Source organism: Miscanthus floridulus, chromosome 18 (genome assembly GCF_019320115.1).
Source record: "Miscanthus floridulus cultivar M001 chromosome 18, ASM1932011v1, whole genome shotgun sequence".
In the NCBI taxonomy this organism is placed as follows: Eukaryota; Viridiplantae; Streptophyta; class Magnoliopsida; order Poales; family Poaceae; genus Miscanthus; species Miscanthus floridulus.
In genome coordinates, this window is record NC_089597.1 from 122,247,813 (window position 1) to 122,369,099 (window position 121,287).

The 121,287-nt window shown below is 45.2% G+C and overlaps 7 protein-coding genes and 3 pseudogenes across 9 annotated transcripts; 3 read left to right on the forward strand and 7 right to left on the reverse strand.

Annotated features, from left to right (window-relative positions):
- The first annotated feature begins 395 nt into the window (after positions 1-395).
- LOC136520072 (adagio-like protein 1) lies at positions 396-8,508 on the forward strand. The gene is made up of 2 exons (XM_066513471.1): positions 396-912; positions 6,284-8,508. Exons 1-2 carry the CDS (start codon positions 629-631, stop codon positions 7,890-7,892), a joined length of 1,893 nt encoding a protein of 630 aa, XP_066369568.1. The 5' UTR covers positions 396-628; the 3' UTR covers positions 7,893-8,508.
- A 15,890-nt stretch (positions 8,509-24,398) lies between these two features.
- LOC136524526 (F-box protein At5g49610-like) lies at positions 24,399-25,173 on the reverse strand (annotated as a pseudogene).
- A 9,960-nt stretch (positions 25,174-35,133) lies between these two features.
- Positions 35,134-65,091, reverse strand: LOC136520070 (uncharacterized; annotated as a pseudogene).
- Positions 65,092-65,130: 39 nt separating this feature from the next.
- Positions 65,131-65,772, reverse strand: LOC136524527 (uncharacterized). Its single transcript, XM_066517870.1, has one exon. It carries the CDS (start codon positions 65,770-65,772, stop codon positions 65,161-65,163), a length of 612 nt encoding a protein of 203 aa, XP_066373967.1. The 3' UTR covers positions 65,131-65,160.
- Positions 65,773-68,945: 3,173 nt separating this feature from the next.
- Positions 68,946-71,819, reverse strand: LOC136520079 (uncharacterized). Of its 2 annotated transcripts, none has more exons than XM_066513478.1 (3): positions 71,510-71,819; positions 69,744-70,748; positions 68,946-69,147 (listed from the first exon to the last, which is right to left on the reverse strand). In XM_066513478.1, the coding sequence occupies exon 2, from the start codon at positions 70,683-70,685 to the stop codon at positions 69,744-69,746; it is 942 nt and encodes a 313-aa protein (XP_066369575.1). In that variant the 5' UTR covers positions 70,686-70,748; positions 71,510-71,819; the 3' UTR covers positions 68,946-69,147. The 2 variants fall into 2 exon arrangements, with proteins under 2 accessions (XP_066369575.1, XP_066369574.1); XM_066513477.1 differs by having other exon boundaries at positions 69,754-70,748; positions 71,510-71,814.
- A 2,413-nt stretch (positions 71,820-74,232) lies between these two features.
- On the forward strand, positions 74,233-77,042 carry LOC136520084 (uncharacterized). Its single transcript, XM_066513482.1, has 2 exons — positions 74,233-74,763; positions 76,912-77,042. Exon 1 carries the CDS (start codon positions 74,316-74,318, stop codon positions 74,760-74,762), a length of 447 nt encoding a protein of 148 aa, XP_066369579.1. The 5' UTR covers positions 74,233-74,315; the 3' UTR covers position 74,763; positions 76,912-77,042.
- An 829-nt stretch (positions 77,043-77,871) lies between these two features.
- On the reverse strand, positions 77,872-79,964 carry LOC136520077 (cytoplasmic 60S subunit biogenesis factor REI1 homolog 1-like). Its single transcript, XM_066513476.1, has 5 exons — positions 79,797-79,964; positions 78,967-79,473; positions 78,690-78,859; positions 78,147-78,368; positions 77,872-78,034 (listed from the first exon to the last, which is right to left on the reverse strand). Exons 1-5 carry the CDS (start codon positions 79,899-79,901, stop codon positions 77,971-77,973), a joined length of 1,068 nt encoding a protein of 355 aa, XP_066369573.1. The 5' UTR covers positions 79,902-79,964; the 3' UTR covers positions 77,872-77,970.
- Positions 79,965-89,510: 9,546 nt separating this feature from the next.
- LOC136520075 (cytoplasmic 60S subunit biogenesis factor REI1 homolog 1-like) lies at positions 89,511-92,563 on the reverse strand. The gene is made up of 5 exons (XM_066513475.1): positions 92,266-92,563; positions 91,147-91,704; positions 90,887-91,056; positions 90,035-90,253; positions 89,511-89,931 (listed from the first exon to the last, which is right to left on the reverse strand). The coding sequence occupies exons 1-5, from the start codon at positions 92,368-92,370 to the stop codon at positions 89,772-89,774; spliced, it is 1,212 nt and encodes a 403-aa protein (XP_066369572.1). The 5' UTR covers positions 92,371-92,563; the 3' UTR covers positions 89,511-89,771.
- A 268-nt stretch (positions 92,564-92,831) lies between these two features.
- LOC136520078 (replication protein A 32 kDa subunit C-like) lies at positions 92,832-97,465 on the forward strand (annotated as a pseudogene).
- A 3,051-nt stretch (positions 97,466-100,516) lies between these two features.
- Positions 100,517-102,920, reverse strand: LOC136520074 (probable receptor-like serine/threonine-protein kinase At5g57670). Of its 2 annotated transcripts, none has more exons than XM_066513474.1 (5): positions 102,201-102,920; positions 101,822-102,059; positions 101,569-101,704; positions 101,298-101,447; positions 100,517-100,980 (listed from the first exon to the last, which is right to left on the reverse strand). In XM_066513474.1, the coding sequence occupies exons 1-5, from the start codon at positions 102,805-102,807 to the stop codon at positions 100,792-100,794; spliced, it is 1,320 nt and encodes a 439-aa protein (XP_066369571.1). In that variant the 5' UTR covers positions 102,808-102,920; the 3' UTR covers positions 100,517-100,791. The 2 variants fall into 2 exon arrangements, with proteins under 2 accessions (XP_066369571.1, XP_066369569.1); XM_066513472.1 differs by having other exon boundaries at positions 101,280-101,447.
- Between the last annotated feature and the right edge of the window lie 18,367 nt (positions 102,921-121,287).

A 121,287-nucleotide genomic window follows, 5' to 3' on the forward strand; every position in this document is an offset into this window, starting at 1 on the left:
CATGGCGCCCATAATAAACACAATAAGCATCGGTGACATCACACTTCACTGTAAAAATTCACACTTACCATTCTTCGTCTCGCCTGCAACAGTGGTTAGTTTTTGCATCTACCTTAATAGTGTTTGGGGGGAAAAAATAAGTATGAGTACCAGTGAGTGAGCCTTCGAGCGAATACTACGGGCAGCGTCAGCAGACAGACGCACGCACGAGCGAAAACTACGGGCAGCATGAGCAAGCAACCAGACCAGCTTGATCCCATCGCAGCCGTCGACGTACCCTACGGTGACGATCCAACGGTGCAGATCTCCCGGACCGGACGCTTCGAGTGCACGGGGCGTGGCGGTTGATGGGCACTGTGCCCTTGTCCCGTCGTCCGGTCCACTCGTTGCGTCCCCGCCGAGACAGCGAGGCTTCCTCCCAATTCCAAGTTCCAACCCAAGCCCGAACCCAGGACCTCCGTCCATTCCGCTCGCGGCTGCCTCCGCCCAAAACCCAATCCAGAGCCAGGCCAACCAAACCCTAGGCACCCGCGCCACGCCTCGCGGGCGTGGCATCCATGGGCTGACCGCGTCGCGGTGGGGAGCCCGGATTCGGAGCTAGGGTTCCGCGGTCCTCGGCGGCACCGCCATGGAGTGGGACAGCGAGTCCGACGGCGCCGGCAGCGTCGGCGCCGGCGAGGAGGAGCAGGAGCAGGAGGAGGAGGGGGAACGGGGAGGCGAGGGGGGAGGTGGCGACGCCGGGGGCGCCGGTGGGATGTTCACGTTCGCGATTGAAGGCATGCTGCGCGCGTCCGGGCCGTGCGGGCTCGTCGTCACCGACGCGCTCGAGCCCGACTGCCCCATCATCTACGTCAACCGCGGCTTCGAGGAGGCCACGGGCTACCGCGCCGAGGAGGTCCTCGGCAGGAACTGGTCGGTGCTACCTTATCCCGTATATGCTTTCATTTCGATTCGTCACTCAACCAGTTTCATTTGGTCGCAAGGATTGCTCTGTGCCACTTAGAATCATACAGAACCTACTGTTAGTTCTTTTGTTAGCTATATATGCTTGTAAGCATCTGCGGTCATGATTCTGTTTCTTAGAAACGAGCTTAGACTCTCATTTTAGCTGTTAGAGTAGTCTCCCCTTTCAACTGGTCACACACCAGTTTCATTTGGTTGGAAGGATTGATCTGTGCCACTTAGAATCGAGCAAAACTTACTGTTGCTGTTAGTTCTTTACTTAGCTGTACGTTGTAAGCATCTATTGTTGTCATGAATTTGAGTAAGAGAGCTTAGACTGGGAGGTGCTCATTTTAGCTGTTAGAATACGCTTCCTTTATGTGAAATAACAAGTGCCATCTTCTTGCTATTGTTAGGTGCAAGGGTTGGCCTCCTCTTGCTATTGTTAGGTGCAAGGAACCAAGACGTAGTATTATGCTTTTGTTTGTTTCATCATGGTTTCTGTGTTGGTGATTGAGTATAAAAGTGCGGTTGCAATGATAGGTGTGTAGCAGGACTGGTCGGTGCTACCTTATCTCTTTTGCTTTCCTCGATTTGTTTCACAACAATTTGGTTTGGCTTCAAGGATGGGTCTGTGCCACTTAGAGCAGAGCTTACTGTTATTTCTTTTGTTAGCTACGTTACAAGCCTCCTTTAGTATTAGAGGTGATCTTAGAGTGAAGGTGCTCAGTTTAGGTGTTGGAATACTCTTCCTTTCAGCAAAATAGCAAGTGGCATACTGGCATCCTTTTGCTACTTTTAGGTGCAAGGATTGCTGCCACATAGAATCGAGCTAATATGTAGTATTGCTTATCTGTTTGTTGTCATGGGTTTCTGTTTTCATAATTTTAAATATTATTAGAAGTTATTCGGCTTTGCTACTAGAACACACACATAGAGTGAACTGGAAATAGTGGCTTCATTTTGGTACTTTCGGATTCCTCTCTACTGCTTGTGTTCATTAGCTGCTAGAAAACCTTTCCTGCTAGCGCTGGTTGTCTATTAGAAGCGAGCTTAGACTGGAAGGTTCTTAATTTAGCTGTTATAATGCTCTTCCTTTCAGCAAAATAGTGTCTTTCATTTGCTATTATTAGGTGGAGTGATATCCATTTCAGCAAAACCATAGTATTGCTTCTTCTTTTTTCTGTTTCGTCATGGGTTCCTGTGCAATTAGAATGGTAGTTGTTTGTTTTTTCTGTTACATTAGCTGCTAGAAAAGCCTTTCCCGCTAGCGCTGTTTGTGTATTAGAAGTGAGTAGACTGGAGGGTTCTTTGTTTAGCTGTTATAATGCTCCCCCTTTCAGTGAAATAGCAAGTGGCATCCATTTGCTATTATTAGGCGCAAGTGGCATCAATTTCAGCAAAAACGTAGTTGTACTTTTTCTTTGTTCTGTTATGACGGTTTCCTGTTTTGGCGATTTTAAGTATTAGAAATGCAGTTAGCATGATAGGTGCTTGATTTTTCTGTTATATTAGCTGCTAGAAAAGCCTTTCCCGCTAGCGCTGTTTGTGTACTAGGAGCGATCTTAGACTGGATTGTTCTTCCTTTCAGTGAAATAGCAAGTGGCATCAATTTGCTATTATTAAGTGCAAGTGGCATCCATCTCAGCGAAAGCGTACTATTAACTTTTTTTCTGTTTCGTCATGGGTTCCTGTTTTGGCAATTTGAGTATTGGAATTGCGGTTAGAATGACAGGTGTTTGGTTTTTCTGTAACAAGACTTGCACTTTCAGTGAAATGGAAAGTAGTGACATCCTTTTGCTACTTTGGGCTTCCCCTCTACTGTTTTTGTTCATTTAGCAGGTATAAAAGCTGCGCGAACAAACCACAGCTATCCGAGTAGCTCAGCTGGTATGTACGATGCACAAGTGAATACTACTGGCAGCAAGCAACCAGGCCAACTTAATCGCATCTCAGCCAGTCCATGTAACCTCATGGCCATCACCCAATGGTGTAGCGGACCGGATTCTTACGGTTGACGGCCACTGTACCCTTGTCCCATCCACTTGTCAGTGTCCGACTCACTCCCTGAGATTCCAACCAAGCGTGAACAAACCATCTCTGCATTGAAGGCATGCTGTGCGCATCTAGGACGTGCGGGGTGGTCGTCAACTCGTCGTTGATGCGCTTGAGCCCGACTGGCCCATCATCTACGTCAACCGCGGCTTCAAGGAGGCCACGGGTTACCGTGCCGAGGAGGTGTTCGGCGTGAACTGGCTGCTGCTATTTTATCCCATAATATGCTTTCCTTTCAATTCGTTACACAATATTTTCATTTGGTTCCAAGGACTCATCTCTGCCACGTAGAGTCGATGGTTCTTTGTTAGCTAATAGGTTTTAAGCATCTATTGTTGTGATTTTGAGGATTAGAAGCGAGCTTAGACTAGGAGGTGCTCAGTTTAGCTGTTGGAATACTCTTCCTTTCAGCAAAATGGACTGGCATCCTTTTGTTTTTGAGATAATTCCTTATTTGACACCAGACAAATGACCCGTTCCTTTCTTGGCCCTCAAAAAATTTCCGTTCCCTATTTGACACCGAGTTCAACTTTCATTCCTTATACGACACTCCGTAGGATTTTCCATCCGTGAACCGTTAAATGCCCTGTGAAAAGACGATTTTGCCCCTGTGGGCCCCACCACCCTTCTCCCTCCTCTCCTCCCCTTCTCCCTCCTGTCCGCGCCCGTATAAGCAGCACGCTGGCGGTGGAGAAGGCAGGCGCGTCGCGGCCCCCGCCGGCCGTCCCCATCCTACAGCCGGAGCCCCCTCTCTCCTCCGACGAGCCGCGCCACCCTCCTCCTCGGAGGAGAAGAGGGTCAGCTGCCGGCAGATCCGGTCGCCGACGTGCGCCGCCGCCGCAACCAACGGAGAAGAAGAGGTGACGCGCCGCCGACAGGGCCAGCCACGGACCGGAGCCGCAGGCGGGGAAGAGGAAGAGGCGACCACACATGGCAAAGGGGCTACGGCGGCGAGCAGCGCACACAACGCAGTGAGAGAGGAGTAGTGGCCCCAGCAGCGGAGGCGTACGAGCCGGGTACCGGCTCCTCCCGGTGACCATACATGCGGTGGCGTAGGCGACCGTGCTAGGGGCTGCCGCTCTGGGGGGCCACCCACGGCAGTGCGCTGCATGCACAGGGGCCCGACGCACTCGGGCCGCCCGTGCTAGGGTTGCCGTTCCGAAGGTCGCCCGCGTCGAGGCCTTCCCTTGCGGTGCCAGTGCGCCACCCGAGAATGGCCATGCCTGCGCCGGCGCGCCTCCCGCGTGGGTGGCCACGTCGGGAGAGAGAGAGAGAGAGAGATGCGCGCACGGCGGGGGGAGGGGAGGCGGGATAGCGGCCGCGGGCCCGTGGTTGCCAGCACCGGCGGGGTCCTGGCCGCTGCGCCGCTAGATCTGGAGGAAGAGGAGAGAGAGGGAGGAAGAGGAAGGAAGGGGCGAAGCTGGATCGGGAGGGGAGGCGACGGAGCGGACGAAGAACGGATGAAGATATATTTTCACCGATGATGAATCGCTGGCAACGAGAAGAGCCGTGAATCAAGGGTGGCGCGGCTTGTCGGAGGAGGGAGGGGGCTCCGGCCGCAGCGGCGGGGACGGCCGGCGGGGGCCGCGACGCGCCTGCCTTCTCCACCGCCGGCGTGCTGCTTATACGGGCGCGGACAGGAGGGAGAAGGGTGGTGGGGCCCACAGGGGCAAAATCGTCTTTTCACATGCCATTTAACGGTTCACGGATGGAAAATCCAACGGAGTGTTGTATAAGGAATGAAAGTTGAACTCGGTGTCAAATAGGGAACGGAAATTTTTTGAGGGCCAAGAAAGGAACGGATCATTTGTCTGGTGTCAAATAAGGAATTATCTCTTTGTTTTTAGGTCTTTGTTTTTTGGTGCAAGGATTACTGCTGCTTAGAATCAGGCATCTGATTGTGCAGACTGCAGGGTTTGCCTAATTGAAAATTTATTAGAATCACGTTCTGATTCTTTTTACTCTGGATTAGAATCAAGTCGATTTATTCTAGATTAGAATTACTTAATCATATATCTTCCAGTATGTGAGTTACCTTTGATACTTCTCAATTATAATGATTTCATTCTAGGATTGTTTGGCATGATACCATACTACTGATTACAAAGAAAATCATTTGCTTGGCTTTAACTGGCATGGTATTGATGTTTTTGAGGTCATGTCCTTCAATATTGTTTGGAGAGAGAAATATCTACCCCAACTTGCTTGGGACTAAAAGGCTTTGTTGTTGTTGTTGTTGTTGTAAGTTAGCACTTCAGATGTGAATCAATAGATTGATTTCTAGGGAAAGAAAATGATTGACCTGATTAGTCGAGGTTTTATGTTTAGTCAGTCTTTTACCTGTCCAGTTTGCTGGAATAATTTTGTAATTGATGATTGAACAGTTAATACTTGATAATGGTCGATACTCAAGAGGTCTGATGCGATTTTCATCTGTACTCTGAAAACTATGGTAGCTGCTCTATGGTAGGTACATGTGATTTAGAGGGATTTCCAAGATATTAGCCTAGACGAAAATTGCACCAACAAGCTGTAACTCGAAACAGGGAACATAGAGTAGTGTAAGGAAATGATTAACTGGGAATCTGTAATTCTGCTAAAAGTAGTAGATAAAAGTGAAGATTGGAAAATACCGTGAATGCACATTGGGTCCTAAACTTGCTTTTGCTTCTTGATGAATGCACATCAATTCTTTTAAAACCTTGTATTTGAGTAAGACTTGCAGATACATGATTCATATCAGTAACTAGTAATCCAAGTGCACTTTGGTGTTCTTTATGTTGGATTATAGTTCAAAGATATCTAAGATATTTAAAATTCCGTTCGTATCCAAATAGGTACAATACTTATCCATCTGATATAATGCAGTTGTATCGTCAAATAGGAATTTAGAGTGAGCCGAACATGCCACTTTATGTCTAGTTTGCAGATTTATATGTTTCACCCTATGCAAGTAGATGTTTAGCGTCCTGTGGTGTAGCTTAGTTGGTTACCTTGTTTTGGCTCCATATCAACATTCTTACCCTGTGTATTTAAGTATATTATCTCGCATTTGTTGTGTTTGGCTGCCAAACACCATTGTTCATGTTAAAACATGCAAGGATTTAGGTATTGTCATGGGCTAAGACAACCATACTCGGATTTTTGTGGTTGGCAGCTCCTGTCTGCATGCATCTCTCATCTCTGATTGTTTCATTATTTTCCTAAATTATGCCACAATAATACAATATAACCTATGCAATTTATTTATTGCTCTATTTACTGTGATATTTCTTCTCTCTTTCAGCCGATTCCTGCAGTGCAGAGGACCATTTGCTCGAAGGAGGCACCCCCTAGTTGATGCTGCAGTGGTATCAGAGATTCGAAGATGCATAGACAATGGCATTGAATTCCGCGGTGATTTACTAAATTTCAGAAAGGATGGAACTCCATTGATGAACAGGTTGCATCTGACCCCTATATATGGAGATGATGAAACCATAACCCATTATATGGGCATTCAGTTCTTCACTGATGCTAATGTTGATTTGGGACCATTGCCCTGTTCAATGACAAAGGAACCAGTGAGGTCAACACGGTTTGCTCCAGATAACTCATTTCGACCCATTTCTACGGGGACAGAGCACAGCAATTTCTGCCGGCAATATTCTAGCCTCTTCCAATTAACAGATGAAGTGCTTTGCCAAAGTATACTGTCAAGGTTGTCACCAAGAGATATAGCGTCTGTGAGCTCTGTGTGCAGGCGCTTGTATCATTTGACAAGAAATGAAGATCTCTGGAGAATGGTTTGCCAGAATGCTTGGGGTAGTGAGACTACTCGAGCTCTTGAGACAGTGCCTGCCGCAAGAAGGCTGGGCTGGGGTCGGCTGGCAAGAGAACTGACAACCCTGGAAGCTGTTGCCTGGAGGAAATTGACAGTTGGGGGTGCAGTGGAGCCATCTCGATGCAATTTCAGTGCCTGTGCTGTGGGGAACCGTGTTGTTCTCTTTGGCGGGGAAGGTGTTAACATGCAACCGATGAATGACACGTTTGTATTGGATTTAAATGCTAGCAATCCAGAGTGGAGGCATATCAATGTGAGCGCAGCTCCTCCAGGTCGCTGGGGCCATACTCTGTCATGCTTAAATGGCTCTTGGTTGGTTGTTTTTGGTGGATGTGGAAGGCAGGGTCTGCTTAATGATGTATTCATGTTGGATTTGGATGCAAAACAACCAACCTGGCGTGAGATACCTGGAGTTGCACCCCCAGTTCCACGTTCATGGCACAGCTCCTGCACTTTGGATGGAACGAAGTTGGTAGTTTCTGGTGGCTGTGCTGATTCAGGTGTACTCCTCAGTGACACATATCTTCTTGATGTAACCATGGATAGACCAGTTTGGAGAGAAGTTCCTGCATCCTGGAAACCGCCTTCTAGGCTGGGGCACTCAATGTCTGTGTATGGTGGCAGGAAGATCCTGATGTTTGGTGGTCTTGCTAAGAGTGGCCCTCTGCGGCTCCGGTCTAGTGATGTGTACACAATGGACTTAAGTGAAGAAGAGCCTTGCTGGCGATGCCTCACTGGTAGTGGAATGCCTGGCGCTGGAAATCCAGCTGGTGCAGGTCCACCTCCTCGCCTGGATCATGTTGCTGTGAGTCTGCCAGGTGGAAGAATTTTGATATTTGGTGGCTCAGTGGCAGGTCTTCACTCAGCATCACAGCTTTATCTGTTGGATCCAACTGAAGAAAAGCCGACCTGGAGAATACTGAATGTTCCTGGGCGCCCTCCCCGGTTCGCCTGGGGCCACAGCACCTGTGTTGTTGGAGGAACAAAAGCGATAGTGCTTGGTGGACAAACTGGAGAAGAGTGGATGCTTACAGAAATACATGAGCTTTCTTTGGCAAGCAACTCAGTTTGAGTTCCGGAAGGGTTTCTAGTAAAGTTCCTCGCAAATTAGTGCGGCTTCTCATGCAACCTGAAGCTTGATTTGTCTTCACCAGCATAACTAGAAAAATGAATGATGAGCATACTGAATCTTCTGGCAGTTACTTGGATTTACTTGGAAGATGATATGGTTTCCACTGGTTTGCTCGCTCTATGTAGACAAAGGGTAGTGATATGTTCATTTTTATTGCCGTTTGTTTGGCCTTTTTTACCAGATAATTACAATTCATAAGCTACTATTGTGGAATGAGTACCAAATTTTATATGTATCCTCAGATGTTTCTGACTTGCAATATGTTAGGAAAACAAAAGACTATACCCTGTATATAGTTTAATCTTTTGATGTACGGTACATGGAAAACTTGAGGCTGCTGTCTTGTGGCACAGGCGCACAGCTTAGAAGGCGTGATGCATGGTGATCACCGATCAACCATGTTTTTGTATAGAACTTTGTAATATGTAGAAATTTCAGTCTGGTGAGCTTAGCTCAGTATCGGTTTACTTGTCTTTTATTTCACATGTTGTATTATCATGGACATGATTAAGGACAGTGGTTATGTTTATGCAACAATGCCAAACTTCAAGTGTAATTAATTGTTTTCAGGACAAACTTGATAGGATCATACTCGATGGTAAACGTATCGAGAGGAGGTTGCAGTTCCTCGTCAGGCTGCAGGTTGCCAGATAAAATTTGTAGTCAAGTGATAGCATAAGGGGCGTCTACTCTGCATGTTAACGTTTTGCCTTCCTCACGTCCAAAGTTTGAAACCTTGGATCAAATCTAATGGGTGCTAGCCTGACCATCACCCAAATTTGTAACCGTGCGTGCAACACCCTAAGAAAGAATTCATGTGCCTTTTAGGTGTTTTATCACTTGTTGCAAAATTTTGGATTTTTTTTAGTGGTCGACATTTTAATGTTCAGTGACAACTGACATCATCGCTGTAGCTCGTTAACTTCAATTGCTGGGTGGAGAGCTGCTGGACGCGGACGTGTTACGTGTAGAGCCCGTCAACCATCGTGCGCCGAGTCCACACCAGCTCGGCTGCTCCGCGTCGCATCTGTCCTCAGTCCTCATAAAACAATGGAGTACGTAGAGTAGTAGTAGTGCTAGTGCACGACTGTAGTATACACTCGCCTGTTTGACACGACATACATCAGCAGCAGCTGCAGTAGTGCAGTCTGCATTGGCACCCATTTGCATGGGGAACTGAAGACCATTTTACGCGATTTTATCTCCGTCCATCTCCCACTTGACTGAATCAGTCAACCAACCACCCCGTCCCATAAAAAAAAGCGTCTTCTCACTCTCCAAAAAGTAAAGCATTTTTAACCTTATTAATCAAATATATATATATATAATATTAATATTTTTGATATATAATTGGTATGATTAGATAGATCTTTAAATATATTTTTATAATAAATTTATTTAGAGATATAAATGTTGCTAATATTTTACAAATTTAAAAAATTTGATCAACACAAATCATATAGCGAGCCTTTTATGGGATGGAGGAAGTAACACAGACATGAACCCGTTTAACTAGACAGACTTGTACGAAAAACCGGACTGAATCCTGTTATTATCTCATTCCACAACAGAGTATAAATTTAGTATGGTACTTCATCAGTTCCAAAATAAGTGTTTATCTCACATTTCGAGGAGTTAAATATTTTTACGTTGGACAAAAACATAGAAAAAAATACAAATATTTAGGCATATTAGATCAATCATGGCATGTATTCTCATAGTTAAAAACATTTAGAGATACAAATATTAATGAAGGAGTCGTGCTTCATTCATCACGGAAGTTGTGTTTGCATGTCCTCACTTAATGTAATACAGGAGTAAACTCTATCCAATTCAAATTGTAAGATATTTATAGGATCATGACTTTCTGTCAAGCTTCTTTTACGCTTGAGCATAAATTACTCCCTCTAACCTCTGTTGAAAAAGACGCAATTTTAGATGCATTTTTTTTGTTTCGATATCCAAAGTTTGACCAAATATAGTGCTTTTGACACCAAATAAACATATTATAAAAATATACCTAGTGACAAATCTAATGATATTTATCTTATATCACAACTATTTTATATTTTTATATACATAATTGATCAAGTTTAATATAATAAAGGACTAGATTGGTAGAATTGTTTTTTTTTGGACAGGAGGAGGACTACTCCATGTCACTAGCAAATGCCAAATAAAATGAATAATGCAAAGAACGAGGACCTTGAAGAGGTTTGCCTGATGCCTGCTGGCGTGCTCAAGCCAGGGCTAGGCGCGTAGGCCGGATGCTCTGTTTTGCCTATGGTCTTGGCCCGTTGGACGAGTCGGGCATAGCGGTGCGGGCAAACGGGCAACGGCCGAGGCGGGGAGCACCGAAGGGCGCAGAGGCAGTCAGGCAGCATGCACCGAAGAGCGGGAACCGGGGTTGCGATCTGGCAGTTTTGTTCGGCTTAGCCATGTTCGATTCGTTCAACTTCTTTTTTTAATTATAATAATGTTTTTTCTCATAATAATTAGCCATGTTCGATTCGTTCAACTTCTTTTTTTAATTATAATAATGTTTTTTCTCATAATAATTTAATCAGAATAATATTTTTTAGTTAATTTCAGCTAATTTTCGTACGAGCTAACGGGGCCTTTGGCTTGGGCGACTACCCGACAGCCACAGCCCACAGCCTCTACACTACACCCCTGCCACTCCTACTTCCTAGGCTAGTGAAGACCGCTGCGCTGCACGCCAGTCGCGAATCCTCGATAAAGATGGAAGAGATACGTTTCATACGCGCCAAAAAAAAAAAGATGGAGTACACGTTTAGGCTGCGTTCGGTTAGCCGATATTACCAGAGCAAGTAATCTGGACATAAAAATCTTATATAAATTAATGAATGGTTCCGACCGGAATTCTTCCGGGAGCTCATTCTCCATGAACTGAACGGGGCCTTAGGGGTGTTCAGTATTTTTTTAGCCAAATGATTTTAGCTCTACGCACTCTATTTAAGGAAAAACGGTAGAGTTATGAGAGCACCTAAAGGGTGTTTCACAAACTCCAGTTTTTTTTATAGAGCTACTCTACAGTGAGTTTATGAAACAAAGTTCGTGGAGCAGTCCCTGACATCCCTTTCACCGCCTTTTATCCACCACAGTGCAATGTACTCCCTCCCTCCCTCCAAAAATATTTATTAGTTGATTAATCATGAATACCATGTGTTATATACTCTTACTTTAATCTTTACTTGCACAACGATCTTCCAAAACTATTTAAAGAAAGATACTCCCTACATTTGAATAACCATGCAATTCTAGCTCTCTACCTTTTATCCCACAAAATACAACTTCAACCTTATAGAACTGCTCCGTTCTTCCAAGTAAACATCAAAATAGAACCGTCCTGCCCCTAACCGTTCCATTCTACCTCGTTCGATCTCTGCAACTATGAGCGCCGACACGAGGGTGAGACTCGAATGCTCGGGCGACTAGGCAAGACTCGAAGAGCCGTAGTGAATGCTCGTCTTGTTGGACCTTTACGGAGGCAGTGACTAGGGCCATGGCCCTAGACCTAGACCTGCCCCTGCATATTGGTTAACCGTTTACGGTATGGACACATATTGGGTAGTGTTTAGTTCTCAAAATTTTGCAAAAATTTTTAAGATTTTTTATCACATTAAATCTTTAGACGCATGCATGAAGCATTAAATATAAATAAAAAATAAAACTAATTACACAGTTTAGACGAAATTCACGAGACGAATCTTTTAAGCCTAATTAGACTATGATTGGACACTAATTATCAAATAACAACGAAAGTGCTACAGTACTATTTCGCCAAAAAATTCGCCAACTAAACAAGGCCTTGGTTAACCTAGGAAAAACATCGGCTCCCACAGCTAAGGCCTTGTTTAGTTGGCGAAATTTTTGGCGAAATGGTATTGTAGTACTTTCGTTGTTATTTGGCAATTAGTGTCCAATCATAGTCTAATTAGGCTTAAAAGATTCGTCTCGTGAATTTCGTCTAAACTGTGTAATTAGTTTTATTTTTTATTTATATTTAATGCTTCATGCATGCGTCCAAAGATTCGATGTGACGGAAAATCTTGAAATTTTTTGCAAAATTTTAGAAACTAAACCGGCACTAAAACAGAAATTGCTCTTCAAGTGCGGTAATGTCAAGTAGCTGGCATCACTCTATGGCCTCCACACACAGCTACTTCTGTCAGCTTTTCGTAAGAATTGTAGAGCAGTACCATGAAAATCGTTTTCTACTGATGAGTGGGAGCAGTTTAGGAGCGACGCAAGTAGTTGATTCGCTCTCGGTTTCTCGAGCATCACTGAAAGTTAGCACCACAGGCTGCAGTGGCAAGAGCAATTGCTAAGGTTTCTCTCTCTTTTCTAAGCATCACTCAGGGCACACATTGCAGAAGGCTTAAATAAGTATGTTTCTTGTAACTTTTCTCTATCCGATTTTATATTTGCATTAAAAATCATAGAATATCTGGCAGGTTATATACATGGTGAAACTATTTAGAAGTTATGTTTATGGCAAATGATTAATGACTAATCATATAAATTTAATATTTAAATACAGATATTAAGTTAATTTGATACTGTCTTAATTTAATTTGAGTATTGTTGTAAATCATATTTCGATGCACTACTCAATTTATTGTTCTTGAATAATATCTTTACGCACTTTACTTCATTAATTACTTTATAAATGTTTTTATATATGATTGAAATAATATTTATCTATAGATCTTCATTTTTTATATTTAATAGTTTAAATATTTAGTTGATGAATCCTAAACACCATGTGCTACCTGTTTTATATACTCTTACTTTAATCTTTACATGTATAAAGATATTGTTCTTCCAAAGCTATTGATAAAAAGAAAGATACTTCCTCAGTTTGAATAAACATGCATTCTAGCTCTTTATCTTTGTCCCACAAACAATACAACTTTAGCCTTATAATGTAGCATGTATAGTAGGTCCCGTTTAGTAAAAAATATCTACAACACCATATCATGATTCCATTCTCATCCCCACAACTTCCATCTTATTATCCTCTCTTCCCCGCTTGACCATCGCCCCACGCAACTATGACCATGTTGCCGTACTACGAAGAAGATTGCCTTTGGAACAGCGGACCAAGCTTTGACAGATCAGACCTCGTTGTCACGGTCCGGCCCGCTGACAAGTTGCCAAGTTTGAGAAGGACAAAGTTGGAGAGGGAGAGGAGGCCTAGTACAAGATATGTTGGCCCAGAATGGGTGACCAGCAAACCCGTTGCATCGGGTGAATCCGTTGTTCCCACAACAGCCGTAAGCGAGGAGTAGAAAAGGAGAGGGAGGAAAGCTAGTTCGTTTTGTCTTGGTTGGCGTCGGACTTAGGCGGCGAGCTGCGGCTCGAGAAAGCCGACGACCTCCATTACCGCCGATCTCTGTATCCAGCCACTAAACTGTTGAATCCTAAATAGAACTATCGTAGTTGCCTCTGTCAGATATGATTTTTCTAAGATATATTAATCATATCAAATCATTTTTTTGCGGAATTAAATAAAGATAATTTTTATATGAAAATTATAAATCTCGACGAGATCTACAACTTTCTAGTTTTGAGTTTTTTCATTTGAAGTCGTTAAGATGCTCAAAAAATTAATGACATATTTAGACTTAAGGGTATTTTCGTTTTTTTACGCTTACAGTTTGACGGTGTTGAAACCCAAACTGACAGCAGTAGCATAGAGGGTAAAAAAAAAGTTAGAACAGTAACGCTGAAGATCATTTAACTTTTCTAGAAGCAAGGCATTGGGATCTTTTTTTTTTATGGCACACGAGCAATTCCTCCGGAAAAAAAAAAACTACCGGCGCCTTTCATTTCATCCCCTTCCAGGCGGTCGCAGCTCTGCTGCTCCAGCACCGCCCCTTTTTTTTTTGAAACATCCAGCCCCGCCCCTAGGCCGCCGCCTCCTGCCCCCACGTACCGTACACGCAGGCCGCAGCACGGCCTACAGCCACCGTCCCCGCGCGGCCCAGCGCCGCGCTAGCTCCTGCCTCCGCCCAGGCGGAGAACGAAGCGGCGGCCGTGGCCATTGCAGTCTGCAGCTTCCCTTCCGGGACGGCGGCCGCCTCGTCAGCTCCTTGCCCACGGCCTTCTGCAACGCTCTCCGCGGCGGCGCCAATGGTGGCGGCGGGTTCCAGTTCCATTTCCACTCCGGGCTCGAATCCGACGGCTCCCTTTGCATCATGGAGGAGGCCCTCCCGTGGAGCGAGCAAGAACACCACGGTGTTATGAACCTTTGAATCGTCTAGCAGTCGGTCTAGAGGGTAGAGATAAAGTGCAGTAGACAACGGTAACGATGTAGACCTAGGAGGGTATCTAGAGGAAGGAGAAGGTGTCAAACCTGAGATCCCAGAGGGAGTGGATCCAGAGGCCTCCATCTGCTTCGTCGGTGAAGTCTGCTCACGGGCAGCGATGGTTGGAGTAGAGGTTGCACGGATGTCGATGCAGAGTAGACGGGGCGTGGCAGTGCAGTGACGATGGGATGACGGTGATGACGGTGGCGGCTTCCCATCGCTGGCTGCGCGTCCTCTTCGAGATCGGAATTAGGGTTTGTCGGTGGGGTTTGCGGCTCACGGCGAATCTCGTGCTTTGAGCCGCCGGCCCCCACCTCTTTATATAGCGCAGTATGACGGGGGCCCACCAACCATGTAGGGTTGGGCGCCCCCGATCAGGGCGCGTGACCAAGGCCCAATAAGCCGTTGGGCTTATTGGTTAGGAGATCAAACTAACATTCTCCCCCTTGATCTCACTATTACTTATATCTTTAAACTTTAAAACTTCAATCCTTTTATCCTTACTCATTTCTTCACAGATGATGCATAGAGCATGTCTCATCGTCACGGTCAATCGCCGATAGATTTAACAGCTACAATGCACGTCTCTGATCTGAAATAGTTACTTTAACTTTTGGGCCCTTTATAGTCCAGGAATCATAGGCTTTCCCTTAAACCCATGCCGGCTACATGTTCTCTGAACACGTTGGGTGGTAAGCCTTTTGTAAGCGGATCCACGAGCATCTTTTCGGTACTTATATGCTCAAGACTTATCATTTGATCCCAGACTTTATCCTTCACAACATAATACTTTATATCAATATGTTTGGCAGCACCACTTGACCTATTGTTGTGAGCATACTGTACTGCTGGATTATTATCGCAGTATAACTTCAGTGGTCTATTGATGTCGTCAACCACCTTCAAACCGGGTATGAACTTCTTTAGCCAGTTCACCTGCCCCGTTGCCTCATAACATGCTACAAACTCGGCATACATTGTGGACGATGTAGTGACGGTTTGCTTTGAGCTTTTCCATGAAATAGCTCCCCCTGCGAGAGTAAATACATATCCAGACGTGGATTTTCTATTATCTCCCGCATAATCAGAATCTGAATATTCCATTATATGGAGTGAATCAGATCTTCTATACGTCATCATGAGGCCTTTCGTTCCTTGCAAATAACGCAAGACTTTCTTTACCAATTTCCAGTGTTCTATTCCAGGATTGCTCTGGAATCTGCCAAGTAACCCGGTAACAAATGCCAAGTCAGGGCGCGTACACACTTGAGCATATTGCAAGCTTCCGACAGCTGAAGCATATGGAACCACTTTCATTTGATCGATCTTATATTGGTTCCTGGGGCATTGAAAATCTCCATATCTGTCGCCCTTGACTATAGGAGCAGGTGAGGGACTACATTTGCGCATACTAAATTTCTTTAAGACTTTTTCTATGTATGCCTTTTGTGACAATCCTAATACCCCTTTACTTCTATCTCGGTGAATCTCGATCCCTAGAACGAACGAAGCTTCACCAAGATCTTTCATATCAAACTTTGAGGACAAAAACTTCTTTGTTTCCAGTAGTAGACTGACATCACTACTAGCGAGTAAGATATCATCCACATACAGGATAAGGAAGATAAACTTCCCATTCTTAAACTTTGCGTAGACACAATTGTCCTCAATATTATCTTTAAACCCAAAATTCTTTATTGTCTGATCAAACTTCAAGTACCACTGTCTTGAAGCTTGTTTTAATTCATAAATGGATTTCTTTAGGCGGCATCCCAAACGTTCTTTTCCTTCCATGACAAAACCTTTCGGTTGTGCCATGTAAACATTTTCCTCTAAGTCTCCGTTGAGAAATGTCGTCTTTACATCTATCTGATGTAATTCCAAATCGTAATGTGCCACTAATGCCATTATGATTCTGAAGGAATCCTTACATGAGACTGGTGAAAAGGTCTCATTGTAATCAATCCCTTCTCTTTGTGTAAAGCCTTTTGCCACAAGTCGGGCTTTATATCTCTCTATATTCCCTTGAGAGTCAAGTTTTGTTTTGTAGACCCATTTACAGTCTACTGTTTTGGCTCCTTTAGGAATTATCTCCAAATCCCAAACTTTATTTGCATTCATTGATCTCATCTCATCTTCCATGGCCTCAAGCCACTTTGATGAATGATCACTTTTCATTGCTTCTTCAAATGAGGTGGGATCATCCTCTATTTGAAATTCTTCAGTGTTGTACACTTCATAATCAGTAGGAATAGCTGATTTTCTAACTCTTTGAGACCTTCTAGGGGCCTCCTCAATTGGCATATTTTCTGTTTGAGGTTGTTGTTGCTCCCCCTCATGTGTGGTAATAGGTTCTATAGGATCCTGAGGCACATGTTCCTCATCATCATTCATTGTTGCCACAGGCGGGATAACAACAGGTGCTGGCACCACAGTGTCTTGTACTGTAGGTGCAGCAACAGTAGGTAGTGAGAAATATGGCTCATGAATGATCGGAGTGGGTGCATACACCCGCTTCTCTTCAAGGTCAATTTCTCAAGCTACCATGCTCCCCCTTATCATTTCATCCTCTAGGAAGACAGCGTGTCTCGTTTCCACAAACTTCGTATGTCTGTTAGGACAGTAGAAACGAAAACCTTTTGACTTTTCTGGGTAGCCAATGAAATGGCAACTCACTGTTTTGGGATCTAGCTTCCCAATGTTTGGGTTAAAAACTTTAGCCTCAGCAGGGCTCCCCCACACACGCAAGTGGTTAAGTGAGGGTACTCTTCCTGTCCACAACTCATACGGTGTTTTGGGCACCGACTTACTTGGTACTCTATTGAGAATATGAATGGCGGTTTTTAACGCCTCCATCCACAGACTCGTGGGTAAAGTGGAGTAACTTATCATACTACGCACCATATCCATCAGGGTATGGTTACGCCTTTCAGCTACTCCATTCTGCTGAGGTTCGCCCGGTGTTGAATACTGGGCGACTATACCATTCTCCTGTAAGAACCTTGCAAAAGGTCCAGGAACTTGTCCATATGGGGTATGCCGACCATAGTACTCTCCTCCACGGTCAGACCTAACTATCTTAATCTTTAAATCATGCTGATTTTCAACTTCTGCTTTAAATATTTTAAATTTATCCAATGCTTCTGTTCTTTCTTTAATTGGATAAATGTAGCCAAACCGAGAGTAATCGTCTGTGAATGTTATGAATGAATCATAACCATCCACACTTTTCACAGGAAAAGGACCACATATGTCTGTGTGAATAATTTGTAGAATTCCTGCGCTTCGTTTGGCATCTTTCTTAATTTTCTTTATATACTTTCCTTTTATGCAATCTCTACATTGTTCTAACTCTGAGAGCTCTAATGGAGGAAGAATATCATTCTTAACTAGTCTTTCTATTCTCCCCCTCGAAATATGGCCTAAACGACAGTGCCATAATTTCGACAACGCATCTTGAGCTCTCTTTCGTTTTCTGTTTCCATTGTTCGATGAGGATACATTTTCATTCATATCACATGCGGAATTCACATTTTCACGAAGTGATAACAAATAAAGCTCGTCTTGTCGGAAGGCAAGACCAATACATTTATTATTAAACAATATCTGACATTTACCATTTCCAAAATGGCAATCATAACCATCATGGTCCAACTTTGATACACTAATCAAATTTCTTTGCAAAGAAGGTACATAAAGAACATCTCTAAGAATAATTATGAAGCCATCAGCAAGCTCTAACGGAAGATCACCAACGGCCTCAACATCTGCTTGTTCTCCATTTGCGACTTTAATGAAACTTTCGCTTCTTTGCAAAGTTCTCATCGAACGGAATCCCTGTAATGAATTAGCAACATAAATAGTTGCACCTGAATCAATCCACCAAGTAGATTTTAAAAACTTTACAAACAAGGATTCATTTACGAACGTAATAATGTTCTCACCTTTATTCTTCATTATCATCTTTAAGAAATCAGGATAATTCTTTTTATAATGCCCCGTCTTCTTGCAGTGGAGACACTGATCTTTAGCCACTGGGAATGGCTGGTTCTGAGACTGTTGCATGGGACCTTTTCCAGATGATTTGGAGGAAGAGCTGTTATTATAGTTCTTTTTCTTATCTTTTAGGTAGTTGACAGAACCACCTTGTGAAACTTTTATTCTTTCCTCCTCCTGCATACACGTGGCAATGAGCTTTTCTAAATCCCATTTTTCAGGCTGTATGTTGTAATTAACAACAAATGTGTCAAATTCTTTAGGCAAAGAAGCAAAAATCAAATGAATAAGGAACTCATCCTTGAGTGCCAAATCCATTGGTTTGAGCTTAGATGCCAGATTGCTCATTCTCAGTATGTGCTCTCTAATGCCACTGCCGCCACCAGAGTACCTTTCTGTAACCAGCTGCTTGATCAGCTGGGTTGCATATGTCTTTGAAGAGCCAGTGAACTGACTCTTTATTCTGTCTAGGTACTCTGTGACCGTGTCACAGTCTGAAATTGAGCCCACAATAGCAGGCTCAATCGTGTTCTTTATCACTGCCAGATACTTCTTGTTGGTAGTGACCCGTTTCCTATGCTCAAGGTCATAGGACATCTTTACGGGAGCAAAATTCCGCTCTCTGTTCTACCATGCAGCATCAGTCTCATCTGTCTCCCTCACCGGTGCCACAGGTTCTTTGGGACACGGTGTGGTGACAACCCAGTCCACCTCAGTGAGGATAAAGGCCAGGTCTATCTTTTTCTTCCACTCAATATAGTTATCACCTTTTAGAGTGGGGATCTCTTTGATACAACTCATTAAGTTGTATCCTCCTGAAAACACAATTCAAATAGGGTGAGAACAACAATAATTGCATGCCTTAGTTTAACGTTGGTCAAAATTAAAACATACAATTATTTTCTACACTAATTCTACATCACCGTTGGGCAGAAATAGAATTAATGTATAATAAAAAACATTATAATATTGCCATTAATCAACGTTGGTCAGAATAACAACAATATTATAATCAATTTAAAACATATCCATTTTCAAAATTAAATTCTCCCGTTGGTTCGAATTTAATAACGAAAATTACATCTTTAAATACGCAGCGGAAAAATATTCAATTTGATGAATTTTACCCACAGGGAAAATTACTTTTTCTATTCCTTTTGAGCCAATTTCCATTTTTTTTAATTTTCTGGAAAAAGAAAATGCAAAAACCAGACTCAATCCACTCTGTTTTGGCCCAAAACCGCAGAAAACGGCTCGGCCCTTTTCTTTTCGCGCGCACAGGCCGCACCCAGGCCGCAACCTGGGCCTGGGCCGGCAATGTCCCGCGTGTCCGCGCGCCCGCCTGGGCCGCGACTTGGCCCACTCCATCTCGGCCGTTCCTCTCCATCCGACGGCTGCGCGCGTGCATCGGAGGATCAAAACGGCGACCGTCGCGGCGCCCTTGAACCCTAGCGCCATTCGGCCTTCTCCCTCTCTCTCTCTTCGCCCCGCAGCACAGCTCGGAGAGACCCACAGCAGCAGCCGTCCTCAGTGGCCGAGGGAGAAGAAGGGTGGCACCATCCAGCGCCCTCTCGCCGGCGTGCGTGCTCGCCCGAGGCTGAGCACGCCGCCGTCGAGGGGCCGCATGGTGGTGCCCTGTTGCTGTGACCGCTTGGCGAGGTGCAGTGCGGATCTCGGCCCTGTCCCGCGCGCCGTTCGGGAGCGACGCCGCGGTCTCCTATCCGCGTGGTGGCGATGCTGCCGGCGGTGGGTAGAAGCCCAGGTAGGCTTCCTTTTTAGGGTTAGGGTTTGGTTTTCCGATTTGAAATCGGTTCCTTTCCTTTTCCCCCCGCGTGCCGGCGTGCTCGACGGCGAGGTGACCGAGCCACCCTCTTCCCCTTTCTTTGATTCATTTGTTCGGATTTTAGCCCGATTTGACGATTAGGGTTAGGGTTTGCTTTACCGATTTGAAATCGGTTCTTTTCCCCTTCTCAGTCAATCACCGAGCGGGTTAGGGTATGGGTTGGAGACGGCATTGTTTTCCCTGAGCCACGGCCGAGCCGGGCCTCTGTCCGCGCGCCAACCATGGCGGCGGTGATAACTTTTCCGCGCGACGGCGGTGTCGGGAGGACCGGGTAGGTTCCCCTCTTCATACTTTTCCTTCCCTAAAACCCGATCTAGGGTTAGGGTTTCATCAGATCCGATCCGAGATCTTGATCTCATTCTTTCTCTGCCCCTATCTAGATCTACGTGCTAGTAGGCTCTGGTACCATTGTTATGAACCTTTGAATCGTCTAGCAGTCGGTCTAGAGGGTAGAGATAAAGTGCAGTAGACAACGGTAACGATGTAGACCTAGGAGGGTATCTAGAGGAAGGAGAAGGTGTCAAACCTGAGATCCCAGAGGGAGTGGATCCAGAGGCCTCCATCTGCTTCGTCGGTGAAGTCTGCTCACGGGCAGCGATGGTTGGAGTAGAGGTTGCACGGACGTCGATGCAGAGTAGACGGGGCATGGCAGTGCAGTGACGATGGGATGACGGTGATGACGGTGGCGGCTTCCCGTCGCTGGCTGCGCGCCCTCTTCGAGATCGGAATTAGGGTTTGTCGGTGGGGTTTGCGGCTCATGGCGAATCTCGTGCTTTGAGCCGCCGGCCCCCACCTCTTTATATAGCGCAGTGCGACGGGGGCCCACCAACCATGTAGGGTTGGGCGCCCCCGATCAGGGCACGTGACCAAGGCCCAATAAGCCGTTGGGCTTATTGGACTAGTTGAAGTTCGATCCTACAGTACTTGCTATATATTGCTACAGTTGCGTTCTTGGTTGGTTTAATTTGCTCTCGTCATCGATCAGGAGTGGTGGAGGAATTCTCGGGCGCGAGCTTGGACCACTACAGCTTCGACTACGGCGAAGGTAACCTACGGCCGCCACAATGCGAGCTGATCCCCGGTTCGGGCAGGCACGACTTGTACGATGGGCATGCGCAGGCTGATGGACGACCAGTCCATCACCGAAATGGCGGCGAGGTTGTTCTCAACACCCGACAACGGCGGTGGCTACGATGCCACCGGCGACCAATCCGTCGTGGAAATGACAGCGAGATTGTTCTCAGCCTCCGACAGTGGCGGTGGTGAAGACTACTATGGCGACGGCGCCGGTGCCACCGTGCCATTGAAGGGTCACCCGCACCCGCTCGCCCCGTCCATGAGCTCGGGGACCATCGGGTCCCAGACTAGCTGCGCCAGGCGCCTGCGTCGGTGACGACGCCCACCCCCATCCCCATGCCAGCGTCGTCGTCGTGGATGAGAGCAAGAAGCACTGCTGCCACGACGACGGCAGCGCCGGCAGGAAGCAGCCCACCGTCCACCCAGGGCCGTCCCACAAATTTCATGGGCCCTTGGGCTAGTAACACACTAAGGGCCTGGCAATGTAATATTTGAATAGAACGATTAAAATATATAACTTGTAGCATATATTTAATTCTTCTTGAAAAGGTAATAGTACATCAAAGAAGATAAAAAATGGCAAAATAACTATGATGGTTACCTCAAATAAAACTACGGTGCTTCAGTGCTTTTTAAAAAAGCGTCTTCGGGCATTTTTTGATGCAAAATCTTTGAGAACACTTTCAAGATCAATTGCCGTGAAGAGGGACGCCGCACCGCAGTGCCACGCCGCCACGTCGGAGGGACGTCCGTGCTCGCGCTCGCGCCTGATCCCAGCACGCCAACACCGTCACGCAGTCCACAAACACGCACTCACGATCGAGAACGAGAATACGAGCGGCCGCCGTCAATTGGTACGCAGGCCTGTTGGTACGCACTGTTGCCTTACCGATGTATGGGCTGATAGCATCTACTATACAGTATACACATGGGTACCCTCATGGGCCCCCAGCCTCATGGGCCCATGGGCATCGCACAGGCTGCCCCTCCCCATAGGACGGGCCTGCGTCCACCGCAAGTCAAGCAACACATCCGACCAGCGCACGTCGCAGTACCACGGCATCACCAGGTATCCCCAGCATCCCCCCAACCATCCTTACGCCGTCGCCCTCACTATTGCACCAATCGGTTGCCCGTGCGTTCCGCGTGAGTCGCTCACTAGTCTTGCGATTTCTATCGTATATAAACAACCCTTACTTTTTTAGGCTTACTTTTTCAATGAACGAACAATATTTTTCTCTTATAGCAAATCAGCTAACAGTACTTTCAGTCATGACTTATCAGTGAAGCGAACTGGACAATTGAAAAGAACCATAAGAAGAAAGGTTGCCGAGGTACACGCCACTACCTCCGTGGCAGCCTATGCCATTTTTCCAATCTTCTCAGTCACCTAGTAGTGTAAACTCCATATGCTTGAACCTAATGAACTGTCACTTGTGTGTCTCTCTGAACCTTGCTCCTGGGGACTGGTTAACTTCTGAAACGTACTACCGCCTCTGTCCCTGCAGTTTAAGGTTCATCTCGGTAAGTACGTGCATTTCATATTTAATTACTGGTCATCACTAGGATCAGCAATCCTGTCATTAGACACATGGTTTAGGTATCTCTATGAACAAGAGGTCTTAGATTTTGCCTTGTGTTTCGGTTGGCTTGTAGGCTCGTATGACACGGAGGAGAAGGCGGCGAGAGCGTATGACCTGGCATCCCTCAAGTACTGTGGGGCACGTCCACGAAAACAAATTTCCCGGTGATAAATTCAACACAAGGACAATCTGAATGAATATGGTGTTTGTCATCATTAACAATGTACTAACTGATGTTCTTGTTGCTTCGTTCCAATGTTTGACGTGCGGGGATGCAGATCGAGAACTACAGGGAGGAGTTGGAGGAGATGAAGAACATGACCTTGCAGGAGTACGTGGCTCGGCTTAGGCGTGGTTTAGGTGGCGAAATGGTACTATAGCACTTTCGTTGTTATTTGACAATTAGTGTCCACTCATAGTCTAATTAGGCTTAAAAGATTCGTCTCGTGAATTTCGTCTAAACCGTGTAATTAGTTTTATTTTTTTATTTATATTTAATGCTTCATGCATGCGTCCAAAGATTCGATGTGACGAGGAATCTTACAAAATTTTACAAAATTTTAGGAACTAAACACTACCTTAGAAGGTTTGGATGCTTGCACTGCTTAGGATGTTCGTTTTGGTCGAACCGGTTGTGTTGTGACACAACGAGTTAATGTGTTTATGGCTTTGCATGCTCACGTCGAGAATTAATGCGTTTATGACTTTGCATGGTCACATCGATAAAAATTAGTTTCAGGAAAGGCCAGTCAAACAAAACGAATGTGTCTGGCTTTACATGATGCTCCCGGCCCAGCAGGTCCGACGGAAGGACGGCGACGTCACGGTCTCAGAGAGACTGACACCTTAAGGTTCAGGCGGTAGCAGCGGCGCTCCCAGCTGTGGTGTCGGCCAATGAGCGCGGTGGCCAGCAGCACCTGGGCCTGCTGAGCGAGGCATTCTCACAGTTGCACCACATCGTGTCTGTGTATTATTGCAATGTTGTTTAGTATACCATCATTTGAAAGCATGGAGCAAACAACTAATACTCAGTACAAAAGCTACAATGGTGCTACTGCACTAGTATTTGTTTACGATTAGTAGTTAATGGCCCGTAGGTTGCTGCTGACACAAAAGCCACGTTCGACTTACCTTATAATCCGTACTATTCAGCATATTTTTCAGTCAAAATAATATTTTTTTTCTCACAACAATTCAACCAGAACAGTGTTTTTCAGCCAATTCAGCCAAGTTTCAACCAACCGAACGGGCCAAAGTAAGTGTCATGTTTTCCGGTGCACAAGGACCGAAATTCAGTTAGGCACAATGCTAGCTACCCAAATTGGAAAAAATGAAGTAATGGTCAATTGTTTGGCGGACATCCAAAGTAATGGTCGTTTTCTGGCGGACACCCCGTTTTGAGCAGTTTGTCAGAAGACACTCTGGTTCGGTGAAATTAGGCCACAGGACACCGCGGACCAGTTGCAGCCGGTTGAGGAGAGAGAAAATTTTGTTTTGGACATCTGGTGCCCCCGAGCCACAGTTGGGTCCGCCCCTCTCCCTCCCACTAACGCATGGGCCCCACCCGTCATCTTCTTCCTCCTCTCTTCTTTTCTCTTTTTTTTTTTTCTGATCACGCCGTCGCGGGCGGCTGCGCCTCGTCCACAGCGGCGTCCGTGAGCACCAGCAGGCACAGCCTCCCCTCCACGGCGGCGATCCGCTTGCGCGCCCACGGGTCGTCCATCTCGTCCACCTCCCTCGGCAGCGCGATGAGCCGCCACGCCTCGGCCCTGACGTCGAACGCGAACACGTCCTGCGCGCCCGTGAGGCGGTCGGGCCAGCGGAGCCAGTGCATGGCGTCGTGCGCGCGCACGGCGGGCGCCGCGGGCCGAAAGAGCGAGTCGAACACCTCGCAGCGCCAGGACAGAGAACCGGACGACCTTGAACTCCGCTACGGTGCTAGAGGCGGAAGGCCGGGCCACCATGGCTACCGCCACCGTGTGGAACCTTACCCGCGGGCTCGGCAGCGCCCGCCACTGCCGCGAGGCCGGATTGCACACGTAGTAGCAGGGTGGCCGTGCCATGTTGGCCTCGACGCAGCACGCGAGGCCGCGGTGCGCGGACACGGCCTCCACGCGGACGTGCGCGGACGGCAGGAAGTCGAGCGAGATCGCCTTCGGCGTCGCCCCCGGAGAGCCGTGCATGGAGATGAAGTCGGCGTGGTAGCGGTTGCGGGCCATGCTCTGGACGAGGTAGCCCGACACGGCGGCGGCGCGGCGGCAGTGCAGCGGCGCGAACGCCGACTCGTACGTATATATAGGAAATCTGCTCAGGAAGACAGAAAGGACCGAACGATGTGGATCGCAGCAACAACTCGTCGACGCAAGTTTATACTGCAGTGTTGACATCCTGTGTTTGTTCCCGTAGCAGCCAAGCATATATATAGTAGACAACCAGCTCGCCAGCTCGTCCGTGCGCCCGGGGCTGGTCGACGGCGGTGGCGGCTGCTCAGCAATGGAAGAAGAGAAGAGGAGGAAGAAGAAGATGACAGGTGGGGCCCGTGCGTCGGTGAGAGGGAGAGGGGCGGACCTAACTGTGGCTCAGGGGCACCGGATGTCCAAAATAAAATTTTCTCTCTCCTCAACCGGCTGCAACAGGTCCGCGATGTCCTGTGACCTAATTTTACCGAACCAGAGTGTCTTCTGGCAAACTGCTCAAAACGGGGTGTCCGCCGGTAAACAACCATCACTTTAGATGTCCGCCAGACAATTGTCCCTTATATATATATGATCGATTATACACCAATGTCCATTCTATTTTAAGAAAAATACCAAAGATAGTGATGGCAACCATCATTTTAGTTTGGCAACCGTAAGAAAATCGAGTTCTTATTACATGAGAAGCCAACACCAGCTTGTGCGAATGACATCTTTCTCCACCCACATTAAGAATGGCATCAAGATTAGACAACGAACCAAAATGATAGCCGATGGAGTCTGCAACCTTCAACCTTGGATATATAGGGTGATCTAGAGCAATTTTTTAGGTGAAGGTTCATGAAAATGTATCGTTTTTTTCTAATTGTCCACAATGTTCTCAAAAGGAGAATTCTTCAGCTTATTATTGCAATGTCCACATGTTATTAATCATGCTGGAGCTCTGCCACCTCCTCGATCCTGGTGGCTCAGAATATCACAGTGTGCCCACAATCAGCCTGGAACTTAAGCTTGACATTGGATGCAATGGACTGTCAATATTTCATAGTTCGCCTTGCAAAAAAGAAAAAGAAAAAAAAAAGACGTAAGCAATCAATTCCAGTATTCTCACTTGCAACTGATCATAGCATAAGATCAAGAGTTAAACATGGCATAGTGGATTATATATTCTTCTCATGCAGCCAAAAGAAGACATGAATGCATTGCTCTCAACTTCTCATGTATATACAATGTCAAGTATGGATGTACATAGTACCACCTTAATAACCAATGAGGATACAGAAAGACTAAAACAGCAGAGCACCTAAAACTATGGTGTGCCTCAAATCTGAACCAAAACTAATACTAAATTTGAAAGGCCGGCAAGGTACAATGGCTATGACCAATATTCTGTAAAACCTCAACTGAATCGATGTCATTTGGACCTCCTCGGCACTGTGCACCCCTTCTGTTCAACATTTTGCAACTTCAGTAATAGCAGAAAGTTCTAAATAAAAAAATATCAACACATGGGAACTAATAGTGAGTCATTAATTACAAATGTGTGGAACCTTTATTCATGCCAACCTATATGCTGACACACATTTTAGATTATAGACAGAGAGAAACATCTACAAAACAAGTTTGAAAATCATTATGCTACTGGTTACTGGTACATTTGAAGTCCATTTGTAATCCATTTTTTTACAGTTGAAGTCCATTTTTCACATCAATATTTGAAAAAAAAGCAGAGTTGGTAAATCTATGCTAGTAATTATGCTACTGCAAGTCCCTTTTCTAAAATTATTTTACATAAATTAAGTTACGAGAGTATAGAATGAGTGGTTACTGATACAGAATTAGAGGATGCGACTCTAGAGGACAGGAACATTAATTTTGAACTAAAGCCACAAACAGTGCATGATCAAATGAGAATGCCCTGGATGGTGAAAGTGGACTGTATGTAATGAGAAGATTAGCCTAGATATCAACAACAACAACAACAAAAACAAAGCATTTAAGTCCCAAACAAGTTGGGGTAGGCTAGAGTTGAAACCCAGCAGAAGTAATCAAGGTTCAGGCACGTGAATAACTGTTTTCCAAGCACTCCTATCTAAGGCTAAGTCTTTGGGTATATTCCATCCTTTCAAGTCTCCTTTTATTGCCTCTATCCAAGTCAACTTCGGTCTTCCTCTGCCTCTTTTCACGTTACTATCCTGGTTTAGGATTCCACTACGCACCGGTGCCTCTGGAGGTCTCCGTTGGACATGTCCAAACCATCTCAACTGGTGTTGGATAAGTTTTTCTTCAATTGGTGCTACCCCTAATCTATCACGTATATCATCGTTCTGAACTCGATCCCTTCTTGTATGACCGCAAATCCAACGCAATATACGCATTTCCGCGACACTTATCTGTTGAACATGTCGTCTTTTCGTAGGCCAACATTCTGCACCATACAACATAACAGATCTAATCGCCGTCCTATAAAACTTACCTTTAAACTTTTGTGGTACCCTTTTGTCACATAGGACACCCAATGTTTGGCGCTACTTCATCCACACTGCTTTGATTCTATGGCTAACATCTTCATCAATATCCCCATCTCTCTGTAGCATTGATCCTAAATATCGAAAGGTATCCTTCCTAGACACTACTTGACCTTCCAAACTAATATATTCTTCCTCCCGAATAGTAGTGCCGAAGTCACATCTCATATACTCAGTTTTAGTTCTACTGAGTCTAAAACCTTTAGACTCCAAAGTCTCCCGCCATAACTCCAGTTTTTTTTTTCACTCATGTCCAACTTTCATCAACTAGCACTACATCGTGCGCGAAAAGCATACACCAAGGGATGTCCCCTTGTATGTCCCTTGTGACCTCATCCATCACTAAGGCAAACAGATAAGGGCTCAAAGCTGACTCTTGATGTAGTCCTATCCTAATTGAGAAGTCATCCGTGTCTCCATCACTTGTTCGAACACTAGTCACAACATTGTTGTACATGTCCTTAATGAGCCCGACGTGCTTAGTTGGGACTTTATGTTATATTCAGTTTATTTGACAAAGAACGAACATAAAAGCAAGGTGCTATAACTAGGCCCAGCAAAAACTTATTCCTTGGCAACATCAGATAAGGCTATTTAGTTTAGATCAGATTCCACCGAACCTCAGCATGATATATAAGAGTCAAATCCCAAATATAAAGCCCAGTTCCAAAGTATGAACAAAATACTTATATTAAATGGGAAGACGATTTTACTAGCTGGTGTTAGAGCATCACCAAGAGTTCCTTGAAAAATTCTTGCTAAATCATTGATTATTCCAAGTGGCCAAAATGGGTAGGGAGCAATTTTTTTGTCTTAGTCCAACAGTTGCCAATAAAATGAGCTTTCCAACTCGCCTGCCACCCCCAGCCCGTCACCGGCTGTCCCCAGCCGGCCACAGCCCCCTCCAGCCGGCTGGGTACGTGTGTGCGTCCAAGCGTGGCTAGGCCGAAAAAAGCGACGTGGGGCCAGAGGAAACCAAAGGAACTGCAGGATATCAGAGACATCAACAGCCCGTAAACGATCGTTGATTATTTACTACTGGTTGGTTTGATGTGAGAAAAAAATACTGTTTCAGCTTATAATCCACGATCGTATACGAGCAAGCGAACATGCTGCAAATTTATATACAGACTAGATAAATGCCCGTGCGTTGCAACGGGAAAAAATAATACCACGATAATAAAAAAACATTTAGGCACGATATTTTATACTGAATCGAAACAGAAAGAGGCCATGTTTAGTTCGGCTGAATTTGACATCGCCGAATTTCCTGTAGCGCACTGTAGCGCACTGTAGCATTCCGTTTGTATTTTGTAATAATTATTTAATCATTGACTAATTAGGCTCAAAACGTTCGTCTCGCAAAGTACAACAAAACTGTGCAATTAGTTTTTGATTTCGTCAACATTTAGTACACTATGCATGTACCGTAAGTTTGATGTGACGAAGAATCTTCTTTTTGCATAGTGTCAAAGTTTAGATTTTGGGGTGAACTAAACATGGCCAGAGTTTTTTCTCTGGATTGCAGATATGATGATACTATAATGCACTGTGAGACAAGCTTAAGAACATCCATGCATAGAGTGAAGTGGGCTTAGCTACACTGACATATATCCTAAGGTTTCTCCACTGCATGGCTATCACATGCTGCCTAGCAAAATTTAGACACTGTGGGACTGCATCCAGTCAGCCTGGCTAATGCAGAAATAATTAAGACAACCAAACAGAAATGAGGCTTTGGAAGACGGTGCTTTTGCAATTCATGCTACTCTGCATGGATAATTAATTGATGCAAACATGGGTACATAATCAGCTATTCCAAAACATTAAGACAAAATCAATTGCGGGTTTGATCTATAAACATGGGCGCATCTACCAACACTATCACAAAATCTTGCAAACCAAAGATTCTGAAAAAGGATACAAAATATAAATACACTGGCAGCATGTAGCCGTTATGGCAGCTGATTGCCCGGCCATGTCTAGATGCATGGCTATAGCTGGCCGGCCATGGCCATTGGCTGGACACTGGGCAGGCCACTCTATTCATTGTCCGACAATTGTATCTGAACATGGATCACCAAACAAAAACAAGTTCTCCAAAGCTATGATACTGTGTATGTCTGAACATGGATCGTCAACCAAAATCAAACTGCACAAATGAAACACGAACAAACGACAAGGCACTGACTGTCCTTTGCGGAATCCGGGTATCATGTATGAGCTACAGATTCTGGTATCATGTATGATTAGACTTTGATGTTACAGATCTCGGAAAATGTTTAATTAGACATCAATGTTACAGATCCCGGTATCATGTTGGAGCTAAAATTAGACAGGCCTTGTTCATAAGAATTTAATCTCTATACTACACTGCAATTCTGCTGTAGTTTCATTGGACCTGCAGCTTTAGGGAACAATCATAGCATATTTTCTCAATACACCAGAATTCTATTTGTTACCTTACCTTTTTAAGCCTCTGAAATTCTGAATTTGGAGGCTTGACAGAAGAACTTGATCTCAAGTCAGTTTGCAGCCATGACAACTATTTCATGAACTTGCAAATTCAAATATTGATATGCCGCGTCTCAGGGTCCTTCCTGCCCATCCTTTATGCAATTGAAGATATTTGAGCACTCTGTTAGGCTAATGAACAACAAACAATTCAATTTGAACTCACTTTGGTCATAAGTAGAAAGAAGAGAGAGCTGCGGGGTCTGGGGAAGGGTGTTAGTGGCAAGCTTTACCCTCGCATGTGCAATGCGAGGAGACCGCGACAGTTTCTGAAATTTAGATGCCAGCAAACTTACAATGCCACCACGTAATATGCTAACTCGCAAACAATCTACTACAAATTCCACCAAAGGCGCACCAAATCAATCAAATGAGACGGCTAACTGATCGTGTTCTCACCAGAATTATCCCCTTCACCCTCCTCGGACGGGGTTGAGCGCGGCGAGCTCCCGCCGCACCTCCTCGGACACCGCGTTGTGCTCGGTGGACAGCCGCTCTCGGCGAGGGCCACACCGCCGCCCTCGGCGACGGCCACACAGCCGCAGACCACTCGGCGGTAGCGCACGGCGCAGGAGCCACCGACGATGGCCACCTACAGCGTGTCCCCAGAGAAGGCCCCGAGCAGGCAGCAGGTGCCAGGTGCCAGGTGCCAGGTGCCCACAGCAGCCAACCGCGGTGGCCTTGTCTCCGACGAGCATCTCCGTTGCCGGTCAACCTTCTTCGTCTTCTCCTTCAGTTTTTGCGCGCCGGTCGCGGATCCCGCGGGCACCCAGCCCGGCTGCCGCCCCTTGGTCACGCCGCCGCCTCGGGCCATGGCCCCACACCCACGCGCCTGTGCCCCGTGACCCCGCCTGACCCTGCATGCGGCATCGATGCAGAGGGCAGCAGCCGCGGCCGCTACCTGCTTCGCCGCGCGGCTACCCTGCCCCTCCCCGGCGCCCTCCTCGCGAGCGCGAGCGCGGCAAGCGCCGCCGCTGGCCCGAGTGCCCGACCCGCCTTCCTGCGCCGTGCGTTACCGCCGCGCAGGCCCACCCGCCGCCGCCAAGCTCGCCGCCGCGCAGACGGCCGCCGTCCTGGCCGGAGGCCCTCCCTCATCTTCGTGAGCGCGAGCGCGAAGCCGTGCTGCGCCGCCGTCCCGGCCGGCCGGAGCTCCAGAGCCCTGGCCACACCTTCCACGCCGGCTCGCACCCCGCTCCGTCGTTGCGGCGTCCAACGGGTGCTCTGGCGCGAAGCAGCGACGTCGTGGAGGCGGCGGCGCGTCCGGCGTTGTCGCTGGAGCCGGCGGCTGTGGGCGATTTCTAATTCCACGGGCGGGAGGACTCTTTTCGGGGGAGGGGCGGTGTGCCGCCGGGTAGCTTTTCATCGGGAGTGGGATGGGGGGTCTGCCGAGTGAACGATTGTTTTTACCGCTTTTTAGCTGTAGAGATTTCATTATATAATTCCAAGGCAACAAGTAGCTGAACAATGTTGATCCATATACCTGAATGCAATTTGCACAATTGAGAAGCTGCTCTATGGATGACGATGTCTCTACTCTCTCTACAACCGGCACAAGTTTCTTGCACACAACAGTAGCAGCAGAAAAGAAAATCGGAATGAATGGAACGAACCAAGTTTGGTTTGCTTGGCCGCAATCATTCACAGCAAGACAAGGAAATCACACTCCGCATGAATTAGTACTAGAGAGGAAGTGCGGAGGCACACGCCCACTCAACAGGAGAGGAAGTTCAGTCAACAGGACCTGCGGCTTGCCATGGCACGGCGTCGTGGTGCGTGCGGCCACCGGTGGTGGCGCTGGATCTGGCGGGCACCTCAAGGGAACCATCGGGGAGGATGAGCATCGAGTTGTCGTCTGCAAGAAGGATGGCGGCGGCTGTGTCGCGTCAATCCCGGTTGGATGGCCACCCGTCCGGTGACGAGGATCCCGATGGCGAGCACAGGCATGGCTCAGCTGGAGGACGGGGATGGGGCAATGGACGACGGATCCAGCGCTCGCACCCCCAATTCTGCTCCAAAGGCCTGAGGGCCTGCTGGGAACGTAGGAATTTTACAAAAATTATATAGGAATTAGTTCAATTTTATAAAAAAAATGTAGGAATAAGAAAAAAATCTCGCATTCTAAATAAGGCCTGTTCGAAGAGTACTCAAACAATTGTCTGGGCCTGTTTGGAGAGAGCTCCGACGGCTCCGGTTCTGGTACTATAGCAGTACTGTGGAGGAGCCGTCGGAGCACCAAATCTCTAGCTCCTCCGGCTCCTCTTGTTTTCACGTTGTTTTTTTTTTGTTTTGACTCCTCCCGTCCGGCTGCTTGCTACAGGTAAGAACAGTGTTGCTACGTCCGGAGCCGGTGCCAATCACTGCCTAAGAGCCTTAACCTACGATGGAAAAAGCTAAACTTACATGCTAATGTGCTTATCCATCCTTTAAAACCGTGACTTTTTAAACTATAAAATCACCAAGCGCCGGCTGCTTATTTGAGCATCGATGCCACTGCTAAGCGCCAGGCCACATGTCCACGGTATAAAATAAAATAAAGTGCAGAATCTCTGATTAGCGCCGGCCAAGCGCCGGTCGTTGCCTCGGAAAAAGTCGATGTTACCTCCATCAATTTTTATGAAAATCTGCTTTTCCTCTATTAACTCTAAAATCGGATAAACCAAACTTTTAAAATCATTTGTTTTACCTTCCTGATCTGTTATAAGCGGGTTTTAAAGATGGTTTTGTCTTTTTTTTATTTATTTCGGCTAAATTTTCAAAAAAATCATAGTAAATCACATAAAAATATAAAATAGAAAAAATCAATTTTGTTGGACTTCACATGAGTAGATCTACACAATAAACATATAATATGGTATGCTTTAATACAATTTTTTTGTTATAGCTTTAGATCTATAATTAATTTATAGCTGCAGTTTCTATGACTTAATTGTGGTGAAATTTTTATAGTGGGCTAATTATTTTATGCTTGAACTGTAGTAAAAATTTCATACTCATTGTATGATGTATAACTTATTAGTTATAGATTTATTTAGGTGTATACTTGTTAAAAAGTATTTATAAATCTATAACTAAGTTATACATGATCCAATGAGTATGAAATTTTTATTATAGTTCAAGCATACAATAATTAGCTCACCATAAAAATTTTACTGCAATTAGACCATAGAAACCGCAGCTATAAATTAATTATAGAAAAGCATAGATCTAAAACTACAGTAAAAAATTGTACTAAAGCATAACATATTATATGTTCATTGTGTAGATCTACTCATGTGGAGTCCAACAAAATTGTATTTTTTCCATTTTATGATTTTCTGTGATTTACTATGATTTTTTAAAGATTCAGCCAAAATAAATAAAAAAGACAAAGACAAAACCGTCTTTGAAAACCGTTTATAACCGGAGATAAAACGAACGGTTTTAAAAGTTTAGTGAGGTGGTTTAATCGGTTTTAGAGTTCAGGAAGAAAAAACAGATTTTCGTAAAAGTTAAGGGATATAATGTGAACTTTTTGCTGATACCTGGCCTAATTGTTTGTCACGTGTACTTGGCCCAACTGCCTGGACTAGGTAATATGAGAAGGCCAGGTCCCATACTCTACGGCTACTCGGTCCAACTGCCTTGACTAGGTTATATGAGAAGGCCAGGTCCATGCTCTAGGGCTCCATTTCAGTCGCCTGTCTCCAATAATGGACAAGTTTTGCAAATCTTTTGGTTACTGGTACCACGTTTTTTTTATCTTATATACTAACATAAATAAAAGCTCTGCTGTTTAGCCGTGCTCCACGTCATCCATAAAGCGATTCTCAACAGAGTATTTTGCTCCAAATGTGCTCTGCTACCCCACCCACAGACCGCTGACCATTCGGGCATCAGTGTCGGCGAAAATATATTACTTGGATTTGGTTCTTTGCAGGGATGGACATGATAATGTTAGCGACATGTGTTCTGTTCGTTTGGCGTCATGACTGAAAGTATCGTTAGCTGATATGTTGTGAGAGAAAAATACTATTCGTTGGCTAAAAAAGTACAGCTTATAAGTCAAACGAACAGGACGGTGGTCAGTCAAACAAACAGTCAAATCAACAGGAATAGAAGTTAGCTGAAAGAATTTGCAAGGTCCTTGCCAGTTGTCATGGACCTCACCGGCAAGACCACTAAGGTCATGTTCGCTTGTTGGTTTCAGTTAGCACTTATCAGTCGTGGTATAATATTTTTCTTTCACAATAAATTAACACTAGAGTCTAGAAACCGACCAGCAAATAGGTTGTAAAACAATTATAGTTCTAACACGAAGGCAGCACGAAGCTCAATTATGTGGAGCACGATGGAGAATGTACCAGATTCCAGACATGTGTTTCTGAGCGTACTTAATTTAGAATAACACAGGTCTCTGAGCGATAGCATCTTAAACCCGTCTAAACGAAACGTCAAAGAGGACGTACCTTCCCTGCTCATCTCAATTCTCAACACGTCTAGCATCTAAAACAAATTGAACAGCATCGCCGTCAAAGGTTAAGAAGGCGCTTGGCGCTTTCTAGGAGCCGCCTAGCGCGCCTACCAGCCTAGGTGTTTTAAGGTGTTTGTCTAGGCGTTTTTACTAATTTAGCGCATAATATATATATAGCAGAAATGCTGAATAAATTAGTTAAATAGAAGTATAGAGTAGCTGAATACAAGATATAAAAGAGAGTGCAGTAGACATACCTTAGTGGTTTACTGACTTAGGCTTAATAATTAATAGACAGCTTGTTCCTAGTTCCTACAGCAAGGATTGACAGCTTGTAAATACTCAATAGACAGTAAGCAGTTTATCAAAAAATAGAAAATATTAAGTTGACACTTATCTAAATGATTTTAGCCATCTCCCATCCATGAACAGCAACTAGTAATTACAAATTTTGAAGCACAAACAAGTGGGCAGGATAGCAGTACAATTGCACACACAATTCATAAATAAATGTCTTGTTCAGAGAGCACGTAGTTCTCACAAAAAAAGAAAAATACAGTCACACAACATCAGTTCATAGGTTTAAGACATACATGAATGCATCATAAAAGATAAACCATGACATGATAAAAAGGCCCCACTACATGTCATCTTTCTTCTTCAATATGGTTCCACATAATCATCCTCATCTTCATCAAACTTTTCTTCTTCGGACTCAAATTCTTCTCCTTCATAAAGCTATCTCACTCTTGCACTTCTACACAGCTCAAGTTGTTCTTCTTCTCCCACTACATCTACAATAACAGACCAAGGTATCCCTGTACCTTCCATCTCTTCCTCATCGCTATAGACAACTAATGCACAATCATCTCCATTCTCATGTAGAAAACCTTGAGCTTCAATTGTATTATTAGACAAGAGAACATCACTGATCTTCTTTGACTTGATCTTTTCTTTCTTATTAATCAGCTTGGAGTTGAATTGAATATAGACCAATTTATTGAGGCTGGTTGTAGTAAGCCTATTTCTCTTCTTAGTGTGTATCTATAAATTAAAAATAAGAGCATTTTTAGGTCTGCAATTTAATTGAAATGTTGTTGAAATGTTGACACCAGATAGGTACTAACACCTTCAAACCCGCTCTAATTTCTTTCACAACCAGAAGAGCTTGATGTCAAAGATAGGATCCTTGTAGCCATCTTCTGTAAAGCTGGTGTTTCAGTTCTATACAGCCGACACCATAATGCTGAAATAAATGAAAACACCTCTATTAGTTAGTAGTTACAACAAATTTATTGTTAGATGAAAACAGCAAACAATCATGTAATAACAAGTACCTCTACCTGGGTTGTAATCAAAGTTTTCAAAAGTCCTTGCAAGCTTCTTGTTAAATGGTCCTTCTCTATTCTGAAACTTTTTCAGTTTAATGTTGGCAGCCTAATCTTGCTTATCCTCATCATGATAATAAAAAGTCTCCAGACAACTAATAAATCCCTTTGTTATTGTGGGCTCATCAAAGATTGATGGGTTAGCATAACTATAGTGTGGATTCAACAAATAAGTTGGCAAATGTAGTGGAGAATCAAGTCTTCCTTTCATCTTCTTGTCAATAACATCAATTACCTCCTTAAAATGGGACTCTTTATTGCCAAAGGCCTCCTTGATCTCTATCTTTGCCTTTAGTAGTTCTCCATAAATGAAACCCATGGATGGCTTCACATCTCCATCAACTAAACGAAGAACTTTGACCAATGGCTCAAAAACAGTTAATGTTAGCTTGACATCCTTTCCAAAAGGTTGGATTCAATATAATTGCTATGGCATCTTTTCCTTTCTTTGATTTCACATCTTTCAATGAGTCCCACCTACTATGAACCACCATCTTTCTTAGCTGGTTCTTCTTCTCTTGTATGTTGTTTAAAGTGAGAAAGGTTGAAGCAAACCTAGTCACTCCACGCCTTATTATCTCTTTCCCCTCTGTGAAGTATCTCATGCATTCCAATGTTCTTGTGTGCCCATAAACAAATATGGCTGTAACAGAACTGACCAATTATACGAAATTAAGTAAGAAAATCATCCGCCAGAGCAGACGATTTAGCAAACTTAAGCCCGTATAACCCGGTAGTCCGTGAAATCACGAAGGATTTCAAACCAACTTCCATTCCAGCCAAGATCGTAATAAGTTTAGCGGTTACCATCACATATTACATAAAAGTTCACAATCTCAGATACATCAAAGTTTCAACATAGTTATTACAAACCAGTTTGAATAAAAGTAGCGGAAGTCATTTGTTCAAACCACACACACACTCACGCGGAGTTTAAATATAGTGCCAGCGAATGATCATCTCCAACAAAAGCATCAGATGAGACGTAAGGAATGACCATGCCCATGGTCCTAAGTATCACCCATCGCAGGATAAAGGCAGTTGATACAGTAGCCGTAATACATCTGCCCATCTGCAACAAGTGGGAATAAAACCCTGAGTACGAGAAGGTACTCAGCTAGACTTACCCGACATAACCGAAAATAAATGACACCAAGGATTATGAAGGGCTTTATAGTAGGGTAGCTGACTCATTTGCAAAAAGAAGCATTTTTAGTATTTCAAGAGCTTCTCGAAAAGCATTATTGCCAAGTTAATTATTATTAACCTGTCGACTAGATTTGCACCTATACTAGAGTAAACATGTGATTAAGCAGATAATGATAACCAATGATCATTAAACAACTTCCATATTGTCATATTCATTATAACTGTCCAAGTGTTCCATAACATTTTCTACGATGAAGTAACTCAAGTCAAGTGCTCACTATCCAGGAGCGATGGCGATTCGAATCGATTCCTAACCAGCTGGTGATTTGTTCCTTACACAAACCTCACTCACCCGCTAAAGTGAGATATTGATCACCGAGTCAACTTTCCAGGAATCTCGAGTTTGCCAGGAACCACATGTACCCGGGGGCCGACCGACTGCACTTTAGTCTTATCATCCCGCCCCCGTGTCCTACCACACCTGCTCCGGCACAGTGCGTTGCGGGCAATCTACTCGGCCCAAAAAATCTCCCAGCTTCGCGGTCGGAAGGTACTTTTCTGTAACACCCCAGGTGTTTGCCACTAGTTAAGCAATGGGTTTGAGCTAAAATATGGTATATTAAGTGATGATGAAGATGTCAAGGTCAAACCTATAGAAACGAGCCCCAACCTAAACTTGGATATTGCACCTGTGCTCGCCTATAGACCCCTTTTCAAGATATATGCTTGGGTGGTGTGATTGGAATATCTTCATATGTCTCACATCAATACCCATCTATATTGATCCATGGAAAAGTTTCGTGAAGTTTGGAATCAATAAGTCACATGAAATGACGAGTTATGTCCTTGCTTGAATAATTTTATAAAGCGAATGGAATTCTTGATCGTCAACCAAATCTTGCAACCTTGCCCAAATGACTCTAGATGAACTCTACAACGAAAGTCATGAAAGGTTCATGTTGAGGAGAAGTCAAGAAAATGCCTCAATCGGTCAATAACTCTAATTTAAGCTTTATAGTGACGATACTTTGACCTATGTTGACCAACCACTTACAGTGCTTGCATGGAGTTGCACCTTAAATAAAAGTTGAAGATTGGGTAGAGTAGAACAAACTTTGTTTTTGGACTAAGAGCTAGATCAGCTTGGAAGTAAGTCAAATCAAGGTCACAAGATCAAATTTGCTGCTGATTTCAGCACTTAGAAAAAATTTCTAAGTCTGGAATCCATTGTCATCACTGTTGGCATTCCGCGTTCTCCAAATTTTGCTAAGCAACTTCAGTTGATCCAAATGTAAAAGTTGGAGCTTACATGATGGGGAAGAACATACAAGAAGATGGCACCAGTTGCATTTCATTTCGACCATCAATTTTGGATGTTTGCTTGTCGCTGTCAAATCACTGACACTATCAAGTTTAGTACTAATTATCTGCTAATCCAACAGCCTAATGGCCGAGCACCCTTAATCAAGTTTGTAGAGCATCAGAAGATGAAGAATTTTGCTTCAAGGCCCATAGCCCAGTTCGGAGCAGAGCTGGCCCAAAAACGGACCCCAAGTCGGGCACAGAGACGCACGCCACGTGTTCGTTGTTTTGTCTCCGTGGCAGCCATGCAACAGAGCGCGCACTCCATTGCCGCCGCGCGTCCCGCCTCCGCGCCACGCGCTGCCCTGCCCCTGCGTCTCCAAATGCGAACGCCCGAGCTGCCCGAGCACTCACTCGCCTCCCCACTCTCCTTCCCTCGCTCTCTGGTGCTGCGCGCGCTCCGGAACGCGGCCGCCATGGTTGCCGCCGCGAGCTCGAGTTTGGCCGCTGCCGTTCTCCCACCTCCGAGCGCTTCGCAGCCCAACAGCCACCGCCACTATCTTCTCCTTGCCTTGCTCCATCTCGCGTGCACGCTCGCCCAAGCCATCGGTCGCCGTATCGCCGTCGCCACCGGAGGACAGCAGCCGCCGCCGCTGCAGGCCGCCGGCGTGCGTGGCCAGGCCGCGTCGGGCCTCCTCGGAGCAAGCTGCGGCCACCTACGGGTGCGCGTGGACCCACCGGTGCTCCCCCGCCCCTCAGCCGCCGACGCCATGGCCTCCTCCGGCCGGAGCAGCGAGCTCCGACGGCCTCCCCTGCTCAAATCCCGTCAGGGACCTCCTACAAGAATTCGACAAACTTCAGGGTTCTAACTGCGAAGTCAGTGACTCATGTGAATAGTGCGTAAGGACTGGTTTGTAATTATTTTGCAGGAACTTTGGAAATTCATAGTAAATCGTAGAAAATTCATAAAATAGTAAATGAGGACTTTTTGGAATCCTTGTGAAATTGTCTATGCAGTGGATCTATAATATGGCATGTTTTAGTTTAAATATTTTGCGGTAAAAATAGATTTGTGCAGTAAGGTTGTAATGCTAGTTGAATTTGTTATTTTTCATAACTGTAGATCTAGGGCTCCAAATGAAGTGAAATTTTTGTGGCATGCTACTCATATGATAGTTGATGCGTGATAAAAATTTCATGAGTATTGGATGAAGTATGGGTGAGTTATTGGTTTATCTTGCTCTCACATGAATTCTTGCTTTAGCAACTTGTCTTTTTCGTAGAGGTTGCTATACATATCCAAATGGAGTTAAATTTATACAGTAGACTATTAAGAGGATATGTGAGCCACTGTAATTTTTGTAGAAGTTATTGTGCACTTTTGGTATATGTTCATTAAGTCACCTTATTATCTAAAATAAATTAAGAAATGCATTAAAAGAATTTATTTGGTCATGGACACTAGGTTTTCTGGTGTTCTTTAGTCATGTGTGACATGTTGGTAAAGTTGGTTTTGCCTAATTATGTATTTGCAACATAAGTTAATAATTATTTTCTTGCCGATGTGGTTTATGGATAGATCTGGGAACTTAGCAAAGTTCTTCATGATAATGTGCTTTGTTGTGAAACTTGTTTATACAAAAGTTGTAGATAATTCATGTATCTAGCTTCTATTAAAAATTGGTGTCATTTGGCCAAGTAGTTTAAGAGTTATAGCTGTTTAAAGTTGGGTTTCAGAAATGGCTGTTTTCTGTCAATTGTAGACCAGTTTCTGTAAATGAATATATTTGACTTAGTTAACTTGAGAATCATGCTGAGATGATTAAAGATGAAATGTAGATAATTTCCTAAGCTTTCCAGAATGTCTTGTTTCATATCATTTGGATTTATAAAACTCCAGATATGATTGATTTATGAAGCTGCTGTTTGCAAGTCCAGAAATTGGCATATTCCGGTTATAGTTGTTGCTTCACCTTGACTTGCTTTGCATGTTGCTAAGTGTGGTTCACGTCCTTGGTAATTAAGTTAAATACACCTGAGATCTTGTGAGACTTATGTGCCATGTATAATATTCTTTGTTATCTTAGCATGATAGATTGTGTGATGTTAAGTTAAGCATCGCAAAGTACTTAAGTGTGTTTAGTGTAAACGATGCTTGTCTTGCTTGCTATTTGTGATGCGTCTCATGGTACTATTCTTCATATTCATGCACTTGCATCTTGCATCTCATCTAGGTACGCTAGATGAACCACGTGAAGGACGTGATGTTGGAGCCGAATCCGAAGACGATGTATGGAGTATCTGTCCCGAAGATGGAAGGACTAAGCGAGTGCTAGGATCTGAGATGTCACCAGGATGGTGCAAGCTAACTGAACTGACTTGTGTCGGATCCCAGGCAAGCCCCGGAGCATTATAAGTCTCCTAATTTATAAAAGCAATTCTTTCTATATATGAGTTATATATTGTTGCATTAAGTTGTAGGAGTTGATTGAAACCGTTGATGCATTTATTACTATCCTTGCCTACCTTATTACCTTTTTACCCTGTTAGGTCAGGATCGAATAACTGCTTAGCCTTGCTTAGACCGGTAGCGATCGGTGATATCCGGTCACCTACATTATAGGTGGTTACTGGAAGAATTTAGCTATGGAAAGAATGATATCCTGGAATTAACCATGTGTGATGGATAATTGGAGACCGGACGGAAAAGTTGGAGGCAACCAGACAGGGTTCTGGGGTGCTGTTAGTTTCCGTCTGTGTCGATTAAGGACCGTTCGTTGTTGGGCCTCGAGTCATGTTGAACGCATGCCTTACATTTAGCTAGCCGGATAAAGTACCTTCCGACCGCGAAGCTGGGAGATTTTTCGGGCCGAGTAGATTGCCCGCAACGCACTGTGCCGGAGCAGGTGTGGTAGGACACGGGGGCGAGATGATAAGACCAAAGTGCAGTCGGTCGGCCCCCGGGTACATGTGGTTCCTGGCAAACTCGAGATTCCTGGAAAGTTGACTCGGTGATCAATATCTCACTTTAGCGGGTGAGTGAGGTTTGTGTAAGGAATAAATCACCAGCTGGTTAGGAATCGATTCGAATCGCCATCGCTCCTGGATAGTGAGCACTTGACTCGAGTTACTTCATCGTAGTAATTATTATGGAACAATGATGGTTATCTGGATGGTATGGGATATGCTAAATCTAAATTGGTAACTGGATGTTATTGGTTAATCAAGTGATTGCTATAGTACAGGTGCTTACCTAGATGGATAGGTCATAATAAAGATGATGCGAAGTACTTAAATTGGTTTCTTCATGATAGCTTATGCTTTTCGCAAATAAGTCAGCTAGCCCACTAAAGAAAGCCTTGCATGATCCTTTGTGTCATTTGTTTTGGTTTTCGACGGGTAAGTCTGGCTGAGTACATTTGAGTACTCAGGGTTTATCCCACCTTGTTGCAGGTGATGTTCTCGACCTGTTGATGATGGTGGCTAACCACCGGTGGGCTCGGTGATTCTATACTTACTTCTCATCTATATGCTTTTGTCGGATGATGTCACTTATGCTAGCACTATATTTGGAACTTATATTAATGTAATCATTTGAAAGCTATGTTGTTTTCACTAAGCGGTTTTGAAACCACAAACTTGTACTATTATTTGTTAACCCCTTTGTAATATTATTTCCGCTGCAACCCGATGTATGTGATGTGTATTTGCTTAATCACGCGATCTTGGTTGTGAGGTTGATTTACCGAGGTCTTTCGGGACACTCGGCGGACTACCGGGTTTATATGAGTGAAAGTAAGGGTGTGTCAACGTGTTAGCGGGGACAACCATACTTGATCTTATATAAATTGGGCGGTTCTGTCACAGCTAGTATCAGAGCGAGATTAAGCATAATACTGTCAGGTACATAGTTTTAAAAGCTAAGTTTTGGTTTTACAAGGTCTATTTTAACTAAAACTTTAGCTACAGGCAAATTTGTCAAAACTTATTTGCAAAACTATGCTAGCGACATCCTCCTTTATGCCCAGTTAAGGACTATTAGGTGGCTATCTAAGTACTAACTTTGGGGGATGTACTTTGTTGAAAATTTTACTTTCGTCGTCCATACGGCGTGCTATTGTATGGATGCTATTCGCTTGAATGGTACTGTATGGATCAATTGCCTCTACGCCCAAGGTAAGTGTGAGTTGTGAGAGTATGACCGTCCAACTGTCGGTCTAGTGGAGAGTTAGCTGTGGTTACTGAAATATTTACATGTTACACACATGTATATATGAAGGTACTTAATTATGGGTATATCTGTCGGGTAGCTACGGATACCAAAGTATATATATCTCGGGATGTATATATGGAAAGTATCTTAGTTTACTGCTCTCATTATGTGCTTAATTATCTCGTATGGGAATGGGCTGCAATGAATTTGCTTGCAGGTACGCTAACCACGAATGCGTAGATTGAATATAGCTGACGACTAGCTATATATCGAGAGAGTACGTGTTATGCCACCGACATAGAACGTGATTGCCACCTTAGGCTGGCAATTTCGTGAGGACGAATAGGACGAGCATGCATCATGATTGTGCTTGTGCATAAATATGCCTCCCTTCCTTTGTTCTAAGTAACTTGTGATCGATGTATTACACTATCTTCCTTGTGTGGAGTTAAACAAGAATGCCTTGTTCCTTGTTGCTTGAATAGGAAGTGCTTGAGAAAAGTGCGTGCTTAGCCTTGCTAGAAATAATTGTGGTTACATGCTTAACCTATAATGTCCTCTAGTTTAGCCAAGTGGTGGGTATGTATGCTTGTTATTTAATTAGTGCCATAGTTATCACCCTTTTGTCCTCGGTAAGCATACGAGTGTTGAAGAACGCTATACTAGAACCGCGTCCAAGTTTTGGTAATCTCATGGTGGTCGTCTCCAACTAAGTCCTCTCTTAAGAACCTAAGCCTATGCACGTGATTGCTAGCCCTTGAACGTTGTGCTACGAAGACCTTTATCCATGCCTTTGCTTGACCTTCGACCCAAGCTTAGCTCCCTTCTTTGCTCGCATGTTTTGTGGTTGTCCCGCTCCTGTGTGGGAGGACCTTGCAAGAAATCCTTGATAGATCTCATTGCTCCTTCTACTGATGATCTGGTGCAACGCTAATTGCTATCTACCCTGCTTTGGAACCTTTTCCTCACAGATCCTGTCATTGCTTTAACAACTGAATCCTTAGTCAGTGCATTGGCTCTGTCCCTTGAATCTTGTTTATTTTTGTCTCCAAATCTCTCAAGTCTATGGACATTTATCAGTCTTGATCTCATGTTGCTGCTCGACAAGACCAAATCGCATGTTAATCTTGACCTGGTAATCACTTGGTGGACACAAGACGTATATGGAAATTCGGCAAGAAGTCCCCTGCTCAGTGGTCTTTGGCAATTAAGCTATGCTCTCTTGCGTCGTGTTTTGATCTTCGGATCCCCTGTTTATTGACTCCTAACCTTATGACTACCTTTGTTTGCTGTCCCTCCTTTGCGTAGTGCTTGCTCCTATGCAACCCAATTTGTGCCATGTGAGATTTCTTGTAGGTTATATGTTCAGTAATGGTGCCACGATTAGCGATCTATGGTGCCGCAACGAAACCGAGAGCCTCCTGTGGGTGCACACACAAGGCTGTGCTGCTCGGCACGCGCTGGTATTGAGGTTTCTAGTCATGATCCATTGCAGAACTACACCGATATGTTATTCTCACTTGAGCTCTTCCTTGGTTATCTCTCCTTATCATGTCAAGAGATATATATGTCGAACTAGATGCAATAGGACTCCCTTGTGAAGTCGTCCAACGGTTAACCTTTGAAGAATAGGTCACTAACATGAACATAAACAGACTGCAAGAGGGTAGACAAGTGACTCTACTCGACGTGACTGTCCCTGTAATGACGTCGATCATCTAGTGAGCAACTTATGTCATTTTCATTGGATCAGAAAGGTGCACCACACTTAAGGTTGAGCAAGTTATCAGTCAGATGATGAATGGACCGAGATATTATGTGCATGCGGATCGCACAGTCGAGATCAACCATCGCTAGTGTGACCCTTTGCCTGCTGACTTCGATGGCGACCATCAGTTATGCGTCAAACACAACTATTGTTGGCAAGAGTGCAGATTTAGAACTTTTAGTGTTGAGAAACAACTGATCTGTTACCAGTAGGAAAGTTAGTCTTCAGTTAGGTAACGACTATTTGGTAACTATGAAGGCCAGATTTCACAGAACAATGTTGATCAAGGAAACAGCAAACCTGGCCTCGTAATGCAAGTGTTACTTCTTCTCCAAATGTGATATCAAGTCAATTCCATCTTGGACAATTACGTATATAGTACAAGACACTGTATCGGCTAGGTAGGAGCTAGCGAAAGCACGTCCCTAGTTTTAGTCAGCATCTTTGTGCCCCAAGGTGCCACTAACACATGTGTCCGGGTTCTATTGGACCAAGTGCCAGAGAATATTCAGAAATGGTTCCTTGTCAATGTAGAAATGCACTACATGTGGAATAATGTTTTGTGCCCTGCGAAAACAGCCCACAAGTCCAATGCTTGTGCATAGTCAAGTTGGTGTCTAAAACGATGGTTGAAGTATTACCAGAGAAGCATGTAAGGAAAACTCTAGCCTCCATCCTCAGCTAGAGAAAGACTGCTGCTGCTATGAGAAAGGTTAGAGAGTGCCAAACACACACCTCAACGTGTGGAGCGAAGAAAAGGGAGGACACGAAATCTGTCCAGATTTTGTGGCACTAAACCGGTTATCTTCAAGCCGGCGGTTAGTGACTCAAACGAAGTTGGATTGACCCCAAACTTGGTGATCTCATTCATTGCTTAGGACCCTTCAATGTCTTAAGTTAGTTTGAGTATTGGTTGAGTAAAACATCGGATTAGAGAGATATCTTGTCGGCTTGGTTTGCTGCCATTTTCAAACACAGCAGTTTTGGTAGATGAATTGTTTGGATGGACAAACGGTGTCCGTTTGAGTTGAATTTTGGTGAGTAGTTAGAAGACCCATGGATCTACATGCCCACCAGAATTTGTGCATATTGGAGCAGTAGTTTGTGAGATATGAATAGAAAACAAAAGGGTACAGAATCTGCAATTTCGCGGCGATTGCGATCATCCTTCACCTGAGAAAGTTGTGTTTACAATTGATGCCAAGATTGGCAACACGATCATTGTCTTGCCATTAGATAATCCTTTATATACCCTTGAGAAGACTAATTGCACCCCTATGCGCCTTGCTTTTGCCCTCTTAGATCAGCAATGCGTAAGCAGTCAAAGTGTTCTAGAAGTCAAATTGTGCCCTTGCAATTCAAAAGTAATTGGAAAGGTGTCAAACCATGGATTTTTGGACTGTGGTTTTTGAGATATTGATTGGCCTTAGAATGGAAGCTTCGACGACAAATGTGGTAAGAAAGCTAGTTTTGCTACGATGCAAGTCAACCCAACTTGCGGTGCAACTGCACCACGAAGGCAAATTGTGCTCAACCTGCTTGGTAGTGAACTAGTCCCTAGTTTTGTGATTACTTGCAACTTGTTTTGTCCTCCAAGCCTCGCTAACATCCTTCTACATCAATGGTTCTCCAATGCTGACATGCCTTTGGTACCTTATATGTGTTTTTACCCAAGAGGTTGCATCAGATCCAACCTAGATCACTGTTGCAACTTGGATACGAAGGCTCCCTAAGGAATGATCATCGAGAACGTTGAGCCGACAGAGTCAGCTACTATGTTTACCACTCACTCAGCAGACTCAGACCATACAATATTGTTATCAGAGAAAGAGAACTGCACACATGGAACCATTACAACGAGTATCCTTCAGAAGATTATCATCTAGTGCAAAGTCCATAAGGTCTGTGCTATATCCACTTGGGAAGTAGATGCCGCAAGTATTTAGTCTACGTTTGTATCGCTCTTCGTACATCAAGGACGAAGTACGTAGGACATTGCTATCTTGGATTCCTCCCAAAATAACAATATTTCATGAAGGCCAAAGAAGGAAATTATTCAGACAACAGCTTACGACGAAGAGCAAGTATCAGAAACTGTCATGACCAAATTAGCCTCTCTGATGCTCCAAAGTTAAGTAGCCTAATGCTATCACTGATGTTGGAAACTGGATGACATGTTTCTCTTCCCTTAAAAGTCTTTCGCATCGAATCTCGGGACGCGATTCCTTTAAGGGGGGAGGGCTGTAACACCCCAGGTGTTTGCCACTAGTTAAGCAATGGGTTTGAGCTAAAATATGGTATATTAAGTGATGATGAAGATGTCAAGGTCAAACCTATAGAAACGAGCCCCAACCTAAACTTGGATATTGCACCTGTGCTCGCCTATAGACCCCTTTTCAAGATATATGCTTGGGTGGTGTGATTGGAATATCTTCATATGTCTCACATCAATACCCATCTATATTGATCCATAGAAAAGTTTCGTGAAGTTTGGAATCAATAAGTCACATGAAATGACGAGTTATGTCCTTGCTTGAATAATTTTATAAAGCGAATGGAATTCTTGATCGTCAACCAAATCTTGCAACCTTGCCCAAATGACTCTAGATGAACTCTACAACGAAAGTCATGAAAGGTTCATGTTGAGGAGAAGTCAAGAAAATGCCTCAATCGGTCAATAACTCTAATTTAAGCTTTATAGTGACGATACTTTGACCTATGTTGACCAACCACTTACAGTGCTTGCATGGAGTTGCACCTTAAATAAAAGTTGAAGATTGGGTAGAGTAGAACAAACTTTGTTTTTGGACTAAGAGCTAGATCAGCTTGGAAGTAAGTCAAATCAAGGTCACAAGATCAAATTTGCTGCTGATTTCAGCACTTAGAAAAAATTTCTAAGTCTGGAATCCATTGTCATCACTGTTGGCATTCCGCGTTCTCCAAATTTTGCTAAGCAACTTCAGTTGATCCAAATGTAAAAGTTGGAGCTTACATGATGGGGAAGAACATACAAGAAGATGGCACCAGTTGCATTTCATTTCGACCATCAATTTTGGATGTTTGCTTGTCGCTGTCAAATCACTGACACTATCAAGTTTAGTACTAATTATCTGCTAATCCAACAGCCTAATGGCCGAGCACCCTTAATCAAGTTTGTAGAGCATCAGAAGATGAAGAATTTTGCTTCAAGGCCCATAGCCCAGTTCGGAGCAGAGCTGGCCCAAAAACGGACCCCAAGTCGGGCACAGAGACGCACGCCACGTGTTCGTTGTTTTGTCTCCGTGGCAGCCATGCAACAGAGCGCGCACTCCATTGCCGCCGCGCGTCCCGCCTCCGCGCCACGCGCTGCCCTGCCCCTGCGCCTCCAAATGCGAACGCCCGAGCTGCCCGAGCACTCACTCGCCTCCCCACTCTCCTTCCCTCGCTCTCTGGTGCTGCGCGCGCTCCGGAACGCGGCCGCCATGGTTGCCGCCGCGAGCTCGAGTTTGGCCGCTGCCGTTCTCCCACCTCCGAGCGCTTCGCAGCCCAACAGCCACCGCCACTATCTTCTCCTTGCCTTGCTCCATCTCGCGTGCACGCTCGCCCAAGCCATCGGTCGCCGTATCGCCGTCGCCACCGGAGGACAGCAGCCGCCGCCGCTGCAGGCCGCCGGCGTGCGTGGCCAGGCCGCGTCGGGCCTCCTCGGAGCAAGCTGCGGCCACCTACGGGTGCGCGTGGACCCACCGGTGCTCCCCCGCCCCTCAGCCGCCGACGCCATGGCCTCCTCCGGCCGGAGCAGCGAGCTCCGACGGCCTCCCCTGCTCAAATCCCGTCAGGGACCTCCTACAAGAATTCGACAAACTTCAGGGTTCTAACTGCGAAGTCAGTGACTCATGTGAATAGTGCGTAAGGACTGGTTTGTAATTATTTTGCAGGAACTTTGGAAATTCATAGTAAATCGTAGAAAATTCGTAAAATAGTAAATGAGGACTTTTTGGAATCCTTGTGAAATTGTCTATGCAGTGGATCTATAATATGGCATGTTTTAGTTTAAATATTTTGCGGTAAAAATAGATTTGTGCAGTAAGGTTGTAATGCTAGTTGAATTTGTTATTTTTCATAACTGTAGATCTAGGGCTCCAAATGAAGTGAAATTTTTGTGGCATGCTACTCATATGATAGTTGATGCGTGATAAAAATTTCATGAGTATTGGATGAAGTATGGGTGAGTTATTGGTTTATCTTGCTCTCACATGAATTCTTGCTTTAGCAACTTGTCTTTTTTGTAGAGGTTGCTATACATATCCAAATGGAGTTAAATTTATACAGTAGACTATTAAGAGGATATGTGAGCCACTGTAATTTTTGTAGAAGTTATTGTGCACTTTTGGTATATGTTCATTAAGTCACCTTATTATCTAAAATAAATTAAGAAATGCATTAAAAGAATTTATTTGGTCATGGACACTAGGTTTTCTGGTGTTCTTTAGTCATGTGTGACATGTTGGTAAAGTTGGTTTTGCCTAATTATGTATTTGCAACATAAGTTAATAATTATTTTCTTGCCGATGTGGTTTATGGATAGATCTGGGAACTTAGCAAAGTTCTTCATGATAATGTGCTTTGTTGTGAAACTTGTTTATACAAAAGTTGTAGATAATTCATGTATCTAGCTTCTATTAAAAATTGGTGTCATTTGGCCAAGTAGTTTAAGAGTTATAGCTGTTTAAAGTTGGGTTTCAGAAATGGCTGTTTTCTGTCAATTGTAGACCAGTTTCTGTAAATGAATATATTTGACTTAGTTAACTTGAGAATCATGCTGAGATGATTAAAGATGAAATGTAGATAATTTCCTAAGCTTTCCAGAATGTCTTGTTTCATATCATTTGGATTTATAAAACTCCAGATATGATTGATTTATGAAGCTGCTGTTTGCAAGTCCAGAAATTGGCATATTCCGGTTATAGTTGTTGCTTCACCTTGACTTGCTTTGCATGTTGCTAAGTGTGGTTCACGTCCTTGGTAATTAAGTTAAATACACCTGAGATCTTGTGAGACTTATGTGCCATGTATAATATTCTTTGTTATCTTAGCATGATAGATTGTGTGATGTTAAGTTAAGCATCGCAAAGTACTTAAGTGTGTTTAGTGTAAACGATGCTTGTCTTGCTTGCTATTTGTGATGCGTCTCATGGTACTATTCTTCATATTCATGCACTTGCATCTTGCATCTCATCTAGGTACGCTAGATGAACCACGTGAAGGACGTGATGTTGGAGCCGAATCCGAAGACGATGTATGGAGTATCTGTCCCGAAGATGGAAGGACTAAGCGAGTGCTAGGATCTGAGATGTCACCAGGATGGTGCAAGCTAACTGAACTGACTTGTGTCGGATCCCAGGCAAGCCCCGGAGCATTATAAGTCTCCTAATTTATAAAAGCAATTCTTTCTATATATGAGTTATATATTGTTGCATTAAGTTGTAGGAGTTGATTGAAACCGTTGATGCATTTATTACTATCCTTGCCTACCTTATTACCTTTTTACCCTGTTAGGTCAGGATCGAATAACTGCTTAGCCTTGCTTAGACCGGTAGCGATCGGTGATATCCGGTCACCTACATTATAGGTGGTTACTGGAAGAATTTAGCTATGGAAAGAATGATATCCTGGAATTAACCATGTGTGATGGATAATTGGAGACCGGACGGAAAAGTTGGAGGCAACCAGACAGGGTTCTGGGGTGCTGTTAGTTTCCGTCTGTGTCGATTAAGGACCGTTCGTTGTTGGGCCTCGAGTCATGTTGAACGCATGCCTTACATTTAGCTAGCCGGATAAAGTACCTTCCGACCGCGAAGCTGGGAGATTTTTCGGGCCGAGTAGATTGCCCGCAACGCACTGTGCCGGAGCAGGTGTGGTAGGACACGGGGGCGAGATGATAAGACCAAAGTGCAGTCGGTCGGCCCCCGGGTACATGTGGTTCCTGGCAAACTCGAGATTCCTGGAAAGTTGACTCGGTGATCAATATCTCACTTTAGCGGGTGAGTGAGGTTTGTGTAAGGAATAAATCACCAGCTGGTTAGGAATCGATTCGAATCGCCATCGCTCCTGGATAGTGAGCACTTGACTCGAGTTACTTCATCGTAGTAATTATTATGGAACAATGATGGTTATCTGGATGGTATGGGATATGCTAAATCTAAATTGGTAACTGGATGTTATTGGTTAATCAAGTGATTGCTATAGTACAGGTGCTTACCTAGATGGATAGGTCATAATAAAGATGATGCGAAGTACTTAAATTGGTTTCTTCATGATAGCTTATGCTTTTCGCAAATAAGTCAGCTAGCCCACTAAAGAAAGCCTTGCATGATCCTTTGTGTCATTTGTTTTGGTTTTCGACGGGTAAGTCTAGCTGAGTACATTCGAGTACTCAGGGTTTATCCCACCTTGTTGCAGGTGATGTTCTCGACCTGTTGATGATGGTGGCTAACCACCGGTGGGCTCGGTGATTCTATACTTACTTCTCATCTATATGCTTTTGTCGGATGATGTCACTTATGCTAGCACTATATTTGGAACTTATATTAATGTAATCATTTGAAAGCTATGTTGTTTTCACTAAGCGGTTTTGAAACCACAAACTTGTACTATTATTTGTTAACCCCTTTGTAATATTATTTCCGCTGCAACCCGATGTATGTGATGTGTATTTGCTTAATCACGCGATCTTGGTTGTGAGGTTGATTTACCGAGGTCTTTCGGGACACTCGGCGGACTACCGGGTTTATATGAGTGAAAGTAAGGGTGTGTCAACGTGTTAGCGGGGACAACCGTACTTGATCTTGTATAAATTGGGCGGTTCTGTCACATTTTCCAGCCAGCTAAATGTAAGGCATGCGTTCAACATGACTCGAGGCCCAACAACGGTCGGTCCTTAATCGACACAGACGGAAAGCACTACAGTCCAAAACTCTACAAGTCTCCGTCTGGTCTCAACTTCATTTAACACTTAGTTATACCATGACTTCATAGTCATCCAAGCAGATCCAGGTAACCACCTATAGCTCGCAGGTGACAAGAAATCACCCGACTTCTACCGGTCTAAGCTAGCTAAGCATTGACTTGACTGTGGATACCTGGGTAACAAGGATATAGTATAACAAAGGTAGACAAGGTATAATGCAGCAACGGTTTCAAACAACTCCTGAACGTAATGCATCAATTAAAGTAAAGCATTTAATTAAATAATTGCAAACCAGGAGAAAAATGCTCCGGGGCTTGCCTCTCTCGAAGGAGCTCAGACGGTGATCGAGGCACTCCGGAAGTTCCTCAACGTCCTCCTTGTCGGCTTCTGGCACTTCCTGCGGCTGCACCTCGAACTACTCCTCGGGCTCCTCGGGTATGACGACCGGGTTCTCGGTTTGTGATCCTGTATGATGCAATGCACGTAAGTGCTTATGCAAACGGTGCATCGAAGGAGATGAATGCAATGGATATATTTAAATGCAAGGTAGTCAACATCATCTAAGAAAATATACTACAAGCACATGTCATCTACTGCATTCTCTTCTACTACTAATATGTTTAAGTCAACACACCTTATCAAATGCTTCAAAGATACACTAAAGCTATTATTATTAACTAACCTTGTATTAAAGAGGATTATTTTATTTCCTTTTTAATTAGGGCTACAACAGCAATCTATATTTCTGGTGCTTATAAAAATCTGAGAAAATTACAGTAGCATGGTACTACTCTAATTAGACTACCATCAGATTTTCATGGTGTTTGAATGAGTAGATTAGCCTACACAAAAATAACAAGCTATGACATGATTTTGTACATGAAAATACTTTGTACTGTGAAAAGTGTCAAACAACAGAATTAATATTTTTCCTAGGTTCTTCATAGCATACAATGACTGTACAAAAATTATCACATGCATGTTTTATACAAAGTTTGCTCTCTAGCAAAAATAACAAAAATCAGCCATTAAAGGTACTTGAACTACACCTCCAAAGTTTTCCACAGCACATGCATGAAACATATTTTTCCTAGGAAGTACATGACATAAGAAGATTAACAAACTTGAAATCATATTTTTCTACAGACTATAGATTTTTCTACATATTTTTCAAGTTATCAGCAATATCCATGATTAAATAAAATCCTACAGAAAAGTATCCCAAAAATGACATGCAATAATTTTCCCAAGTAGATCTGGTGATAAGGAACCTAGCAAAATTTGTTTCAACAAATTTGGAGCAAATTTGAGTACCCAAACATTTTTCAAACCATTTCTATTTTCGAATAATAAAGAGAAATTGAAAACGAATTATTTCTACTCCTACTGGGCCGGCCCATGGAAACGAACTGGCCCACGGCCACAACCGGCCTGCTCAGTCCGAACGAAGGGGCAAGCGGCGGCTTGGTAGGGGCTTTGGCCCACGGTCGCTTTGGCCCAGCTCGGCCGAAGCGAAGGGCCACGCCGGCGCCGAGGCTTCGCGGCGGCGCGGCTCGGCCAGCGGCCGGCGGCCATTGTCGGCCGGGTCAGGACAAGCGAGCGAGCGCAGGAGGTTCGTGAGGCGCAGGCGAATGCGAGCAGACAGCTAAGCAGGGTGGAGAAGGTGAGGAAGAGGGAGTTCCACGGCGGCCGAGCACGGCGGCGCCATGGCCGTCGGTGGCGAGGCTCGGGGAGGCTCAACCTGTGCTCAGAGGCGGCGCAAGCGCGAGCGCGACTTGAAGGAGGGTGAGGCGGAGTTGCAGGCGGGAGGAATCAGGGAATGGCGCGGTGGTGCGGGAACTCGACGCCGGCGGAGCGCGTCGGCGAGCTCGGCAGCACGGGCGCGCGCTGCTGCTGTTGCTGCGCCTGAGAGAGCGAGAGTGCAAAATGAGGTGCGCAGCGAGGGCAGCAGATGTAGGCGGGCGCGTGGGAGCGGCCACAGGCCGTGGCTGCCGCGTGGCATGCGTCGCCAGCACAAGGCGGCCACGCGGCGGGCGTCGCCTGACGTGGTCGGGAGCGTGGCGCGGCGAACGGCGCGGCGCGCAGGAGAAGGGGCCAGCGCGCGGAGGTAGGCCGGGCTGGCACGGCACGGGGCTGGGCTGGGCCAAGGCGAGGCGCGCGGCGCTACGGAAGGCTCGCTGGGCCGGCTTTGGCAGGCGGGCCAGAAGCGAGGCGGCGGCCCGCGAAGGAGGAAAAAATCCTTTTCCAAATAAAATTTTCAAGGAATTTTTAAATGCCATCTTTCAAATATTATTTTGAGTAAGAAAATGACCTCTTTTGAAAATGTACCAAAAATGAAAGTTGTTTAGAATTTAATTCTCAACAACTTTGCTTTTATGACCAAAGCCAAATTCTTTCTAGATTTTGAATTATAACATCAAAGTCCACGTTTAGCTCAAAACCCTAATTTTTGGAATTTATTTTTGAAGCCAAATTTTGAATTAATTTGAATACAAACATTGCTCCAAAAATTGAACTAAACATTGCTAGAGGATTTACAATAGTAGCCAAACATGTTTTACTAACCTAGCAAGAAAAAAAAATCAGGGCAAAACAATTCTTAAACAGGTGTATGCAACATTCAGGTTTCACCCATGTTTCATATGTTTCAAAGCAATGTTTCAATTGTTATTCACATGATTAGGCATGTATGATTTGGATGCTTGATGATGCATGATATGCGTGATTTGCAGTGCCTAAATGTAGGCATAACACTGGGGTGTTACAGCCCTCCCCCCTTATAAAAATCTCGTCCCGAGATTTGGGTTACGAACCATTTATTATAAAATTCTTCATAAGCTTTTTGTAGATACTCTCCTGTTTCCCAAGTTGCATCTCCCTCATCTTGATGATCCCACTGTATCTTGTATGTTTTCACCACACTATTCCGAGTAGCACGTTCCTTAGTGTCTAACACTCGGACTGGTTGCTCACGATACACCAAATCTGATTTGAGTTGAATACCTTGAGGTTCTATTCTTTCCTCCGGAACACGCAAACATTTCTTGAGATGTGATACATGGAAAACTGGGAAAACGGTACTCATTGCCTCAGGTAACTCTAACTTGTAGGCTACCGGACCTCTTCGTTCCAAGATTTTGTATGGTCCTATGAATCTTGCGACAAGCTTTCTTTGGATTCCAAACCTTTTCTTCTTCATTGGCGTGACTTTCAGATAAACATAGTCACCAACTTCAAATACAAGGGGTCTCCTTCTTTTGTCTGCATAGCTTTTCTGACGTGATTGGGCAGCTTTCATATTCTGCTGAATAATATGGACTTTCTTCTGGACTTCTTCTACAAAGTCAATGCCATAATACCTTCTATCACTAGGCTCAACCTAATTCAAGGGTGTTCTACATTTTCTGCCATATAAAGCTTCGAATGGGGCCATCTTGATGCTTTCTTAATAACTATTATTATAAGAAAACTCAGCTAACGGTAACCATGACTCCCATGATCCCTTAGAAGACAATACACATGCTCTTAACATATCTTCCAAAACAGCATTCACTCGTTTAGTCTGACCATCTGTCTGAGGATGATAAGCGGTACTGCGAATCAAACTAGTTCCTAAGCCTTTGTGTAAATATTCCCAAAAGTGAGCCGTGAACTGTGAGCCTCGATCAGATACTATGGTCTTTGGTATACCATGCAACCTCACAATTTCTGCGATATACTTCTTGGCATATTGAGGTGGTCGATAATCTGTTTTGACAGGCAAGAAATGAGCGGTCTTGGTAAGACGATCCACAATTACCCAAATTGAATCATGTCCTTTTGGGGTAGTGGGCAAACCCGTGATAAAATCCATACTGATATCGTCCCACTTCCAACTAGGGACTGATAAGGGTTGCAACATACCGGCAGGTTTCATGTGGATGGCTTTCACTCGACAACATGTGTCACATCTGACAACATATGCTGTAATTTCTTTCTTTATTTTGGTCCACCAATAGCGAGATCTTAATTCTTGATACATCTTACTACTTCCGGGATGGATAGATAGCTTAGAAAGGTGAGCTTCATCCTTGAGTTTATTCCTAAGCTCTCGATCCTTGGGAACCATAAGACGGTCGTCATACCACAACACGCCCTGTTTATCCACTTTAAAGTGTTGAGACGACTTTTCTTTTATTTTCTCTTTGATGTGGAATATCCCCTTATCGGTTTTCTGGCCTTCTATTATCTTACTCTCCAAAGAGCAACTAATCTGAATACTATGTAACACAGCAGGATGCATTAGATCGAACCCATCTTCAAGTAATGGCTGCACATTTAAGTAATGTGACTTTCTGCTCAAAGCATCTGCCACTACATTGGCTTTTCTAGGATGATATTGCACATTCAAGTTGTAATCCTTGATCAATTCCAACCATATGCGCTGTCTCATGTTTAGCTCTGGTTGGGTAAAGATATACTTAAGACTTTTGTGATCCGTGAAAATATTGCACACATTACCAAGTAGGTAATGTCTCCAAATTTTTAGGGCGTGCACAACTGCAGCAAGTTCAAGATCATGTGTTGGATAGTTGACCTCGTGCTTTCTCAATTGTCGTGATGCATAAACAATGACTCTCCTTTCTTGCATAAGAACACAACCCAATCCTGTCTTTGATGCGTCGCAAAACACATCAAATGGTTTCTCGATATCTGGTTATGCTAGAATAGGAGCAGTGGTCAACAGTTTCCGCAAAGTATAGAAAGCTGCTTCATACTCCTCTGTCCACACAAACTTGTGATCCTTCTATAGGAGGCTTGTCATCAGTTTGGCGATCTTTGAGAAATCTGGTATAAAGCGACGGTAATAACCGGCTAGTCCTAAGAAACTTCTAACCTCAGGAACTGTGGTCGGTGCTTTCCAATTCATAACTTCTTGCACCTTACTTGGATCAACTGAAACTCCATTCTCTGGCAGAATGTGACCAAGGAAAGGAACTTCCTTCAACCAGAATTCACATTTGCTAAACTTAGCATACAATTGATGATCTCTAAGTCTGGTCAAGATAGTTCTCAGATGCTCTTCATGATCTTTCTCGTTCTCGGAGTACACCAGAATGTCATTGATGAACACTACCACAAACTTATCCAATTCTGGCATGAAAACTGTATTCATCAAAAATATAAAGTATGTGGGAGCATTTGTCAAGCCAAAAGACATGATAAGATACTCATACAACCCGTATCTGATGGAAAATGCAGTTTTCGGTATATCCTGTGGCCTAATCTTAATCTGATGATAACCGGATCTCAAATCTATTTTTGAGAACACCTTGGCCTTGGATAATTGGTCAAACAGAACATCAATATGTGGCAAGGGATATTTATTCTTAATGGTCACAGCATTGAGTGGCCTATAATCTACGCACATTCTCAACGTGCCCTCTTTCTTCTTTTTTACAAACAAAGCGGGACATCCCCATTCGGACTTGCTTGGCCGAATAAACCCCCTTTTTTGACAAATCTTCTAATTGCTTCTTCAGCTCAGCTAACTCATTTGGAGGCATCTGATAGGGTCTCCTTGAAATCGGAGCTGTTCCGGAGACTAGCTCAATTCCAAACTCAATCTCCCTATCTGGTGGAAGACCAGGTAGCTCATCCAGGAATACATCCGGAAATTCACACACTACCGGAATCTGATGAATAGGAATGACTACTATAGCACATGTAACACTTATAAGGTCTGTTCTTCGAGGCAATGGTACTCGGAAAGTACCCTCACCTAGGGGATCCTTAAGGGTAAGTACTCGACTTCCAGTATCTATGACTGCTCCCCAATCCTTCATGCAATTCATCCCTATAATAACATCCAAGACTAACCCAGGCATAACTATCAAGTTCACTCGGAACTTCCTGCTACCTAATTCAAGGGTTGCCCCTCGAACCATCCGGTTGGTCAAAACATCAGCCCCTGCTAAACTTATACGGTACCCATAACCCAATTATGTGCATAGTTGTCCATGTTTCTATGCAAATGCTTGACTCATAAAAGAATGCGATGATCCAGAATCAAATAGAACAACTGCAGGGTTTTCGTTGACAGGAAACTTACCAGCAGTGACGGGCTCTCCCTCTGGAATTTCATCCACTGTTGTACTATGCACTCTAGCATTATAAGTCTGCTGCTTCTTCTTGGGCGGGTACAGACAAAACCTCGAGAAATGACCGGGTTGATCACAGTTATAGCAGGGTCCTCTCACTGTCCCGGCAGATCACACAGCTCCCTTAGAACTGCCTTGTACCGTAGTGGCGGCTGCTTTGTTGGGCTGTACTACCATCTTGTACGGCTTTTGAGGTCCACGGAAATTCTGACTTCTTGGCTGAGGTGGCCTGAATCTAGCGCCAGGTGCCGATGGGCGATATGGAGGACGACCTCCCATAGGTGCTCTAGCTTGCGATGGACCACCTTCAAAGGCTCTCTTGCGTGTCTTGGCTGCGGTGCTGGCGTTGTTATTTTTCTCCTGCTTCAGACAGTCGCTGATGAAGTCATTGAATCTAACATGGTTGTTGGTACCAACATGCTTCATCATTTTTGGATTGAGACCCCTCTTAAAACTAGCTATTCTTTTAGCATCTGTGTCAACCATGTCGGGAGCATAGCGACACAAGTTGTTGAAGGCATGCAGGTATTGTGTCACGGTTTTGGTGCCCTGGTTCAACACCAGAAACTCTCCCAACTTCATCTCGGTCAGCCCTGGTGGAATATAAACTCCACGAAAGGCCTCAGCAAACTCTCTCTAAGAAATCTGAGCATTTGGAGGGAAGGTGGTGCGATGGTGCTTCCACCACATTCCCGCCGGTCCTTGCAATTGGAGTGCAGCATACTCCATTTTTAGAACCTCAGTCATCCTCAACACACGGAATTTATCTTCCATTGTGTTGATCCATTCCTCAGCATCGAGTGGCTCTGTTGCTTCCTTGAATACTAGCGGCCTGGTGTCCATGAAATCTTTGAAGCTGCTATATTGGTTCACTCCCATGCCACCATCTTGATTGTTACCACGTTGAACGTTGTTGGTGATAGTTCGCAGAAGATCCTCCATGTTCTTCTGGGATTGTTCCGCGTTGCGCTGACTCCCGAGCAGCTGTGCGAGGAACATCTCGGGGGTAAACGGGGGAGGAGGTGGCAAATGTGGTTCATGGGAAGGTTCATTGTTGTTGCCATGGTTTCCACCACCACCACCAGTCCCCGCACCGTTAGCACCTGGCTCAGCGGCCTCATACGTGGTTTGGTGAGTGTTTGTCATCTGCATATTTTAGCCACAAGTAACGATTGAGTGAAGCTATAATAATTGCGAGTGAAGGAAAAATTATGCCGTACTGAATTTACTAGAGAGAATAAATTCATGCAATGAAACAGAGGCACAACAATCGCATCCCAATTAAAACAACAGCACTTAATCGAATTACTTAAACAACAAACATCGCGTCCACACAATCAAATTGCCAGCAAACATACACTGGACTTTTTATGCGTTCAGATATCGCATTCAAAAATTAGTTCCAACCACATGCCAAGTCTCATACGTTCAAAGCAACATACAATAGGTTACATGCCAACAAAAGAAAGGTCATCGCGATGAGACCTAGATACTAGCGCAAGGCAACTAGCCTACTCCTTGGGGCCATCATCGGGATCGGAGACGTCACCATTGCCCCTAGGTGAAACTGTAGGCTCGTCCTCGTTGTCGTCGTCGATGTCCATGCCAGCGGCGTCTGGTGGAGCATATGGGCCAACCCCATTGTAGAGCGCGTGAAACTCCTCATGCAGGTAGCCGTTGTATTTCTCTAGCTCATCGACCCTCTGCAGCAGAAGGTTTCTTGCGTTCCAGGCTTCATTCCTTTCCTGAACCAGCTGTCCAATCATGCGGTCTGCATTGTTGTTGGCTTGAGTCAACGTATGCACTCGCTGCATAGCTCTATCACCTCTCTCAACCGCCTAATCTGCTGTAAGTTCATATCAGCCAACTGCTCCTGCAAGCTAGCTATAGCACATGCCTGTCTCTTCTTCTCCTTCTTTCCTTTTAGCTTATCCTCACTACGCAAGCCAGTCAAAGTCCAGTAGGTACTCTTGAGACCTTCATATGCTCTGATGGCGGTGAACATAGCACTCATTGCCTGGTTGTCGCTAGCCTATCCTTCAGCTGGACCTCTGACCAATGCACTTCCTTGAGGCTAAACCCAAATGGCATCACGAGGATCATCCCTAGGAAAAGTACCAGCTAGAGCTGCTGCAAGCTCACTGGGAAATCTGATCATAATGTCCCTCATGACACGGAAGGCTGCTCCCTCTGCACCCTCAGCTGGAGTGCGACCCTCAAACTCCAAATGCCAACCATCCCAATCTGGAGCATCACCGAGAGCAGGAACCATGATCTCCACCACTGCAAGTCCATCCTCTGCTAACTGGCTCTCATTCCAAGAGTACACCGGCTCTTGACCCTCTGGGTACCCCACATCATGGAGCACTCTCCAAAGCAAAGTTGGCATGCCAAACTCGCTCAAGAAGGTGTCTGTGGTGCGGTGCTCCCTCAGGGCCAACGGACATCGGGGTGCTCTTCCTCCGGTGGACTTACGGGCGGTCTGCTTCGTGTGGGCCATCTGTAGCAAAAGTTCTTTTATTACCTCGGGGAAACATATTTTAGGTGATACAACTTTTATCAAAATGAGATAATCAATTTATAAGGGGAGGAATGCATGAGATGAATGAAATGCACAAGTAACATGATGTATGTACGTGCTGTACGTTCTCACAAACTTAAGAAATAAATAATTTCTAACGACGAATTTGGTGGCATACAACGATCTCTCAATACGTAGCTAATATGTTCTACACGATAGTGTTGTTATGTACCTGCAGAAGATCCATTTCAGCCCAATTCCCAATGAATGCATAAAAGCAGTAACTTTTATCTACACGCTCTACACGAATCCCCAGATACGTGTACAACGGTAGTAACTACCCGAACCATCGTCCTATTGACGGCATTGCCTCCACAGACGGAAGACCCAGTCATGAGATACCTTTGTAAAACATGCGTAGAACATGTAATTACTCCAGCATCATATAAGCATTCACCCTAGATCGGCGGTGTATCCGATCATGCTCTCACAACTCACACTTACCGATGCGTAGAGGCAATTGATCCATTCATTACCACTCAAACAAGTGGCACTCATACAATAACACGCCGTATGAGCGACGAAAGAGAAATATGATGCAAGAACCCCAAGTCAGTACTTAATTAAGCCACCTAGAGTCCTTAACTGGGCATAGAGGATATGACCACTGGCACACTTTATGGTTTGGAAATCACGTTTTTCAAATGCCTTTTTATTTTAAATACACTTGTGAACAGTAACATGCTAAACCATGCTCTAATACCAGCTGTAACAGAACCGACCAATTATACGAAATTAAGTAAGAAAATCATCCGCTAGAGCAGACGATTTAGCAAACTTAAGCCCGTATAACCCGGTAGTCTGTGAAATCACGAAGGATTTCAAACCAACTTCCATTCCAGCCAAGATCGTAATAAGTTTAGCGGTCACCATCACATATTACATAAAAGTTCACAATCTCAGATACATTAGAGTTTCAACATAGTTATTACAAACCAGTTCGAATAAAAGTAGCAGAAGTCATTTGTTCAAACCACACACACACTCACGCAGAGTTTAAATATAGTGCCAGCGAATGATCATCTCCAACAAAAGCATCAGATGAGACATAAGGAATGACCATGCCCATGGTCCTAAGCATCACCCATCGCAGGATAAAGGCAGTTGATACAGTAGCCATAATACATCTGCCCATCTGCAACAAGTGGGAATAAAACCCTGAGTACAAGAAGATACTCAGCTAGACTTACCCGATATAACCGAAAATAAATGACACCAAGGATTATGAAGGGCTTTATAGTAGGGTAGCTGACTCATTTGCAAAAAGAAGCATTTTTAGTATTTCAAGAGTTTCTCGAAAAGCATTATTGCCAAGTTAATTATTATTAACCTGTCGACTAGATTTGCACCTATACTAGAGTAAACATGTGATTAAGCAGATAATGATAACCAATGATCATTAAACAACTTCCATACTGTCATATTCATTATAACTGTCCAAGTGTTCCATAACATTTTCTACGATGAAGTAACTCAAGTCAAGTGCTCACTATCCAGGAGCGATGGCGATTCAAATCGATTCCTAACCAGCTGGTGATTTGTTCCTTACACAAACCTCACTCACCCGCTAAAGTGAGATATTGATCACCGAGTCAACTTTCTAGTAATCTCGAGTTTGCCAGGAACCACATGTACCTAGGGGCCGATCGACTGCACTTTAGTCTTATCATCCTGCCCCCGTGTCCTACCACACCTGCTCTGGCACAGTGCGTTGCGGGCAATCTACTCAGCCCGAAAAATCTCCTAGCTTCGCGGTCGAAAGATACTTTATCTGGCCAGCTAAATGTAAGGCATGCGTTCAACATGACTCGAGGCCCAACAACGGTCGGTCCTTAATCGACACAGACAGAAAGCACTACAGTCAAAAACTCTGCAAGTCTCCGTCCGGTCTCAACTTCATTTAACACTTAGTTATACCATGACTTCATAGTCATCCAAGCAGATTCAGGTAACCACCTATAGCTCGCAGGTGACAGAAAATCACCCGACTTCTACCGGTCTAAGCCAGCTAAGCATTAACTCGACTGCGGATATCCGGGTAACAAGGATATAGTATAACAAAGGTAGACAAGGTATAATGCAGCAATGGTTTCAAATAACTCCTGAACATAATGCATCAATTAAAGTAAAGCATTTAATTAAATAATTGCAAATCGGGAGAAAAATGCTCCGGGGCTTGCCTCTCTCGAAGGAGCTCGGACGGTGATCGGGGCACTCCGAAAGTTCCTCAACGTCCTCCTCGTCGGCTTCTGGCACTTCCTGCGGCTGCACCTCAAACTGCTCCTCGGGCTCCTCGGGTATGATGATCGGGTTCTCGGTTTGCGATCCTATATGATGCAATGCGCGTAAGTGCTTATGCAAACGGTGCATCGAAGGAGATGAATGCAATGGATATATTTAAATGCAAGGTAGTCAACATCATCCAAGAAAATATACTACAAGCATATGTCATCTACTGCATTCTCTTCTACTACTAATATGTTTAAGTCAACACACCTTATCAAATGCTTCAAAGATACACCAAAGCTATTATTATTAACTAACCTTGTATTAAAGAGGATTATTTTATTTCCTTTTTAATTAGGGCTACAACAGCAATCTATATTTCTGGTGCTTATAAAAATCTGAGAAAATTACAGTAGCATGGTACTACTCTAATTAGACTACCATCAGATTTTCATGGTGTTTGAATGAGTGGATTAGCCTACACAAAAATAACAAGCTATGACATGATTTTGTACATGAAAATACTTTGTACTGTGAAAAGTGTCAAACAATAGAATTAATATTTTTCCTAGGTTCTTCATAGCATACAATGACTGTACAAAAATTATCACATGCATGTTTTATACAAAGTTTGCTCTCTAGCAAAAATAACAAAAATCAACCATTAAAGGTACTTGAACTACACCTCCAAAGTTTTCCACAGCACATGCATGAAACATATTTTTTCTAGGAAGTACATGACATAAGAAGATTAACAAACTTGAAATCATATTTTTCTGCAGACTATAGATTTTTCTACATATTTTTCAAGTTATCAGCAATATCCATGATTAAATAAAATCCTACAGAAAAGTATCCCAAAAATGACATGCAATAATTTTCCCAAGTAGATCTGGTGATAAGGAACCTAGCAAAATTTGTTTCAACAAATTTGGAGCAAATTTGAGTACCCAAACATTTTCCAAACCATTTCTATTTTCAAATAATAAAGAGAAATTGAAAACGAATTATTTCTACTCCTACTGGGCCGGCCCGTGGAAACGAACTGGCCCACGGCCACAACCAGCCTACTCAGTCCGAGCGAAGGGGCGAGCGGCGGCCTGGTAGGGGCTTTGGCCCACGGTCGCTTTGGCCCAGCTCGGCCGAAGCGAAGGCCACGCCGGCGCCGAGGCTTCGCGGCGGCGCGGCTCAGCCAGCGGCCGACGGCCATTGTCGGCCGGGTCAGGACAAGCGAGCGAGCGCAAGAGGTTCGCGAGGCGTAGGCGAATGCGAGCAGGCAGCTAAGCAGGGTGGAGAAGGTGAGGAAGAGGGAGTTCCACGGCGGCCGAGCACGGCGGCGCCATGGCCGTCGATGGCGAGGCTCGGGGAGGCTCAACCTGTGCTCGGAAGGCGGCGCAAGCGCGAGCGTGACTTGAAGGAGGGCGAGGCGGAGTTACGGGCAGGAGGAATCAAGGAATGGCGCGGTGGTGCGGGAACTCGACGCCGGCAGAGCGCGTCGACGAGCTCGGTAGCACGGGCGCGCGCTGCTGCTGTTGCTGCGCCTAAGAGAGCGGGAGTGCGAAATGAGGTGCGCAGCGAGGGCAGCAGATGTAGGCGGGCGCGTGGGAGCGGCCGCAGGCCATGGCTGCCGCGCGGCGTGCGTCGCTAGCACAAGGCGGCCACGCGGCGGGCGTCGCTTGACGCGGTCGGGAGCGTGGCGCGGCGAACGGCGCGGCGCGCGGGAGAAGGGGCCAGCGCGCGGAGGCAAGCCGGGCTGGCACGGCACGGGGCGGGGCCGGGCCAAGGCGAGGTGCGCGGCGCTGTGGAAGGCTCGCTGGGCCGGCTTTGGCAGGCGGGCCAGAAGCGAGGCGGCGGCCCGCGAAGGAGGAAAAAATCCTTTTCCAAATAAAATTTTCAAGGAATTTTTAAATGCCATCTTTCAAATATTATTTTGAGCAAGAAAATGACCTCTTTTGAAAATGTACCAAAAATGAAAGTTGTTTAGAATTTAATTCTCAACAACTTTGCTTTTATGACCAAAGCCAAATTCTTTCTAGATTTTGAATTGTAACACCAAAGTCCACGTTTAGCTCAAAACCCTAATTTTTGGAATTTATTTTTGAAGCCAAATTTTGAATTAATTTGAATACAAACCTTACTCCAAAAATTAAACTAAACATTGCTAGAGGATTTACAATAGTAGCCAAACATGTTTTACTAACCTAGCAAGAAAAAAAAATCAGGGCAAAACAATTCTTAAACAGGTGTATGCAACATTCAGGTTTCACGCATGTTTCATATGTTTCAAAGCAATGTTTCAATTGTTATTCACATGATTAGGCATGTATGATTTGGATGCTTGATGATGCATGATATGCATGATTTGCAGTGCCTAAATGCAGGCATAACACCGGGGTGTTACAATGGCGAATGCCTTTGCTTGGTCAATCACCTTCTTGAACTCAGACATGTTGCCAATTCCTTGGAGCATCAAGTTGATTGTGTGAGTTGCACAAGAGGTCCAAAATATCTGTGGTCTCTTCTGAAGCAATAGCTTCTTTGCTTTCATGTTGTTAGAGGCATTGTCTGTCACTACTTGCACCACATTATCTAGACCAATGTCTTCAATTGCTTTGTTTACTAGTTCAAAGATGACTTCACTTGTGTGTGACACATCTGACATCTCTTTTGAGCTAATAAAACTGGTTCCATCAGCACAATTAGTGCATAGGTTCATTATGCTTCTCCTCTTCCTATCTGACCAAGCATTAGTCATAATAGAGCACCCATTCTTCATCTTCTCGGCTTCACGTTCTTGCAGCAAACTCTTGGTTCTTGCATATTCTTCTTCCAGCAATCTCTCTCGTAGATCATACTGAGTTGGAGGTTCAAGTCCATCACCAAATTGTCCAATTGCTTCACACATTTGCTTGAACTCATCATTGTCACATGCATTGAATGATATTGTTGCCAATGTTACAAAAAAGAAGGTTAATTAGTGTTCAGTACAGCCATAATAGCATCTAATGCATTCTGAAATATAAACACTGAATAGGAAATTACCATGTGTATAGACCCATCTTGCAATATATTTATGCACCTCATGTGTTCTTTCTTTCCAAAGTTCCTTATTCAACTTCTGTTGAGTCAAAGATTTAGATTTGGTTGCTTTAGGATCAATAGCACGTGTCCATTTGTCAATGGATCCTAATTTGTGAGGCTCGGAACTTCCAATACAAGTGACTTCCTCTGACTCTCCACCTCCAACTCGAGAAACATTCACTTCCTCTCTAAGTTCTAGCTCACGAACAGTCTTCTCCTCCCTCTTTCTTTTTGCATCATTTAGTGTTTTCTTGAACTTCTCTTTAGCCTCCAGAGCCTCTAGTGTTTTGGCCTTGCATTTTGTCACATTCTTTCCTTCATGGGCCACATGCTGCTTCAACCGATAAATCCCTCCTTGCATCACCTTGTCACAGAGTTTGCACTTCACCTTGTTCTTGTTGGCAGGATCAACAAGAACCCCATATTCCCATCCGACATCATCCGAATTCCTTTTCAGGACATTCGCTCCCTCAGTTTCAGTTTCTGGTGTAGGTAAAGCTTCCATTGTCAACATCCTACATTCAATTCAGTGAGCATACATTCACAGATCATAGTTTAGTGAACATTCAGGCAATACCAATACATACATGTAGCAAATCAGCTAAAACATAAAGTCACACATCCTACATTTAGGCATTCAGAGTAACATCCAGGCATTCATGCATTTAGAGTAGGCATTTAGAGCAAAACATAATTAACAACAGGGGAGAGGAGCAGATCACAGATTCAAGCAACTAACAATCTAACATTCAGGCAATCACAGATTCACAAAACAGAATACTTCAGTAGTATTACTGACAACAGGGGAGAGGAGCAGGGGAGGGGAGCTTCGAGCAGGGGAGGGGAGCAGCCGGTGGGGGAGTGAAAAGGTCCTAATGGCTAGAGAGGAGGTGAATAGCCTATTAAAAAATTTCTACAACAACACTTAACAAACCGGTTAGACAATTATGAGGCGAAGCAAGTGTTGCGCTAGCCTACTAAAAAGCAAGCCACCTACCACACTTCTAGTTTATATAGTTTCTATCCACACAATAGCTATGATACTACACTAAGTTAGTGTGCTCTCAAAAGCTAACTAAAGAGACACACTAACCAAACTAACAAGCTCTCACAACTAGCTACATTAAAGAGCTTGACAACTAGTTTGCGGTAATGTAAAGAGAATGAGCAAGAAAGTTATACCGCCGTGTCGATGAAGGAGCCAATCAATTACAAGAGTGAATAACAATGAAGACCAATCACCTCGGAATCAAATGATGACACAATGATTTTTTACCGAGGTTCACTTGCTTGCCGGCAAGCTAGTCCTCGTTGTGGCGATTCACTGACTTGGAGGTTCACGCGCTAATTGGCATCATACGCCAAAAACTCAATAGGGTACCGCACAACCAACACAAGATGAGGATCACACAAGCTACGAGCAATCCACTAGAGTACCTTTTGCCTCTCCGCCGGAGAAAAGTCAAGAACCCCTCACAATCACCACGATCAGAGCCAGAGACAATCATCAACCTCCGCTCAACGATCCTCGCTGCTCCAAGCCATCTAGGTGGCGGCAACCACCAAGAGTAACAAGCGAATCCCACAGCGAAACACAAAAACCAAGTGCCTCTAAATGCAAACACTCAAGCAATGCACTTGGATTCTCTTCCAATCTCACAAAGATGATGAATCAATGATGAAAATAAGTGGGAGGGTTTTGGCTAAGCTCACAAGGTTGCTATGTCAGTGCAAATGGCCAAGAGAGTGAGCTTGAGCCGGCCATGGGGCTTAAATAGAAGCCCCCACGAAATAGAGTCATTGGCTCAATTATTTGGCTGACAGCGCATCGACCGAACACGCTGCTCGAGTGCACCGGACGCACCGTTCGTGAATACCGGACGCGTCCGATCGCTCCCAGACCGCCACGTGTTCAGTTCAAACCAAAGTAGCCATTGTTGTCCACACTTGCTGACGACCGAACGCTTAGACCGGACGCTGAAATAGAAATGACCGGACGCTGAGCCACAGTGTCCGGCCAAGTCCAGAGAGTACCCGAGGCCGACCAGATGCGTCTGTTAGAAACTGACCGTACGCTGAGCCTCAGTGTCCGGTCGAGTCCAGTAAGCACCAACGGTCGACCAGACTCGTCCGGTCACTCCGGACCGGACGCTGCCAGCGTCCGATCAACTGTTTCACCGAACAATGACTTAGCTGATTCACACCGGACGCGTCCGGTCGCTGAGTTCGTTGTTAATACCGGACGTGTCCGATCACTATACCGGACGCGTCCGATCACTCTGTGACCAGCACGACTAACTTCTTTTCAGCTTTATCTTCTTCACCCTTGCTCAAATGTGTCAACCACCAAGTGTATCACCTTCTGCACATGTGTTAGCATATTTTCACAAATATTTTCAAGGGTGTTAGCACTCCACTAGATCATAAATGCATATGCAATGAGTTAGAGCATCTAGTGGCACTTTAATAACCGTATTTCGATACGAGTTTCATCCCTCTTAATAGTACGGCTATCGAACCTAAATGTGATCACACTCTCTAAGTGTCTTGATCACCAAAACAAAATAACTCCTACCATTTATATTTTTGCCTTGAGCCTTTTGTTTTTCTCTTTCTTCTTTTCAAGTCCAAGTGCTTGATCATCACCATGGCATCGCCATCGTCATGTCATGATCTTCATTTGCTTCACCACTTGGAATGTGCTACATATCCCATGACCACTTGATAAAATAGGTCAACACTTAGGGTTTCATCAATTCACCAAAACTAAACTAGAGCTTCCAGAGAGGGGACTGACCTTGTTGCGGGAGGGGTGCGCCGGCGGTGACGACCTTCCAGGCGATACCGCGGGAGGGGTGCGTCGGCGGGGACGAACTTCTAGGCGGGGACGAGCACAACCGGCGGGAAATGCAAGGAGGAGCAAGGCCGACGGGAGGGGAGCGCCCGTCGGGAGGAGTGCGTCCGGCAGGGAGGGGAAATGGCAGGCGCTCTTATCCTTCCGCGCGCTCGCAAATTCCAGGCAGGAAATCTTCGTGCGCTCGCGCCCACTTCCGCGCCGCCTAATCACGCCTAGCGCCTACAAGTCCGCCTACCCCCATAGGCCAGGCAGGAACCCGTCGACTAGCAACTAATCGCGCCTAGGCAGAGCCAAGGCGTCGCCTTTTTGAACATTGATTGCCGTGGATGATGGACCCAATCATCCAAATGGATAGCTTGGAAGAAACCAGAGGATACTGGTAGCAGTTCAGTGCTTCCACCACGGGGGCTCGTCAGAACCAGATAACCAGGCACCAGCTCAAGCAATGAAGCACTGTATGTCTGTATGGGGCATGTAGCTTTCCAGACAACTGTCTGACGGGGCCAGGGGGGAAAGCTTCAACTCGTGACACAAAACTTACACATGATTAAGCTCAAGATGGTGCGTCTTATCCAGTGTCTTCTCAGGAAAAACACATACCGCACCTGCAATGCCCGGCTCAGAAGCCCTTATCTGAAGCACTACCCAGAGACAGAAGTTTCCAAACAAATCCTTTAGAGCTGACTGAAGTTTGTTTCAGGCTTTTATGTAAAACTGCGCTACATCGAAGAAGCATTCCAAAAAGAACTGTCACCAACATCCTATCCTATATAGATGGGTGCTAAATATATACAAAATAAAAACTAGGATCATGAGGCCTGTTTCAATCGAACAGCAGGGTTCTGTTGCTACTTTTTATGCACAGATAAGTTTAAACTGCGGCAGCACCTACCGAGGACAGGTGGAAAAGAAATTCAAATGAACGGAGGTACAATGGTTATGATGATCAATACATTGCATAACAGCTATTCCTTTTTTTTTTTTACTGCAGACTCTAAGCATCAACGTCCATATCTTGTATCCCTACATCCAAAGAAGCATATGAAAAGAGTCAGATTTGAAAATTGAATTGAATTTTATCAGAGCTCCGTTAAAAGATACAAATACTATCAACAGATAACACTGATTCTATAGAAGAACTCTAAATATTCCCTCAAGGGTGTAAACAAAATTCCAGCATTCTTGGGTGATGCATACCTAAACAACATACATTATAATTCTACCCCACGAAAATGCAACAGACAGAATAAATATTGTGATCCAGATGAAGCATTCATCATGCACATTAACACCAGCAGGCGCGACAGGAAACATGCCAAAGAGTAAGATATGATTGAAAAATATATATAGCTGAACAGCTCACCAGCTCAAGTTGGCATCATGACATAGATGTAAGACAAGAACAAGAAGTACAGCATGCTTATGTTTGTCTTTCATGTTCTGTATTGTAGATCATCTATGTTAAGGATTTTATTTCGTTTATTTGGAATAGCATGAGCCCATTGTGCAACTGTGTATGTTTTTTTCTTTTTGAAGGACCCGTGGTTCTTAATACTACACATTTGCAAATTGCAATAGCATATACTCCAAAAAATGCGAGGAAATTGAAAAAAGATTACTTATGCATGCCTGTAATGGAAACTAGCCATTCTCCCCGGTGCTGCGATACTAGGAATGGCCCCTGTGACTATGTATTCATCATCAATTTCATCAAATCTAATTTCCCTTAACTCAACAGATTGTGTTGGAACCTCAAGATTAAAATTTTCCAGATTAGCCTGGTTCCCATTCCTCCTTCCACTGCCTCTTCTTTCCCTTGCTCTTGCTCTTCTACGACTTCTTGAAGATCTTGAAAACGCCTTGCAGAATATACATGACCACCAGTTCGTCCTGACACTGCGGAAAACTTCATAGTCCTCACCAGTGTCATCATCCCCATACTCAATCACATAGTCTCCCAGAACAATCCCATTAGGAACTTGTGCATGTATTGTGCTCAAGACATCTACAATATCAGAAGACTGCTGGAAATTCTCCCAATCAACTTGCCTAGCAGGATCAATCTCTGAAGGGCGTGAATCAGGATGCTTTTGTTGCGTGTGCTTCTGAAGCTCATTGAAGTTACCAACAAACGAGCAGCAATCCTCTTCACAGCACCTTTTCTTCTGATTAAGATGCAGCCGAGCCTCACCAATAACAATCCACCCAATAACATCACCTCTACACAAGGGGCAACTGGGACGGTTGTTTGCATTAGACGGCACAATATGAATAATGCTATCAAGAGGAGGCACAGCTAAGGATGAAACTTTCGCATTGGAAGGCAGTTCAGATGCAAACTTAAATCTCTCAAGACAGTTTGAGCGGGTCTGGTCTGTATCACAAACAAACGGCCTGCAGCCTCTCTCATAAGACGTGCATCTCAGTAGCACTGCATTGTGAGGGTAATCAAGGCAGATCGGGCAGGTAACGTCCTCCATCCAACTCTTATCAAGCTGTATGTCCAGATCAAAGGAGCTGTGCTTTACCACCTTCTTCACGATCAAGTTGCCTGAACCCATCGCGGACACGCAGACTTGCAACGAAAACTCTTGGCTCTAGCAGGCCCAGCTTTTCATTACAACCTACAAGACACCAATAGGGCAATCAGATCAATTCCAGCTTGCTCCTTCAAAAACGTAGTGCACAAATTCTGTGAGTGACAGTGAATACACTGAGCATTTCGATCAAAAGACAATATGATAAATGATGGTGTATGGCAGGGAACAAACACCCTAATGCCACAATCAGTCCATGTAATGAATCCCCTATAAAAACGAACTCACCCACTTAATGATTTGCCACAACCACAACTTCCAGTTCTGGTAAAACTCAAACGAATCCTAGAAAAATTCCTTCATCCCCAGAAGAGATCAATAACTACACCTGTGCCCGTTCTGGTAAAACTCAAACGAATCCCAGAAAAATTCCTTACCCCCAGAAGAGATCAATAACTACACCTGTGCCAGAATCTGATTTGGACCCCCAAAATACCGCGTGGCCCAGGGGAGACGGGGTTCAGTTGAACTCCTCCCCCACACCGCCCCCGCCCCCTCCCCCTCCCCCACCCCCCCCCCAAAAAAATCGGAAAATAAACCGCACGGCACGAACGCCTTAATCGGGCACCAACAACTAACTACTCACTTCTACGGCGCGGTGCCAACTGAGATGGGCGAATTTTGCGCGCTGATACCACGGGAGGGAGGGAGGGAGCGGCGGATTGTATCGGACTGGGCAGATTAGCTGGGTGAACTGAACCGACGAAGGGAATCGACTGCGAACGAAACCAACGGAAAGGGAAATCGAATCTATCTATCCAGGCACGAGGCAGCTGGAGGGCACTCACCAACAACAGACGACGAGACCGACCGACGGCCGGACCGCGGATGGATGGATCTATGCTCCGCTCGACCCGTCGAGGGGCGGCGGGTGGAGGGAGGATCCGTCGGGCGCGGGGTGGGAGGGGCCGGCGTGGCGCTGGGCTGCGTGCGTCGTCGCCTCGGTGAGGAGTCTAGTCTAGGTTTGGCGGTGGACTTTTTAGAGCCATTTGCGCTTGCGTAGTTGCGTGCGACGAGTGGAGAGAGTAGGAGGAGAGAGAGTAGGGATGGCCGATGGGAGAGGAGAGGAGAGGAGGGCCCTCCGGCCGGCGATTGCAGCCACTCTCCTTTGACGTTTTCCGCCGCTTGCCTTCCGTAGCTTTCTTTTTCTATTCTTTTCCATTTTTTTTCTTCCAGATGCTTGGTCAAGTGTTGAACACTGTATTTAAATTACGTAATAGTGGTCTGCTACCCATTTTAAGTTGCTAAAATTCCTTTTCATGTCATTCTAAAAAACAATGATTATATTCATATAAAATTCATGTGTTCATTCATCGTTCTCAATATGGCCATATAATTCATTGGTGTACTCGCTCCTCTGTTTCAAATTATAGCATTATAGTGTACTTTAGTTTTATTGAGGTGGAATGTTCGATCATTTTCTTACAAGGCATTATTAGCATCTACGGTTCAAAAAAATGTGCTATCAAGATATTTTTTTAATAAAATTAATTTATTGTTTTTAGATGTTGCGCATTATTTCATAATAAACTTTAAAAAATGTCAAATGTCCTAAGCTAAAGTGAACAATAATATGGAACGACTTAAGTACAAATTAATTGGAAGAGTGTATGAGAGTGCTAATAACCCGTGACGGGTAGAATTTCATGCGGAAACAGTAGGTATGTCAGCGTTAATAAAGTTTCAAAAGCGACTGTTCTTTTTATTTCCACCCACGTCACAACGTGAGAAAAAATCGTCCTGTTGTAAACGGCAGAGTCAGAAGCACGTTTCTCCTTGACAGCGATGACGCGCCAAAGAGTAGGTCGGTGTGAATGACGCGTGCAGGGAAGAAGAGAATGTGGTACCAAATGGGAACTCCCTGCACCTCCAATCTACTACAGGTCACATCATCTGCTGTTTTGGTTTTTTTTTCCCCAATCCAATCCAAAGGGAAACGACAACTTCGCCTACTCCGTACGTCCGATACAAGGGGAACGAATAGGAGTTACTCAGCGAGCAGTCAGGGGCGAGTTTAATTAATCTCTAGGATTAGCTCATGGCACGCAGCAAAGAACAGAGAAGAAAAACGCACACATATATGCTATATACCATAGATGTCCGGGTCAGGCGCAGGTCCTGAACAATTGCAAAACTAATAAAAAGGACCAAAATTACATACAAAATATCTGCTTTTGCGACTCAGAAGATCCAACCAAAAAAGATACATGGAAGTTATATTCAAATTCAGACACATCTTAAGCACAATGATGATCAGTAATGGAAAAAAGAAAAAGAAAAAATTAGACACCATGATTCCATGAACGTCAAAGGGAACCTCCCAACACCATTATACGGGCGATTCTTGTGAAGGTCTCTGACAATTTTGCCATCATTCCAGTTCTACTCCTACTCTCCTAGATTGCAATTGCATCGTCCCAATTCGCAATCCATTCTTGATTATTGATCATGTGGCCCAGTTCGGTTTACCTTATATCCGGCTTGTTCGGCTTCTTTTTTCAATCAGAACAGTGTTTTCAGCCACTTTCAACTAAGTTTCAGCAAGCCAAACGGGGCCAAAGATCCTTTTTTGCTGCCCTTTACAAACCTACTCCTAGCACCACGCGAGGACCATAAGTAAGATCAGCCTTCTTCATCCTTACAGTTTTCAGCTCAGACTAAACTGTCACCAAACCCACGCTCTTGTATCTGAAGGGGGAACCACAAATACTGCATTTTATTAGTAAGGAGTAGAAGCGCTACTTTTTTTGAACGAAAAGCCTCAAGATGGGGAGCGCAAGTGCACGACCTGTCGTAGAAGAAGAAGGCCGAGGTTTCTTCTGACGGTAGTAGCGGATGAACTCCCGACAACCCAGTTATCGGACACGAGTTCCTTTTCCACTCTTGTTTGTGATTACTAGCTCTGATCCGCTAATTCCAAGCTCAATGCCACAGTTACCATCAGCAGCAAGCAACCAATTGCTTGTCGTTCACATCAGCATAACTGCAGTCAGAGCAGCATGGTTAGATTAGATGCGTGCAAATTCAGTTATTTTCATGACGCCAAAATAATACAGTATATTACTACTTGGTCACAAAAACATATTATGATGTAAGCAACTCATTCCATGTCTTTAAACCTATACATGATTCTAAAATTACAGTGCTAGTATTTTGCCATAAAAATAACTGCATTTTGGGGGCAGATGTACTCTTTTTTTTTAATGTAAAGATATGATCATGCTTCTTGTGCATATGAACCATGCAGTTCAAATGTAGGGTTTTTACTACTTGCACAAAGCAGTTTCCCATCATGTTCACGGGAACAGGGAGAACCATTGACCTCTTGTAACTTTGTAAGCAGGAGGAACTTCCGAACTTGTATAAGATCATAAAGTTAAGATGGTTGACCACCTAATTAGCCTCTCCGGTGACGGCATAGCCCATTGGGCTCAAAGGCAAGGTGACGAACGTTGGGCCAATGCAGCTGACGCTGCTATTCTTCACCACCACGGCCCACGGGCAGCTTCAGTGACCCAGTGAGAGCACCGTCGCTGTCTCGTGGATCCGCTCACCGCAGCAAACCCTCTCGCCGCCTCGCGCTCCGCCCGCAGCATGGCGCCGCCGCCGCCGCCGCTGCCGGAGGAGCTGGTGGAGGAGATCCTGCTCCGATTCCCGCCCGATGACCCAGCACGCCTTGTCCAGGCCGCCCTCGTCTGCAAGCGCTGGTGCGCCATCGTCTCCGGCGCCGGCTTCCGCCGCAGATTCGGCAAGTTCCACCGCGCCCCACCCCTGCTCGGCTTCGTCTCCAATGTCCGCTTCCAACGTCAACGCGGTGCGGTCGAATTCGTCCCCACCTGCTCCTTGCCCGCGTCCCAAGTCCACAGCCGCAAGGGGCACGTGCGCGTCGTCGACGCCCACCACGGCCGCGTCCTCCTCCACAGGATCTCCGCTGGTTGGGGTCTTCCCTGGCCCGATGTCCTTATGGTCTGGGACCCTACCACGGACGTGCAAGAAGAAGTGCCCTTTCCGGACAGTGGCGGATCTATGATTTTGTTTTAGGGTATGTCAGCCAAAATTTTTCATATATAATTCAGTAAGAATTATGAATTTGTAACATATAATCAATATACGTGAACTAAAAGTACACCATAAGTCTTCAATTTGGAGATTTAATTAAAACCATCCATAAAATATACAATATAAACAGCTAAAACAATATATTGTTACAAATATAGAGATAACTCAATGATATTAGATAGGATTAAAAAAAGAGAAAAGAGTAGAGATTGAACCTCATTTCGGTGGTCGGCAATCGGGCTGGGAGTCGTTAATCGTGGAAGCGCAGGCAGCACCAGAGCAGCCTAGGCGGAACGTGGATATGTTGATCTCGATGTTGGGTACTTGCAGCTTGGCCTGAATGCCTGTGCAGATTCATCAATTCGAGACTGCGGGCAAAGACTCCATTACAGAGTGATTCTGAAGTCTGAATCTTCAATACCTTCGATCGATGCCAGAACGAACAAGGCTACGATGGCTGGGCGGCAGCCGGCAGGCATCTTTCCCATCGATGAAGGGAGCCACCACGGCACCACGACCTCGATCACGAACAGCTGGAAGCCAAGGCGGCTGGAAGACGAGACGTGAGAACCCTCCTGACCTCCCGTCATGTGGCCTCGTGCACGTGGCCCTGAAAGGCCATCATGTGATGTGGCCTCGTGCCTGCGTCACCATGTGGGACTGAAAGGCCGTCGAGGTCGCAAAGCAGCCGGCAGGCGCGTTGTTCGATTGACTTTGCTTACAAATATACATATACATATACTATACATACAGGTTGCGCAGGGTATGCCGGTGCATACCCGGCATACCCTGTAGCTCCGCCACTGTTTCCGGATGTGGCACAGTACAAGCTCGACTGGACAGCGGCAGTTCTCTGCGCTGCCGGCGGCCCCTGCGACCACATTGATTGCCGCCCGGGTCCCTTCCTCATCGTTTTCGTGGGCTATGATCGGGAACATGTCGAGACAGTCCTTTGCACCTACTCATCCAGTACTGCATCATGGAGCAAGCCAATCTCCAGTAATCAGCTTCCATACGGCCGCTATATGTCCAGGCACGTTGCACATGTGGAGAGTGCACTCTATTTTGGGGTTCTCATGACACATCATATTATGAAGTTTGACTGGGAATCACAGGAAATTTCTTGGATTCAAATGCCACCTACATGCTCCAGCAAGTGCCCTTATGTGCTCACCACTACAGAGGGTGGTGGACTAGGGCTTGCCACCATACATGAGTCCTCCAAACTCTACATGTGGTCCAGGAATGATGTTTCTCAAGTAGATGCTACATGGACACAAAGCAGAGTCATTGAGCTTAAGACACTGCTCCCTGTTCATGCTGTCTTGGCCTCACCTAGACTGTTTGGCTTCACAGTTGGTACTGGTGTCATTTTTGTGAGGTCGAACAATGTTCTTTTCGTGATTGATTTAAAGACATATAAGGTGATTAAGGAGGTTTCCATGGCAAGCGAGATCTACACCATCATTCCTTACATGAGCTTCTACACTCTAGGTACAACTTTGCTTAGTTTTGGATTTTACAAGATTCTGGACGAGTGATATTTAGTTACCAATATGAAGTTTACATACTATGCTCAAGAAAAAAGAAATTTATAAAAATGGAATGCCACAGTCTAATATCAACTCAGTGGACCCTGTCTAGATCTTTTTATGTTGGGCCTTCATTGAAACTTGCTTGATATTCCTAGGAATTTATGCATCTGCTATGCATGTTGTGCTCTGATGATACGGTCCTCACAACTTAGCCTCAACGAGCAAGGTTTGCAGCATGACAGATAATTAAAGAAGTCATTAGTCGTGCTTATGTTTGATTCTTTCTTTAACCCCTTTATTTCTCAGCTATGATCTGTCAGCGCCACTTAATAATAATATAGAAATTAGCCTGGATGTTCATATGAGTTCTAGACAAACTAACAAAGAGAGGTTTTCCCCTCAATTAATGATTCCAACTTTCTGCAGTGGTTAAGTGTGGTTGTTACCTGATGAAGTCGTGTACAATAAATAAGTGATGCTTACCCATTTGGTTAGCCATCAACTCGCTATTCTTTGCAGCTTGATAGAAAAAAATGTTAAGGGTACATCATTTCTCAACCAGCCGATTTAATTTTCGAATTTTGTGTTTTCAGTAGCATTGGGAGCAGTCTCTACTGGTGAGGCACCTTGAGGAGGGATTGAAGTGCGTGAAAAAGTTAAGGAGATCATGGGAGTGCTTCAAGGTCAAGGGGGTAGTGGTGGTGGTTGTTTTATGATATTACTTCTAGCATTTTGGCGGGACATCTATGTAGCATCACTGAAGTTGATGCTTGTCTTGTGTATGATCTTCAGGGTTTGTAATTTAATCCCTGATGTTATGTTGTCTGGTACCCCCATGCGCTGTCCTACTCTATGTGGGTATGCCCTCTATGCATATTCTAGTACTTAGCATGCAATGAAACCCTATAATGAAATTAGAGCATTGCAATTTCATAGCGTCATGTTACTCTAACTCTGTCCTACTCTATGTGGGTATGCCCTCTATGTGTATTCTAGTACTTAGCATGCAATGAAACCCTATAATGAAATTAGAGCATTGCAATTTCATATGTGCCATGTAGTAACCTAATGTCAATTTGGTTCAACTTCTTGTGCTTCTATCTTGTGCGATGATGAATCAATTGTGCGAGTTTATTTTTTTCAGCTCATCAACCTACTTGTCAGTTCGTGCTTATCGTGGAAAGAACTAAATCATTCTCATTCCTCTTGGTTTGTTTCTCTTTCCTGAATTCATCTGCCATTAGCATGTTTCTGTGCTTCCTGTCCTGTCTGAATGAAAAGTAGTTTACCAAAGGATCCAGCTAAAAACATGCTACCATACTAACTGATAAAAAGTAGTTCACTGTAGGATTTGCACAGTTATTATGGGGTTGCACGACCCTTTTATCCAATCTGGATTTGCTTTTGCCAAGTAGCAAGTCCTCATGTGAGCTCACGTGGCCAACAAATCATGGACAATGTTCAGACTCCTGTTTTGTCTCACAGAAGTGCATGTTCTGTTTATGCTGAAATGCTGAATCAACACAAATACTTCTGTTCTACCTGGCCAACACAAACATGCTCACGTATCTCACATATTGAGCCTTTTTTGCAACCTTTACATACCTACTCCTAGTACCACGCGAGTACCACAAGATCAGCCTGCTTCTTCATCCTTACATCTTCATCCTCACAGTTTGCAGCTCAGACGAAACTGTCACCAAACCCACGCTCTTGTATCTGAAGGGGGAAACACGTACAGATACTGCACTTTATTAGTAAGGAGAAGCTCTACATTTTTTTGAACGAAAAACCTGAAGATGTCATAGATTAGCCCGTGTTAACTACATACCTGGACGGCATGGAGAGCGCAAGAGCACGACGTGTCGTAGAAGAAGAAGGCCGCGGTTTCTGACGGTAGTAGCGGATGAACTCCCGAGAACCGAGTGATCGGACACGGGTTCCTTTTCCACTCTTGTTTGTGATTACTAGCTCTGACCCGCCAATTCCAAGCTCAATGCCACAGTTACCATCAGCAGCAGCAACCAACTGCTTGCCATCCACATCGGCATACCTGCAGTCAGAGCAGCAGGGTTAGATTAGATGCGTGCAAATTCAGGTGTAAGCAGCTCATCGATCCAGTGTCTTTAAGTCTACCTGATTCGAAAATTACAGTACTAGTAGTGTTTTCCTATAATAGATCACTCAAGTTTGGGGGCAGATATGCTCCTTTCTAATGTAAAGATAGATCATGCTTCTTGTGCATATGAACCATGCAGTCCAAATTTAGGCTTTTTACTACTTGCGCAAATCAGATTTCCACCATGTTCAGAAGACCATTGACCTCTTGTTACTTGTAAGATCATAAAGTTAAGTTGCACAAAAATTACACTACCTGCTACTGTAATCGTAGAAATCCTCGAGATCCGCGTCCTCGTCATCTCCGCCGTCACCAAACCGCACTTTGCAGTGTCCCTTTGCATGCATGTGTTTCCTGACGGCCTCCAGGCTCTGAAAGGCCCGGCGTCTGTCGTCGCAGTAGAGGCAGATAAAATCCCGCTTCACCTGCAAGCAAGAATAACTCAATATATACAGCACGTCAGCACGAACGAAGATTTCGAACCAAATGCTGTAATAAACAAAATATTAGATGCTGCGACAAAAGAAAATACCTTCAGTCCAACGTAGGCAAGAAGGCCACCGGGATCCTTCAAGTACTCACTGTCAGGTACGAAGAACCCGTGCTTCCTGTGCAGATGGACCATGCACTCGTCCACGGTGCCGTGCTTGAGGTCACACATGAAACAGCACGATGGGTCCAACTCCAACTCTTCAATCTCCTCGTCGCGTCTAGAGGAATCCGCCGCGTTCGTCGCTTGCATGCTGTTCGAAGTGGATTCGTCAGGCAACTCTTCGTCTTCATCCTCTTCTACCGTGGTGGTGGTGCGAACCGGAAGCGGTGTGATTCCTCCGGCGGTGGAGGAACGACTGGGCTCCTGAGACTGAGAGGCGGCTCTCATGAGATGCGATCGCGAGCTGAGGTGCTGCTCGTGAGCTCCAGAGCTCGTGTACTCCTTCCCGCACAGAGTACAGCCGTATAGCGTCGGAGTGGTTCCCTCCGAGAGAGCGGCTTCCCATGCCAAAAACAGAGCCTCCGTCACGCCAGGAACTCCAGCCACCTGGAGCATAGAAATCAGTCCAAATCCACGGGCATAATGGCGAGTTCAAAACAAAGGGAAGTGAGAAGATAAATGTGCTACAAGTATTGGATGACTGGCTTGGGCCATCTGATAAATAATGTTCTACGGAGACAAAACAGAGCAATTCTAAAGATAGAGATTGAAACTATATTATATCGTTCTCTACATACAGGTAGGTAATCGCCACCATTCACAATTGTTGGATTTTTTTTTTGGAGCAAATCATTGTTAGAGTTGGCCCGTAGGTATGGGGCCATGGCGGCGGAGCCGCGGAGGGGACGATGGATCGATCGGATGGATACCTTGCGCTTGAGGTTGTAGCGGTGCCACTCGGAGCGGTAGTGGATCCGCTTCTGCTCATCGTCGACGAACACCACGTTGCACGCGTTGCAGGTCGCCGTCGGCATCCTCACCTCTCCCTCTCTGTCGCTTCGATCTGCTTCGGCGGGCACGGGCGACGGGCGAGCAACGCTGCAAGGCCTCGCTTCGCTCCTCTAGCAGTGGAAAGTTATATATTCTGCTATAGGAGTCCTAGCCCCTTTCGGCCCGTCAATTTTCCTTGGCTCCAAAGGAAGGACCCAAGTGGGCCACGTGAGTTTCGTGGGCTTTAAACGACTGAGAATTGGTGATTGAGAGACCACAATCAAGACGTTGACTTTTTGTGGGTTTATTTTGTCTAAATTCCTTTTTGAAGGCAAGTTTGTTCTGTCTAAATATCGTGTCGTGGCATTGAATTTGCATTTTTGGCAGATTGAGATCTTGTGACACTCCCCCGTTTCAAGTTACATATCACTTTAACCTTGACATAAACCAATTTTCTATTTTTTATTACTATTCCGTAGGAAAATGCACCAGCATATATAACACCGAAATTAATTTCGTCACTGTCAAATATGTCTTTATTTGTTCATTTATTTGGTGTTGAGGATGTTAATATATTTTCTAAAACTTTAGTCAAAGTTAGAGAAATTTGATTTAGAACAAATTTAATGTGACCTATGATTTGGATAGGGGGAGTAGGCATTTTTTTTATTTTTCATGCCCAACAAAATGTGAGAAAATTGTCATTTTATAATTAAGAACTTATAAGTGGAAAATGTAGTACTTAATTTTAAGTAGCGAACTAACTGATTTAACTCTGGTGCATACGCTTTGACTACTGATTTTCAAGAAATACATGTGTAAATAGTTGTAATTACACTCTCGCAAAAAAAGTTGTCATTAAATGATCTTCTTGAAGTAGTACTTTTTCATAACAAAATCTGGCTGTAATACGAGATTTTGTAATATTTTACGTGGCATCAATATTTATGCCTGTTTATAAGATTTGCCTTGACTGATATATTTGCATATTAAGTGATTGATTTGTTCACAGCTAGGCTAAGTGGGACGAGGATATGAGTGTTTTGATAATTATAGCCAAATGTCAATGTAGCATTGGGCTCCGTATAAATGTCATGTATATTTCGAGCTTGCGAGCACGTACATGAGAACAAAGGAAAATTGATCCTTGGTTGAGCAGGCTTGCATATAAAAAGGGCCAAATATTCGGATACAATTAGATAAGATAATATTATTATACGTGGCTGATTAATATACATATACGAGCTAGGATGGCCATGGCCCATTTACAACTCAGCCCATATACAATTCAGCCCTTTATTATGTATACGGAATACGCGGCCGGCGGCAGTATAAACATAATTCTGTTTATTTGTTGGGCAAGTATATTCACCTATAGCGGCTTGGCTGCCTCCATGGGCACGTACATTACTGTACACAAGCATACGTGAACGCCATCTCCGATCCGTTGCACGTATAGAAGAATCTCAAGAAAATAAGCCTGGAAGATATGAAAGCGGATCAGCTTGCTTGGTCATCCCTAATCTTCGGAGCCACGACGCGAGAAGCTCTCCCCACGACCTGAGGTGGAGCAGTGGCGCTGGCCTTGGATTCCTCAGACCGTCGTTCCGAGGAGACCCCTGTCCGCTCGTCTATATAAGCAGGGCAGTTCTCTCCTAGCGAGGAGATCGATCGGAAGACCACCGCCGCTAGGCCACTGCTCATATACACGCATTCCCATCTCGTCAACCGCACCCACCATAGCACCACGCCGCTGCCGTCGTCGGTGACTGTTCCGCATCAAGGAAGGTCGACATCGCGCGCTACCGAAGACCAACCTCATGGCTGCATCGAAGGGTGAGACTCCCCATCTGTGGGTTCTTTTATTTTGTTAGGTGTCTTGCTGGATACCTGATATGGGGATGAGTAGAGAAATTGGGGGTCAGGGGCAATTGAAGATCCTGCCATGGCGTAGTTCTTGCAGTTGTAAAAGAGGGGCTGGTTGTGATAGGTGCAGATGTGTGGGTGAAGGGGTGATAGAATTGCAGATCGGCATAGTATGCAAATCGTGATTGTCACAAGATCAATATTCAGAGGCTTGATCATTGAAGCCCTTTACAGAATAGTATCCTGAAGAAGATTTCAGAAGCAGTGGAAGTGGTAGAGTAGTGTGAAAGAGAGATTTGGGGTTGCAGTTTGAGAGCCAAGGAGATTTAGTTGAGAAGAAATGATAGATTACAGTTTATGCAACAAGCATGTAGAATCCTACACTCTAGGAGGGTGCACAACAGAGTTGTGACTATAGTTTGATATAGCAAGAGTCAGATCCATAGATACAGAGGTGTGTGGGAAGATGATAGAGAGCAGGTAGAAAATTGTAGGCTTGCAGTTGTCTGAGAAGGAGGATCTCAGGCACATGAGATAGATGATTACCCATCGTTGGTAAATGTAGAGGCCATGTTCAGTTAATAAGAGAGCATGTACTTTCACTGATTGATATCAGAAAAATAATTGGCTTCAGTAAAAGAGGGGAAGAAAGAAGAGTGTGCAGATTGCAGGATTTGCATATTGCAAATCATCACCAACAGTAGTGATATTCATTGGTGGTCAGCATGTATAATATTCATGAGAGGTGTGCTATAGTCGGCCAAGAGTTCTGCTTATCTTTTGTCTAAAACAAATCAGTGACAATGCATTGAAACTCCTGGAGAATGCAGAACAGGATAAGTTGCAGTGAGTGACCTGTTAGTAGTGTATGGCTCTAAACAACAAAGACATAGTTTTGATCATTGCAGTACCTGTGCAAAGTATGCTCTCAGCTGTTCGGCAAAGTTGCAGTGATGTTGCAGTAGAAGATTTGTAGAACCGAGAAGTTTATTCAGAGATCATTCTCTGAAGAATAAGGATGGCCCTGCTGCAGTGAAGACTTTCAGTAGATGTGGGCCTCAAATTTCAGAAGTTTGTGTACTATGTAATAAGCAAGCAAGATGTAGTATACGCAGTAGTGAGGTAGTTAGCATGTGCTTTGAAATGTAAAGTCATCATGAGTTTAACAGAAAGAGATAGCATATATAGCGTAATGCAGCATGTTATATTCAGACATGACAGATTATTAGCGGCCTGTTGTGAATTTGGCCCTGTGATTCAAGAGTAGTTCTGACAATGCACTAATTTTGTAAACGTCATGGGCTGTGTTTGTGACGTGCTCCCTGTTGTGGCCTATATATATATATAAATCAATTAGTCGATCAGCTTTCAGAATATGGTGCAGCAAATTGGTGTTTATGCACATTCATACTAGTGGTTCCTGACTGAACTTGTCAGTGTGATTAAGAAGTATAGCATAGTGACTGAGCTGTCGTCGTCTCCATCTCTATGCACGGCCAAATCAAAGCTCGGCAGACATGTGGCGTTTGTGGTGAAGTTATGATTAAATTTCTAGACCGACGAGGCTAGGAAAAATGAGTTACTAGTTTACTTCGCGACCGACGAGGCCGAGCATTTCTTTTACAGACTTTACTCCAAAGTCCGTGACCGATGAGGCCGGATAGCATACGCCACAGACCGATGAGGCTGTGGCAATTTATTGTCATTTAATATTGTGTCATTCTTTATGTATACTTGGAGACTATAACAATCAAGACCCAGGAAGCACAACCATCATCGCAGCTTAATCGGAGGTCTTCCATAGAAGTTTATCTATGGATGTAATTAACCGGTTTGTCTTACGAGACCCCGGGAATCAGTAACAACACAGTCACTGATTTGGTTAGATGTATCGATCAGGCGCAATATGATGTAAAATCCCAAGGGGACTTGTACTCTGTAATTCCATGAAAGGATTAATATAATGAAGAGTTCCCTATTTGTTCGTATGTTTGTTGTTCACTTTTGTATACTTGTGTATACTGGCACGCCCGCGCATTTATTTATTCATCCACGCATTTAGGACGCCTCCCTAGTTGGGAGTTTGTTTCCTTTTGGCGAAACACTGGCAGTACCACATCCATCTTAACTTTGGATTTTACAAAAGCAATCGCCGGTCAAAGTGCGAAGACCAAAGTCAAAACTGACAATCTTGATTCAAACGTGACAACACAGGGCAGCGTACGATGCGTGCGGAGAGAACGTGTGTGCCAATTGCAAACACCTTGCGCCACAACCAACATCACCGAAGTTTTTAACAGAAAAGGGGATTTCTCAATACTGTCAGAGACATGAAGTGACTAATGAGCAAATCATGCTGGTAGCTACTCCAGCGTGCGCTCTGGAGTCAGGAGTTAGATTTACATGTTGAAGTATACAACAGGCTGGTTTGGACAAACACTACGAGCATTATCAAAAAAGTTCTTGTGTCCACATTGCAACATACATGACTGATTGACTGAAGAACGAAGTTTCTTCCACACAGGATTAAAGATGGCAATGGGGACCCGCGACCCGATACCCGACGGGTATTTACTCCATTATGGTCTAAATATGGACTAAACACACTATCCACGGTACGTAAATGGACCAAACCCTTCACCCATCGGGTACGCGGGTATGGGTATGTTCCAGCAGTCCCCGTAGCCGTTTACCTATGGGTGAAAAATACCCGGCCATCTGAAAGAGATCAATGCTCCGTGGTTAGACTACAGATTCTGAAAAATAATGCAGGTAGAGAGAAACAAATATGCTTGCCAGTAACCTTGGTCATATTTGGTGTAAAAACCATAGCAATGTTGCGAGCATTCATCTTGTTGTAGCTTTCATTTTCCACCACATCTGCCATGAGATTGATGGCCCATTCAAGCAATGTTGCTTCAACAGGAGGTAGGGTACTTGCAAGATGGCTACACTCTTCTTCAGTGTTGCAGTGCATCACTTGTTCTGAAGTCAACGAGTCCAATACTCCACTTGAAAGTTCCTGAAACCATATCTACAATCAGTAACTTCTACATTAATCATGACTAATGTAGAGGAGAAACTAAATAGAAAAGAATCTTAATTTGCAGAAGATATTATTATATGCTATTATTTGTCTACTTTTATGTGCTCTAGTTAGTGGTGGTTGCTGTTGAATTGTTGATTTTCATGTGCGTGAATAAATTGTTGGCGGGTACGGGTGACCCGACGGGTATGATTTACCCGACCGGATATGGGTCTGGGAAAAATTCCCCATCCATGACGAGTATGGGTATTCTGACGATACCAAATTTTTATGGCGGGGATGGGTCTGGGGTGACCATACCCGATGGGGATTTACCCATTGCCACCCTTACACAGGATCTAAGACTCCTTCCTCTTCAGCATCCAATTCCAATCTGAGTGCCTATGTTAAATACAGTTAGAACTCTCTTAGACACAAACTCTAACAATGATATTTGTTACATAGACACACATCCTCTCCTCTTAGCAAATCAAATGAAGTTTCAGCATCATGGTCTCCCACTCTCCCTATTCAAGGCGTACCTTTTTCTGGAAAGCTCTTATAGTCAGCACGATTAAATCACGCAACCTACAGAAGCAGAACTTAATCAGTTGCACAAATTCCGTTCAGTTCGTTGATATCAAGTTACTGGTGGTCAGTTATGTGTAAGCATGTACAGACGGCAATGGAAACCAAGGAGGCAACATGGTACCTAACATCAGTCTTCAGTATTTGGCTCTGTTATTCCACATGTGTTGAATGCTATGTTAACACCGCCAGAACTTACCAGAACAAATTGGGTGGTGCGTCCATTAGGAATTTTCGTCTGTTAGGACGAGTTCAACGTAGCAAAATTCAGATATAATGTCAAGTGAACATTATTACATTAGGTGATTATAACCATGAATATTGACCAACATACATCTAACAGAGAACATACCTGAAGCATTTGTGAATACTCCTCTGTGAATCCTCGAGTATGGCCCGTCGTGACCGCAGGTTACATCGGGGCGTGTCGGTCTCCTCCCTGGTGTCAGAGCTTTGACCTAGGCCCATACACTTGGATCTGGAGTGGTTGGCGGTGGCATGGGTCTCCGTCGGGCGAGACGGAGTCCGCGGCCTTGGAGTCGGGCGAGGCGGAGCCCTCCCCCAGAGGCCAGGCGAGGCGGAGCCCGCAGCCTTGGGGTCGGGCGAGGCAGAGCCCTCCCCAGAGACCGTTGCCGATGACCTCCATGCGTCACCCACCCGCCCTTTGCGAGCACCGCCACCCGTGCTGCCCCCACACCCGCCTTCTGTGCGTCACCGCACAACTCCGCGTTGACGGCGAGCTCCATGCCACCGGCGATTACACCGGTGACCTCCATGCGTCGACAAGCCTCTATTTGCGAAGCAAGAAGGAGATGTTTGCGTTGAAAGAGCATGTTACAAGCGTATGTTTTTAAGTGTTTCAGAGTATATTGCAAGTGTTTATATCGGTGTTGCAAAAGTAGATCAGGATGTTGCTCATGTTACAATGAACAAAATACGCATGTTTCAGGTGTTTCAGATGTATGTTGCAAATATTTCATATGGATGTAAAGTAGATCTTAGTGTTGCACATGTTGCAATGGCTATACACGTATGTTTCATCTGTTTCGGACAGATGTTGCAAATCTTTCATTTGAATGTTTCAAAAGTAAATATGGTGTTGCACGTGTTGATATGGCTACACACACATGTTTTCAAGTGTTGCGTGTGTTTTCAGACCTATGTTGCAAGTGTTTTATTTGAATGTTTTAAAAGTATATCTCGAGAAAGCACTTGCTGTTGCTACTGCCGTCGTGGGTCACCGCGCACGCCTGCTGGTGATGCTGTGCTGCTGTGTGCATGCGGGCGCGTGAAACGGAGCGGGCTCAGGTGGTGCCTGCACATGCGTGGGCCCACGGGCCTCCGGGGCTGGATGGGTGCAGGGCGAGGGAGCTTCATGAGTCAGGCGCAGGGGCGGGAGCATCGTCCGAGGCTAACGTCCTGAAATCGGACGTCCGGGCGCTAGCAAGTCCGTATTTCTTTTAATCATCTTCATTAGCTACCGTTGAGGATTCAAAATTTATAACAAAATATATAAGGTATTCTAGGTCTTTAACCCTCCTCTCTCTCCTCTATTTTTATTAACCGGATACCGCTTTCCTTCTACATACGTCATACATGTAAAAATTCCTTTTAAACTAAGAAAACAATAACTGAGCTACTCACTCGATCACTCCCTCCTAATTAGTGAGGAGTGCTGTTGTTGTTGTATTTTGCTAGACTCCTTATTTTATCAGAAAATCGCTTTGATTTCTTATATTCTAGGATGGAGGGAGTATTTAAAAGCTCGTACAGTTCATTTTTTAAAGTACATGAATCACCTGGTAACTTTTTTGGATAGTTTCTGAGTTCTGAGAACATCTTCCGATGATATGTACAAATATTTCCACAGGACTACTAGCCCATGTTGCCATACAAACATTTTATTAACCCATTAACATTCTTGATATTTTTTTAAAAAAGGTATAAAAAAGGTTCTTTTCTAGAATTTGTGATTTTGTGTCGTGGGCTCCTGCCCCCTTTCGGCCCCGGCAATTTTCCTTGGCTCCCAAAAGGCACCGCGAAGTGGCGCACGTGAGATTTGTGGCTCCAAACGATTGTGCACGGTGATTGGAGAGACCCAAAATCAAACGTTCACTTCGTATGGGTTTGTTTGTCGAATTTTTGAGTCGTGGCATTGGATTTGCAATTTTGGCATGTTGTGATTTCATGATACTCTCCCGTTTTAAATGATAGACCACTTTAGTTTGGATATAGGTCAAGCTTTTTTAAACTCTAACCAAGTCGAGCAGATTCACGACACGTGTACGTACAAAATCATCAAATACATGATACTCTCTCAGTTCCAAATTATAAATCGCTTTGATTTTTTTGCTTTATCCATTTTGCTATATATCTAAACATATTATTATATTTAGATATATAGTAAAATAAATGTACTAAAAAATCAAAGCGACTTATAATTTAGAATCAAGAAAATAAGTGACTGTAGATGTCCTATGGACTATGATGACCATCCCCAATGAATATTTTCCCTACATCTCTGAATGTTTTTCCTCCTACATCTCCTACGTTGTGGTTACTGGTTAGCATCAACCTGCTCCAGAGCGCAAATATCGCCCCCACGTTTTCACTTGCTCACATGTATGTACTTTGTTTCTTTTTGGTTTAGCTCATCCTAGCAACCGAATACAATTATACAAATCGTCGAAATGTAAAAAATTGACCATTTTGTCACCTATAGCCTATAAGTAAGAAGTCTCTCGTGGCCGGGCGATTTGTAAAAATGGGACTCGAAATATCGGTTGTTTGCAGATTTGACACTGGACCCATATTCATAGACACAGATGGACCACACTTATCATCCACCCGAGTGCCATCATAATCAAGGAGTCAATCTTTCGAGTGTCATTTTTGCAATTTTTTGCTCGTGGGCTTATTTGAAATGCTTACTACAACCACATTGAACGATCTATAATCGAAGCGAAGACCATGACGGCATGACCATGTATGCGGAGGCTAAAAACAAAGACCAGACCTTGCAACAGCGGTTACAATGGCCACAGCTGGGACAAAGTAGCACGTGAAAAAGTCCATATTAGCTCCGTCAACTTTCGTGAAAATCCGTTTTTCTTCTCTAAACTCTAAAACTGGACAAAACATTTCCCTCAACTTTTTAAACCGTTCATCTTACCTCCCTGGCCCGGATATAGCGACTTTGAAGATGGTTTTATCTTATTTATTTATTTATTTCGGCTAAATCTTTAAAAAATTATAGTAAATCATAGAAAAATCATAAAATAGAAAATCCAATTTTGTTGGACTTCACATGAGTAGATCTACACAATGAACATATAATATGGTATGCTTTACTACCAAGTTTTTGCTGTAGCTTTAGATCTATGCTTTTCTGTAATTAAATGAAATAATTCTTAGCTGAAGTTTCTATAGTCTAATTGTGGTAAAATTTTTATGGTGGACTAACTATTGTATGCTTAAACTGTAGTAAAAATTTCATTCTCATTGGATCATGTATAATTTAGTTATAGATTTTATTTAGGTTTATGCTTGTTAAATATAAATAAATCTATAACTAAGCTATATATGATCCAATGAGCATGAAATTTTTACTACAGTTCAATCATACAATAATTAGCCCACCAAAAAAATTTCATCACAATTGAACCATAAAAACTGCAGCTATGAATTATTCCAATTAATTACAGAAAAGTATAAATCTAAAGCCACAACAAAAACTACTAAAGCATACCATATATGTATAAATCTAAAGCCACAAAAAAAACTACTAAAGCATACCATATATGTTCACTGTGTAGATCTACTCATGTAGAGTCCAACAAAATTAAAATTTTTATTTTATTATTTTTCTGTGATTTACTATGATTTTTCAAAAATTCAGCCGAAATTAATAAAAAAGAAAAAAACAAAACCGCCTTCAAAATTGCTTATAACAGAGCCATGGAGGTAAGATGAACGGTTTTAAAAGTTGAGGAAAGTATTTTGCCTGATTTTAGAGTTTAGGGGAGAAAAATGAACTTTCGCGAAAGTTAAGGGAGTTAATGTAGACTTTTTCCCTATCATTTCTACCAGCGACTTGACTTCTAGTCTCTCCATCGAAGATCGACTTTACTGCTGACAGTTGATGCAACAGGCGACCACACATATTATCCACGGTGTAGCAGCGATTTGAGCACCCATGTCTTGCAACAAGATTACCACAAAACACAGAAGGAAACAGTAGGCCGTTAGCAGTCCAACACGCAGGTCACAGCTGCTTCCACACCTCAGAGAGTTCAACAAAAACTTCGTATGGAAGATATACTCCTAATCCAAATATCTTAAGCGCCAGCATTGTCAGTGATAGACAAGAAACCATAAGACACCATATAAATGTCTGGAGGAGCTCCAGACTGGGGTGCAGGAAAAGGCAAAGTGTCTAATGCGGGCAGTTCTTAGGGAGGTTTCGGATCACATTGCTCTTCATCCCGATCTTGTTTCGCATCGTCTCGACCCCGGTCTTGTTCATTGCATGGAGAACTTTCAGCCTTACCATCTGCTCCTTAGACTGAACTGTCACCAAACCCATGCTCTTGTAGCTGCAGTAAAAACAGATATCATAAATAATGGTGCCAAACCAAAAGCTAGTGAAATAACACGAAGACAATGCAATGGAAAAGGGGGCAGCACAAAGATTTGGACCTGGAAGCCAGTGAAAGTGCAAGCGCACGGTCTGTTGCAACAGAAGGCCGTGGTTTCTGGCGATAGTAGCGGATAAATTCCCTAGAACCAAGGGTTCTGACCCGAGTGCCTTTGTCACTCTTGTTTGTTATTACTAGCTCAGACCCACCGGTTCCCAGCTCAATGTTGTTGTTAGAGTCATCAACAGCAACCAACTGCTTACCTTCTGCATCAACATAACTGCAGCAAAAGTAATATTTTAAGATGCGTCCAAGCTTCATTGACTAGCAGAAACTAAGATTATCAACAATACTGACCATGGTATCACAACAAATTCACTGTCTCAACCATCTATGTAAAAAATCTCCAAGCATTTTACCTTACCTTTCTATTTGTATGAAATATAACCCTAGTATTGTCCCACCATAAATGACTGAATAACAGTCTGCATTCTCAAGATTATTCTTTGCCAATGAACGAATGATGCACCAGTTTAAGCAATTTTATGAAATATCAGGAGATCACAACTCAACAGCACAACCCAAAGAGTAAGAACATAACATGATCAGACAGTTAAGCATAACATGGTACGGATTTCTGAAATTCAAAAACAAATCCAGCAACCTATCAACACTAATATGCCAAAGTATAGTTCATTATGACTACAATCCACAGTGCAATCCGACCTTCAAATGAATATGGTCTCAGTATGATCATTCCCTAAGTAAAGTGCTAAGGGATGGCCAATTACTCGATTCCCAAATTAAAATCATTTTATTTCAGAAACCTTTCCATGGTGCTTAGGAAAAACAGGAACAAACATCGACCATTTAAAAATAACAAACTCAGTAACGATAGAGGGCTTCACAAAACCTGCTGCTGTAATCATAGAAATCCTCAAGGTCAGCATCTTCATCATCTCCACCATCTCCATACCGCAACTTGCAATGCCCCTTTGCTTCCATGTGTTTCCTGACAGCCTCCAGACTGAAGAAGGGCTGGCATCTGTCATTGCAGTAGAGGCAGATAAAATCACGCTTCACCTGAAGGTAGGATAACCAATTCAACGTGAGGATTAAACTTCATGTTTGCACACATACAACATTCGATGTTACACTGACGAAAATGTATACCTTCAGCCCGACATAAGTAAGAAGACCACTGGGATCCTTCAAGTATTCACTGTCAGGTATGAAAAACCCATGCTTCCTATGCATATGGACCATGCAGTCTTCTATGGTGTCATGCTTCAGATCACACATGAAACACGACGAGATATCCAACTCTTCAAGATCAGCCATGTCATCATCTGATTTGGAGGACTGCTCATCTTCTTGCATGTTTGAAGTAGACTCATCAGCCAACTCCATCTCACTTGGGTCAACTTCAACCCACTCCTCCTCATCGTCATCTTCATCCTCCTCTACTGCAGATGGAGCTCTGCGTGGGACTCGTTCAGGAAGTGGCTTGACTATTGTAATACCAGCAATAGAGGCATTGGGCTCCTGAGAGGCTTTCAAAAGATGTGATCGCGAGTTAAGATGCTGCTCATGAGCTTTCGAGCTCCTGTACTCCTTTCCACAAAGAGCACAGCTGTAAAGCATTGGGGTGCTTGCAGGCTTGCTCCCCTCCGCCAAAGCAGCTTGCCTAGCCAGAAACAGAGCCTCTGTGACACCAGGAACTCCAGCGACCTGAAGAATTTAACATATCAAGGACAAAGCATGACTGAAGTTCAGCACACAAGGAAGCAATAACATAATCAAACATACAAAAAGAAGTTGAACAGTTCTCCACACGTAATCTCCATCACAACCAGGCCATAATTACCAATATATGTTCGTTTTTCGGTCCATAAAAATATAAAAAGTATCCTGAATTTCTTAATTCTAATCAATTTTCATGACTGAAATGGAACTCTTAAGTATCTAGATGGACCCAATTTTAGAAATTACCAATCTGCAGCAGTATTTCTATATCTAAATATTCACATACAACTATCACAAAACAATAAAAATCGACAAAACTCAGGTGCAGAGGTTGGAGTTAACCCAGGTGCAGAGGTTGGAGTTTTGCAAACATTCCAAGACCTTAGCTGTTAACAAAATCAAAATTCCGATACCAAAATGTCAAGACCCCTACGCTTAATCCTCAATTCATCTCATTCTAGTCCCCAAGGCAAGCCGCACGAACCGATGAACCTAATACCTAGGGTTCTACCGACAGAAGGTCGGCTGCGGCGGGGGCGACGTTACCTTGCGCTTGAGGTTGTAGCGGTGCCATTCGGAGCGGTAGTGGAGCCGCTGCTGCTCCTCGTCGTCGAACCCCGAGTTGCACGCGTTGCAGGTAACCGTCGGCATCCTCGCTCAGCTCTCTCTCCTCTCCGCTCGCTTCGGATTCGACTTGCTCCGGAGGGCACGATCGGGGAGGACTCTCGCTTCTCTCCTTCCTCTCCTTCCGGTGCCGCTTCGCCTTGTACGCGGCGGCGCCTCGGTGGTTAAGAGTTGGGGGAAAGTGGCGGCGGGGCGGGGAAGAAGGGGGAGGAGGGGAAGTAGGAGAGGGCGACGCGGCCGCGTCTGGTGCTGACGTTGGCGCTTGGGTCAGTCAGGCCTCAGGCCTGCACCATCTTTCGTTGTTGGGCTTCTATTTGGGCCGCCCCGAACCGGGCTACGGGCCTACGGTCACGGCCGAAATTACCTAGCTGACCAATGCGCCTGCCCGCGGAAGCGGCACGGAAGCCAATTTTTTTAATTTTCCCGCTCAAACGACTGCCGTCCCCACTCCGCACGGCCACCACACGATCAAATCCCCTCCTCCTCGTCATCGTCCCCACCGAAACCGCAGTACCGTACCCGCGCCGACGCGAGCACGATGGCCGCCGCGGCCTCCTCCTACTTCGCCGGCCCGGCCATCCTGCTGTCGCAGCGCGCCGCCGCGGCGCCCGACAATTCCGCCGTTGCCACCCCTTCTCCGGCCAAGGTCCGTCCGTAATCCTCGATTCCTCTTTTTTTTTGAGAATTTAATCCTCGATTCCTCGTGACCGATTTCCATCCCCCTCCCGCCAAACCCTAAGTCCCTAACCCCATTCGCCGCTCCGATCGCAGCAGTCGCGTGACCCCCGCTTCTCTCCGGATGCGCCCCGACCACCGTGCGTCACATCGCCCGCTCTTTCGCCGCCGCCGACGCCACTGGTGGCGGCGACCCTGTCATCTCCATTGACGGCGTCGACGCCACCAACGTAAGCACCCCCGAGCCTCGGAATCCCTTCCTATAGTTGCATCCGCGCGGGTTCGCTTACCTCTGTGTTGCTCTGGGAAAATTCCCCAACTCGCGCGCGTGTAGGTTTGGATTCTGGGGAGGGCGGTGAGCGTGGTGAACATGGAGGCTGGCGTGTCATTCACGCTCGACGACGGCACTGGGAAGATCCCGCTAGTGCGGTGGTGAGTCACGAACTCGCGATTAGTGTTTCATTCATGTTTTCGCTAGATGCAACTGTGGCTGTACAGTATGTGAGAGTTTTTCATGAAATGCAGGATCACTGATGATATTGATGCTAAGGAAGTGTCTTTCGTCCAGTATGTATTTGATGTTGACAAGCTCTGAGATGCGTTTAATTTAGTCTTTACAAGTGATTTGAGATTTTGACATTTTGCTTTTAGCTATCGGGAAGTTGATATGACATGATTGTTATTACTTGTTTGCTGGTGTATATGAAGGAATGGTTTATACCTCAAGGTTCAAGTTACTCTCGTAGGGTTTAAAGCTAAGCAGCATAGTTTTGCTCGTTCTATTAGGTAAAGGATCTAAGTTTTCTTTGCTATTGATGGCCTTTCTACCACTATTTCTGTATGCATACAATTTTTGTTGGATTTTTAATTCAGGTCGAATGCTTGTCTTGTTAGCGAAATTTTATCAATATAATTTGTTACTGTAAAATGAATCTTAAACGTTCATAGAACGTGTTCAGACTGTTTACTCACTATTTACTAATCCAAATTTTGATTTGAGCATAAAGCTTGACTGATGCTTCTACACTAATTTTTAAATAACGTTTTCAGTAAGATTCGGTTTGTCATAAGAATGGAATGCTAGTCTTGTTATTATTAGGATATTCTTATCAGAAGCATATTGGAATTTGAAATGCATAATTTTTTGAGGAAGATGTAAGGTCAAGTGGGCATACATTTTGTGTAGGCATTGCCTCCCTTATTTCTTAATTGTGGTCCCCTGCCACACATTTGGCTGTGGAACCATGGTCTTGCTCATACTAATTATTTCTGGGCTCTAACCAGTTATCTCACATATAGCTTCATTATTGTTAATTTGTCATTGTTAGGTGAAACTGACATTAAAACTTAGAAGGCCACATGCATTCTCATTGGAAAATAAGGCTGGTTTACTGTCTTTCCATGTTATACTTGTTCCTGTATATATTTTCTCTGTTTGTCTAGGCTATACACTCTTTTTTGAGCTTGCATTTGGCTAGGATTAACTTAAAGCTTTGTTGGTTACATTTCGTAGTAAATGATAAGCACTGTTGTCTGTTGATAATGGATCCTTATTCTGCACTAAAGAACTATATTTTAATTATAGTCCTTGCACAACTTCTTCCTTTGGGTTGATCTTCTGAAGCCTAGTGCCAGCTGCAATACAGTATCATCTAGGCTGGAAATTGGATTACTCCCTCCGTCCCATAATAAACGCAACTGTAGGACCAAACATGTTTACCAAGGAATGATACCAAATTACAAAAATACCCCTGCACAGTTAAAGTCTCTGGAAAAAGGCCTGTGCGGAATGTTCTAGAAGACCCAAACATGTGGAGGAGACGGCACCACATCGTTCATGAGCCTTGCGTCTGATTTTTTTTTTCTGCATGCAGCAGCTTACTCAGGATGGGTCCCACAAGAGAATATGACAGCCTTTGCTCTATGTATGCATTTTTTTGTGGGACAAATTTTAAACCGTAGGATTGCATTTTTTTGGGACGGAGGGAGTAGTTAATATTCTCTTTATATTTTGTTACTTTCAGAGTGAGGAACGAGATAAGTAACTACTATGTAGAAATCTAGCTTATTATTGTAGCATATGTTTATGAATACTTGATCGTTTCTTGCCTATTTCTATCTGTAAGTATCAATACTTCTACCAGGATTTTTTTTTTAAAAAAAACTTTTACCAGCTTCTTACAACTAGTACTTAGGTCGTTGTAATTTTGTTTACAGGCCTGTTACCAATTTCAATGAAGTGGTGCTGCACTACATTGAGTGTATGTATGTGCATTTGGTAAATGTCTGGCCAAAGGTGATTAGAGCAAATGGCAATTTTTTGTGTCAGTTCTATTTTGATGATGTATGAAAGCACAAAATGTTATTTCCTTTTCATTTTGAAGATGCAAGGTCAACTCCCTAGCGCTGTCCAAGCAAATGTGTCTACTCACGAGATGCAAGCTCAAGTCGCTCACACAGTTCAAATAAATGCACCTGCTTATATGCCCTTCTCTGGTGGAGCAAGAGAGCATCAAGTTGATTTTGTTCCTCAAGTAAACCAAGGGCGATTCCCTTCATCAGTTCAGACAAACACATCTACTCATGTACCCTTTTCTGGTGGAGTTAGAGAACAGCAAGTTCACTTTACTCCTCAACCAAACCAAGTAAGAAACCTCTCAATTTACTCATTTTTGAGAGTTTCTTGCTAAAGAAAAGTAGGTGAATCTATGAGTCAGTCGTGGCATTTGATATTTGAGATATGAATCTGATTCTGTTGATCCTGATCTGCAAATTTTACAGTAGAGCATTATGATATTCTGAATTGAGATAGTTCATTGCCTGTCCTAGCACTTTTCATCGCTGCCTTATTATATTTTATTCGTGAACTTATATCCTTCACTGCCCTTTCTCTTTGGGTAAGTATGTTTGCCTCTTGTAACTGATTGGTTGCGATAATTTTTGTTCAGTTTTCAGCTTACTCAGGTACTGGTGGACAACAGCACGATCTGCAGAGTAGGGTTTTGGAGGTTATGCAACAACCAGATATACTGTAAGATCGGCTTTGCTTTAAACTATGATAAAGGATAGAAGATCTTAAGTAGTGCTAAACTTTGGCTGATTTGCTTATTTGTGGTCACAAGCTTGAGAAGCCCTAATACCAATCAGTGATTGTAAGTTAGTTCCAGCCTTACATACATCCCTGATTTGCTATTTTGGTGCCCTGCATGTAGGAGTCTTTGAGTGTGTTCCAAAAGGAAAGTAGGAAATACACTTCCATTTTAAATATGCACAAACTAATTTTATGTTCAAATAATAGGTAGAAGGCACGTAGATCAGCATAGATTTGCGAGAGAGTGTAGTGGCATTCAGTCAGTTACATCTTTTAACATTTAAATGAATATGATTTTTGCTGCTTCATTTGGATATTATAATGTGATGATGACCTATGCTGTAACTTCATGGTCTGGTTACACACAGAGAAAAATGACCCAGAAATAACATGGAAATATTATAATCATAATGCACATAAAAAAAGTGGTCTGGTACCTACATCCTGTGTGTTTTCATGCACATAATGTGTCGTGAAGTAATCTGTAACAATGTTATGGAGTTTCACAAATAATCTAGTAATCTGATTCCTTCTTGATCCTTTTGTTTGAAGTCTTAATAACTTAGGTGGCTGTATGAGCTTTGTCAAGTCATAAGTGTTAAAGCTATGGTATGTTACTTGCTGGCGATCTTCTGACTTTTCAAGGAATCAAGATACTTTGATTTGTTTGATTGTCTCCTAGTTTTCAGTGGAATCAAAATTCCCTGTTTGTCCAATTTTGCATTGGGCATCTTCTCAACTAAGATGTTTCAACACTCTCATTGATTTCCTTGCATGTATTCTTGTTTTGGAGTTCTGAATTGACCATTCGCTTTCACTTTTATGCAGTGCACTTGAAAATGGAGTACATGTTGATGAAGTGGCAAGGAGACTTGGAATGCCAAGAGCACAAATTATGTATATAACTCTCCCCTCATGTATTTCATCACAAGCATATGCACTATGCTAAATCTTATATATCTTTAAACATGCAGGGTCACTGCCCAGCGTCTGGTCGATTTGGCCTGCCTCTATTCCACTATTGATTAATATCATTTCAAGTCTCTTTTAAATGGTTGATCAATGCTATCATCTTCAAGACTAGTATAATGGCATTTGAGATTATTGGCAGTTTTTAGGTACTGAATAACATTCGTGTATATGCTTTAAGTATGCACATCTGGTACATGCATTTTTCTTTGTACAGAGCACTGAGCACCCATTTTTTAGTTGCCAAGCAAGTTACTCAGACTGTCAGACATGCAGATCGGTTAGAAACTTAGAATGTCAGACCATGGGCATGCTGCAGTTGCTGGATGGATCTGCTTAGTACTGTTTACTTGTTTTTATTCTACTGGAATATACAGTGCAATCTTCTCATTCATTTCTTTCTATGCTTCCTTCCGGTTGCCATGCATGATCATCTTTTTTGGGCCCCTTTTTATGCTTATGAGTTATGAACTTATGATGTGATCTTGCCCATTTTTTGGTATGTTTACTGTCATAGATGACAATAACATGGTGCCCAGCTGCTCATCATGGATTTCAGCTTTTTTTTTTCTTTTGTCAGTAAATTTTTTGCCTGGTGTTTCTAGTTGAACTTGTGTTTCAAATATAGTATCTCTGTCCCATGTTTGCAGTTGATTTTGTGTTTCAATTGAGGGTGCCATGGGAATAGAATAAGAAAGAGTGGGAATGAATGAAAGAATAGGGGTTTGGTCTGAAAAATTCACTCTTCAACTTGTCAGGCCAACCACTTCATCGGTCTTACTACTCATATGTTAAACATATTCTCTTCTAGTTTAGGTTATCTTCTTTAGGCCACCTTGTCAAAATAAGTCTATCTGCTCGGAAAAATAATTGTGTACAATAGCTTCCTGAATCCTGAGGATGCTCACCTAAGTTTTTTCTTTTCTTTTTCGGAATCCATCTACTGATCAGAATTGTACACATGTTTATCATAAAGCTAGTACGTCAAAGATTATTAATTGCCCTATCTAACTAACACCAGTTTGCTACTACATTCATTAGCGTTGGAACTCTCCACAGGTTATCCTAGATCCTACTACATTATATTATTCTTTTAAGATTGCATATAATAGCTCTTCATGAATTAAATATGAAGCATGTGTAGAAATAAGTCAATTTCTTGTAGTTGGTGACGTCTTAAAACACGTCATGCATCAGGCATACTGTACCTGACATTCTGGTGTTGTTTTGATGTTTGGGATATTTAATACCATGTCTGATGTTTGTTCCTATATCTCACTCACATCAGTAAAGAATCATTTCCAAGTTTTTCAGAGTTGTATATGATATTATATTCCTGGATCAGGTCCATACTGTCCTGTGCTTCCCGGCCATTGTTTTGTTTTTGTCTTTTGATTATCCAATGTTATGTGGCTGTATGATTATAAATATGTTTCCTTACCTTAAACCATTATATAGGTGAACTAAGACATTATCGCAGTTAAATAGACAAATACAGCAGAGTCTCCTTTTCCAGCCCCCCTGCATATTTGATTTTCTTGAACCATGTCAGTTTTTGCTCTGTTCGTTTTGGCTGATAAGCCATGACTGAAAGTACTGTTGGCTGATTTGTTGTGAGAGAAAAATACTGTTCGTTGCTGAAAAAGCACGGCTTATAAGCCAAACTGCATTCACTGCCTCATGATGACTGTTCATACCATTGATGAAATTTCAATCAGTAGCAACCTATTTTATTCGTTTCTGGAAGTTTTATGTTGGTAGGCCACTAGTTTTTTTTTTGAAAGAACTGGTAGACCACTAGTTCATATTCTAATGCCTGTTAGTGCAATTAAAGTCTGTTATAAGAAAATTATATTCAACTCAAACATTTGTACATTCATACATGATCCATGTACCAGCATTATTAATTAGTGTTCATTAGAACAGACTTCTGGAACCCGGCATTTCACAACTATCTAGCAGGAAATCAATGTCATAAATAAAGGGCTTGCTGATACTAACATGACTTTGTACCGTATTTGCTTCTCTCTCTCTCTCTCTCTCTCTCTCTCTTTTGGGGGGTGGGGGTGGAGGGGCCAAAGCCCCTACAGATAATTTTATTGAAATTAAGAAAGTTTACAAGCTAAAACAAGTATTTGCTTCTTCTTTTGGTTGGTTTATTGCGTCGTGAGACATCGATGTGGAAATCAAACCAAAACAATTCCTTTGTGTTGCATAAGGCTGTAATCCAAACAGTTTAAGCCGCATTTAAGGGAAAAGCATGTTATTAGCCTCGTTGAACAACACCTTTCATGCCTTTGCTGTGGAACATTAGCTGCTGGTCCGGTGGACTGTCAACAGCAGCTGTTAACCATCAGGCAGCCCTTATCGTAGCATTTAGTTGGTGCAGCTGTGCAAGTGATGACCCTGGGAATTGCTTGCCTTTAATTTGTTAACGAGAAAGAGACGCCTAGTTCGCTGACTCTTAGATGAAGTCATGCCTAGGTTTCTCTTTAAAAACATGGTCTTATTTTCTCACATCATTTTTCTGTGCTCGTTGGAAATGTTTGCTTTGTGATTTCCCTATGCTGCCACGTCATTCCCAATCTCCCACGTTGTTTAGGCGCTGGGAACAATCCCAGTTTGGTTTGAACTTCGCTAACCATGCAGTTGCGCATACTAAGGACAAGGTAGGTTTGACCCTGCTCCAGCACTGAACCTCTCTAGCTTGTCGTTTGTAAAGAACAAACAGGGCGTCGTGTCTTTCGCGATAGGTCAGATTAGGTCAGACTCGGCACGCCTGGACCTGCATCGGCCATGTGTTACCTCTCGTTTGGGTTTGGTTTGGGTACCTAAACCGCCTACTAAAACCAAAACAGTGGAGATATGATTCCCTGCTGGACGCTGGCGACACGTGAAAGGGGCACGAACTCTTGCCCTACTATCTGATCACCGTCGGGCCGGTTGTGGTAGTACTCGATTCTTTTCTTGTCTCGCGTCCTCCCAACTGACCTCCAGGAAGCTTTACCGGGCACAGCTCGACCTGTTGCAAACTGCCCCTCGCCACAACCACAACCAGATGGAGAGATCAGGGATAGAGAGCTCTGAGCTCGAGACCACTTGGCAGGTAACCACCGCAGCCCCCCACCTGCTCACTTTAAATTAGTGTCACGCTTGGTCGCCTTCGTCCCAACTGTAACCCAACTGATGCAAGCAGCCAAGTCGCCAGCAGCAGCTGCGGTACCACACGCGCCTTTCATGCGCTAGTCCAGTCCAAACCTGTCCTGTCGCCGGCCGACGAAATCTCAGTTCGATCGCTTCTGGCTAAAACACATCATTATCCTCGCAAAATCGCCCCTGTTATGCGCAGGGCAAGTACACACTCTGACGTCGACATGTATGTATGCACAGCGTGTATCATGTCATGATCGATGTAGACTGGCATGGACGTATGGTACGTATATTTACTTTTCATCATCACATACATAAACATTTCAAGATAATCTTGTATTTACAAAGTGGGCCCCAACCTCCCCTTAGGACAAACTACCCGTTCGGCTTACCTTAAATCCGGCTTGTTCAGTTTCTTTTTTCAGCCGGAACAGTATTTTTCTCTCGCAACATTTCAACCAGAACCGTATTTTTCAGCCAATTTTATCCAAGTTTCATGAAGCTGAACGTGGTATCTAGTTTTTTTTTTTAAGAATGGATTTCTTTTCATGTCCTGACATGGGCTAATTGCTCGTAGTTGACGAGGAGGAAGAGGGGGACGGGGTGCTGAAGTCCTCGTCGTCCTCGTTCTCGTCTTCATCGTCGTCATCGAGATCGTCGAACCACCGTGGCTGGTCCTCGTTGCCGGCCGCCTCCTCGGGCATCGCCCACCGGTCTTGCCGGATCTCGCCGCCTTCCAGCAGCTCCAGCACCTGCCACCACGGACCACCGCATTTCATTATTACTAACATAACACTAACTGTTACAGGTAAACTAAGCAACAGAGGAGTTGACTGTAGCGTAGGACTGTAGGTCAGCTCGTAGCTGCACGCATGGAGACATGTGCTTCCGGTGTCCTGCCACGAACGCCGGCCCTAAACTACGACTAAACTCGCCGGCCCGGAAACGTTAACCCAAAAAGAAAAAACACTGCGAGTTGGCAGTAATGTAAGCGCAGTGCTTCGGAAGCAGACAGGGGCGTCGGTACGGTGACCTGCCACTCGAGATTGACCTGTGAGTGATCGCGCACCTCGGTCATGGACGGCCGCCACGTCGCCGGCGCCCGGACGCACAGCGACGCCACGAACGCCACCCGCCGCGCCTGCTCGCCGTCGTAGTCGCCGCCGAGCCTCGGGTCCACCAGCGCCTCCGTCTTGCCGTCGCTCAGCAGCGGCCGGGCCTGCACGTATACGTTGTTCATTCGTTTCGTCACGACCAGTTTCTGTCAGTGGTCAGTAGACACACACACTACAACACTAGTGCGGGTTGGAGAAACGAAAACGTCTTGTTTACATACGTACCCAGCTGAGGAGGCTCCGGTGGCTGCCGTCCACCGGTTTCCGGCCGGTGACGAGCTCCAGCAGGAAGACGCCGAACGCGAACACGTCCGTCTTCTCGTCCACGATGCCGTGCGTGTAGTACTCCGGCGCCAGGCACCTGATCGGGAAACCAAACATGGCTGATGAACTGAACTAACAGGGGAGTCGTCGTCGTCGTCGTCGATCATGAGCGACGACCGACGATCCATGGGTATGGGTTTACCGTTTACCGTACCCGAAGGTGCCTTCGATGGGCGCGATCGCCCGGTGCGTCCACTCCGACGGCAGCCACTTGGCGAGGCCGAAGTCGGAGATCTGCGGCTGCAAGTCGTCGGTGAGCAGGACGTTGGAGGCCTTGATGTCCCGGTGGATGATCCGCCTCCGGCACCCCTTGTGCAGGTACTCCAGCCCGCGCGCCGTGCCCACCGCAATGCCGTGCCGCGCCGCCCACCCCATCGCCGGCAACGTCTCGTCTGTCGATCATTCATGTCACGGAAGAAAAGAAAGAAACGTCACGCGCGCATTCATTGACCTCGCCGCGGTTTCGACGGCAACGGCGGCGGTGTGCGTCGGTTCGTGTTCCCACGCGGCCACGCACGCGCGGAGGTACGTACCGTGGAGGTTGGCGGCGACGGAGCCGCGGCGGGAGAAGTCGAAGACGAGGTAGAGGTCTTGGTCGACGCAGCACCCGAGGAGGCCGCACACGTTAGGGTGGCGCGCGTGGCCCACCGTGCCCAGCTCCGCCAGGAAGTCCCGCTCCCGGCGCTCGCACGCCGACGCGCCCAGCAGGCGCTTCACGGCCACGGCGCGCCCGTCGGGGAGCTCGCCGCGGTACACCTCCGAGGACCCGCCCCGGCCCACCAGGTTGCGCGCGTGGAAGCCGTCCGTGGCGCGGTGGACCTCCTCGTACGAGAAGCAGCGCCACGCCGGCCTGCTGCTGCGCTGCGGGGACGACCCAGGTTCCTCCGGGGATTCCTTGGTGGCGTCGTTGGTGTCGGCGTCGGCGTCCACCGGCTTAGTGGTCGCCGACCGGTGGCCGATGGAGAGGAGGAGGAGCCGCTTGAAGCTCCCGCTGCTCCTCAGGTACAGAGGTTTCATTCTCGTCTCCGCGCTGGGCTCGGCAATGCCGGAGACGCCGCCGGGCGAGCCAGCGAGGTGATGGTCGAAGCAGAGGAGGAGGAGGAGGACAGGGAGAGGGAGGCCAATAGAGGAAGAGGGCATTGATGGAGGGGAGTAACGGCGAGGTGTGGTGGCGAGTGTCGCAGGGGGCGCAAGCGAGTGAAGCCGACGGGCGTTTTTGTGGAGGGAGGCGCGGCCGGCGGTCCAGGTCCCGGACACAGGCCGAACCGCGGAGGTCGCAGACGCAGATTTCTTTTCGGTTTTATTTACTACCCGTGAAATTCTTGCATGAAATGAAATTCATGCGAAGTCGCTGCAAATTTCTCCCGAAAGCAGCTGTCGCAAGCAATTGGCACTGTTTCTCGACAGTCGACAGGGACAGGGAGTTGAGTTGAGCAAGACTGTCGAGTGTCAACCATTCGATCTAACTCCAGCGGACGTGCGGTTGTACAACCATTGACAAAAGCACATGCGTTTCCGTGCAAGTTTTGTTCGTTTTCGACGGTGTTTCTTCTCATAAAAAAGGTTTGTTTCGGGGGTAGTCGCGTCGCGTCCACCGGTGCGTGCGGTGCGGCCGTGGAACAGGTCCAGATGGGCGTGTGGGCAACTGACGGGGCCTGCCTGTGGGTGATCTGACTGAGACTCTCAGAGCAGAGTGGGACGGCGGTGGTTGCTTGTAAACAGGGGAAGGAAGCGAAGCGAGCGTTTCCTGCCGGAAGGGCCTTTTGTGTTTCGGCCACCGGCTCCACTATGCACACTGTGCAGCAGAAACAGCAAAAGGGCGTTCCTCCCTTGCCGACCGCCCTGCCCTGCTCACGTCCGACGACCGACGAACGGAACCGCTCGGAGAGGTCGGTCCACAGTGTACGGTGTACCCAACTGTTGCTTCTTGCCAGCGTCGCTGTCCCGTCTCCAGGACGGAAAATATCAGCGTTTTCTTGCAACGTCAACCGTGTCCTTGCCGTCGCCCGTAGCCCCGTACTGCACAGCGGCGGCGACTGGAGGGAAGAGACAAAATGCATTGCTCTGTTTTGCTGTTCAGCGTGCGAGTGAAGTCAGTGCCCAGGCTCTGTATTTTGTTTACGGGGTGCGAAAGAAAAAATCAGTGCACAAGGCTCAACTCCAATCTAGCAATACCATCAGCATCGAATCGCTGTGATGCTATCCAAAAAAAAAAAGTCGCTATGACGTTCTTTCTTGGATTGGACATGTTTCGGGCCGCACTTGTCCATGGGCTATAGCCTGGCTAATGTGGCGACTAACGACGTATCAAGCCCATGTAAAGATGCGTTATCTGCCCCTCGCTTCTGGAAAAGGCCGCACTTTGTGGATTACTATTCGTTCCCCCAGTCCTATTTGCACAAGATTAGAGAAACACATGTGTGCAAGGACACAAACAAAATGAAACGGGCGAGCACGTGGTAAGATTGACAAAACTCAAACACGTGATGGGTCGCACGACTGCGCCCCACTGAAGAAGAGAAGAAGAATCGATCGAGGCTAGGGTTAGGCTTCTGGGAGGAGATTCACTCACTGGCGGGTGTAGGAAGACGAATGGTGACGGGCGAGACAACGATGGGGGTGCCCCCCATTGGGGCAGTGGGAAATAACGGTTGGACGAGGTTGGCGGCGGGTGTGTTGCGATGAAGTGGTCGCCGGCTGTCATGTGATTAGGGGAGGGTGGGGTCGAGGCGGCGATAGGAGGTGGGTGACGCGGCAAGAAGTGGTGGAACTGTGGAAGCACGAGTGAGAGGACGACGGAGGAGGGGTGCGCAGTGTGTGTGTGAGCAGGGCAGGGTTATGGCAGCGCTAGCAAGGAGGAAGAAGGGTCCCAAGTCGGAAAAAGTTTATGTTGCTCCTGTTTCGTTTGATCCCTTTTAATTTTTGTTTTTTTGAACGAACGAGTGAATTTTCATTTAGTTACTAGGAAGAATTATAATGATGAAGTTACTGCTTGACGTGTAGAGCAACTCAATTAGTAGTTCACTCATTAATATATTTGATTTGAAATTGAAGGTAGCGCCAATTATCGCGGGTCAACTACCTCGGCTATCTTTTCATCTTTTGTGGATATAATCTTTGTTTGTTTTTGTGCACGTTCACATCACCTTCTACGGAAATGCTCTGCTCAGGACGTCCAGACGCTCCTGTTGTCGTGGGCCGTGGCAGCCCAAACGACCCATTGCGTCTTGCCCTCAACATTCCACTCCGTGAGTTTGTAAAAAAACATCTATTCCAGAACGTTTAATAGCCTGGCTTCACTCGACTCACGCGCCCTCCACTCGTCGCCGAGCCCGCGCCGCCGCGGAATCTGGCTTGGTCCACTCCGAACTCTCCCCCGTAGGTCGCAGCCATGGTGGAGGATGCCCCCAACGCCATCGCCGAGGGAAGCCAGTCCACGCCCCGAGTGATCTGCCGGCGCCGCCCCGGTGGCTATCGCGAGCGCCAAGGGCGCAGAGGTGCTCCTCTCGCCGCTCAACATCTGGTCGACGTTGTAGCGCATGCGCGACAACGTGGTGCGCCGCCTCGTGCAGACGCTTGTGGCGCCTAGCGTCCTCTCCTAGCGTTATGACGCCGTCTCAAAGCCCGATGCCGAGCGCGCCGCCGCCTCCAAGTCCGTCGCCATCGAGTCCCCGCCTTCCGCCGAGGAGGAGGCTACCACAGTTCCCTACTATGTAGGCCGTGGTCGTCGGCGATGTCGTGTTTCAAGTGTTTCAGACGTACGTTTTCAAGAGTCTAATCTGGATGTTGCCTATGCTATAATAACTATATACGCATGTTGCAAGTGTATGTTTCAAATGTTTTAGGTGTTTTAGACGTATGTTGCAAATGTTTCATCTGGATGTTTGAAATGTAGATCTTGCTGTTGCACATGTTGCAATGGCTATACACGCATGTTTCAAGTGTTTCATCTATTTGAGACGTATATTGCAAACGTTTAATTTGGATGTGTTCAAAAGTAGATATGGTGTTGCACATGCTGCTATAGCTATACACGCATGTTTCAAGCGTTTCATCTGTTTTAGACATATGTTACAAGTGTTTCATTTAGATATTTCAAAAGTAGATCTCGGGGAAGCACATGTGTTGCTGCTAGTGCGCTGTCGTGGGTCACCGTGCCGCCATGGGTCACCGCACGCGCCTGCTGGTGCTACTATTGCTGCGTGCATGCGAGCGCGTGAAACAGAGCGTGCTCAGGGTGGTCCCCACGCATGCGTGGGCCCGTGCGGCCTCCTGAGCAGGATGGGTGCTGGCGCGAAGGAGCTGGGTGTGTCAAGCGCGGGTGCAGGAGCACCATCCGACGCTAGCGCGTCGGATTGGACGTTCGGGTGCTAGCAAGTCCGTATTTTTTACCTGTTCGTGTTTATCCACAAAAATCACTTGAGCTGTGTGTTAAAACCAGAAAGCTATTAAGTATAAGAATGCAAGTGACTATTCTATGGTGTTTTTGGGTCAGCTAACTAATTACGGTTATTTTAATCCTCACTTAAAATTATGTTAAATACCATTCTAGTTTATATGAGAAAGTTTTTGATCCATTCAATGACCTATCCCTACGGTTCAGCCTTATCATTCACTGATGAACTTCTCAAATACCGTAAAGCTCAGGGGTGTCATAGCAAAATGCAAAGCCCTCACTCTGTCACTCAACTCTCGTCTTCTCGGGCCTCTTCTGCTCGTTGCCTGGTGGCCTGGGGTTTTGTCGCCCGCGGAAGGAGGGGCATGAATTCGCTCCTCTACTCCATGTGAGAGCGAGAGCAGAATCGCGAGCGACCTATCGCCCTTCTCAATCTGGAGACCGCAATTTCTGAGCCATGGGCTCCTCCTCCCCTCCCTCCGGCGGTCAGAACTAACCCGCCTTTCTTTCTTTCTTTCTTTCTTTTTTCCGTGCATTTTCTTGCGCTATATTCGTGGTATTTGTCGGGCGACGCTTTGGCCGTACATGGGTTCGCGTAGGTCTCGATCTGCTGAGCGTGGTACTAGACTACTAGGCAGACGGTTCCTGATGCAATCGAGATTGATCTTGCTTTTCTTGCCTTTTAGGGTGATTTGTTCCCTAGGTTGGTTGCGCTTAGGGGTTTGATTACCCAATTTCGTTTTTGGTTACCTGCATTTGCTCGCTTCGGTCGTCCCTGTTCGGTATCGGGGTTTAGGATGTTGGAATTTTTTCTGGTGATGCGATGCTTGCTGCCTAGCAACCCGTCATCTCACCGTGGTTATTAAGTGAGAAAGGAAATATACTAAAGAAAAAAGTTGCTTTTTTTTTGCAACGTGTAGGTTTGTATACGTGTGGGGATGATCACCTGCATGATTGCATTGTGTTTATTAAATTATTTGAACTGTGAGTTAGCCTGTCACGTGTTTTTACAGGTTGTTTGGCTTGCATGCATACAGTGAATGAGTTTTATTTGCTGTTTGTACTACCCTGCTTTTCACTCATTAGATGATTAGAAGCTGCATGGATGACATCATATTTCTAGAATGGGTGGCGGACCTACCCAATATGATATTCAATTATTCATGTTTGCTGTGACTTCATTATGAGGTCAATTGTTGAACAATTTTTGCTGTAAATTATGTTGTATCGGGTTGCTTGTCATCAAAACTTGTTTCTTCATGTTGATTTGCCCATAGTGATTTTTTTTCCGCACATGTTCAACAAGTGTCTAATAAATTCTAAGCAAACACATGTTTTCTTCAAGGTTCTATTGCACCAATGGTAGTTGCACATCAAGTTTTTCTAGATGTGCTTCTGTGTATATATGATCAGACATGACAAATTTACATGCGCAATAGCTCATTTTACACTAGTACTTACTTTGAGTATCTTCCACTGATAATGTCATATAATGAAAGAGGCAACGCACATTGCTAATTATGGGCTAATTTATCTTTTTGTTCTTCAGATTAGTTTCTTTATATAGTTTGCTGTATATGTGTGCCATCTGTTAAGTGGAGCATTATTTGAGGGTCTTTTACCATATGTTTTGGAAGGCGTGGTTACCTGATGAAGGAACAGTGCACTCAGAAGTTCTTGGATGACTTTTCCTTTTCTTTATCACTTGTCGTAAAGCACATTTTTTCCCCAGAATTGTTGTCAGTAAAATAGTTTGCCATTTAAATTATTCTCTGTCACCAGTACCTTAAGAATGTTCATAAGTTTGTTGTGAGTAGTGACATACTGTTCCGGTGCTGTAGGATTTGTTCCTGATCTGGCTACATGTTGTTTGATGAGTGTCAAAGAAAAGAGAACTTGTCCATGAATTGGCAAAGCATCATCTCAGTGCACCTGAACAGCTACAAGAATGGACTCGTCGTGAAATAGTAGAGGTTCTGTGTGCTGAGTTAGGAAGAGAAAGAAAAGAAAATACATTTTCTTCAATGCCAAAACACAAATTGCTAGATTTTCTTTTCAAAGTTGTGAAGGGAGAATCATTTCACCCTAGGAATTATAAGAAAAGGAAGTCTAACCCTGATCAGGACGCATTGAACCTTGGGTTCCCTTCCAAAAGACAGAGAGAGAATGGCAATTCATCCTTGTTTCCAGTTACGGGAAGAACTCCAGCATCAACTGGTGCAAGTGCAGTTAGAAACAATGCCCACCTTTGCCAAAATTCAGCTTGTAGGGCTACTATTAATCCAGGAGATGAATTCTGCAAACGTTGTTCATGCTGTATTTGTTTCAAGTATGATGACAATAAGGATCCTACCCTCTGGCTCTTCTGCAACTCAGATCAACCATCGCATGAAGATTCATGTGGTTTTTCTTGTCACCTTGAATGTGCTCTTGAGGATAAAAGATCTGGCATTCAACAGTGCGGACAGTCCAAGAAACTTGATGGTGATTATTACTGCATTCAGTGTGGGAAACAAAATGATTTGCTCAGGTATTTTTCTTAAATGATGTTTTTTAGGTGCATTTGTCTTTACATTTCATTTGGTGGTACATATCTTTTTGGCACTTTTGTTCCAGCAGGTCCTACTCGTTAACTGTCATATTATATCAGTTCTATATTATTAAGCCATCTCCACTATTCAGTAATTTAGCACAGTTAATCTCGTAGCTTCTTCCTTTTTTTCCCCCCTTTTGTAGGGCCACCTTCCATTCTTCCTACCTTCTGTAGAAGGTCAAATTTGTAAGATCACCCTTCCAACCTTCCAATACAACCAAAGCTTATGAGTTATTTCACTAGGCGCAATAACTGTTCCTTCACTTCATCACTGCTTGTCATATTTTGCTTAATGTGCAATTTGAGTTTCAGTCATTTTTGTATTACGAAGATAGTTGTATTAAACATTAGAACTAGAACTATGATCAGTCACTTGAGTTTGAATTGATTTGGACTAATCTTTTACATGCATAAAATTAACTCAGTATCTGTAAAGATCTTTGATGCAGTTGAGACATATCAATGTAATAATCAGAATGCATCTGGATAGCCTTGAACTGGCACACAGGAAATATTATTCTATGATAGAGGTTTTTTTCTTAGTTCAGTGATGTTTACAACACACTTTTTACTTCTTTCCCTTCCTTGATCTGTACTTCTCTCTTGCCTTACTCTAGTTCTGCCGAGCTTGCCAGCGCTTCTCTTTTTTTAAAAAAAAAAGTAAAATGAACGCAGGTATTCTTCCCCTCCAATTTTCCTAGAGAAAAAAACCCATAGCTCAGTATTATCATAAATATGCATAAATTAGAAAAGTACTATTAAATGTGAGGCTTACTAGGGGGCCAAGGGACACATGCCAGTGTTTGCTCAGGTGATATTTGCAATGCATTCTGAAACATAAATACATCCTGGTGCACTAAAATGTCCCTGTCAAAGAGGCCGTCTCCATATATATGTAGAGTATGTAACCTAATATAATGAACTTGCATGTGTTTTTGTCAGGTGCTGGGAGAAACAACTATCGGTAGCAAAAAATGCTCGGCGGTACCACCGGATTTTTCTGAGTCACAGGCTGCTTATATCCACTAAAAAGTACTTGGTTCTTCATAATTATGTGGATATAGCAATGAAGAAGCTGGAGGCTGAGGTTGGTCCTATTACTAGCATTCGAGATATGGGCCATGGACTTGTTGATCGTCTTGCTGTAGGTACGGAAGTTCAGGAGCTTTGTACATGTGCTATAGAGGCTGTCCTATCGTTGTTCTCTGGTTCTTTAACTGCTGATTTGCAAATTGAGAGTAAGTTTCTATGCCTTTTACTTTATATCCTACATCTGTGAGGATTGGGGATTCCTAATCTAGAAACCCTTGGCTGGGCACTACGGGTTAGATGGTTGTGGGCTCAAAAAACGGATCTTTCTCGGCCTTGGGCTGGATTCCAAATTCAGGTTCCTCATAATGCCGAGGCATTGTTCAAGATGGCAGTCGACCATATTGTGGGAAATGGTGCTTCCACCCTCTTTTGGAAAGACAGGTGGATTGATGGACAAACTATAGAGGAAGTGGCTCCCAACCTGTTCAAGGCCATCCCTAAAAGGATAACTAGAAGACAGACAGTTGCACAAGCTCTTGTCAATCGAAGTTGGGTTGCAGACATCAAGGGTGCTCTCTTAGTTCAGGTTCTATTGGAATATCTTCGGATTTGGGATCATGTTGAGGGAGTTGTCTTGCAGCAAGAAGTTCCAGATCAAATAAGATGGAAACTCTCACAGGATGGAGTATATAGCAGCAAGTCGGCCTATGCTGCATTTTTTGTAGGAACTATTAAATTTGCTCCCTGGAGGAGGATATGGAAGAGTTGGGCGCCTCTCCGTTGTAAATTCTTCATTTGGCTAGCCATCAACAATAGATGTTGGACTGCGGACCGCCTTGCCAAAAGAGGCTTGCCTCATCATGAAGTCTGCCCTCTTTGTGCTCAGGAGGAGGAAAACATTCAGCATATATTGGTTGGCTGTGTTTTTACAAGACAGATTTGGTCCCTGATCCTCCAACCTCTCCCTCAGCTTCTGAGACTCGTTTTTCCTTATGGTGGAAGAGGGCTCTGAGCGCAGTCCCGAAGGGGATAAGGAAAGGACTTAACTCACTAATTATTTTGGTTTCCTGGGAAGTATGGAAGCACATAAATTCTTGTGTTTTTGAGAATGCTAGACCCAACATCTCCTTGCTGCTTCAGACAGTGTCCGATGAGATCAACATTTGGGGGATGGCTGGAGCATTTAAGCTCCAGGAACTCCTGGTGAGGTCGCAGGCCCCAACAGCCTAGGTCTGGGGGTATTTGGTCGAGGTCGTGTCTATGTCTGTGGCGCGTATATAGGTCTCTTTTTGTAGAAGTGTGGGGGTGTGTTCTTGGCTGGGGTTTTAGTCCTTAACCGGACTTTTGTACTATCTTTTCTCTCTTAATGAAATGACACGCAGCTCTCGTGCGTTGTTCGAGAAAAAAATATCCTACATCTGTGATTGGAATTAGTGATTATGTTTCACTTGTAATTCAGGATCCTGTATAACTCAATGTAGTGTACCTACCAGTAAATCACAAACATCAATCATTGGTGATGTTAGGGAAGCTAAAGTTTATGGTGCGGAGAGATCTCCTGGGGTCTCAGCAGCAGCTTTTGGCGACGAACATGAAATAGCCAGGTCAGATACTCAGCCAGTGAAGAAGTCCTCAAGCTTAATGGTGTATAATCGAGGAACTTTGAAGCAAAACCTGGATATGATTTTTACTGGGTTAGAGATCGCAACACATGCGCACACTGAAAATATGTTGGTTGGTCCATCCAAAAACTCTAGGTCAGTACTAAACATCATACCTAAAGGAACTGAAAATCACAAGGGGGATTCAGTGAAGAGCTTTGAGAAGGCAAAATCTGCCAATCAAGTTCCTCAGAATAGCTATCTAAAGGCTGCAACAGACCTAGAGAGATTTGAGGACAACAGACATGAGAATGGACATGCAGATCCCAGTACAACTGTCCAAACATCTTTACTTAGGGAGTCCTCAAACTTGATGCTTAACAATAGGGAAACATTTCAGAAAACCCTGGATGCAGATGCTGATAGGTTGGACAATTAATCAAAGGCACCTAATGAAAACGAGTTGGTTTGTCACAAAACTGGGAATGAGATCAAATCTGACATTGGAAGCATTGCAACGTGCAGTAAATCCGAAACATGTAATCATATTGCTGAGACAGGCCCTTCTCATGTTCAGAGGGAGGTAATCGCACGCAACCAACCAGCTGCCAGACAAGATCAGGCGACCTATCTTTCTCCTTTCGATTGCTGGAACAACAGACACTGTTACTGAGGTGGCAACCCCCGAGGCAGCTGTGATAGGCATCCCTTCTCACTCCCGGAAGATCCTCCTGTCCGAGTCGACATACTTATGCAGTCCTGTCATTCAAGTAAGTAACATGTTATAGTTCATCATTTGTAGAGGTTAGATTTATAGCTTTCTAACTTTGCGTGTGATGACTAGGAATGTAAGAAACTGGAATTGCTTGCTTATGAGGTTGATAAAAAAGAAGCTGAGGCCTGCTTGAAAGCAGAAGTAGCGAGATTGGCAGAGTAAGCAAAAAACACTTGTGATTTTCTCCTTTTAATGTCCCTATTAAGGCATTTAACTTGCTATTTTTATAACCACCTCTAGAGAGTTAGAGACTGCAGGAAAGAAGGAAGCTGGTACTTTCACGAGGGCAAAATCTATGGAAGAAGCACTTAAGACGATGTCTGAGCGGAATCAGAGAACCAAGACAGAGTTGCTTAAAGAAACAGAAGCCCTTAGGTCAGATTTATCTCGAAAGTGCGAAGACCTTGCTTCTGTAACAAGTTTACATGCTACTTGTGAGGGAAAGATAAAAGGTGAACCTTCTCCCTTGCAACATCTGCTCGGGTAAGAAAACAAAAAAGAAACGTCGACTTATGTTTTACTTCTAGAGGAATTGAATAAGGAAAACAAGCAAGCTCATCAAACAATTGATCAAGTAACCAAGTCTTCTGAGGGAGAGAACAAAGGTAAAACTTCTCCCTTGGATATATTTGAGATCATGTAAACAATCTCCATGTTTTTCTTATCATCTTTGTAGCCCTAAAAGATCAAGTTGAGCAACTGAAAAAAGAAATCGAGCATGCAAGTAGAACACTCGAACAAGTGAAGAAGACCTTTGAGGGAGAGAAGAAAGGTAACACTTTTCCCTTGCACGCATCTTAACTCTAGTAAACAAACTGATCTCCTTACTGAATGTTTTACTTGTCTTGTTTATAGCTTTAGAAGATCAAGTAAATCAACTGAACCAACGAATCGACGAATCATCTCAAGCATTGAAACTGGAAAACACAATGGTTGAGAAGGTTACCCAAGAGAAGGACTTGCTTACAGAAGAATTGAAGACCAGAGAAGAACTTTCAATGTTGGCACCTTATTTGATTCTACCAAATTTTACTCAGTTACAATCCTTGGCACGCCAAATGCAGGCTGAGGTGATTAGGATGGAAAAGGACAATCCTTCTTTTGAGGATTTATTGGGTAATATGGATGCTCAAATAAGAGTGCTGGAGGATGGGATCCTTAAGAAGGCTGAAACAGATCAAAGGAGTTCATCATGCAAAAGAACTTCTCTTCTTCCTCTCATATCCAACTCCTGGCGGCCATGGCGACGATGAAGTGCGACGCCTCCCTATGAGTGAGCCCGGCTCCTTCCGCCAGGCAATCGCTCCCATGAGGGTGGAAGGATTCCAGCGATGCCCCAGCCACGCCTCAGGGTCGAGGCAGTCACGTGCTGGGGCCTTCTGTGGGGCGCCGGAGAGCACCCGCCGTGGCGGCGGTGGCCGGGGGCTGACCTGCCCGCTGTTAGATGCTCCCGCCCCATCGCCGGCGGTTGAGGTGCGAGGCGCGATGTGCGGTCAGGGCAGCGGTGTCTGCAGGCTTCTGGACGCCTGTGGGGCTCGGAAGCATCCACGCTGCCCGTTGTCGCCCACGCGTCGCGTTGCGTCCTCCCGAGCTCGGGGTCGGGCTGGACGTGGCGCTGTTCGGAGGGCTCGAGCGACCGAGGTCGGGGCCAATCTCCAAGCTACAACTGGGAGATATCTGCCTCTTCTCAGTGCGCTCCGTGCCTTCCCCGGGCGCCGCACAGACCTCAGGGCTTAGGAGCCCCGATCTCCCCCCTTCAGCCTCTTTGAAGGCCGCCCCATCTGGGGAGGTCGGGTCACTTGCATGGCTGGTCACCAGCGGCCTTCTTCGCCACCCGACCATGGCACCAGCACTCTGCATCCTTCAGCGGGTTTTGCCGCCGTATATTGTAATCGTGTTGTTCCCAATTAATGAAATGAAATTAATTTCGTTTGTAATCTCATTACTCACGAGTCATGCTCGGAGACTTAGGTCCCTCATTGGGATGGGCTCTTACGACGATGGCCTCGATGGCCAAGATCGCTGTGCCCGTGCTGCTAGCGGGTTAGTCCATGAGAACCCTAGGTTTACGGTCGTTCCGTGCCCTGGTCATGTTCCCTAGAGGGGAGATCCTCGGCTTCTCGACTGAGCCACTCGCATAGTTCCCGAGCCTGTCTGTCGATGCTCAAGGGCTCACAGCCTCCCTCAGTGGGTCACCACAAGCGGCTCTAGGTCGGTACTCGGACATCGCGCGATGGTCGGCTGGCTTCGCTTCTGAGCGTCCGGCTAAGACCTCTGGTGCCCGACCATGGGTGTCCCTCGCACTTTAGGTGCCTTAGGCAGACTTGAAGCCTATTGGGCTGGCCTTAGAACCCTTAGCGATGCCCCTCTTGGGGGCCCCAGTACTATCATGCGGCTGGGAGACGCGATCCGACGAAGGATCGGGAAGCACAGGGATAATTGCAAATGATTGAAATGGACACAAGAGAAGGGAAAGAGGACATAGCTGGTAATGCGACGACCGGGGTCGTTTCACTAGCGCCTTTCCGACCTTTCGCCCGTTCCTCCTGCTTTGTCTGTCCAGTCCTTGCCTCGCCCGAGGGCCTTGTACTATGATCCTCCTTCAGAGAGGGCAACGGGTGGTTAGCTTAGTCAATCCTTTGATGTGGCCGAGCCACTGCTGGAGTCGCTTGGGACGAAGGAGACAGTAGTAAAGGCAAGCAAAGTAAGAAGGTCGAGGGGATGGGACATATCTTGGTTTTTGTTGTTGGTGAGGTTGGCCGGCAAAGGAGGTCGGCAGGTGAACACTAGCTCAGGAGACGGTGCTTCTAGGCGGATGGCTCGGTGATGGCCTTCCCTCATGGGGAAAGGTCGAAACTCACCTCGATCGGGTCAACCCCTTCTGGGGGGCTGAGTGCCTGGATGGAGGGGCTAGCTAAGCCATCGCTGCCACTAGGAGTCTTGGCTGCCTCGCCAACGCCCGGGTGGTCGGGCACCGCCGCTGTCTTGGCTGCTTCCTTCACCGGCGCCCTTCCCGTGTCGCGACCGGGGCCATCGGGAGCATAGGGGGCGATGAGCGCAGTCACTTGGGCGACGCAGTCCTGCTTGCAGTAGTAGGCTTATTCGAAGCTGCCTTCGATGGTGATGACTCCCTTGGGCCTGAGCATCTTCAGCTTCAGATAGGTGTAGTTGGGGATAGCCATGAACTTGGTGAAGAATGGTTGGCCTAGGAGAGCATGGTAGATGCCAGGGAAGTCAACCACCTCGAAGGTGAGCGGCTCCTTGTGAAAGTTGTCTAGCTGGCCGAAGGTGACATTGAGCCGGATGCACCCGAGGGGCACGACTTCTTTCTCTAGGACGATTCAGTAGAACGGTGCCTTGCTGGAGCATAGGCTGCTCCGCAAGATGCCCATCCTGTCTAGGGTGCTGGCGTAGAGTACGTTGAGGCCGCTGCCGCCGTCCATCAGCACCTTGGTGAGGCGCGTGGTGCCCATGATTGGGCTGACCATGAGCGGGTAGCATCCTGGGTGAGGGACACGATCGGGGTGATCCCCCTGGTCGAAGGTGATGGCCGTCTAGGACCATCGGAATCATGTCAGGGCAGCGAGGGTGTGGATGGCGTTCACCTCCTACTCGGTGATGCGGCACTACTAGCAGGACTCATACGCCTAGGAGCCCCTGAAGATCATGAGACAGCGATCGGCCTTGGGGAACTCGGCGTCATCCTCCGGGGCGGCATCCGCTGGTTCACCGGCCTTTGGGGCCGGCTTCTGGGCCTTGCCCTGCTAGCCGAGGGTGCCATGGATGTAGCCCCTGATGGTAGCACAATCCTTGAGGAGGTGCTTTACCTGCCCTCCATGGAATGGGCTGTGGGCTTCAAGCGCCTTCTCGAAGTGCTTGGGTCGCATGGCACGCTCACGGGGTTGAGGCCTAGAGGCGCGGTCGGCCGCTGCCACCATCTCCTTCCCGCGGCACTTTCGGTCCTTGTTCCTCTTGTCACGGCGACGGTGGGACGATATAGGGTCATAGCCGCCGTCCCCACCACTGAAGTTGGCTGGGATCGCCTCCTCACCGGTGGCGTACTAGGTGGCTACATCCAGGAGTTCTCGCGTTGTGCGTGGGGTCTCACGGCCGAGTGCGTGGACGAGCGCCTCGCAGTTCATGTCGTAGATGAAGGCGTTGATCACGTTGGCGTTGGTGATGTTGCAGAGCTCGTTGCGCCTCTTGGAGAAGCGCTAGATGTACTCCCAGAGGGTGTTGTCGGTCCTCTACCTATAGTTGTGGAGGTCCCATGAGTTCCTGGGTCGAGTGTACATACCCTGGAAGTGACTGACGAAGACAGAGCGAAGGTCGCCCCAGCAGCGGATGCTGCCGGGCTAGAGCTGCTTGAGCCAGGCTCTGGTCAAGCTCGACAGAAGCAGGGGAAGGTACTAGACGGCGAATTCGTCGTCCGACCCCCCCCCCGACCCTCATGGTGTGGCAGTAGTCCTCGAGCCAATGGTCTAGGTTGGTCTCGCCGTCGTACTTGGAGATGTGCGTCGGTGGCTAGAATTGCCTAGGCTAAGGTGCCACCTGGATCATCGCCCAAAATGCCTGGGGGCTGAAGTGATCCAGGGCAGCACCCTCGCCCCTCCGCTCAGGAGTGCGGGACTCTGCTCAGGAATGGGGGCCAAAGTCATTCGGGGGAGCACCTCGCTGGTGGTGATCTAGTGGTGGATGCTGGCAAGCATGTAGAACGTCTGGCACCGGTCCAACACGGTGGGGTGTGGACCCAAACCGCACCGGATATGCTAGGCCATGACCTCAAGATCTGCTACTAGGAGGCCTGGCGGAGGGGGTGACACTAGGAGCTTGTTGCCTGCCGGCGCGGTCTCGTCGAGCGAACGAAGCTCGTCGTAGCAGTCGGCAACGTAGGCCAAGCTCCCAAAGTTGAGGACCTAGCCCAGAGCGAAGGCGTCGGCTATGATGAAGAACTCACCAGGGAAACGGATACCGCCGTATGGGGCGGTGCCTATTGATCTGGCGACGAGGTGGGTGGCTTCGGCCACCGTAGAGCCTGAATCGCACTTGACGCTGCCCCTTACCTAGCACTCCAGCTGTTGCAGGGTCAGAACCGTGGCAAGCATTGTTGTTCGAGTCGGTGTCAGAGTACGTGTCTCTGATGGCTCGGATGGACTTAAAAACACAAGAATCACAGAGGGGACGCACAATTTATCCCGGTTTGGGACAATCGGTGCCCTATGTCCAACAACTGATGATCCTTATACTTAAGAGCACCCAAAATTGAGGGTTAGAACAGAGTGTAGAGACATTTGGTAGGGGTTAGCTTGGTGTTAATCCTAAGGTTGCCTCGCTGCCGGCGGAGTCTTCCCCTTGTCGGAGAGGAGGAAGACAATGGATGCAGTGGAGGAGCTCTCAGTGCCCCTCTCTGGGTTGCCTTGCCCTCGGTGCTGAGTAGGAGCGGATTGAATGAGGAATGGAATATCTATCTGGGATCCTCCTGCCCCTCTAAGGTTCGGCCTTATCCCTTATATACCGAGATAGGTCGGGTACATGGCGGTTTAGGGGGAAGTGTCTACGCTCTACATGCGCCGGAGTCTAGGAGGGTCTTGTAGCGGCGCTCTATGGACAGTGGCGGTGTCGTGGAGCCAAAAAAGCCTTGGGCGTCGTCCGGCTGCTTTGTTCTAACACTCTACGTGTCAGCCTGTGTCGGCTCCAGGGGCTGATGCATGGGCCCGGGAGCCGCCCAACCTCTAGAGGCCAAGGAGACTTGTCTTCTTGTGTCACGCCCTGTGCCTGATCCTATCGCAGGAGCGGCTGGCAAGGCCGCGCTTGAAGTGCAGTGTCTGGGAGCCCCCGAGCCTCGATGGCTTAGGGCTTGTCTTCTTGCACCCGACCCTTGGCTGGCGTCGTAGGTCGAGCAGGAGTCAAGGGCCAAGCATAGGCACATTGTTGATCGGGAGCTTGAGGCTCGGGTGAGCCCTCGAGCCCTGAGCGAGGGCTGCAGCGTGCCCAGGCTCGATCAGGTCTCTTCGGGCGGGAACCATCGATCCCGAGGCTTAACGTACCCATATGTTAGGATATTGTCAAAGGGGCTTCAAGAATATCCCCCCGCAAGAGACCACAACTAACATGTGTCTTTAATCTCGACAAACAAAGCATGTTCTGCTTTCCGGCATGTCCCTAAAAATCCTCGCATTCCTCTGCTTCCATATGCACCACATAGTCAGTATTGTCAGGCTATGACCGACTTTGTTCCCGGCCATTACCACTTGGCATAGCCATGCTTCAAGATCACCTACTTCCATCTACTGGGTTGGGTTCATATTCTGACAACCAATCCAAGCAGATACTAAAACCCAAACCCGTCAAGAATAGGGACATTCAATGAAGAGGTGCTGGGCAGTCTCTAAATTGGGACGGCAAGGCTTCACAATGGAAGTGAAATTTCCTAACAAACTAAAAGAGCCTATAGGATGAGGCCATTTATAAGCATACACAACTGTGGTCATGTGAGTAAAGTCTTTCTTGAAGACATTTTCTCAACTTTCAGGCACCTTCGTGTTCTAGTTTTCTTTGATGTTGTATTTGAAGAGCTGCCAAATTCAATTTGAAATTTAAGGCACCTATGATACCTAGATCTACAATGGAATATGAAAAATCAGATACCTACACTACTACACACAAACTTTTGCGAGGCGTTTTCAAATGGGGCTCCGAGGCGGGCGGCCTGGTTGCCCGCCTCGGTTATTCGAGGCAGCGCAGCCGGGCCAGCAACCGCCTCGGTTAATACTTAACCGAGGCGGGCAACCAAATTCTTTATGCAAGCTAATGAATCTACAAACACTTTGTATGTGCGACCTACTAGCGGGGCTACCAAGAGATGTGCATGGACTTGTCAGCCTGATGTAGCTCTGCCTGACTTCAGAGCAGAGACATTTGTTAAAACATGGGTCTTGTGGTTGGCCTTCCCTAGCAATTCTACAACTGAATGGCTGCCTTGAGCTAACATCATTGATAGAGGGATTTGGCAGCCTGGCTGTCCTCAAAGAGCTAATCATCTTCAACTGTCCAAAGTTGGCTTCTTTTCCCTCTGCCACGAGACAACTGTCCAAACTCTAGAAGCTAGTTATTAATAATTATGCATAGCTTGATCTGATGGAACTAGAGAAGCCATAAGCAAAGTGCTGCCTTGGTTCACTCAATCTTGCCACTCTTTCAAAGTTGGTGGGATTTCCAAATAGCTTCAAATCTGTTGCATCCTCTCTTGAATATGTTTACATTGAAAATTGCAAAGGATTGCAGACGTTGCCAAGTGTAGTCCAAGACTTCACTTCTCTTAAGAAAGTTATCATTCGTGACTCCCCTACATTGAACACAAGATGCGTGGTGGGTTCCAGGGAGGGTTATCATATCTAGATCCACGTCCTTGAGATATGGTTTGATGGGGTGCGATTGGAAAAGTATAATTATTGGCTGTAGTTTTTTTTGCTAGTTAAATAGAAATTCACATCATTTTCTTTGCTTGCACCAACTAAAAATAGTACTCCCTCCGTTCTTTAATATAAGCCATATAGTTTTTAGCACCAATATTAACGCACGGCTTGGGGAAGGATGTGAGACCGGGGGAAAAAAAGGAAAATTAGGCCATCTTCTCTCTCCCAATCAGATTGCTTCCTAAATCTAAAGGATTGGTTGGGGCATGTGCTATGTACAGTGAAAATGTTTCCAAACTAATCAGCGTGGGAGCTGATACGTACCTATATTTTGGAATTTTCTTTAGAAATCTATATGACTTATATTAAAGAACGGAGGGAGTACTAGTTTGTCTTACTCTATTTCTGCATAGGAAGAGTTAAGAACCCGGCAAGCTCATGCTGATCCCGAATCGTGGCAAGGAAGCAGTACGCCACCGATGCAGTGAGCTCTCAGCTAAGCGCACACGCTTCCTGGTGTCGCTAATTCGCTATTGTGTTTTTACATGCGTAGTTGGTTGCTCTTTCCAGGCACCATGCATACATGTTTGTGGTCTTCTCGTTGTGTGGTGGTGACAATGGCAGTAGCAGTTCGTTAGTGGGCGTGCTCTAGCAGACTCTTGTGGTAGTGGCCCACCTTGTCCGATAGGTCCTATGTTGGGCGTGTCGGCCATGGAGGCTCCTTGTCCGATAGGTCCTATGTTGGGCATGTCGGCCATGGAGGCTTTGTCTTGCTAGCTTAGGGTGCCAGCACGTTTCGTGTCCTTTGCGTGATGTGGCTTCCTAGGACGGTGGGTTGATCCTTCGATGCTACAGCCGACCCCCTCTCCTCTCTGCATCCCACCTTCTTGCTAGGGTGCGGGAACGCCTGTCGTGCACGTGCTGGCGTTTGGTGTTGGTGGGATGCTCGTGTGTCATCATCAGCGTTTTTCTTCAAGATATCCTTCCTATGCGGAGGTTTTGGTGAGCCATGGAGGGTGGATTGCTTGAGGTCAGTGTGAAAACTTAGACAGCGACATCTGAGGACACCGCATTCTCTTCATACCTCTTCTCTTACCTCTCTATACCTCTTCTCTTACCGTGCTAGAATTGTATGTGAAAATCTTCCCATGATGAGCTAGCTTATCGGTGCCTTTGGCGTCATTTCCTTCTTGAAGGCGTCACTAGGCTTTTCCAGCCTCGTTGTTGCACTCTTGTCATCCAGCCACGACAGTTGCTTCAAGCTATACAGTGGTGCTCAGCAACGCTTCGAGTTTGTTAGTTGTACACGTTGGTTGACATAGAAAGTTGTTTTGCTAGTTGGTTCTTAGGTTGTGATGTCTGAGTTGCTTTAGTTGTTAGTTCGATGTCGGTGCAATTGAGTTGCTAGTTTGGCCGTTTCGACCAAGTTAGCTCAGGGTTGAGCACGTAGTGTCGTCAAGTTGTTAGTTGTTTGGTCTGTGGTCTAAAGTTATGCAGGATGAGTGACCCATTATTCCAGTTGTTTGGTTTTTGGGCTCGGTTTCTACTCAAAAACTAAACCGACACATATATTATTTCTCCGTCTAATAAAAATCATGACAAATTTTTTGCCTTCTCTTAAAAAACACACTTGGGCCTAATGGGTCTCCAATGCAATTGTTTTATTATTTCAAAAAAAAAAAAACTAGCTGGCTCCCTCAAGCCGTAACTATTATTAACTCCAGAAGACACAAGGTGCTTGCCGGTGATATCTACACGCTCCTTCGTTTGTCCCCCGTGACGACGACAGCGATACCTGACCTGACCTT

Excerpts from the sequence above, each read along its gene's own strand:
- LOC136520072 (XM_066513471.1), top strand. The coding sequence starts at position 629 with ATGGAGTGGGACAGCGAGTCCGACGGCGCCGGCAGCGTCGGCGCCGGC. Across the intron at positions 913-6,283 it reads GAGGTCCTCGGCAGGAACTG|CCGATTCCTGCAGTGCAGAG; the intron begins GTCGGTGCTACC and ends TCTCTCTTTCAG.
- LOC136524527 (XM_066517870.1), bottom strand. The coding sequence starts at position 65,772 with ATGGAAGCTTTACCTACACCAGAAACTGAAACTGAGGGAGCGAATGTC.
- LOC136520079 (XM_066513477.1), bottom strand. The coding sequence starts at position 70,685 with ATGGGTTCAGGCAACTTGATCGTGAAGAAGGTGGTAAAGCACAGCTCC. Across the intron at positions 69,148-69,753 it reads ATGGCTAGTTTCCATTACAG|GGATACAAGATATGGACGTT; the intron begins GCATGCATAAGT and ends CTTTGGATGTAG.
- LOC136520084 (XM_066513482.1), top strand. The coding sequence starts at position 74,316 with ATGGCGCCGCCGCCGCCGCCGCTGCCGGAGGAGCTGGTGGAGGAGATC.
- LOC136520077 (XM_066513476.1), bottom strand. The coding sequence starts at position 79,901 with ATGCCGACGGCGACCTGCAACGCGTGCAACGTGGTGTTCGTCGACGAT. Across the intron at positions 78,860-78,966 it reads TTGCCTACGTTGGACTGAAG|GTGAAGCGGGATTTTATCTG; the intron begins GTATTTTCTTTT and ends TCTTGCTTGCAG. Across the intron at positions 78,369-78,689 it reads TTCTACGATTACAGTAGCAG|GTATGCCGATGTGGATGGCA; the intron begins GTAGTGTAATTT and ends CTCTGACTGCAG.
- LOC136520075 (XM_066513475.1), bottom strand. The coding sequence starts at position 92,370 with ATGCCGACGGTTACCTGCAACGCGTGCAACTCGGGGTTCGACGACGAG. Across the intron at positions 91,057-91,146 it reads TTACTTATGTCGGGCTGAAG|GTGAAGCGTGATTTTATCTG; the intron begins GTATACATTTTC and ends TCCTACCTTCAG. Across the intron at positions 89,932-90,034 it reads GCACTTTCACTGGCTTCCAG|CTACAAGAGCATGGGTTTGG; the intron begins GTCCAAATCTTT and ends TTTTTACTGCAG.
- LOC136520074 (XM_066513472.1), bottom strand. The coding sequence starts at position 102,807 with ATGCCCTCTTCCTCTATTGGCCTCCCTCTCCCTGTCCTCCTCCTCCTC. Across the intron at positions 102,060-102,200 it reads CGTCGCCGCCAACCTCCACG|ACGAGACGTTGCCGGCGATG; the intron begins GTACGTACCTCC and ends AATGATCGACAG. Across the intron at positions 101,705-101,821 it reads CCCATCGAAGGCACCTTCGG|GTGCCTGGCGCCGGAGTACT; the intron begins GTACGGTAAACG and ends TTTCCCGATCAG.